Raw genomic sequence first — 144,179 nt, 5'->3', positions numbered from 1 at the left:
GTAATAATCAATTAACTTTGCTTCCATGGGTGCAGCGGGTGCGTCAGACAGAGTTTGTGTTCGCACGGAGATAGTCCGGATTTTAAGCTCCCTGTCCGGCGTCCGGCACAGCCTCAAGCCTTACACTCATTTGTCCTCCTTTTTGGAGTTGCACTGAATCAGCCTATAAAACCCGCACTCTAGAATCTTTATTGGGACGCAGCAGCAAAGCGTCTAATGCCGTAAGATCTCTGGTCAAACAAACGATTGGCTGAAAGTGGTGTCAAATTAATATCTGATATATCATTGGTTAAAAACCTAAACAAGCCTCCACGATGTGCTGGCTACGTCATATCATAACGTTAACATACCTAAATGTCAGACGCTCAGACCTCATTTATCTGGAATGGACAAAAGAGCACAAATTTATATAAAAAAGCACACTGTGTCGCTGTGAAGTGGACGTTAGTAGTCAGGGGAAAGCCGCCATTGACCGACATGCCAGCACGGAAAAACATAAAAGTAACCGACGAGCTGCAGGTAGGCTACGTCTTCCCTTAGGTAATTTTTTCGAGAAGCAGGATGACAAAATCTCCATTGCAGAGCTTTGTAAAATCTATCATAATCATGCAGTCAAGCATCACCAGTAAAACAGAAATACATAACCAAATAATCTGGCACAGTGCCAGAAAACATCAGACTTCTGTAAATAACAGAAATACATAAATAAACAGATAATGAATGTGAAAAATAAATAAATACACATTTCAGTTCTTAGCAAAGAGCTGCCTGAGCTGCTGCAGAGGGTGAACTTTTTTAAGAACTGAAATGTGTATTTTTCGCATTCATTATTTGTTTATTTATGTATTTCTGTCATTTCCAGAAGTCCAGAAATGTTTTCAGGCACTGTGCACTTTGCAAGACTGTTTCACGATACCACTGATATGATGGACAAAATTGTATTGTAGTTGTGAGTACACCAGAGTCCAATGCAATTATTCTTGCCTCACTAAATTCCGCAAAGTGTCCTCCTATTTGGTGTTATTGAAATGGCCATGTATGGGAATGGTATGGACTTATCTAACTCTGGGGGATGCAGTGAATAAGCTAAAGTCCCCAAAAGTCGGTGTATTTTATCAAATTACTTTTTTTAAAGTGAAAATTTTAACAACACTTTTATATGACTATTTTTTATGAAGCAGTTCTGAATATGTTGCAGCCATGGCTAGTTGTCACACTTTTACTACAGTGAATAATTCTAGGGATTTTGTTTGATTTAAATATTCTGTATGGACAAAAATTGGCTGCAAAAAAAAGATAGCCTATCGTTTATTTAACACACATTGGGATTTTGTGACAACTTGTCTCTATATTTTTAATAGAATTTTGAAATAGGTGTTTGAAAACAACATACAAAACCATTTCATGAAATGGGATTTTTGACTTCAACCTTTATAGTTACTGAGATACAGATTTTCCCAGTGTGATAACTACCCCCGGTAAGCGAATATATCCAGTAGCACACATTTTTTCTATTGGTTATATCAAATAACTTTTTTAGAAAAGTGAACCATTTGACAGGTCTTTGAAACGACTATTTTGTACGAAACATTTTTAGATACATCTGCAAACTCCATGAAACTCAATCCTACAATTAGTCAATAGACATTGCGGTGAAAAAAAAATCAAAATATGAACGTGCAGTGGTCTGTCGAAAGTCTTTACCCTACAATAACGTAGTATTACCACTGTCTAGCCCTCCCTTCTAGTCTAGTCAGCTAGAGCTTGACGCAGATGGCAACAACCAGGGTAGACCTACAACAGCTGGTATAGGTCTAAGCTCGTAACAAAATGGATCAACGGGCACAGCAATACGACAAGCCACCGAGACTACGGTCGGACGCTTTACGGATATTTTAGTCTGTGGTGCTTCGGGAAATGACTGGTCTTATTAAACGAAAATCACAGAAGGTTAAGCAGCTGCAAAGCTTCTGAGGTATTTAAAAATCCCCCCCTCCTGACTATTTCCCCCTGACTGTGCATAAGACTTCCTGGTATGGATTAGAGGCTGCAGCTACATGTGGTGTTGTGGCTACATACCTTCAGTCAGTCAAAACCCAATCTGGTGCTGAGTTTTCCCTCTCCCCAGGCCGAGAATGGCCAAAAGCAAAGTATATGATGGAGAGGGGGGACGGAAAAAGAGATCAATATGAAGATAAAGTGAGCGAAACTTCGTTGGAGTTGAATCGTGGAAAACGGGAGAATAATGGAGGAGACGGGATAGATCGGGCATTTAGATGAAAGCATCGAGCGCAGAGATGAAAGAAAAAGAAAATCAACCTATGACACACAATCTTTAAGAAATATCACCCTCAGCTCTTATTGGGCCATCACACTCCCTAGAGCACTGACTTTAGTGTGTGTGTGTGTGTGTGTGTGTGTGTGTGTGTGTGTGTGTGTGTGTGTGTGTGTGTGTGTGTGTGTGTGTGTGTGTGTGTGTGTGTGTGTGTGTGTGTGTGTGTGTGTGTGTGTGTGTGTGTGTGTGTGTGTGTGTGTGTGTGTGTGTGTGTGTGTGTGTGTGTGTGTGTGTGTGTGTGTGTGTGTGTGTGTGTGTGTGTGTGTGTGTGTGTGTGTGTGTGTGTGTGTGTGTGTGTGTGTGTGTGTGTGTGTGTGTGTGTGTGTGTGTGTGTGTGTGTGTGTGTGTGTGTGTGTGTGTGTGTGTGAGAGAGAGAAAGAGAAAGAGAGAGTGAGACGACGTATAGTCTTGGATTTCTGTCACCAGAAACATAAGCCAAAAGAGAAATCTGCGCTTTTAAAACTTTACATTTCTGAAACATTACATTCCACGAGAGGAAAACATTGGCTAACCCCTCCTTTGGCTCATAGTCTCTCAAAGGGTCTGTCTAAGCTGAAACATACCTAACCACTCGACTTTCTGGTTTCTAACCAATATGGCAACAATTAAAGACATATGTGGATTTTCATATAAGAAGCGTTCTAAAGCAGCATATACAGACATGCATATCTGCATAGTATCAAAACTTATTTGGCCTATTTGGTTCATTTGAATTCTAACCAATTTAATATTGAAAGGAAATTAGGGTGCACATATCCAACCTGATCTCACAGGAAAACTATGTTACGAGGGGGTGATTGGTGATTTTGTACGATGTGAATCATACAAAAACGTTTATTTTTGATTATAAGAGATTATAAGAAAACAAGAATGAATGAAGGTTCGCCCCTAACCCCACCCCTAAACAAACCCATCACCGGGGCGCAAGCAGATCATATACAAACGTAAAAATTAAATTGTACAAATTTAGCCACCAATTCATCAAAACGTAAAATACGAATTGCCATTAGATTGCGTTGACATATCATTTGTTAAATTAAAATAAATAATTTAGAGACTTTATTATTTTCTAGGGATGCACCGAAATTTCGGCCGCTGAAAATGATTGGCCGCAAATGGCATTTTCTGTTTTTGTCCTAAAGAGAAAAACGGCTAAAAATGTGAGCCGCAAATGCCGCCCCGCCACTCAGTGTTCAGCACTCACTGCGCTCAGGTTTCACTCTCGCTTTAGCTGTTATCACTGCGCGGTGTGATGCTCCGCTCAATATTCCGCTCTATGCTAGGGGTTAAACAGATCGTAGTTGACTCGTGATTTGTGATTCGTACAGACCAGGCCCCACGGTTCGCCACGCACGTGTTTTGCTGCGTAATTGTTTCACCATCAATTCGGTACTCGAACGCTGTTAACTGTGTGCACAGCAGCAGAGAGTAACATGCCAGATAGCACGCAAACAGGGAATTGACCAGACACGTCAATTGTCGTTTACGTATTAAATGAATGCAAAGAGTTGAGAAAGAAATCAGATGCGTATCATTATATTGGATCGAAGTCCTTAAAGGGTTAGTTCACCCAAAAATGAAAATTGGCCCATGATTTACTCACCTTCAAGCCATCCAGATGAGCGTAACTGGTGTGCAATGTCGTCAGAAGCTTGGAAGAGCCAGGACTCTGATTGTATTCGTCTGAAAGAAGAATGTCATATACACCTAGGATGACTTTAGGGTGAATAAATCAGGGGATAATTTTCATTTTTGGGTGAACTAACCCTTTAATGTTAATCAAACAACAAAACACAGCTTTAACAAAGATTCATCAATAATTAATGTATACAGTGAACACTATAGGTTTTATATATCGTTTTACAGGCCTAATCATTGCATGCATGTACCTGAATTCACTACACCCCTGAATTTTTTAATTCAGTATCATTAAAATTATTGAATTTCATAAAAAAAAAAAGTCTAATATAAATACAATTATACAAAAATAAGCTAAAAATAAGTTTTAAAAAGCAGTATTTTCGCATCCAGAATTTTCAGTTTCGGCCCAGAATTTTCATTTAGTATATAGATATATGAAATTTTTTTTTTTTTTTCTCATAAAAAATCAACAAATTGGATGACATCACTGTCATACATGTCCACCATCCTCCTGAGGTGGCAGTCTCTGTGTCTCTCACTTCTGAAATCGCTCCATATTCCCTAGTAGTGCATTTTGCCATTCAATATATGGCAATACCATCTATAAATCTATATATGTTTGTGTATATGTGTAGTTGTATGTAAACAGAATAAATACAGTCATACATTTTTGTCTGCAATTTCCTCTGGGTGGTTCAAGTCTTAAGGGGGGGTTTATCCTATCCGGACGGGATTTGATTTCAAAGGACCTCTGAGTTAGCCACAAAGCAGTTATTTTCCGATTTTTGACGAAAAGGAACAACGGTCCATTTGTTCATGAATTGGGCTACAGTGGTTGTTTTTGACTCAACTGGTTCATAAGAGTAATTTGTTAATGAGCTGACTGACTTGGTCCCTCTATATGCTTAATAAAAAATAAAAATAAATGCCATGCACCAATGCAAATGGAAAGTTTTTTTCTTGTTTTCAGATGGGACCTGAATTCCTTTTGCTAGCCAAAAGTTTAGCTAAATGAAGGCATTTGCATCAGTCCCAAGTCTAATCAACCTTGCAAGTGGACTGACGCTCACACATTATATTTAAAGAAACTGCTGCCCCCAGCTGACAAAAATCAGTAACACACCATTCGTTCTGAATATATTCTATGAGATAAGTGATATTACGAATATAATAGAATAAATTTCATTTTCAGAGAATTATTTATTATAATGATTTATTACCAGCAGGCAAAAGCCACCATTCTCTCCAGCAAGATTCAAACTACACTCTAAAGCTTTAAGCTGGACTGAAATCAAGCACATGATTCAAACTCTTAAAAAATATTCTCTACAAGCTTTAGTATGAATTTGCATAATGTGTTTTATAATGGTGGGGTTAGTGCATCACACACACATAAACTTTGAATCACATAAATATTGAGTAAAGCAGTGCACTTCCAATCTATTGCATTGAAGATTTTCATTCTTAAGAAGAAGCTTCACTTAATTCATTTAAACTTTAAATATTTTCCAATTGTCCAGTAGCATATGGGAATTCAAAACAACAATTTGTTTAAGCTATAAGGTGAGTGTGCCCTAATAAATTGCTCAGAAAAAGTCTTTTTATATACCGACTGCAGTCTAGAAGCCACATATTTCAACAAATCAAAATTCTTCTTAACCATCTAAGGCAAAAAACAGCAGCGAGAAGCATTTGGTCTGGCATTAGACGTATGTTGAGTAAATATCTTTGTAAATGCTCATGTTGACAGCTGAAAGAGTTCGACAGATCGGTCTTGACAGCACATGGCTAGAGGTTAAAAGAGCAGATGTTTATGATAGTATTGTGGGTTATAAAATGAGGCCTTGTGTAACAGTCTGGAATTTCTGCTCTGTTTGGAGATTAATAAACAATCACTTTAATAGGTATATTATATCACTATAATATACAGAGTGTGGGGGAAATCTAGTATAAAAAAAACTTTGAGGCACATTTCCTACACAGAGAGATTGGGAAATATATATTTTTGCATATATATTGTGTGTGTATATATAGGTGGATATGCATTTGAAAGTTTTCATGGGTATAACATCACCAAATTCATAAATCAATTGAAGAGGTTTGTAATTCAGCAAGCAGTGCAGCAATAAAGGCGTCTCAAAACGAAAAGAAAAAAAAGCAGAGGTTTATGTTGGGTGCAATTAAAAACAACCGTCTCTTAAAATCGAACTATAAAAACAATAATCAATCAGAGTTCAGTTCAGTTTGGTAACACGTGATTGAATGGTCACTCGTCTTACAGGGGTTTGATTTGCGTTGCGATTGGCTACCAGCTCCTGTAGCTGCAGAGCTCCGCCTCCAATGAAACAGAATGCAGGGCACACGGGGGCGGAGCAGTCCACAGGCCCCTCCCATAGTGGGCGGAGAGAGTGGGCATCGTAAAACGTGACACGACCCTTCTCAAAGTCGAGACAGATTCCTAGTCTCGGAGGCAACGGATAGGTGACGCCAGTTGGCGAAGAAGGGCCATTGCCATTAGTGAAGCCAGACTCTCTGCCGTGATGGGAGTTGGCGGAGGAGGGCAGGTAGATCTTGCCCATGCCCATTGTGAGGAAAGAGAAAGGGGGAGGGGAATCTGACGAATCCTCGGCTCCACTGTCATGGCCGCTGTCTGGATCATATCTATCAGACAGAGAACATGAGGTTAAAGTCAGCATGAAAAATTGTTCAAATCAAGTACCATCCATTTTCCCCTTTAAATATTCTGTGTCACTTTTTGAAATACTGTGTCTTTTAAGTGTCGATTTTGAACATGGAGAATATAGATAAGGGTTTTTTTTAACTGGGGTCCGGGGACTTCTAGGGGGCCACAAGGAAGTGCTAGGGGGTCTGTGGAAATGTTTAGAGACAAAAAATTACAAATAATTTATTAATTTATATTTAAAAAGAAACAATAAAATAAAAACAAATAATAGATTAAAATAAATAAATATTAAATAATAAAAAGAATATAAAAATAAAACTAGATTTAAATGTACATATGAAATAAATAAATTAATAAAATAAATAACATTATTACATTAAATAAATATTATATTAAAATAAAAATATTTTATTATTTTTAGATTAATAATAAATTAATAAAATAGAAATATTGAAAATAGATCAAAATGTATAATAAAAGTTAAATAAAAAATAAATAAATATATTCAAATAAATAATATAGTACTTTAATGAGTAGGGTGGGGAAACAAAATATTTTCCAAATAATATTTTACACATATTTATTACTTTTTTCCACAGTATAAATTGGGTCTTTATACATAAAAAGTTATAGCTGCCTTTTAAATTTTAGGATGGGATCACATGAGATCATATATGGGAGTCAGTGGCAAATAAAAGATTGAAAAGCCTTCATATCATGTGTATAATCTATATATAGAGATCAGTGAACAGAAAGCAAGTCTGTATGGTATTGTATTAATCATTCAAGCGGTCACATTTTGTATGAATTAGGGGTGTAACGGTACACAAAACTGACGGTTCGGTACGTACCTCGGTTTTGAAGTCACGGTTCGGCGCGGGTTCGGTACAGCAGGGGAGAGAAAACTAAATATAATATTGCTTTTTATTTATTTTTATTAAACAGTGGATTACTGAACAAATTTTGTCTGTCCTTAAATGAATTCAATTATAAATAAAAGTTTTTTAAAGATAATGCTGTAAACTATATAGGGAGCTCTTACTTGCACATTAGCTACAATAATATTAAAGGTTAACAACAGAGCCCAAACTATTAGCCTAAATTCAGTTGCTATTTATTTTTAGATATAATAATCAACACTCAAATAACACATTGTATGCAAGCATGTGAATTTCACATAAGGCAGTTATTGCATTAACTTCTAAATCTAATTATAAAATGACGTTTTTACTCCAATTCAAAATCATTTATACACAGTGGCCTGCATTTTCATAACAGATTTATTCAAACATACATTAAATAATCAAGACATCAGGTTAAGTAGAATATAATGAATATATAGGCTAATGTAGTGCATATATTTAGCAAAATAATTCATTTCTCTAGGGAGCTAACAGCTGTGGACACTGAATGACTTCTGAGGTAAATGTAATGCTGCGTGACATTGTTTTAAAGTTTTATTGACGTCTTTCTGCCGCTGAAACACTGTTTGAGCGATTATACGACATACGATACAATGTAACCTCAACATACCTTCATATGTTAATTCATGTTTATTCTTTGACTAGGAAGAAATCGAGTTCCCTCATGCACCGCGCTGCCGCTTGAACTGACGCGTATATACAGTGATCTATCACATCACATCACATTAAAGAGCGTCAAAACAGCATTTACCATTCGAATTTCGTGATAAAATGGACAGAATATGTTCGTGTGGGAACTCAGATTGAAGTATGTTCCGCACGTAAAACAAGCCGACTGTTAAAGACTGCATTCGGTACCGTTCGGTCCACACGTGCAACGTACCGGAAGTCCTGTACCGAAACAGTTCGCTACGAATACGTGTACCCTTACACCCCTAGTATAAATGTATAAATAAGTGAAAGAATGGATATTTTTCATCATTTGGAATTCAGATGTGGTTGGGTTTATTCTTTATAATATAATTTTATAAATATTAGGTGTCATATCTTAACATTAACATATCTACTTTCTCTTCTCATGTTTATTGTCTGTTCTCTCCTTTTGTTCATTTCTGAGATTTTGTACATACCTTGGACTAGCCATATCTTGAGGCAGATGAAACCACTCTTGAAGTTTAGACTCCAGGCCCACTCCAACCTGTAGAATATATTAGGCAAAAGTGATATAGAAGGGAGACATGGTTAATATATTTTCCTTCGTTGCAGAACTTGCCTTGACCAGATATGAGCCTGGCTCCACTGAACATGCCCAATAGTGTCGGCCCTGCGTTATGGCCACGTCACCCACGAGCAGATCCGCTGTCAGGTGACAGGAAGTGAGGGCCCGATCGGCGGCCTGCAGCAGGGAGAGACCGGGCACACTGCGGGCACAACGCTGCTTCTTACTCACCACCAGTCTGTCCGCGTGCAGACCCCAACGAGAGTCCAGGTAAAAATTCAACACTGCCGGGGAGGCGTAGGGAGACAACAGCGAGGGTATATGGGGGAAATTTTGAGGAGGATAGAAGAAGAAGGGAAAGAGGGACACAGAATTAAGGCACCAAACGGAGGGAGGTAAGAGTGGGTGGAAAAGGAAGAATTGAAGCATAGAACAGGAGATATATGCAAAAGGAGGACATAGCATAAAACAGCAATAAGGAAAGAAGACAACTAGCAGGGTGAAATCAAGACTGCAAAAAGGAGGAAGATTTGCGTTCCAGCAGACAGGCAGAGAAGAAAAAGTGTATTTTCTATTTTAATATATTTTAAAATGTAATATTCTTGTGATGGAAAAGCTGTATTTTCAGCATCATTACTACAGTCTTCAGAGTCACATGATCCTTCAGAAATCATTCAAATATGCTGATTTGCTGCTCAAGCAATATTTCTTATTATCAATGTTGAAAACAGTTAATATTATTAACATTTGTGAAAAATGTGATACATTTTTTCCCAGGATTCCTTAATGTATCGAAAGTTTAAAAGAACAGCCTTTATATACATTTGCAGATGTCCTCACTGTCACTTCAAGAATTAATGTTTTACTCATAATTAATATTTTTTTCTTTTTAAACTTTTACTGTGCACAATGAATAGGCTTTTATGACTAAAACAAGTGAAGGTGTTTAAAACAAGGAAAAAAATTGGAGAGAAAAAAATTATTATAATTTATTCTATAATATTAATAATTAGCTACATTTGAAAACACTCAGAAGCTATTGTTACTATTTTGTTGTGAACATCTGCCTTCTGTTTGGATGTTGCAAACCTTGGATTATTATTTGTACATGGGCCTCCATTTAATGTGTTAATATTAATAAACATTACACAGCATTAAAGTTAGCTTGTGGCCACATTTACAAAGCGGATGGGTCAACATTCACATCAGATGAAAATATTTCACTACGTCGAGGGTTTCGGGTGGAAAATAAACATTGGTGGATTGAAGAATAAATGGCTCAAATAATAAAAAGATGAGGGAAATGTAAACAAGAATAAAGATACAATAACAGAAAGAGTTTTAAGGACTATTAAAAGGGAACAGGGCAGGTGGCAGTAAACAGCTGTTGTCAGTAAAACTGGGAAACAAAACATGGAAAAACCAATGGTTGTAGAGACAAAGAGAGATGGGAATGGATAAAAAAGAAAAAAGATAAAGAGAATAGATGAGAAGATGAGTATCATTTGGGAATGAATTCTGTTTGTACTATGTTTTGAGTTGAAAACCCTTCGTACCTGGAGCTGGTGGTGTGTGTAAATATACTTCCTCACTGTATTCTCCGAAGCCGGCCTTATTGCAGCCCCTCACCCTCAGCACATACACACTGTCCATCTCCAGCCTGTCAATCACCGCGCAGGTCCCGGTCACCTCCTCCAATCTCTGCCAGCCCCAGCGAGCGGCAGCCAATCCCCCGTGAATCCCCCCTCTTGCTCCGCCCCCTGGCACCACCCCACGCCGTCGGAACTCCACAGAAAAATGCCAGGCAGGAGTGGAGTCTTGAGGCAACCGCCAACAGAGGAAGAGCTGGTCGTAGGCAAGGGTTCGCTGGGTGTCAATCACAGGAGCGTGAGGGGCTGATGGGATAGGTCATTTTCGGTTAGATTATGTGACACTGCAGACAGTGTTTTCTGTCATTAAACTTTCTTCATTTATAAAAATCAGGCAATAGGGATTTTTCCCTATATTTTCTAATACATTTATTTCATGCACGGATTGTTTCTGATAGCGCTGCACAAGCTCACGGCACCATCTGCGGGACACCCTTAGCATGTTAGCCAGGGTTCAAAGCACCAAAATTGGTACTTGTCAGTTGCTTCGTGTAAAGTAAATTTTGAATTAACTTTGACATTGCATGGTTGTGGGAATGTGAGCTGGCTTAGTGCGATCACTAAATCACAATGGTTGTTATGTAGTCATATAAATATAGAGTCTGACACACTGACTTTTAATAAAAGCTTGATGTTTTAAAGTTTGAAAGCAAAGAAATTAAGACAAACATAGTAACTTTACTGTTGTTTTTTAAAATAAAATGATAATAATGATAATAATTATAATTATTAGTATTAATAATAACACATCTAGTAATACTTTTATTACATTTTTATAAAATTGTATTATATTATAAAATAATATATTATTATGATTATTAAATACAAAAAAATTGTACTTTGACAGTAGGCTACAATAGTATGTATTGTTGCAATAGTAAGTTCTATTTTTAAAAGTTGTTTTATTAATCTAATACAGATACAGATTGTTTTATTTAATGTCATGTCAGCATCTAAGGCTATTTTCATGGCAAAAATTCTATTACAAAAATACAAATATCATATAAATACTATTAATTTAATAAAATATATTTTTAATAATAATAATAATAATTGCAGTGGAGGGTCAGCTTTTCCTTCTTTTTTTGTCTTTATCTGATCACATGCCTGAAAAATTCAGAAACATTTTGTAGAAAATAAAGATTCTGAAAACTTAAAGCTGCATTATGTAACATTTTTGCAGTAAAATATCCAAAAACCACTAGGCCAGTGTTATATATTTTGTTCAGTTGAGTACTTACAATTGTTTCCAACTATTTGTAAATCGTGAGAAAATTGCTATTTTAATCAAGGAACCGGGACGTGTGAGGGAGTCGCCTTTCAATTGTGTCATATCTCCGTTACCCTCGGTTTCCGGTTTTATTTTGCTGAAACGCTTTACTCTTACTACAGTGTGCAACAAGTGTCATGGCAGCCGCCGAGCGAACGCATAGAGTTCCATAATTTTCAACACACTCAAATGTATCTAATATGATAAACAGAGATGCGTTACCTCATACTCATGACTGGAAAAGCGGAAATGGTGCCGGCGACTGTGGCATAATAAAAGTCCCGCTGCTCGTGAGGCGTGGGTTGCGTTCATCTTATTAAAGGTGCACTAGGTGACTTTTCCGTCCGCTAGAGGTCGCCTATTCAAAACAAAGGTGTAGTTTGATGACGTCAAGTTTGAGCGCAGAATCTTGGGACATGTGGTCTTCACCTCGCAGCCGGTGGAAAAGAATCGGGATAGGACTCGGGCAGAAATCATGTTCATGGATGCGATTATTAACGTTACTGTAGTATGAAGCAGAGCAGGACCGAGTGTTGTGGAGCTGAGCAAGGCCACTCGAGTGATTGTTAATAAGATGAACGCAACACACACCTCACGAGCAGCGGGACTTTTATTATGACACAGTCGCCGGCGCCACTTCCGCTTTTCCAGTCATGAGTATGAGGTAACGCAGCTCTGTTTATCATATTAGATACATCTGAGTGTGTGTTGAAAATGATGTTATGACGTTACTCTGTGCGTTTGCTCGGCAGCTGCCATGACACTTGTTCACACTGCAGTGAGAGTAAAGCGTTTCTGTAAAATAAAACCGGAAACCGAGGGGAACGCAGATATGACGCCATCGACAGGCGACTCCCTCACACATCCCGGTTCCTTGGTTAAAATACCAATTTTCTCACGATTTACAAATAGTTGGAAACATTTGGGATATTGTAAGTACTCAACTGAACAAAATATATAACACTGGCCTAGTGGTTTTTGGATATTTTACTGAAAAAAATTTACATAGTGCAGCTTTAACAATTGCTCTAGCGGCCTTGCTCAGCTCCACAACACTCGGTCCTGCTCTGCTTCATACTACAGTAACGTTAATTATCGCATCCATGAACATGATTTCTCCCCGAGTCCTATCCCGATTCTTTTCCACCGGCTGTGAGGTGAAGACCACACGTCCCAAGATTCTGCGCTCAAACTTGGCGTCATCAAGCTACGCCTTTGTTTTGAATAGGTTACCTCTAGCGGACGGAAAAGTTACATAGTGCACCTTTTAAGGGGTAATAATAATTAAGCCCTGTTGTACTCTACACATTTACAAGTGTCTGATTATTTGAGTTGTCCTACCCTGAATGAAGTTCAGGTCTGTGAGGAGTTTGAGCTCTCTGGAAACATCAAGCTGGAAGTGACGGAACGAGGGATCAGCAGAGAGAGAAAAACGCTGCATAGATTCACTAGACTGGGCCAATCTGAGAAAAAGAGCAATAGCCTAATAGTCCACTGCTTTCAAATTATGCATCCCTGGAATGTTTTAGTGCAGAATGACATCAATGCATCCCATTTTTATTCATGTTTTCAAAAGCTTTTAAAAGCCATTGTGTTGTTATGTATTGTTTATGCTCAAGGGATGATTAAATCACGGTCATCCCGAAGAAAAACCAGCCCGGTCAGAGTAAAAATACCTCCCTACAGAAGTATCATCCACAATGGAGTGTGTTTACTAATGATTTCCTGGCTTTCAAGAGTTTATAAACTACAGATCTAAGACATGTGTCACGGGTGACAAAATGCTGGGGAAAGCGGAACCTTTCTTTCTTTCCATGTTCCCCGAGGGGAATTATTTTGGTGTAACACCTCACTCCAGTTCCAGGTGTAGCAGAGATATTGGCTGCGTCCCAATTCGCCTACTTATACTACGTCCTAAAAGTATGTACTCTTTTTGTGAAGAAAAAGTACATACTTTTGAGTGTGTAGCAGAAGAGTATGCAAGCTTTTGGGACATACTACTTCGTCACTCTTACGTGAGTCCCGTCACCGTTTAAACTGCCCTGTCAATCATCGTCACAGTTCAAATCCCCCACTTTCAATTTAATTTCCTACCGTCTCGGAGAGAAATGTAGCCTTTCGTGGGTCTTTAGACTCCTCTCATGTGTTTGCAAAGTTAATGGCCAAACGTATCATTACAAAAGTTCTCAATGCTGCTGAAGGAGAAATATAATGTGGATAATATTGAATAAATATCTTTTCGTCCGGTTAAATACTGATAATTGCTCACTCAAACCACTTTATCTAATCCTCTCCACTTAACCGTCAGACTCGCGTAACCGTCATGTTTGTAGTTTTTTAAACACTTTTTATCCGCGTTTGTAGTTCTAATCGAATCCTCGTCCATCTCACAATGGGTTGTGGGCAATATCAGCCGTTAGAGTGCGCATCGATCTGCACTTCGGATTCTGACCGGAAATAGTAAACCATCCGGGAATCTTTTGAATACTTTTTTCAACATACTAAGATTTGGGACATACTAATTCTTTTTTCGAATACTATTTAGTACGGATAGTATGCGAATTGGGACGCAGCACTTGTCCAACCTAATTACTGCTGATGCACGGCAGGTGTGAGAGAGAGAGGAGCGGTGTTTGCACAGGCTTTCCGCTTCACAAGAGGAGGATAAAAGAGCCATTCAGAAGAGAAGAAGGAGGCCAGGGTTGAGGTCGAGCTGGTAAAAGTCAATCGGTGTTCAGTTAATCAGCTGTTTGGCTGGGTCTCTGTCGTTGTTTCTTGGGGTAGAAGATCTCCTGGTTGAGCGCTTACATTGGACGCTGTAATCCTGGAAATTCGTGTAAGTGATTAACTGCCATTAGAGTCTGTCGTTTAGAGCTGCTTGTGGAATATTACTGGATTGAACTGCTGCTTGGATCTGTGCCGGAAGAGGAAGAGAGAAAGATAAGTGAATTAATTACATCGTTGAATCAAATGTAAAGCTGGAAGAAAAGACTGTGAATGTGAAATTTACTATTGAGGAGGACATCTTCAGATACGCTGGAGAGGAATTGAGAGTTGAATATTCCCATCCAAATGCATGGATGAAGCGAGGCTTCTGATCAGCCCTACTGTGTGAGTGATTTGCAGTTGTTTGCCTTACCTGATGCACGCTGAATTAATGCTGTGGATTTGTAGTGAACACGAGTGCTGTGTGCTATGCTGAGAAGAGTCTCCCAACGCCTGCTTCCATTCTTGTGAAATTATCTACTTGTCCCCATCCAAATTCCAGAACGATACAACTGAACTGGTGAAGTAATGCTTTGTATTATTCTCTCTTCCACTGAGTATTGTCGTGAAGTAATCCCTCATTGAAGGCTCCTGTTAACCCTCTCTCTCTCTGAAATTACAAGTCTCGTGAAGAACCGTATGGCTGTGGAAAAGTCTGAATTGTTATACGTATTGATGGAGCTCTGAAGATGTACAACATCGCTGGTAAAGCTGCCTATTGAGTCTCTCGCTAATGTCTGATGAAAGTGTCTGATGTTGAGGGAAGAGTCCCGCAGATGTGCAGCAACGCTGTGAAGTAAGTTTTAAAGTCACAATTTCCCGTTCATGTTCTGATGAGAGAATCTGCTGTTGAGAGAAGAGACATTACCTGTTCCTTACTGTTTGAGTCCTGCAGATGTGCAGCAACGCTGTGAAGTGAGTTTTAAAGTCACAATTCCCCTCTCACGTCCTGATAAGAGAATCTGCTGTTAAGAGAAGAAACCTTACCTGGTACCTACCGTCTGAGTCCTGCAGATGTGCAGCAACGCTGTGACGTAAGTTTTAAAGTCACAATTTCCCGTCCATGTTCTGATGAGAGAATCTGCTGTTGAGAGGAGACATTACCTGTTCCTTACTGTTTGAGTCCTGCAGATGTGCAGCAACGCTGTGAAGTGAGTTTTAAAGTCACAATTCCCCTCTCACGTCCTGATAAGAGAATCTGCTGTTAAGAGAAGAAATCCTACCTGTTACCTACCGTCTGAGTCCTGCAGATGTGCAGCAACGCTGTGAAGTGAGTTTTAAAGTCAAAATTTCCCTCTCACTTCCTGATAAGAGAATCTGCTGTTGAGAAAGTGAACATTACCTGTTACTTACCGTTTGAGTCCTGCAGATGTGCAGCAACGCCATGGAGTAAGCCTTCCTAGCCACTATCGCTCCATTGTCCCCCGAAGACAGTGGAAAATCGTTCCAGCGGCTACTCTGGTCCAATAGCCTGAGAAATCAGGAGTTGCTCATTCTTTCCTCAAGTTGATTATTATTCAATAAAGACTATTATTTTTGAACTCAATTACTTGCCTCCTCCTTTGTCCGTTTGTTGCGTGCCTGTGGTGTCGGCTCCTCACGGTGGTGTCTGGAGTCAGGGGCGGCTGGTCATCCGAGTCCGCCCCGGCCTGCGCCGGTGACACATGCAATGAATCGAGTTGCACATCCCAGCTAAACAAACTGAACACCATTGTGCAAAATGTTTGAAAGGGATAAACTCATCTGATCACATGACTTTTCCCCATTGTTCCCCAAGGTGATCCTTACTCTATTCTACACACTTATAGTGTGGTACTACTTTGGCACTGCCATTAGGGGGCACTGTTGGTTCATTAAATTACATTACAGCTGTTTTATCTACATTTGTTTTTGTTTTTTGCCCACCCTTAGCTTTTAATAAATACATTTATTTAGAAGAAAAAACATGGCACTTTAATATGATACATTAATTTATTCCAGATACACTATTAAAGGAGAAGTGAATTGAAAACCTACCTTGAGACTCTGGTAGGCTTGGGTGACGGGTGCGATCTTGTGACCCGTATGAACTCAGCGCAGTTTACAAAGTGAACAAAGAAGCATCTGACATGACTTGCAGTAAAACTGCAGCCTCTCCTGATCATGTTCTGGACATGTCAACACCTAGAGAGATGGAAAACTTTATGATGCCCTATCGAAAAAATTTGCATCAGTATATTTAGTTTGCAAATATTCTGTTTCACTTGGAAATGCGTCATATTATGGAAGTCAAATGGCTCGCGAAGGCAGTTTTCATGTTAAATAATTTAGTGAGATAGGGTATGAGAGATAACCAGGTAGTAATCCTGGCAGGCACAGAAGAAGCAGCTCACCTTTGGCCTGAAGTTCAGGGTGGGCTGAACGTGTTCGTGCTGGGCGCGGGGAGTCCCCCAGGGGTGGTAGAGTTTGAAGCACTCATTACAGAAGCTGGCTCTGCAGTCTGAACAGCCTTTAGTGGCCTCCAGGGCCTGTGGGGTTTTACAGAACTGACACATCACAGCCACACTGCCCAGACTCACTGTGTGTCTGTACCTAAAGAAAGCAAGAGAAAGATGCAGATCCTACAGTAAGGCATTCGTTTGTTTGCCTGTATGCAGGTTTTATTAATGTAAATATAGTAATCACACTGGGTAGTTGTGTATTTAGATTCTATTTAAGATTATTAGGTCACTAATCAAACAACTAAATAAGTTTTATTTTATTGAGTTATATTATATTAATTATATTATATTAAAGATCACATTTAAGATTACTATCTCATTAATCAAATAAGTAAATAAGTATAAACGCAGCAAAATACACTATTGCCAAAAGTATTGGGACACCCCTACAAATCATTGAGTTCAGGTGTTCCAATCACTTCAATGGCCACAGGTGTATACCTAGGCATGCAAATGCTTCTACAAACATTTGTGAAAGAATGGGTCGCTCTTAGGAGATCAATGAATTCAAGCGTGGTACCGTGATAGGTTGCCACCTGTGCAATAAGTCCATTCATGAAATTTCCTCATTACGTGCGCTCAAATCCCGCTCCGACATGAAATTTCTCTGTACTGTAGCCTACTATAGGCTGCTTGTTGTAGATATTAAAACGTCTCAGGTTACTTGTGTAACCTATGTTCTCTGAGTAGGGAACGAGACGCTGCGTCACTTTATGACGAAATGGGAACGCCCTCTGGGTGTGCCGATTGTCTGAAACCCTTATAAAATCACGCCAATTCATTGGCTGATGGCGCGGGCGCCACCCCGATGCTCTTACGTCGCCACATTATACTGGCACACGCGCCATCTGCTCCTCAGATGTCTCTGCCGAAAAGGAAGGCCTGTCAGCAGCGCGAGGAGCTTGGCAGCGGACGCAGCGTCTTGTTTCCTACTCAGAGAACATAGGTTACACAAGCAATCTGAGACGTTCTCTTTCATAGGTTCACTCGAAGCTGCGTCACTTTATGACGCAATGGGAACGATATACCACACGCCAAGCTAAAGCGCTGCCATATCTGGCTCAAAGAATACCAGATAACCTGCATGGCCAGATTAAGCAGATAGAACATGCGAACCCAGAGCCATGTCGAGATCCAAACTATAGAACCTCACAAAAGTGTGCGCTGAGGACCAACCTGCCGCTACACAAATATCCTCTAGAAGAGCCCCTCTAAAAAGCGCTTGAGAGGAAGCCACACTTCTGGTAGAGTGTGCCCTAATGCTAAGAGGTGAAGGTATACCACGCACCTCATATGCCAGCGAAAACTTTGGGCACATAACCTGGCCTAGGTCTTAAGGTTACTTTGATTAGACCAGGAGCAAAATCCATACAGGTCCCACTAACAGAGTGGGCCTGTAGGTCGCCCACACGCTTCAAGGAGGATAATGCTAGTAAAAGAGAAACCTTGAGAGTCATAATCCGCTCCGTAACTGACTCCAAGGGCTCAAAGGGAGCCTTTGTTAACCCCTCCAGGACAACTGAGAGGTCCCAAGAGGGAATACCAGAGGATTGTGCTGGCCTCAGGCGCCTAACCCCTCGCATAAAAGAAGAAACTAACCTATGCTTGCCTAGAGGGACTTCATCCAACTCCCTACTAGCAGCGATGGCAGCGACGTAAACCCTAAGGGTGGTAGCTGCTGCTCCAGCGGCAAACTTTTCTTGCAGGAATTCCAGTACTGAACCCACCAGGCAGTTAACCGGATCCACCGCATGGGATGAGCACCATGACTCAAAGACCCTCCACTTGGAGGAGTAGAGCCTCCGAGTGGAAGGAGCTCTCGCATCCGCAATGGTCTCCTGAACATCAGCAGGAAGACCAGTGTCTAGAGCTACTGACCCTTGATGGCCATACCCACAACTTCCAAATTTCCGGGTGAGGATGCCAAATCCTGCCCTGAAGCTGGGACAGTAGGTCCTCTCTGATCGGGATCTCCCAGGGGGTAGAATCCAGGAGGAGAACCATCTCCGAGAACCAAGTCTGGGACGGCCAGAGTGGAGCCACAAGCAGGAGGCTGACCCCGCTCGCTCTCACCCTGCACAGAACCGCTGGAATCAGTTTGATGGGCAGGAATGCATAGAGTTTCAGATTTGGCCATGGATGCGCAAACGCATCTATCCCCAACGGAGCTGGGGAGCTCAGAGAAAACCAGAGCCAGCACTGGGACGACTCTTTCGAGTCAAAGAGGTCCACCTACAGTTTGAGGGTTCAGCATCCATTCCCCCGACCTGAGAAAGTGCCGAAGGGGCAGGGCCAGTTTATGTGCCAAGAGAGAACTTCCCCTTCCCAGACCCCGCATGCTGGTCTGCCGTTGAATACCTCACCCCAGCCGGTTTGAGAGGCGTCCATCGTGATCATTTGGCGACGGAAAACAGCCCCCATATTGACCCCCCTCCGAAGAAAGAGAGGGTCCCGCCGTACTGATAGGGTGCGGAAGCAGCCACGTGACACCTTCAGTAGGCGAAGGGCCGATCCTGTTGATCGAGCACCTGAGCGTTTCATCCACCAGAGGAAAGGCCTCATGTGGAGCAGTCCCAGGGGAAGCACCGGGGAAGCTGCGGCCATGAGACCCAGGAGCCTGCGACACATACCCACAGAAACATGATGGCCGAGCCTGAAGCGGGCCAAACATGTTACAATACTGGAAATCCGAGCAGGGGCCAAGCGGGCCTGCATCAGAACAGAATCCAAGTGAACTCCTAAGAAGGTGGTCTGCTGAGCTGGGGTGAGAACACTCTTGTCTGTGTTCACTCTCAAGCCAAGAGACTGAATGTGCTGAAGAGCGACATCAAGAGTCACCAACTCCCTGGAGTGGGCCAGGATGAGCCAGTCTTCCAGGCAATTGAGTATACGGATGCCCTGGAGCCTCAACGGGGCCAGAGCAGCATCCATACACTTCGTGAACATCCTCGGCGACAGGGCGAGGCCGAAGGGAAGGACTTTGTATTGATAAGCCCTCCCCTCGAAGGCAAATCTGAGAAATTTCCTGTGTCGTCGGACAACCTGAACATGGAAGTATGCATCTTTCAGTTCTATCTTAACGAACCAGTCCTCCGCACGTATCTGTGACAAAATAGTCTTGAGTGTTAGCATCTTGAACTTCCCTCTGTAGAGGGCAAAGTTCAGACGGCGAAGGTCAAGAATGGGACGCAGTCCGCCGTCCTTCTTTGGAACCAGAAAATAACGGCTGAAGAAGCCACATTTTGCTTCCGCTAATGGGACCTCCTCTATCACCCCTTTGAGGAGGAGAGAAGTAAGTTCCTGTTGTAGAACAGGAGCCTCTGAGGCGCTGTTTACTACAGTTTAAATGACCCCGTCAAAGCGAGGGGGGTTGCGACAGAACTGGAGTGTATAACCGGACTGAATTGTGCGGAGGACCCAGGATGATACCCCTGGCAGAAGCTTCCACTCGTGGGAGAAATGTGACAGAGGAAGTGGGGTGTTGAAGTGCGGTGGACATACCTGAGGTGGGGTGTCGAGCTGAACCTTGAAGGGAGGCGTGGCCATCAGTGAAGGAGAGCACGTGGCGTCCTGGCGTGGAGTGGGACGATGTCACGGCCAGAGTGGGAAAAGTAGGCCCCACTGGTTCCCGGAGAAGACCGAATGTGTCTCCGTCTGAACGAGTGGCAGATGGTGAGCCAATCAGACGTGAGGGGAGAAAGCAAAAAGCGTCTCTGGCGTGGGTCAGGCCAGTTCTGCATTTTGAAGCGCGCTGGGCGGCGAAAGTAACAGAGCTGGATAAGGAGAGCTGGTGAGAGGCGGGCAGAAACGCCTGCGAGGTCTGACCCAGCCTCGGACGTGAGCCGGAGCTGATCGTGGTGGGTGGGGGGTGACCCTGGTCGCTCGTCCTACTGGTGAAATCCATTCTGCGGAGTCCAGCGCACGTGCTCGCGGGAGAGAGGGAGAGAAAGGGCGAGGCCCGTCTGCTCGCACTCCACATCCTCGAGTTCTATATCCAAACCCCAGGTCGTGGATCCAAGAGAGGCCTGCGCAGCTTCGGGAGCGCAACGGGGAAAAACGTATGACTCCCTCTCAAAAACCGCGAGCCTCGAGTGGAGGGTTTTGAGAAGGAGGTTATCACAAAATTTACATTTTGAAGACCCCTGAACCACCTCGCACGCGTGTGAAAACCCCAAACATTTGACACACTTACTGTGGGGGTCGTAATTCGCGATGAAGCGAGTGCACGGCGGCACGCAATGACGAAATTCCATGGCACTTCACCGCAAGGAGAACAATGTTCCACTATCCACAGTCGCTGAAGTGCTGGTGATAAAAGTTGAATGAAATCCGAGATATTTGGGCCAGAAAAACCGAAACCGAAGGGCATGAAATGGCAGCTTCGTGAAGGCAGAGAAATCTGAAGAGCAGATGGCGCGCTCGCCAGTATAATGTGGCAACATAAGAGCGTCAGGGCAGCGCCCGCGCCATCAGCCAATGAATTAGCGTGATTCTATAAGGGCTTCAGGCAATCGGCACACCCAGAGGGCGTTCCCATTGCGTCATAAAGTGACACAGCGCCGAGTGAACCTATAAAAGATAACTCAAATTCTCAGTTCCACGCACATGTCCGGGAAACTCATGAATAATCATGCAAGCTCTGCCCACTTAAACAGAAAATCTCAGAAACCAAAAACCTTGTAACACCGGATCGCATATAAGGACAATGATATGCCAAGCTTTTGAAACCATGTTCGAACAGTGGAGAATAGCAAAGGACAGAGTGCATGTTGTGCTCATGGATATAATGCACGCAATATGATCAAGGCGATGGAGGAATGTGGGCTTGCAAGCTTGGGCTGTATGTCACACGCCTTACAGCTCACTGTAAACGAGGCTGTGCTGAGCCAAAAAAGCATCACAGACTGTGTTTCAATCTGCAGGAATATGGTAGGTCACTTCAAACACTCCCAACTTGCCACCTCCCATCTTAAAGACTTACAAAAACAACTGGGCATGAAAGAAACAAGGCTTCAACAAGATGTGCCCACAAGATGGAACAGCGCATTCTATATGCTGAGAAGTTTGTTGGAGCAGAAGCGAGCCCTTGCTAGCCTGGTCCTACCCGACTCTCGTATATTTAATTTGTACTCTCCATAGACCTTTCTCACAAAAACAAAACCGGAAATACGTAATCGTTGCGGAACCGGAGTTCCTGTCAAGCGCCAACACATCAGAAAAGCATAACGTTACCCGGCCAAGAGAAAATAGATCAGCGAGTCTACACAACTTCGCTAATGGATTTGCCAAATAATTACATTTGATGAAAATGAACAATTAGGCCTATTTGCATAAGTCTCATATTACGTAGCTATAAAGAACGTCTCGGTTACGGATGTAACCCTCGTTCCCTGAGGAGGGAACGGAGACGTAACGTTAGTGACTAACGAATGGGGGTTTCGCTTAGAAGCCTATCATCTTCGAGCTTAGAGAAAACGCCCAATGGCGTGCCAATGCCATGGGGCATGCGGAATTTGCATGCGTAACTCCGCCTCACCGCGTGAGTATATAAGGAAGTACGAGGCAATATCGCATTATGTTACCTGCTTGAGGAGCCAAGACTGAACTCCTGCGTTCCAGGTAGCACAGCTGATGTGGCAACGGGACGTTACGTCTCCGTTCCCTCCTCAGGGAACGAGGGTTACATCCGTAACCGAGACGTTCCCTTTCGTTCAGTCACTACGACGTAACGTTAGTGACTAACGAATGGGGGTCCCAATATAATCCCGCCACTCAGCTGTCTTCCAGTGCCCTGCGTAAGTGTGAGTACCCTGTCGTAAGACTAGTACGGACGAAGGACTCCCACTTATCACAGGATTACCAAGGTACACTGGGAAGCATATCCCAGTGAGGGAATGCCAAGGATGCCTACCCGTGGGGAGGACTTAAGAGACACATAAGACCCGGCTAGGGGCTGCATATGGAGATCTCTAGGGTACCAGCCGAAGGTGGATTTTTAACCCTAGGGGTGGCGGGGGACACGCCAAGGGAAGAAACCCGCTCACTGCGGAGACTTACGGTGAAATACTCGTGTGGGGGTCGCCGGAGGGGAACCATGCACACGGGGCACCTGGCCGGAGACGAGGGTCTGGGCTCGCTAGAGGGCAGACACACAGGTATCGGCGTAAGCAGTGCTGGAGGAGCTCATAGTCGGACACTGGCTCCACTCGGAGATAGTAGAATCTGGCGAATGTGTTGGGTGTCGCCCAGCCTGCAGCTCTGCAGATGTCTGTCAGCGAGGCGCCATGCGCTAGAGCCCAAGAGGAGGCCACACTCCGAGTGGAGTGTGCCCTCACACCAAGGGGACATGGTCGACCTTGCTGCTGGTAAGCCAAAACAATGGTGTCCACTATCTAGTGAGACAACCTTTGCTTTGAGAGAGCACTTCCCTTCCGCTCTCCACCATAACAGACAAGAGCTGGTCTGAGGTCCTGAACACTGCGTCATGTCTACGTAGGCGCGGAGGGCGCGTACTGGACAGAGCAATGCCAAGGCTGGGTCTGCCTCCTCCAAAGGCAGGGCTTGCAGGTTCACTACCTGATCTCTGAAGGGAGTGGTAGGAACCTTGGGCACATATCCAGGCCGGGGTCTCAGGATCACGTGAGAGTTAGCCGGCCCGAATTCCAGGCACGCTTCGTCAACCGAAAAAGCCTGCAGGTCCCCGACCCTCTTAAGAGAGGCCAATGCGGTCAGCAGAGTCGTCTTCATCGACAGGAACTTAATATCAACCGACCGCAAAGGCTAAAAGGGAGGCCTCTGCAGAGCACTTAAAACTACTGAGAGATCCCAAGAGGGTACGAGAGGAGAGCGAGGAGGATTCAGTCTCCTCGCTCCCCTCAGGAACCTGATGATCAGATCGTGCTGACTTACCTTTTTGTTCTCCAAGAGATCGTGGCGGGCAGATATAGCGGCCACATATACTTTGAGGGTGGAGGGAGACAGCCTTCGCTCCAACCCCTCCTGGAGAAACTCAAGCACGGACCCGATCGGGCATTTCCAGGGGTCTTCTTGGCGGGAAGAGCACCAGGTGACGAAGAGGTTCCACTTCAACGCATAGGCATGCCTAGTGGACTCTGCCCTAGCGGAAGTGATGGTGGCGACCACCGTAGGTGGCAGGCCACTCAAACCTGCCGCGTCCCGTCCAGGAGCCACACGTGGAGGTTCCACAGGTCGGGACGCGGGTGCCATAGGGTGCCCCGTCTCTGAGTAAGGAGGCGGTCTCAGAGGAATAGGCCAGGGAGGGGCTGTCGCAAGGAGTATGGGTTCGGGGAACCAGGTCCGGCCGTGCCAGTACGGGGCGACCAAAAGGACCTGCTCCTTGTCCTCCCTGATCTTGCACAGGAGCTGAACTGTTCCCAAATCAGCTGGACCGTCTGGGGATGGAGTCTCCATTCTCCCGGGAGAGGCTGAAACCGCGAGAGCTCGTCGGCTGCGTGGTTCAGGACCCCCGGAATATGGACAGCACGAAGGGACCTCAGGCGCTTCTGACTCCATAAAACGAGATGGCGGGCGAGTTGAGACATACGGCGGGAGCGTAGACCGCCCTGGTGGTTGATGTACGCTACTACGGCCGTGTTGTCTGACCGGACAAGCACATGTTGACCCTTCAGCAGCGCTCGGAAGCGGTGCAGGGCGAACCGTACTGCCAGCAACTCGAGGCAATTGACATGCAGGTGGCGCTGGAGTCCTGTCCAGGAGCCCGCGGCTGCTTGTCCATTGCACATGGCACCCCAGCCCGTGGCAGAGGCATCCGTCGATACGACAACATGCCTGGAAACTCATTCTAAGGGCACACCGGCCCGTAGAAAACTGAGGTTCGACCACGGGGTGAGCGTCTGTAGGCAGGCCCGAGTCACTTGGATCCGGAGCGTGCCAGACAGCCATGCCCATCTCGGGACTCGATCACGAAGCCAGTGCTGAAGCGGTCTCATATGAAGCAATCCGAGCGGCGTTACCGCGGCTGCAGATGCCATATGCCCCAGGAGCCTATGAAATAGTTTCAGTGGAACCGCACTCTTGCTCTCGATTTGACGGAGGCAAGTCAGCAGAGACTGCGCGCGCTCGCTCGTAAGCTGCGCGCACATGGCGACCGAGTCGATCTCCATACCGAGAAAAGAGATCCTCTGCACGGGGCAAAGTTTGCTCTTTTCCCAGTTGACCCGAAGGCCCAGACGGGCTAAGTGGTGGAGAACCAGATCTCTGTGTCCGCAAACCTTCTCTCGAGAGTGGCCCAGTATGAGCCAGTCATCGAGGTAGTTCAGGATGCGGACCCCGTGCTGCCGAAGGGGCGCAAGGGCTGCCTCGGCAATCTTCGTGAAGACGCGAGGGGACAGAGATAGCCCGAATGGGAGAACCGCGTACTGATATGCCCGCCCCTCAAAAGCAAACCGTAGGAACGGTCTGTGTCGAGGAAGGATGGAGACATGGAAGTAGGCGTCCTTCAGGTCGATCGCTGCAAACCAATCGTGAGGACGAACGCATTCGAAAGGCGTTTCGCAGTCAACATCTTGAACGGAAGCCGGTGAAGGGATCGGTTCAAGATGCGAAGGTCCAGGATTGGTCGTAACCCACCGGTTTTCTTGGGTACAATGAAGTAGGGGCTGTAGAACCCCAACTTCATTTCGGCCGGAGGGACAGGCTCGATCGCACCCTTCGCCAGTAGGGTGGCAATCTCCGCACGCATGACGGGGACATGGGCCCCGGTCACGGTATAGCGGACTCCCCTGTAACGGGGAGGAGCCTGCGCGAACTGAATCGCGTAGCCGAGCCTGACGGTCCGCGCAACCCAGCGGGACAGCCCCGGAAGCTGAAGCCATGCTTCCAGAGACTGCACCAACGGGGTCATACGGATGGCAGACGTACCCAGGGCGGGGCAGCGAGGCAGCGTTACCGGCCCGGACAGGGGAGGCTGTTGGGCGTCCCGGGGTCGGGGCACGGTTAACGGCTGCTTCCTGACAGAGGAGACCAGGGAAGGACGCACGTTCCACTGGGGTCTGCTCTGCCAGGGGGCTGGCGACAGAGAGGGATGCGAGTGGCGAGACCCGAGGGTGGCGCGCACTGTCATCACCGGTCTCTGGGTCCTCAGAGACAGGAACATGAGTTCTTCCCAAGCGCTGCTAGCCCGGGGGCCAGCAGCGGAAGGATTTTCCCCCCTGCTACCATCCCCTGGGAAGAACTGGAACCCATCTCTGAGTTGTCCACCTCCAGCCTGGCGTTTAACCAGTCTGGGGAGCGGACTGGGCGACATCCTCAACCACCTCCACGGCGCGGCCCAGGTGAAGGCTGCTGCTGGGGCCGGGCGGGAAGAGGGAGGGCGCCCTCGGCGGCGAGCGGACTGAGGCGACTGAGCCGGCGGCTGGTGCAGCAGCTGGCCGCCGGGGCAGTACGTGTTACAGCCTCAGTCTGCTCTGGGGCGGCCGAGAACTGTTGGGCGCAGTTCTCAGCCGCGCCGCCGAAGAGGCCAGCCCGGGATATGGGTGAGTTGAGGAGGCGGGCCCGCTCAACGTCCTCCACATCACCAGGTAGGGCCAGGTGTTCTCCCGGACCACAGCTGTGGACATCGCCCGACCCAGGGAGCGTGTGGCCACCTTCACCGCCCGGGGGCGGGAACAGTTGCGGCACGCAGCTCAATGAAGAGCCCTGGGTCGGCTCCACCCTTGTGCATGTGCAAAGGGGCGGCGGCCTGCCCGTAGCTCTGCAGGACCACGCCACCGAAGTAGACGAGCCCACAGGCTTTGGGAGGGTGCTTAGGACAGCCACACCACGCCACGTCAAAGCCCTCTGTGGACACCGTAGTGCGCAACAGAGAGTTCAACAGTGGGGGGGAGGGGGCCCCAGTGTACCCTAGGCCGCGGCCCCATCAAGGGCAGAGAAGGCGGAGGAGGCCACCAAACGGTCGCGGGAAGCACGGGGACTTCCGGGACCGCGTGATCTCCTCATGCACCCCGGGAGCGAAAGGCATTGGGGGCGGGGCCCAACAGCTGTCGGGTGCCGCCCCCAAAAACCAATCGCGCAAACACGAGCACCCGCGACTGGGCGGAGTTCCACACCAGCTCGAGACTCGCGGCTGCCCGAGATAACATGGCTGTCAACTTTAGGTCGGATCAGGCAGTGCTGACACACCCGGAGGCGGAGCACAACCTAATCGCCATCCCCAAAGGACTCCAGCCCACCTTGGGATGCGGCGATCGACATCTCACTGCTATCCGGAGCGTGAACTGAACGAACGGGGTGTCAGAGACGGGCCGCTAATTCAGTCCAACACTCGCGGGAGGCGATGTGTAAGAGGGGGGCGTGGCCCGAGGAATGAACGTCGGGGTTCTTAATACCACAGCACCGCCCTCAGGTCACCCTGGCCACCAGCCAAAGTACCATCTCACTCGGGGACGGTAGATTGGGGTGTGGCAGAGGGGACTCTCTCTCCTCACGGAGATCATTGAGTCTCGACCGTGACATCGCGATGGTCACGTTCCCGCAATGGAAACGTGACACATCCGCAAACACTGCCCGAACATGCTGAAGCCCAAACACGCTCGAGCAGTGAATGCGCCCATAGACAGCAGCGGAAATCGATCGCACCCGGAAGTGCACGGGCGAGCCGTCTTGAAAAAGACGTGCCACGCGCAAGCTCTTTTTGTGAGAGGAAAGCCTCGCAGCCGATGCCGAAGCGCCCAGGGAAACACACACCAGCTGTCAAACGGACCACTGCGCAGATCAGCAGGCAGGAAGTATGCGATCACTGGAACGCGCCGTTACACCAACACCGACTGGAAAGCTGCTCGTCTCGAAGAAGCTGACAGAGTCTCAGAAGGCTGTAGGAGTGAAGAGGTAGGTTCTCTTGGCTCCGAAAGCAGAAACATAATGCGATATTGCCTCGTACTTCCTTATATACTCACGCGGTGAGGCGCAGTTATGTATGCAAATTCCGCATGCCCCATGGCATTGGCACGCCATTGGGCGTTTTCTCTAAGCTCGAAGATGATAGGCTTCTAAGCGAAACCCCCATTCGTTAGTCGCTAACGTTACGTCGTAGTGACTGAACGAAAGGGAACCAGCGTTACATGACACGTCTTCCTTGACCAAGATGATATCTTGTTTGTGCAGACTTTGGCTACAGTTCAAAATAGTTTAAACATCACGCAGTGTGCACAATTCTATTTTTTAACATACAACATAATACTTTTAATAAAATTATATATATGTTTTTATTTTAAAAGACAATCTATAATAATATATGTTTACAATATAATACAAAATGTTGATTAACATCACGTTATGTTTTAAAACAAAATAAAAAATAAAAAGCATTTTGCAAAAGGTAATTTTATATATATTAAATAAAATATCATACATTTTCAAAATAATATGTGTGTGTTAAATATTAGTTAAAAAAAATATTTGTTTTATATTTCCCCACAGAGGTGGGCAGCAATCACATAAGCTGCTTTGCGTTGAAAGGCTTCTGGGACACGAGCAGGGAAGTCCATTTCCGTCAAACTCCACCATCAACAGGGAAGGAATGAAACAACAGATATGGCTGCTTTTGGGATAACAAGAACAGCCCGGTAAGCTACAATCACACTTGCTCGTTGCTTGCGCCATTTGTTTACTTGTAGCCCTGCCCGGGGAGGAAGAAGATTACCACGACGATTGCGTTATTTCCGGTCGCAAATACGGAAGTTGTGAGAAAAGTCTATTGACAAGCATTTACTTCCTTGAAGGCGGGTTCTCTGTTGAAGTTTAAAACTATTGGATCTGCCCAGAGCCACTCTGGATCTGCCATAACCAATCACTAACGTTTGGTCGTGATGTATGTCATGCGCCGTTTACCTTTATTTCTCATATGAAAATCCGTAAAAATAAATGTGCAGCCACCTCAGTGATAAAACCTCATGCATTCGGATTGTGATTTATTCACGGTGGAGGGCAGAGTTTTGTGATCGGGAACGCACTGCTCACGTGGTCCATAACATGATTGTATACTGTAAATAAAATATCATATGCTTGGTATGATAAGAATAAATGCTGCCGAAAATAATTAACGGCCAAATTCAAATGTTTACGTGCTTTTCTTCCTATAATTTTTTTAGCGTGATGAAATATATTGATCTTGAAAATACTTGCCAGCATTTAAAGAAATACAAGTCTAGAAATGCATCCAAATTACAGCGAAGTGCAACCTTACAGTGCTCTGCAGTGGTCAAAAAGGATATAAACAGTGAATTTTGAAGTGATATATTCTTGAAAACTCAGAGATGTGGATTCGGACAGCAATTAAATTACCACACGACCTTGGTGTTTGTCAAAAACAGTAGGTAATTCGGCTGGGGATTTTTACGAGGGTGGTGGGAGACGGATGGCAATAAAATCACTGACTAGCAGTGCCGCCGCTCCAATTACGCGCATCACGCGCTGCGCGTAGGGCACCAAGTGCTCAGGGGGCACCACAAGAAAATGCCCTCTCTAAAAAAGAGAGATTTTCTGAAAGACCCTTTGTATGAAGCATCAGCTAGAGGTTAATCAGATAAAGGTTAAAGAGCACCTATCATGGAATTTTGAAATTTACCTTTCATGTAGTGTGTAACATAGATCTAAGTGAACAAAAACATCCTGTGGTAGCTTGAAATATGACAGTGCACCGTATATATAGTTATTTTCTTTCAAAAGTAAGAGTCGACTCTGAGTCATTTTTAAGAATCGTTAGAAGACCGAAGCTTTTTCTCTGACTAGATGACGTCAACTTGTCAAGTTATTTGAATACGATACGCCCACTTATTGCGCTCCAAGACGCCAGTGAAAACTAGAAAACATCATGGCGACGAGACGCTGTGTTCTGAAGTGCCACTCAAAAGCAAACTTCTTTCATCTGCCCAAGGATGAGCATTTGAAGACTAAGTGGCTTGAAGACAAACCATACATCGTCGCGATTGTGTGTTTATTAGTCGTCAAATGTATGTTTCGCGATCTCAGGAAGCTTTTATTATGGACTTCTATTATGGCACATGGTTCTTCTTCGTCTGTCTGTACCATACATGGACTACATGTGCACAGAGCGCCCTCCGGCTGCCAGTATGAATTGAAAACAACACATAAGAGACTCAATCGCTCATGATTAGGCTATAACTGCCCCTTTTGAGGAAGTATTGAATAAAAAATACTCCTCTGTTTAGAAATTTGACACAGACATATGAGAATCTATCAATATGTCTCCTCATCTGCACACTTTTGAACTAAAAGCCCTGAGGGATGTTGATTTGTCGCGAGTCTTCGTGAGGAGAATAGAGGAGTTTTTTTATGAATGAGATCAGCTGAGGCTCATATTACAATCAAACAGTACCGACGCGGTTTTCATATTCATAACTCCTGACACATATTAACAAATTACTGTCACTATAAGACTTTGATGGGCGTTCCGTTTCCGAAAATATCTGCACAGACTAAACCAATCACAACTGACTGGGTCATCGGACCAATCACCGCAGATTAGCGTCACGTAAAGGCGGGGTTTTGAAAAGCGAATCACTAAAGGAATCATTTGAGAATCGCTGTCAAAACAGGTAAAAATAAATGCATATTATAAGAAAACTAAAGTCTTTTTTGTCATTGCATGCATGCAAAACTGTTGTTGGGGACTTCTAAAACAATATTTGGAACATTTTAAATGCCATGATAGGTGCTCTTTAATAGATGCATTTTTATGCATGAAATCCTTGAATATAAATTTGTTGTTAATGAGTTGTTTAGTGCAGATAAACCATAGCTCTTTTAAACCCTTTCTGCTACTTAGTATTGTGGTGCCTTACACAAAAAATAAAAAAAATTGAAGAGCTAGGACTGATATTTGCCATTATAGTTAGGCCAGAGCTAAAATATAAATTGCATCAGTGCATCTTAGATGTTCTATTCTCCTGGGTGCACGAACTGCAGATTATATGGAAATTATAATATAAAAATATGAATTTATTGGTTATCAGTATCGGCCATGAAAAGGACTTAAAGGGTTAGTTCACCCAAAAATGAAAATAATGTAATTTATGAATCACCCTCATGCCGTTCCACAACCGTAAGACCTCCGTTCATCTTCGGAACACAAATTAAGATATTTTTGTTGAAATCTGATGGCTCAGTGAGGCCTGCATAGGCAGCAATGAAATTTCCTCTCTCAAGATCCATTAATGTACTAAAAACATATTTAAATCAGTCCATGTGAGTACAGTGGTTCAATATTAATATTATAAAGAGACGAGAATATTTTTGGTGCGCCAAAAAAAACGTATATAGTAGGGATGCCACAATTCTCAATATAATATTGAATCGTTTGGTACGGCATTCACGGTTCAATACGCACTTGTGAATTGCGGTTTTGCATTTAATTAATTATTTTTCTACAAAATCTATAATTTGCCTCCATCCCAATACTGAACAACGCGACATACATTCACATCACACGTTAGTGATAGAGTTATACTCACGGAACACTATAGTTATTCACAATCATGAAAGTTCATTATTTGCATGCGTTTTAAAGCCTTGCCGGCTCATTCGCGTGCGTGGTTTTAACATGCGCTTTTCAGAGCCCGCGCACTAAACGCCTGTCAAACACGTGATTACAGGACTAAATAGTCATCTTACTGCGCTAACACTGTCAAATACACACAAGGTTAACATACACACAGTCGGTTATGTATAAAGTGAAAGTAAAATCGCGTATATTAGATGCACGCAGGTCTTAAATTGACAGCAGCAGTAGTGAACACGCGGTCCTTAAAGGGACAGTTCACCTCTAAAATTATGTCATTATTTACTCACTCTAATGTTGTTTCAAACCTGTATTCATTTCTCAATGACAGAATTTTCATTTTTGAATGAACTATCCCTTTAATGTTAATAAAACAACAAAAGACAAAGAGAAAATCACTCATTGCTCTTGACTGAAAAACTAATACAGTAGCTTTAATAAGAATCAATGTATATTTTATAGTGAAGTCTATGTAGTGTTTTATTTTTACATTTATTCATTCAGTTTCATACGTAAATGCTGCTGTACAGCTCTGAGCTGCCAGTGTAAATCTTTATATACCGGTACATTTATTTTATATTATACAATATACTAGGAATACAAGGTTTTTTTTAAGTAATGTTTTAAGTTTAAGGTAGGTTTTTCAATTCTTTTAAGTAAAATAAAGAAAGAGTATTGCAATAAAAAATAGTCTTTATTCTCCTTAACCTCTTGCTGTTCCTGTTGCCTAAGAATAGAATAACAAAAAATGTATGTGACAAGCCATCAGAACCGAACCGAACCGAAAACCGTGGCTAAAAACCGAGGTATGTATTGAACCGTGGACTAACTGTATTGTTGCATCCCTAGTATATAGTGATAACCGATTTCAAAACACTGCTTCATGAAGCTTCGGACCCTTATGAATCAGCAGAAAGTCACATGATTTCTGCAGTTTGACACATGATCCGAATCATGATTCGACTCGCTGATTCATAACGGTTCGAATCTTCATGAATAAGTGTTTTGAAATCGGTTATCACTATATAAGTCGTTATTTTGTTTTGTTTTTTGATGCACAAAAAATATTCTTGTCGCTTTATAATATTAATATTGAACCACTGTACTCACATGAACTGATTTAAATATGTTTTTTGTACATTTATGGATCTTGAGAGTGTACATTTCATAGATGCCTATCAGTGATGCGCGGGTCAATGTATAAACAACCCGCACCCGACCGACGTTTTCAACTAACCCGCCCGCAACTCGGACCGCAAAAAAAAAGAAGAAAATATTGTACCCGACCCGCTTCCTGACCCGCATTTTTTAAAAGTAGTAAATGCTCATCGTAGCTCATTGGGCCATTGAGAAAATGTTTCAGGCCCTGGCGTGGTGCGCTCAGAGGTGCAGCAGCGAGAGCAGGCAGTTCTTGCGGCGGCCCATCATTTTCCATTTCAGCTCCAGATGCATATTATTGATGAACGCGATGTTTATGTTTCGACCCGGCTTGAAGAATTCATCAGCCCACATTTGGAAAACATTTGGAAAAGTGTGAAAGCCCTTAGGAGCGCAAACTGTTATTTTTCTGAATGCTGTATGATATAGCCTAGTGTTATGTAATACAGGCTTGATTTATTCATTTATTTCATTTAATTTTCTTAACAATTAAGATGCTGCATGTGTTTATCCAGTCTAATCGAAGTGTGCGTCTCTCCCCCGACTTTCCCAACAAAAATCCCGCCCCCTCTCAGAAAATACATAAAACTGACTTTAAATGCGTTTAAAAGTAGCCAAATGGTACAATGGCATTGCTCAGTTCAACGTTTTGGGAAATCGGGCATTTTGTCCCACGTCAGCATTTATTCAAAAGTTAATAACGCTCAACATTCAAAAGGTAAATAAGGATTTATTGACGATCCGACCGACCGTGACCCGATTATCATTAAAAATATTTTTGGATGACTCGTAACCGCGGGTAACCGCGGGTGGCCGCGGGCACCCGCTCATTTTGGATCAACCCGCGCATCACTGATGCCTATGCAGGCCTCACTGAGCCTTCGGATTTCAACAAAAATATCTTAATTTGTGTTCCGAATGAACGGAGGTCTTAAGGGTGTGGAATGGCATAAGGGTGAGTAATAAATTACATTACTTTCATTTTTGGCTGAACTAACCCTTTAATTATCGGTTATCGGTATCAGTTAAAATGTTTCATATCGTGCATCCCTTCTGGCGATATCCCATGCAAGATTAGTCTCTTCCAGTATTGTTAAGCCCTCCCTCGTCTCTCTCCTTCAATCACAGGCTTTCTGATGAGTCATTATATCCAGGAAGCGCATTACTGGCTTGCGAGCTGTCAATCATTGCACCCATGGTTTTTGTTGGATAAAGGCAGTCAATGCCTAGCCAATGCCTTGCCAACAAAGGTTTGATTGATGGACGTAGTCACCAATCAAAAGGCATTATCTTGGACATTATTGGTGAATACTACTCATGCTTACCGTCTCCATGACACCAAGGGGGTAATCCAGCACCCGGAAAGCGTACCTTCCATAGGGGCAGCCATTGCTAACCTGCTGTTAGCATTCCATTGACTCCCATTCATTTTGGCCTCACTTTGACAGCGAATAACTTTACATCTGAGGCGTTTAAAGACGGATTTGCCCATTGTTTATTTCTAAAGAAACATGACAATGTATAAAAGGCTCCATTAACTTGTGTCTTACACTATCGCCCCGTAGAAGCCGTTTTTGTAAAAATAGGCTAACGATTGCGTCATAACCACTCAACTCTCTGCTGCACAGTAGAGAAATTACCGTATAGACCCGTATAGAAAGGAGGAGAAGCTCACAGGCAATCTTTTACTGTCTATGAGGCAATCGGGGGGATGTGGATAAATACTATGCAAAATGACAAAATAATTAATCAGAATACTTACCAAAAGTTGCTCCTGCTCATGCTCTCCGTCTCTGCAAGATTCAGTGATTCAGATTTGACTTTGCACAACTACTAGAAGACTTACAGCTGTCAGACAGGTTGCTCACGTCACATCTACATTGTCAAGTACGCTGCGCAGTACGCTCAGCCATCAGGAAGTGAGGGCTTCTAATTGACTTGACTTTTCTCCGTTGAAGTCCAGGGTCGCTGTGTCCATTTCTTTTACTGTCTATGCATGACACCGGCGTGCGCATGCCAGTTAGAGAGTTAGTTACGCACACACCGCAATGGAGAGTGCAGACTCTATGACACTTCTTATCAACAAAATGAGTTCCCTTACGAGAGTACTCTCGTATTGCGTTTTGCTAAAAACGCTATGGGGGAATTCCTTTCCTCGAGATATTGAAGCAAATTTTTATCCAAAAATACCATGTACACGCAGTGCAGCTGCACAACTCTCAGCAGGAAGCAGCTGCGTGCTGATTGGCTGTGCTGCTGCAACTGCAGCAACCTATGGCGAGACCGTGGGGCGGGACGGACCAATCAGGTCCTTCTAAACTCCCGCCACAAGGGGCAACAGAATTTGCATAGCCAAGGGTATATAAGACCCCGTCTCGCAAGGTTAGTCAGATTAATTCTTCTTCAGCGGCTGCTATCGCTGAGCTCCGGATCGAAGCCCGCCGTCGACACGCACCCAGCGGAATTCCCTGCAGCCCTGAGGACGACGGATTCCAACCTGGTCTCCGCCTTCAGCTGCCTGCTGTTCCAGCTGTGCCATCCGGCGTCAAAATATCCTTTATACTATGTATATGTGTGTACGTGATGTGTGCGGGCATACGGGCTCTTCACTCGCCTTCTCTTACTTCCGCCGCCCTGAAATGGCCGCTGACAGAGAATGTTATACTGCCGCCACGCGGATAGCGCCGCGGACAGAAGATGTGCACTTCTGCACACGAGTGAACTCAACCTAAGCTCTCCTCACTCTTCCTTCTCTCTCGCTCCGCCGCCCTGATATGCCGCAGACAGAGAATGCTAGAGGAGACAAGCGAACTCAGGCTGCTGGATATATTGAGAATGCGCTTACGTCACAGCCGTTCTCGCTGCAGCGCGCGCTTGCAGCCAAAGGTAAACAGCCTTATATGGCAGCGCTCTCTGCACAGCGCGCGTTCGCTGTCCAGAGCGCGTCATAACACGCGCTCTCCGTCTAGAGCATAACGGTGTCATAAAATGGCTGCCTAGCTGCGCCTTTTTTCCCTAAATATCACTTCTCCCAGTCCCCTTATTCAGGCGGCTGGAGTGGTTCAACACTGTAGGTAATGTGTCCACTACATAGTGTGCACTCCTGCATAAGCACTGTTAATTCAGTGCCACAAAATCACTCAATAAACCTGATATTCTCCCAGTTCCCTTAGTTCAGGTGACTGGAGATGTAACATTGCAATAACTAGCCTGTGGCCAAACATGCTCGGTTGCACTTTGAAGCTGTTATGCGTTTACCTCTGTGAATTCGCTCGCTGGCGTACGCCGCGAGTACTATAATGTAGTGGCGCCCATTATACAGTGCGCGCCACCACACATTATTTAGAATAAATCAGAGCTTTTCTAGTGGCTAGGCAGACCCGCGCCTGCAGAGCACGCGCTATCCATTAGCCCTGCCGCTAACGTGCACGTGGACTAATCCGCACAATCGACGAGCCCGCAAACAAACAAGCTCGCCTGTACACATGCACCATTTCCCCGGCGACACTATTAAAGCGTTCGCCGCTATTCTGCGTTCTCCGGCCCCCTGCACTCAGGCGGCTGGGAACACTATTTCCACAGTTTATGAGCCCGTGAGCAACGTGCTCTTCTGTACACAAACACAATCCCCTTGGTAAGCGCCACTTCCACGGCGACCCAATAAGGCATGCGTCACCATTCAGTGCACGCCGCCTCTCACAGTGCTACTAGCACAGTGCAACCGGGCTAACAGGTCCCTGTTACTCAGTGACCCGCCCCACAAATTAATTCTACCCTTGGCTTCGATAACAAGGTTACTCGCTACAGTTCGCTCACAGACCACCGTGCTTTCGCACTGTGGTAGAGACAGCGATGAGAAGCGACATGAGTCACGTGCTTCGAACCGAAATATCAAACTGTTAAATAAAGGGAGCGGTGGAAACCGTGCACCCCTCTCAGAGCGAGTCAGGCTTTTACAGTCGCTACTTCCTTGTGCCAAAAGAAGGGTGTTGGTCTCAGGCCATTCTAGATTTCAGACATCTGAACGAAGCCCTTATGAAGCGCCCGTTCAGAATGTTGAGTATGAAACAAATCCTCGCGCACATTCGCCCGGGAGATTGGTTTTCACTGTGGATCTAAAGGATGCCTTTTTCCACATACATTTAGCCCCTCATCACAGGCCATTCTTGAGATTCGCCTTCGAGGGGAAAGTATACCAATACAAGGTGCTACCTTTTGGTCTATCTCTGGCTCCCCGCACGTTTACGAAGTGCATGGAAGCGGCGCTAACCCCGCTGAGGCTTCGGGGAATGAGAATTCTCAATTATCTCGACGACTGGCTCATAATAGCTCAGTCAGAGATACAGTTATTAAACCACAGATCTTGGCTTCTCAACCATTTAGAATGCTTGGGACTCAGAATCAACGTGGCAAAGAGTTCATTGTCTCCCACACAGAAAGTTTCGAAGGCTTCACCCACCTCACCCCCATCCCCCCCCCCCACCCTCAGTCCCTATATGGGACCTGTCCACGGTCCTGGATGCCATGAAGAGCTCTGTATTGAGCCTTTGCATTCGGTGAGCTTAAAGCTCCTGTCACTAAAGACCGCTTTTCTGTTAGCGATCGCGTCAGTTAAGCGAGTGGGTGATCTGCACGCGCTCTCTGTGAGCGTCTCGTGTCTGGAATTTGGGCCAAACGACTCCAAGTCGTCCTCAAACCAAGACATGGATATGTACCTAAGTGCTTTCAACTCCGTTCAGAGCACAGGTCATTCTCTCTTCAGCACTTTCATCGTTGTTAGATGAAGAAGATGCTAATTTGCTCTGTCCTGTCAGAGCGCTGAGGATATACATCAGGGGTCATCAACTATATTTGTCCAAGGGCCAGAATTTTTCTCTGCAGACACTGTAAGGGCCAGATAAAACTGAGGCCTGTCGCTTTTATTTGTCATTAGAACTTTTTGCTGATGTGCAAGGCTTGCAATTACCGTGTTCTTCTCTGTTATGTTGATGGTTGTTATTGAGACACCGCAATTGTGCGCAAATCCCAGGCAAGGAAAATGTTGACATTTGTGAAAAAATGAGCATGTGAAACAATAAAACATGTTTAATGAGAGCAACGCATTTATGAGAGCACAAGCTACTTGTCAGAAGGCTTTTTTTTCCCTGTTAGATTTAAAAATGAATAAATATGGAATGGACCCGAAAATTCGAATATTCGTTCGGTGGATTGGTATTCGATTTGAAAATTTGACATTCGAATATTCGGGGTTTTTTTGCACACCTGGGATCCCCCGCAAAGTGGTTCTCATTCCCGCTTGAATAAGGCCAGCGACACACTGGCTGCGTGAGCGTCTCAGCTGCGTGGCGTGTCCGTTTTTTTTTCGGCTCCCATATTTAACAGGTTGGAGTTTTCACACTGAGCCAGGCGGGAAACGCGTGCATGCTATAAATAGAACCGGCGCGTGTTCCAGCAACGGGAGTGTTCTCTGGCTAGAGCGCAGAACAGTGGAGTTTGTATGGACCGAAGTGCATGTCTGAGCTTGTGTTTTGTTGCTTTGACATTGTGGAAAATAGAATAATAGAAACAAAATGTATTAGCATTTTTACTCGTTATTATCAATCTAAATTAATCTAAACATCTAAACATAATTTTGCTTTTCTTTATTTAAATTTCGTTTTTTCTTTATTAAATTTTGTTTTTTCTTTATTTAAATTTCGTTTTTTCTTTATTTAAATTTCGTTTTTCTTTATTTAAATCTACCCTTACTGTGCCATTTTGTTAGTCAGAAAAATATTAGACTACCTTAAAAGTATTGCTTAATTTAACAGACCTGTGTGTGTGCGTTTTATATCACTAGTGCAGTGTCCGTTCTCGGAGCATAAGCTCTGCCCGCGTTAGGTGCGCCGCTTCCGACTCGCGCTGTTCTGACTGTAGTTTACTAAAAGTTTATTAATTCTGAATGTGTCGCGTCTCGTGTGTCCATCTATATTGCACCAAATGCGACACTGCACTCCCTTGTGAAGTCGATTGGATGAACGGTTCTCGAAATAATAAGAATGCAAACGGACATACATACACAGATTCCTGCCTTTATTAGAGATAAAAATATGTTCAGCCCCTCTCTCCGATGCTTCGAAGCTCAAAAAATGGTATTCGGACCAGCCCTAAACTTTTTCATCTTACAAGGCTATTCCTGAATTCAGTATTATTCTGGGGGCCGGATGGAAATCTCTGGCGGGCCGGATTTGGCCCGCGGGCCGCCAGTTGACGTTGTATGATATACATAGAGCGTTCCGCTGCTTAGGCAACTGAACAGCTCTTTGTATGCTTTGGCAGCCGCACCCAAGGGTGCGCGGTTACAAAGCAGACCTTGTCACGATGGATAGTGGATGCTATCTCGCTGGCTTATGAGTCTAAAGATCTCAGCTGCCCTTTAGGCATCAAAGCCCATTCTACTAGAGGCATGGCCTCTTCGTGGGCTTGGTCTACTGGCATTTCTCTGAATGATATCTGTGCGGCGGCAGGCTGGGCCTCCCCGTCCACTTTTATCAGATTTTATAATTGTGATGTCCTGGCCTTATAGGCTGGGCTTCTTGCTGTGTACAGATTTAACCCCTTAAGGCTCGAAAAGTCCGGTCTGGGTTAAATATTGTATAAGTCATAGCACATTCCTTATACGGCTCGAATTATCTGGCCATTCATTATTCCTGGCCCGACTATGTCTGGTCTATACATTATATTATTACACCTATATCGTGTTCATTCTCATTAAGGGCCCGACTCAGGTCTGGCTCCTTTTGGGACTTCTTGATATCATATTACGGGCCCACCTAGGTTGGCCTGGGTTTGGTGTCATCGGCTTTAGAGCCGTTAAGCAAGCACAGCGTTTTGCATTGGTCCCCGATAGCGTTTTTAGCAAAACGCAATACGAGAGTACTCTCGTAAGGGAACGTTTCGGTTACTAACGTAACCTTGGTTCCCTAAGATGAGGGAACGAGTATTGCGTTTTGCTTGCCGTGCTTGCTTACTTGCTCAGGAGTCGCTTCAGTCGATTAACCTGACTAACCTTGCGAGACGGGGTCTTATTTACCCTTGGCTAGGCAAATTCTGTTTCCCCTTGTGGCGGGAGTTTAGAAGGACCTGATTGGTCCGTCCCGCCCCACGGTCTCGCCATAGGTTGCTGCAGTTGCAGCGGCACAGCCAATCAGCACGCAGCTGCATCCTGCTGAGAGTTGTGCAGCTGCACTGCGTGTACATGGTATTTTTGGATAAAAATTTGCTTCAATATCTCGAGGAAAGGAATTCCCCCATAGCGTTTTTAGCAAAACGCAATACTCGTTCCCTCATCTTAGGGAACCGAGGTTACGTTAGTAACCGAAACGTTTTTTACATTTTGTAAATTCTGTAAATATTTGCTTTAGTTTTTCAGTAACTGTATATCCATTATAATTAGCAGTTTATTGCAGATTTATTTGAATGAAAAACTACTCTTTACAATTACAAATGTTCTGAAATAAAGGGCCTTTTTGAAAGGACGCCTAGACTTTTCTTTACATAAAAACTTACAGAAGCTACATTTTTGAGAGTATCATCCTCAAATTTGAATCAAAACATGATCAGACATTCAGTTTTATATTTAGGTTATTTTCAGGCCCTTAACATTAAAGTCTCATAAATTTTTCCCTAAGTGAATTTCAATTGTAAAAAAAAACTTGAGTCACTTACCTGTATATTTACATATACGTCTATAATTACGTATATTACTCTGTTCCTATGAGTTATTATAACTCTTGGGTAACCAAATTAAAAATATATCTATTTTAAAATAAGACCAGATTTATGAATATAGACCATAGGGTTTAAGAGCTGCAGACATTTTTATTTGGGTATGTCGTTTTCAGAAAATTCTCAAAAATAGGGGGCAGATTAAGAGGTTAAATAAAAAAAAGTCCTGGCTAATCCAAGCATTATAATGGCAGTGAATTGTTGCAAAGTCCATAAAAGTGCATCTGTCTCCACACGGCTCCAGGGGGTTAATAAAACCCTTTTGAAGCGAATCGATGCGTTTGTGTAACAAAAATATCCATATTTAAAACTTTATAAAGTAAATTATCTAGCTTCCGGCCGATCGCCTTTCGTATTCAACTTCTCGCAGTTCAAAATGCTAACACTACGTCTGACGACATTGCACACCAGTATGCTCGTCTGTCTGTGACACACAAGGACCACCTCTCATCGAGGAGCATTCAAGTGGGACTTAAATATGCCATGGAGGGATACATAACATTTTTTTAATTAAATATGGTGTGAGATTGATTTGGAAGCGATGGTTTACAGAAGCCTCCTTGCTATGGAATTTCAATGCTGCCAAAATTAAAAAATAAATAAATACATTAATAAATATACAAAGAAATGTAAAAAAGCAAAAATAAATAAATATATAAAAAAATATACATAGAAAAGCAAACCTTTATTATACAATTATTTCCATATTTTTGTACATTTATTTTTTCCCACATTTATTTATTTATGTTTTTATTTATTTATACATTTATTCATTTATATTTTTATTTATCTCCACATTTATTTATTTATACATTTATTTATTTTTAAATGTATGCATTTTTACATTTCTTTGTCCATAGGGTAATGGGGAGGGCGTGGTTTGCCTTAGACATAGCAATCGAGCTCAGAGCAGTGTTGCCAACTTAGCGACTTTGTCGCTATATTTAGCGACTTTTCAGACCCCTTTAGCAACTTTTTTTTAAAAAAGCGACTAGCGACCAATCTAGCGACTTTTTGGACAAACGTCAGCTACTTTACAAATGTCGCCAGTGCTGTCCTGCGGGCGCGAGGTCTTGTTTTCTCCCTGCCGTCACACCTCTCTCTGCATCTACCCTGTTCAGTAAATGGTTGAGAGGAGCAGCAGCGCATGCCAGTGAACGCACACAGCAGCTGACAGACGTGAATGAGCGAGCTACACATGAACACACTGTGTTGCCACTGATTTATCACTTATTTGCTTCCTTTGTTTTATATTTAAAGAATTTAGTTTTACCCGTTATGATTTCCATTCTTCTCTTGTGTTTATCAATTATTTTACTCACTATCACAGAGCTATAGTTTTTCCAGTTTCTGACATCTCTCAATTCAGATTATTTTACGCATATGAAATTTAGTAATTCACTATATCATACTCGTTCTATTGACAAAAAGATATAGGAAATGAGAACATATTTATTGGACAGTTGGCTGTATTATATTAGTTTAAAATACAGTATGTGTGCGGATTAGTAGAAAAAGCGCATTAGGCAGGCAGAACACAAGGACGACGTGGTGACGTCACGGATATGCTAATTGACGCACAACGTCATCTAGTGACATTTAGCGACTTTTTGGGCAGGCTTTAGCTACTTTCCTTGGAAAATAGTTGGCAACACTGGCTCAGAGTAGGCGAGGGCAAAGCGTCGAGGCCACAGTGACACCTTGTGGTGTGGTCAAAATACAATAAGTATAGCCTACAGACGTTGATACTGTCTGTGATTAACTTGGAGGTATATGGCCAAAATCTTATATCACGGGACGGGTTAAGTCTAGGGTTGCCACCCGTCCCGTAAAATACGGAATCGTCCCGTATTTACAAGCAAAATGACGCGTCCCGTATCAAACCCATTGATTGTTGACCTAGTCATATCACCCTAACTGTACTGCGTGACATGGATAGGCTACTCTTTATTCCGGACATAGAACATTGGCCGTAAAACATTGTCTGGTCTAGATTTGTAAAATGTCCTAGGCCAGGGGTTTTCAAACTTTTTGTGTGTGTGGGCCACTATTTGTAATCAAAAAAATGTGCGGACCACCTCATAACACACATAATAAAATATGTCTACACACAGTCCTACCTGAATTATTCCGCACCTCTAAATAGGCTTACTAGCACTAAAACTATAACTAGTCATCACATCAGTACAACAGGCTTGTTAAAAGAAAGTTTACTGCACACAACGGCTGCCACATATTTAATTTATTTATTCTGGTTCATAGATGCATCCGACTCACTGTCAATTTCTTCATTTTTTGTAACTTCTGCCTCTGTCTCTTTTCTCTTCAAAGAACCTGTTGCTATCCACCGATCCATAACGGCACTGAACTTGAACGCCACTAGCCTATTTTAGTAATCGCACAATAACTTGACAATTTAATACAAATGTTATATCAATATAGGCCTACATCTTCTTTTTACTTTTTATTTTTTTATGGGAATTTCCTGGTAAAAATATTATTTTATTTTATTTTGCCTTTCCACGGACCACCTGCAGTACCCTCACGGACCACTAGTGGTCCACGGACCACAGTTTGGGAATGACTGTCCTAGGCTAACAAACATGAACAGCAACATCCTCAAAAGATTTGATAACAGGGACTCTGAAATGGAAGCACTTGATATTTTCCATTACCGGTCAGAACACATGGAAAGTAGTGCACATATAGGCTATAGTGAAGTCGACACTAGCATATTGATCAATGCATGTGAAACGAGACCACTGCATTTTAATGTAACTTCCAAAAACAATACTGACAGCAACAAAAAACAAACTTATTTTCTATTAAGCGGTGGTAGTCTTTAGCCTTTACCACCATAAACTGATGTCCAGGGGCCACCTTAATAAATGTATGAACGTTATAAATGTTAATCTCAATCGATAAATTCAGTTAGATGATAAGGCTGTAGTTATAGCCTACTAGTATGAGGTAAACCACACCCTCCTCATTACCCTATGGACAAAGAAATTTAAAAATGCATAAATGTAAAAAGAAATAAATGTAGAAATAAATAAATGTATAAATGAATAAATGTGGAAATAAATAAAAATAGAAATGAATAAATGTATAAATGAATAAAAGAATAAACAAATAAATGTGGAAAAAATAAATATATACACAAATATGGAAATAAATGTATGTAATAATAATAATTATTATTATTATTTATTTTTTGCTTTTCTATGTATATTTATTTATGTATTTATTTTAAAGTTTTGCTTTTTTACATTCCTTTGTATATTTCTTTATGTATTTCTTTATTTTTAATTTTGGCAGCTTTGGAATTCAATACATATTAAGGTCGTCACAATCACAGATGACAACATCCAGGATCAACATGAAAATCCCGCTGGGTAAGATTCAATAAATTTACATTTAACCATCTTAATACGGAGAGGTGCACTGAAATGTAGACCTTCGTTTATGTGTGTTTGACCTACATTGTTAACCAAGCCTTTACATTTATTCATTTATATATATATATATATATATATATATATATATATATATATATATATATATATATATATATATATATATATATATATATATATATATATATATATATATATATATATATATATATATATATATATATATATATATATATATATATATACTCATGTAACAGAATCTCTGCTTGGAGATAGTTCTGTGTAAATAAAATTAAACATACATTGTGTAGGAATCATAGTTTAAGATGTCACAGAAACCTAAATAAATTGTCCTCAGATTAAAGAAAACTGTAGAATGTTTTGGATGGTTGCTCTACATCTCAGTTTATTCCTTTGAAAATTAACAATTATTAAACATGTAAAGGTGAATAGTTGTTAGGCAGAGGGAATAAGGAGACAAGAAGTTCTTCTCAAAGTGTATTGACACTTATCAGTAACATCTGTAAATTGCAAGCAATATTAGCTATTGCACACAAAGATGAATATGATGCAACCATGTATTTCCATTAAAACTAATAAAATGTCTAATGTCTAAAAGCTTAAAATGTCCACAAAAGATAGTCTGAAAAAACTTTTGAGGAATCTATCCAGTATGATCATTCAAAAAAGCTAGATAGATTCCAAGTGAACTTAAAACAATCTTCACAAACCCATTATAATAAACCCATTAGAACATTTCAAACTTGTGTGGGAAAAGGTTACACAAAAAAAAAAAAAATTACATGTTAACATTTTCGATTTAAAAAACAGCTTAAAATAACACATCTTCCATCAAACAAATGTATGCAGAAAATATGCCAACACAGAAGAATACATTTGAGTAAAACTTTCTTGTTAAACTATAAAAACATACTGAAAACTGCACACACTTTTTAATGTGCATCTTCTTTGAATTGTGCTGTTTCCTTGGACTTTTTAGCTTGATGACCTAAGTCTGACAGTTGCTCTGACAGGCTCTCCAGTTGTTCAAACTCTTTGGAGAAATCTAGAAAATATATTTTACAATATGTACCACATTTTACACAAAACATCTGAATGTAGTGATTAAGAATAATTAGTCAATAGAACACTGCAAAAGATTTTTGTTTGGAGGTTGACATTCTCTCTTACCCTTACATATGATCTTCCTGTTTTTTGACAGTGACATTTCCATTGATTTCTTTAGTCCTGATTCAAGATAATCCTTTGTGTACAGCTGCACAAAGAAACAAGAGAAGATTCACTTGAATCATTTTATACATGTCTTAAAACATGCTTGTCTGGATGAATGTGAGATCAGTACCTTTAAGTCATTGATTTTTTTAAGCATTTCATTTTTTGCCTTTTCGAACATGTCTTGTTTTATCAAACCAATTGTGGTCATTAACATTGCTTGCCTTTTCACCATGGAATCTGTTCCGTTTATCTTTGCAGCTTCTAAAATAAGGAACATTCAGTATTAATTTTTCTTTTACATGGAGACACATCAGAACAATAAATGTGTTTATAATAAAACTGCAAAGTATTTGGTAACACTTTTTATGAAGCCCATGTTTACAGTGAATTATAGAATTGATACTTATTTATAATTAAGTATTACTATTCTATAAATGTATTTATAAAGATTCATTAAGACCTATACTTCATTATAAGAACAGTTATAGTTATTTATATTGTTTTTATAATTACTTACATGTCATGCATTTGCTTTTTTTAAAGGGGCTATATGCAACTTTTTCCCCAAAAATAAACGTAACAATAGCCTTTTTATTTTACATTTATGACTCAAACATCTCCTGATGAGCATACTGACACCTTGTCCGCTCACAGTGGGTGCACATATAAGCCTGTATCCTATTTTTCCTTTTTTCTGGCGGGTCGTCTTTTCCCGCGCTGTCTGCGGATGTGACGCCACCACCGCTGCGAGAGCGAGCAGAAAATGAGAGCAGTTCTGTTTTTTGGCCACAGGTGTCAGTCGCGAGTTTAAATTTCAGAAAAACGCATATAGCCCCTTTAATGTGCATGCTCATAATTCATACACTGATTTATAAATTATCAAATATAAAAACAGCTCCAGAGACACTTGTTTGCTGTACAAATTAGATATCAATTATGTCATTAATGGCTAATGTTTGCATAAGATGTCATGAATGGTAATTCTGATTTGTTAAATCTATGTCTCCTTAGCCATTTGCATGGTATTACTTACAGTTTGAAATGCTTTAAAACGAAAGTATAAAAAGTATAATGTTTTGCTAGTAACATTGAAAAAATATACTTTTTTCATGTTTGTATTGATTTCTGTGTTGTTGTTGTTGTTGTTTTTGTTTTATTGCAGGAATTATTGTTCATTAGTTACATTTACAAATTAACAACTTAAAATGTATAATGAGCAAATCTTCATTTCTTCATGGAACCATACAACTGACTAATTAATATAATTTAATCAGTATAATTAATATAATACACTTAATCAGTGTATAATGGATTATTAGCGTGAGCATTTAAAAAGCAAATGCATGACTTATGAGTAATTATAAAAATATATATATACATGTAACTAACTGTTCTTATAATGCAGAGGTCTTAAAGGGTTAGTTCACCCAAAAATGAAAATTCTGTCATTAATTACTCACCCTCATGTCGTTCGACACCCGTAAGACCTCTGTTCATATTCGGAACACAAATGAAGATATTTTAGTTGAAAGCTGATGGCTGAGAAAGGCTTCAGATAGGCCTCCCAAGACCCATAAAAGGCACTTAAAACGTCGTTACAAAGTCCATCTCACCACAGTGGCTCTACAATAATTTTACGATGCGACGACAATAGTTTTTGTGCGCAAAAAAAAATCAAAATAACACCTTTATCCAACTTGTTATTGTCTTCCGTGTATGCCTCCACGACGCATGCGCGAGAATATGACGTAGCGCCAGCGTTCGGGAATCCATGAAATGCACACTTAAGCCCCATTTTGAGAACTACGCCGAGACCTAAAGCACGATCAATGTAGAATCCAACAGCTTAGACACGCGCGTCTTCCTCTGCTTGTTAACAAATCGCTTCTGGGTCATGTGTCCGAACGCCGGATCTGCGTCATATTCTCGCGCATGCGTCGTGGAGGCATACACGGAAGACAATAACAAGTTGGATAAAGGTGTTATTTTGATTTTTTTTTGCGCACAAAGACTATTGTCGTTGCATCGTAAAATTATTGTAGAGTCACTGTGGTGAGATGGACTTTGTAACAACGTTTTAAGTGCCTTTTATGTGTCTTGGGAGTGTAAATGTACTGAATGCCAATGGAGGCCTATCTGAAGCCTTTCTCAGCCATCAGCTTTCAACAAAAATATCTTCATTTGTGTTCCGAATATGAACGGAGGTCTTACAGGTGTCGAACGACATGAGGGTGAGTAATTAATGACAGAATTTTCATTTTTGGGTGAACTAACCCTTTAATGAGTCTTTATAAATAATGTATTTAAAGAATAGTAGTAAAGCTTCCTTATAAATAAGTATAAATGGAGCTATAATTCATTATAAGCATAGGCTTCATAGAAAGTTTTACCAAAGATTTGTCTAGGCTATTTCCTATGTATTGTGCCATATTGATAACATTTTGAACTGAAAATCAATTTACCCTGTTTCATAGGCAATGGTTAAGCCTAGTCCCAGACTAAGATGCATGTTTGAGCTAAAAGCATCTTGCACTGACATATATCAAAATATGTCAGTGCCATTGTTTTGTCTCCGTAATGTTCTTTTCTAAGGCATGTTTATAAAAGTTACTTAAATGTCCTAATTGAACTGAGGCCTAATCGTGGCTTAATCTAAACACTGTCTGTAAAACCTGGCCTTAATCTAATCAAATCTAGTGCAATTTGACAAAAAACACCTAGGTTACGACTGTAACCTCGGTTCCCTGAAGAGGGAACGAGCGTTCCATCGAACGACGCTAAGGGAACGCAATGCGTGATGAAGTCATGAAGCACATGTCAAATCAGTCCAATGGTGAGACGAGACATCAGAGCGGGTGACGTCACGAACCAGGAAGCCTGCCCAAAACAAAGCCGCGCTAGCTTCAAAAGTCTGAAGTAGTCGCTTCTGACAGGCACATCGGAGATAGGGCAGGACGATGCAACGCTCGTTCCCTCTTCAGGGATCCGAGGTTACAGTCGTAACCTAGGCGTTCCCTTTCAAGGGACCTCCTGTTGCAGCGAATGACGCTATGGGAACGTCTGTACCAACATGTACATAGCGAGAAGTGACTGTCCAGTGTGAAATTAGGACCACCCTGCCGCATCACACACTTCTTGCAGAGCAACTCCTGATATAAGGGCCTTAGAGGCCGCCATACTCCTTGTAGAGTGAGAACGAACCGCCATAGGGGAAGGCTGTCCGACTGATTCATAAGCAAGCGAGTCTCAACCACCAACTTGCTCATTCTTTGCTTATCTCCTAAACTCCTGGGAGCAGAGCGATCGGGGGAAATGCATACAGACACAGCCTCGGCCACGTCTGTATCATCGCATCCAGCCCCAGGGGAGCTGGATGCGTGAGGGAGAACCAGAGTGGACAGTGAGACGTCTCTCAAGACGGGAACAAATCCACTTGAGCCTGGCCAAACACCCTCCAAATCTGCTCCACCACTTCGGTGTGTAGCCTCCATTCCTCGACAGGATGTCTTCTCCTATATTCTGGCCCCCCGGAATATAAGCTGCTTTCAGTGACAGTAACTTTCCCTGGGACCACAGGAGGATCTGGTGTGCCAGTTTGCAAAGCGGACACGAGCGCAGACCCCCCTGGTGATTTATGTAGGCGACCACCGAAGTGTTGTCTGTGCGGACTAACACATGATGGCCCCTGAGGTCTGTGAGGAAATTTTTCGGAGCCCGAAAAACTGCTAACATCTCCAGGCGATTGATGTGCCATGAGAGATGGTGGTCCCTCCACAGACCCTGAGTCGAGCGACCCTCCAGGAAGCCCCCAGGACGGGACCCTGGGACAGGAACCAAGGTTTCTTCCACATCACCAGGGCACGTAGGCATCGCCATGTGACCCTAATCATGCGAAAGGGGTTGCCCCTCGGGGAAAACCCTTTGGTCCTGAGCCACCACTGCAGGGGTCTCATGTGCAGCAGTCCAAAAGGTATCACGTTCGATGCTGCTGCCATCAGACCCAACAGTCTCTAAAACGGTTTCACAGTGACTGACTGGCCTACCTTATATATTTTCCACAGCTGAAAGGTGACAGGCGTGCCTGCATTGACGTAGAATCCCATACCACACCTAAAAAAAGTGGTCCTCTGTAGTGGAGAAAGCACACTCTTCTTGACGTTCAACCGTAACCCCAACTCTTTCATGTGGGCGAGAACGACATTTCTATGCCGAACCGCCAGCTGATGCGACTGAGCTAAAATCAACCAATCGTCAATGTAATTCATAATGCGAATACCCTGAAGGCGCAGTGGCACCAGAGCTGCATCTACGCATTTCGTGAAAGTGCAAGGTGATAATGCTAGGCCGAATGGAAGAACCCGATATTGATATGCTTTGCCCCCGAAAGCGAATGTGGAAGTATGCGCCCTTGAGATCTATCGTGACAAACCAGTCCTCGCAGGGGCGCGACTACCCAGTGCCAGAGGGGTATGCAGCAACAATTTTGGCGCCCCCCAAATAACAAATAAATAAATAAGTGAGCCGGACATCTTAATGTATGGGCTGTAAATAATAAAGGTTTATTTTAAAGTATATCAGCCACTGTAGGCCTACCATAATTATACATGTAGTATATTATACAGGTATGTACATAATATATATATTATTATTATTATTATAAATGTGACAAATAAAAAAAACAGTCACAAATTGACAAACATTAACATTATGATCGGATTCCAATAAAGAAATGAAAAGAAAGAAAATAATCAGAATTTTTATAACGATTCGAAGTAGGAACCGGTTCTCGATGCCCAATACTAACAATGTTGCTACCAAACATTCTAGAGCGCTCTTGAGTTCCTACTAAATTGTAACATGGCGTGCCTTTTCACTTGCCCATTTATCTAGTATTGATGGTCATTGCAAAAACTGTCATGCAGATCGGCTGAGGATGGGAACCGATGATGGTGGATAAAAATTTAAATTTTTACTGTAACTGTAATCATAGCTGCGAGCGAGATGATTGACAGGACGATAGCGGAGGCACAAACGCAAGATAACTTTTGTTAATAAAAAAAAAACACAAACCACAAACTGAGGGTTCCCCGTTTTAAATGGGAATTTCCAATTATTTTTTATTTATTTGTTATAATTCGGGTATAGCAATTGTGTCATCCTTCTTATTAGTTTTTTTTTTTTTTTTTTTTTTTTTACAAAAGTTTAATATAAGCCTACGCAAGTTTTTTTTATTGTTCTATTTTATTGTTGTTGTATTTTCATTAAAAATAGGCTAATAACGAACAAAATTCTTAACGTGCGCTCTGGGGTCACGGAAAACGCGCGGAAAACGCGATAATAATTCCATTATTATCCAAAATTATATTATGGAATCTTATGAGGGCGCCTACTCTTGTTAGTCCTCTAAAATGTTATATAATATTGAGGAAATGATTTAGAAACGCACAACAGCAGCTACCTTTTTTTTTTTAAAATACCATCGCTTTGGCGCACCCAAGGTGCTGCGCCCCTATGCGCCGTATATAGCGCATACCCACTTTTTGCACCACTGAGTCCTCGGACCTGATCTGTGACACGATTTGTCTCAATGTTAACATTTTGAACTTTAGTTGCATGACTGTGACGTTCAGAACCCGAAGATCCAAAATGGGACGCATCCCCGCATCCTTCTTTGGAACTATGAAATACCGGCTGTAGAACCTGGTTTCCCTGTCTGAGGGAGGTACATATTCTATGGCCCCTTTCTCTAACAGAGCTTTCACTTCCTGTTCCATTACCAGAACCTGCTCGTGGCCCACCACTGTGGGTAGGAGCCCCATAAACCTGGGCGGGCGAGACCTGAACTGTATCTGATACCCTTTTTCTATGGTCTGCAGGACCCAACGAGAAACATTTGGCAGTAGCTTCCACGCTGCCAAAAATTCTACTAGTGGTACCGTGCAGGGGCCCCGGATTGGCCAGACTATTTTTTTTATGATTTAAAATTTACTTCAGCATGAACAAAAAAAGACCCTCATTGGCCCATAAGAAACAATAAGCAGGTGATTGGATAGATCTGTCCAATCAGCTGCTGGTCAAATCATGTCAATCATTTTCATTTACGTCACTGCTATTGCTAGACGGGCAAGACGGCATAGCGGCAAATGTCTGAAAGAAAGCACGATAGTGGAGCACAAAAACGGAAAATACAAAGGTAAAAAGAACAATGTAACCAAGATATACCGAAAAAAATCCCTAAATTGACTGGATACTTAAAGGCTGCTGAATCTTCATCCAGTCGAAGACAAGATCCACAGCAGGAGGACTGTGTTATGGAGGGCGATCAGGTATTTCTTTTCATTTTATTATTAATCTGTATTTACCCAGCAACAGAGAAACTGGTAGCCAGGCAACAGACAAGTGACACATTTGTGGCGACGTCACTACACGCATTTTAGCTTCATGTGGTTCCGGGAATTCCGGGCAGAGAGCGATTTGTAATCGTGCCGTGCTGTACCAGGCTCAAGTGGAAACACAACTGGAACCGTTCCTTACAATTGTAAGAAACGTTCATCCCGGCGGTGAAAAAGCGGCTATTGTTCTCCTGCTCGTGGGTCAACCGCGCCCGCACCCGCGCCCTCAGCAGAGATGGAGGGAATCCCCGCCGTTTTTATTATTGCTTTGTTTTATACACAGTGGTTTAACACTAAAACGTACAGTGGTTTGTGTCTCAGTAATGGTTGTGATTTTGCCTCAGTAAAACAGGGTGTTCTGCACTGATGCTGTAGTCTACCTGTTGGTTTATAAAGCTAAACCAGCTTGCAGTTTAACTGTGAATACAGGGAATTATGTTGCTTTGCTGTTTATAGTTACATATATCTGTGGCAGAGGGTAATATCTTTCCACCATCTCTGTTAATTAAAACGCTGCTTCTAAGCACTGGGCCTTTTGTATTTGTGTTTTGTTTGTAATGTTTAATTTCTCAATTTACCTATGTGGTGTGGTGGTAATTTTCGTACAGTGGTGGTCCACCACTTGAAGGAATGTAGAGGAAATACTGTAGTATTGGCTGTCTCAATGTGTGTGTGTATATGCCGGTTCACCATATTTGCGTGTGGACCATGTATGGCACTAAATAAATGTCTCCAGTAAAGCATAATGATTAAGGGGGGCCTTACACAAAGAGCAGCCTAGGGGCCCCTGACCACCTTAATCCGCCTCTGGCGGCGGGGGAGGAATTTTTGAAATGCAGCCGCCTGCTTAGCTGCCTCCTGGAACCTATCGACGACCGAAGCAACGGCGTCGCCGAACAGGCCAGTAGGTGACAGCGGTGTATCCATAAGGAAACTTTTGTCTTTCTCCTTTATGTTACTCAAGTTTAACCAGAAATGCCTCTCAGTAGCCACCAAGGCTGCCATAGAGCGGCCGATTGATTTAGCCGTCTCCTTGGTGGCCATGAGAGACAGGTCTGTGGCCCGACGTAATTCGCAAACTACTTCTGGGCCAATTCCCCCGCACTCATTCATATCACCTTGCAACTCAGCCTGGTATGCCTGCAGCAATGACATGGTGTGTAAACATGTTGCAGCCTGACCAGCCACTGAGTATGCTTTTCCCACTAAAGATGATGTCACTCTAACTGGTTTAGTGGAAAATGTCGGGGCTTTTAGGGAAGATGCTGAATCAGGGGAAAGATAACTAGCTAGTGTATCTTCAACTTTAGGCATCTCCCCATAACCGTGCTCTTTATAGTTCATTATAGAGGAATAGTGTGATGTTTGTGGACTATTCACTCTATATGAGACCGGTTTCTCCCATGATCTCGCCACCTCAGTGTGGAGATCAGGGAAAAACGGCAAGCCCCGACGTTGAGGTTGTGACCAAGATGGCAGAAAACATTTGTCTAGTTTACTTTTTGAACGAGCATCCTGTCTATCTGCTGGCCAATCAATATGTAATCTATCAACTGCTCTGGTCAAAACCTCAATCGGCTCCTCATATGTGCGAGACTGAGGTGGCGAATCCTCAGACTCTCATGCTGACGCTCTCCAGCTCCTCAGAACTTGGGGCGGAAGAAACCACTGCACGGGCTTCCAAACCCAGAGTGAGATCAATAGATCTTTCAGGTAAAGGCAGAGATAAGGCTGGGCCCGTCTCTAGCCTTGATCCATCTGTGATCCCCATGACTGTGATCGCCGCTGTGCCTCGGCAGCAACGGGACCAAAGCCATGGGGAACGCAAGCCTGAGTCTCCTCGCAAAAGAACGGCAGGCGGGATCGGAGCATCCGCAATGGAAGCACCTCACAGTGCTCACAGCCAGCGCCCTCGAGTGCTGACTGTGCATGCTCCTCTCCCAAACATGCAACACACAGAATGTGTGTGTCCCCACCCGTAAGGAAACGCGGGCAAGGGTGCACACACACTCTAAACTGCTGCTTATCCGCCATAGTGTTTTTGTTTAGCTTTATTTTACTGAACTCGAAAAAACACTTGAAAAACCACTGAACAGATATCACACAGAGCGCTACTGAAGACTCTTTGATTTGGGCAGGCTATATAGCTTCCTGGTTCGTGACGTCACACGCTCTGACGTCTCGTCTCATCATTGGGCTGATTTGACATGTGCTTCATGACTTCATTCGATGCAACGGGAGTTCCCTTGAAAGGGAACTTTTTTTTCTGGGACAATATCACCATTGCAACCTGGGATGATGTGACAGCTCATAGATTGCCCATTGTGGGGTTTGAACCTACAACCTTTTCATTACCAGCCCAGATCTTTAACCTATGCCAAACTACCTCACATTGAAAATATGATAGTAATTAACACACTTACTATCATAGCAGGAAGCCATTTCACTCTTGATGGTTTTTTTCATTGATGAATGAATTTCTTTCTTTTTCGCAACAATTTCGTTGTTGAGCAATGCTTTCAGTGTAGTTTCCTTTTAGAAGGAGGGAAAAAAATCAGAAAAGTCTCAGAATTAGTTTTTAATCAAGGTAACTGATTTACTGCATGAACAGTAAATTTGTGATTTCAGGTCATGAGGTATGATCAGGTATGAACCTGTCACAATGTAATGCAGCTTTACAAAGATGATGTTACTGCATTGTCAACTTAATTGGATCAGACCTGGCAACGTGATCTCACAATAATACATTTGTATTTTTACATAAAGTGTAGTTCTAGCACACGTACATTTACTTACATTTTTGCACTCACTGAAACGTACAAAATTGACGCATTGACAGAACGTAAATATTTAACACTAAAACGTATATTTAGCCTACATATGAACAACTTTACAGAAAAATGTGCATTTATGGATATTAAAATCATGGCTTGAATTCTATTGTATTCAATAGTGTTATCAATGACATTATGTTTTTGCATTTATTAAATGCAGTTCACTCATCTATTTAATATGAAATAATAACATTTTGCTCTGTTCGTGATCCAAATTCAGCCCTTTATCTAGCAATCTTCATCTTCATTCTCAGCAGCGACCGTAAACGTTCGGTTACGATGTAACCCTTGTTCTCTGAGTGAAGAGACCGTCTCTCCATTCCATATGTATGGAAATTTGATTCTCCATATTTGGTTACGTGTATACTCTTTAAGACAATCCGGCTGTGCCAGTCACGCCCTAATTAGTGCCCTATAAAACACTCATAGTGGCGTGCATTCATTGCTACCCTTTGATCGGAACATGTCCCAGAGCGGCCTCAAGGTGGAGAGACTTCGTCTGGACTGCCATGGCTTTGTGCATTTTTGATAGCAAACCATCCATTATTCTGCAGTTTTTACTAAGACAACCAGTCTTGCCCAAAACGGACTTGGTGGAAGGTGATATAAAGGCTGACATGTGTTGGTCCAATCTTTTCTGCACCAGACACATTTGCCAGCCTTCTGCTAGTTCCCGACCAATTGTGAGGGGCAGTGAGTGTGCCAAATTGTTTTCTCATAACCTCCTCAAAGTCTGGAAGAAGGGGGACTCTGACTGGCTCAGGCTAGCCTCTGTCTCCTCTTCAAACCTTGAGAGAGGGTTGGACTGATTTTCCAGCATAGGAATGTCTAACGCTATGGCTGCTCTACCAATGATCTCATTCATTCGAGCTGCCATAGTTGTTTCTGCTAGTGCTGAATCCTGCTCCTCATCCCTCTCAACAAAATCATCATCCTCATCTGAGGGGAACAGATTAAGCACATCCACTTCCTCTTCTGCTGCCTCAGAAGGAAAAAGATTTTCCCGTCTGAGAGCCTGCATGAGAAGAGCCCTCACTGGGAGGGTCTCTTCTCATATGTTTTCACTCAACCTTGTTGAGGAGACTGTGGACGTTTAGCCATAAAGAAATGTAGGCCATAAAAAGTCCATGCATTATGAGGGACTGTCCCAGGCATGCAATACATGTATCATGCCCATCCTCAACAGGCAGAGCAACAGCACAAGCTCTACAAATATGACTAGTGCTTGCCATTTTGTCCCTTTTTTTTCCCTCGCAAACAGCGGGGTTCACTTGAATGTCCCGGAAGTGACGGCTGGGCTCGAACTCGGATGCACCACTGAATGCAGTCGCTACCTGCTCCCTGGAAACAATTCGCTGTTAATGTTTACACACTGTATCTAACTGGATTAGCCACTCTGCAGCATACCAGAGACCGATAATTGAATGACAGAAGATCGCTCGGATCTTACTATGCACAGCAAGAACACAAAGCTGCTTCTAGGCCCATTAGCTTACACCACCGCGTGTGATTGTTAAACACATCTTTCGAATGTAGATAAATAAGAAGTTGTTTGACTGCCTTGTTCATCATTTTTATTTTCATATAAAAGCAACAGAACGGAAATTACATACAGTTTATTAGCAACACAGCGTTTTAAGGAATGGTTATGGGTAGGTTTAAGGGTAGGTGTAGGATTAGTGGCTCAAAATATATTTTTTATTCTATATTGTTACTAAAATTGCCATTTTCCTATCTCTGTCCTTTACGTTTTAGTCTTTTTATATTCTGGATAAAATGGATAGGTTTAGGTTTGGGAGTAGGGGTAAGGGATTGTACATTTATCTATAAAATGTTAAAATGGAAATTACAGATATCTTTATTATATGAAAGATTTGGAAATATTTGTTATGTAACGTTCTGTAGCTGTAAAAACTTAAATGCTACGTTTAATGCTGTCAATACGTCCATATTGTATGTTTCAGCATCTTTCCAAACATACAAAGAAGTACATTTTGTGTCTTTGAAAGTTATGTATTAATATCTAACGTACGCATTACAGTTTTTTTCCCAACTGTTTCCACAAAAAATCTGTTCGTGACACACAATTTTTGAAACCCCTCACTCAAAGTGCAAAACTACACACCAAATCTCCAAAACCATAAGCTATTTCTCAGCCTTTGACTCATTTTGCATTAAACACTTTTTTCAAAACGCTACACACAACTAAAACACAAAACTCTAACAGGAAGTGACTTGCTTTCCTTTTCCAAACACAACCAATCAAAATGCTACACTTATTCACCAGGGGTGCTTCTCAATTCTTATTTGTGCATCCTCGTTTCCTTTCCTAGCTTCCTTTCCTCGCATCTTATCTCCACCCCTTCAGAATGCGAGGGAAGGATGCAAGGAAAAAACGCGAGGACGGAGGAATTCAATCAAGTGAAATTATATATCATTGCTCCCTTTAGCGTCTCATCAAAGCGTCTTCAAATTAGGGGTGTCGCAATATACCGGTATTGACGATAACCGTGATATTCAAAGCACGAAATATCGACATCGTGTTAATTTAGTGTGTGGCGATATACCGGTATTGGCGATAACCACAATATTTAAAATGAACAGGACTGGTATGATAACATGACCGGTGTCCCAAGTCCGACTGAGCCATGTTTTTTCCTCCCTCTCTATTACACACTGTTGCAGCCATTAAAATAGTTCAGCTTTGTTTGTAATGTCAAAATTTTGTTTAGTTTCTTTATTAAGTTAATTTAGAAAAAATGTTTGGGGCAATATTTGTTTGGGCGCGTCACGCGCGCAGCCCTGTCCGCGTGTCTTTCAAAGTATACTACACAACGGATGCCCGCGGAGGATCGCGTTCAACACATGCGCAGTAAAAAAGTGTCTATGCTCTACCAGACATCGGAGGGCAGCAATGAGTCCTGTCATCAACGGGACATTCGCTGGGCATGATCGGAGAAGAACTGTAGTACATCCACCATTGCAACATAGTTTGGAAGAAACACTGAAGAATCAAAAATTCTCTCTTTTTTTTCAAGCGTGTTGTTTTTAAACCGGTCTTTGCACACTCTTCTTCCACGGCTGAACACTGTGCTCAATACTGTGTGTATTGCCACCTAGTGGACTCTTCTGTACTGCTGGCGCATGCGCTGTTGCACGCGGACCGTACGCGCGGTCTCAAAATTTGGGCTGCGCGCGGACGGGGTGTGCGGCCGGCCGCGAGCCCTCCGAATGATGGAAATTACGTCATGCGGGCGGTGCACGAACGCGGACGGCCGAAGTATACCCGGGCCTTAAATGTTTACTATCACCACCACAGTAAAAACGCATTTTTGACTAGCTGAGGCAGGCTCGCACACAACGGCGCCTGCAAACGAAACGGGCTACACAATCTAAACTATGAAAATAAAAACATGCAGATTGTCTTACCTTACACCTCTCCGCAAAATGAATATAAATCCAATCTTCAATTTCCACTCTATAAGCTATGCAAATTCAGTTCAACGAAAGCAACAGATAGTAATAGGAGAACGAACCACCTAAGCACTGGTAAGAGCATTTAGTCTCATTAATTTTAATGAAGATGATTGTGTTTTTGAGCATCTGAGCTTTGGGCTACTTTCAGTTTCACTGGCGGCCGTTTGCGTCTTTTCTTGCATTTCTTGTAGTGCCCCCTCAGCACTCGGTGCCCTGCGCGCAGCGCGTGGTGGGAGCGGTGGATCATCTGAGTGATCGGATTTGAATCCGCCTCGAAAGAATTTCGGACCACATTTACTCCTGATCTCTTCACAATATGACAGATATATGATCAGAGAAAATGAATGAAGTGAGCAGGTGTAAAAAGGCCATAACTCTTGCAGCTGCGCTGAAGGAACGCGGCGCTGCTGCTGCTGCCGCGGACTCTAAACACCAGTCAGAGCCAGTCGACGGTCTCATAGTTTCTTTTAATTAATGAATAATGTCTATTCCTGTATTTGCAATCTAGTCATGGCCAATCACATTTATGTTAATATTTATTCATCATCATACTGTTGAACTTGACAGTATTTTTCTCTCTTGTTATTTCATAGGGAGCTTCAAAGACAATTTATCAGTAACAGAGTATTACCCTGTGTTTATCATTATCCAATTATGTTTGTTGGGTAAAAAATAAAACTAAATAAACAAAGTAAAAATTAATTGGTAACACTTTACAATAAGGTTCATTATTTAACATTGGTTACATTAGTTAACATGAACTAAAAATGAACTGCGCTTATTGATCTTTGTTAATGTTCATTTCAACATTTACTAATGCATTATTAAAATCTTGCTAACATTAGTTAAGGCACTGTGAACTAACATAAACAAACCATGAACAGCTCTATATTAACTAACGTTAACAAAGAAGATGAACTACTGCTGAACAGAGGTGTTGTTCATGGTTAGTTCGTTAACTAATGCATTAACTAATGTTAACTAATACAACCTTATTGTAAAGTGTTACCAATTCATTTGATAACTTTTTCCCCCAAGGTTTCTATAGATATCGCGATATATCGATATCGTGAATTTTTTTGGCCACTATAACCGTGGTGTGAAAAATCTAATATCATGACAGCCCTACATCAAATAATGATGACTCTACACCGCTGGATTTAGTTTGCACATCGGGATTCTTGAACATTAGAGATAACGTCTCGGTTAGGTATGTAACCCTCGTTCCCTGAGGAGGGAACAGAGACGTAACGTCAGTGACTGACGAATGGGGGGTTTCGCCTAGAAGCCAATCATCTTCGAGATCTAGAAAACGCCCAATGGCAGTGCCAATGACATGGACATGCGGAATTTGCATGCGTAACTCCGCCCCACCGTGTGGGTATATAAGGAAGTACGCTGGCACATCGCATTATGTTTACCTGCTGAGGAGCCAAGACTGAACTCCCGGACGTTCCAGCGGTACAGCGGACATGGCAGAGGGACGTTACATCTCCATTCCCTCCTCAGGGAACGAGGGTTACATACGTAGCCTAGACGTTCCCTTTCGTTCAGTCACGAGTAACGTCAGTGACTGACGAATGGGGGTCCCAATGTAATCTCGCCACTCGGCTGTCTTCCAGTGCCCTGTGTAAGTGCGAGTACCCTGTCGTAAGACTAGTACGGACAAAGGACTCACACTTATCACAGGAATACCAAGGTACACTGGGAAGCATATTCCAGGTGGAAAATGCACCAAGACGTCTACCCATAGGGAGGACTTAGGAATACACATATGACCCGCTAAGGGCTGCATATGGAGAACTCTGGAGTTCCAGCCGAAGGTGGAATTTTTAACCCCAGGATGGCAAGGGCTTGCCAAGGGAAAGACACCTGCTCACGGAGGCTTACGGTGGAAATACACGTGTGGGGGTCGCCCAGAGGGGAACCATGCACCCGGCCTGACACGAGGGTCTGGGCTCGAGAGAGCAGATTTACTGGTGTCGGCGTGGACAGTGCTGGAGGAGCTCAGGGCTTCCGGGAAGCTCACCTGAGGAATATTTTGCACGTATCCAGTCCGTGGAGTGGAATGGCGAGCAAGCGAAGACACCTGAGCCTAATCCATTACCGGCCATTAGTAGAGGCAAGTACATAGTCAGACACAGGCTCCACTCGGAGATTGTAGAATCTTGCGAATGTGATAAGTGTCGCCCAGCCTGCAGATCTGCAGATGTCTGTCAGCGAAGCGCCATGCGCTAAAGCCCAAGAGGAGGCTACAATCCGGGTGGAGTGAGCCCTAACCCCAAGGGGGCATGGACGCCCCAGCATCTGGAGAGCCAAAACAATATTGTTCACTATCCTCCTTTCAGCTTCCCACCATAACAGACAAAGAGCTGGTCTGAGGTCCTGAAACACTGCGTCCTGTCTACGTAAGTGCGGAGAGCGCATACTGGACAGAGCAGTGCCAAGGCTGGGTCTGCCTCCTCCAAAGGCAGCGCTTGCAGGTTCACCACCTGGTCTTTGAACGGAGTGGTGGGAACCTTGGGCACATATCCAGGCCGGGGTCTCAGGATCACGTGAGAATTGCCCGGCCCAAACTCAAGGCATGCTTCATCAACCGAAAATGCCTGCAGGTCCCCTACCTTCTTGATGGAGGCCAAAGCGATCAGGAGCGCTGTCTTCATTGACAGGAACTGCCATGGCTCAAAGGGAGCCCACTGCAGAGCATCTAAAACTACTGTGAGGTCCCAAGAGGGCACAAGGGGAGAGCGAGGAGGATTTAGTCTCCTGGCTACCCTCAGGAACCTGATGACCAGGTCGTGCTGAACTACCTGTTTGTTCACCACAAGGTTGTGGTAGGTTGATATAGAGGCCACATAAACCTTGAGGGTGGAAGGAGACAGCCTTTGTCCCACCCCTTCTTGGAGAAACGAGAGCACGGACCCGATCTGGCATTTCCAGGGGGCTTCTTGGCGAGAAGAACACCAGGTGACGAAGAGGTTCCACTTCAACGCATAGGCGTGTCGTGTAGACTCTGCCCTAGCAGAAGTGATGGTAGCCACCACCGGAGGTGGTAGGGTACTCAAACCTGCCGCGTCCCATCCAGGAGCCACATGTGGAGGTTCCAAAGAGCGGGACGCGGGTGCCAGAGGGTGCCCGGTCTCTGAGAAAGGAGGTCCTTCCTCAGAGGAATCAGCCAGGGAGGGCCTGTCACAAAGAGTACAAGTTCTGAGAACCAGGTCCGGCCGTGCCAGTACGGGGCGACCAAAATGACCTGCTCCTTGTTCTCCCTGATCTTGCACAGAACCCGTGCGAGAAGGCTCACTCGGGGGAACGCATACTTGCGTAGGCCCTGCGGCCAGCTGTGCACCAGTGCATCCATGCCGAGCGTGCCCTCGGTCAGGGAATAAAACAGGCGGCAGTGGGAAGAGTCGTGGGAGGCAAACAGATCTACCTGTGCGTCACCAAACTGTTTCCAAATCAGCTGGACCGTGTGGGGATGGAGTCTCCACTCACCAGGAAGTGACTGAACCCGTGAGAGCTCGTCGGCTGCATGGTTCAGGTCTCCCGGGGGGTTATGGACAGCATGAAGGGACCTCAGATGCTTCTGACTCCATAGGACGAGATGGCGGGCGAGTTGAGACATACGACGTGAGCGCAGACCACCCTGGTGGTTGATGTACGCTACAGTGGCCGTGTTGTCTGACCGGACTAATACATGTTGACCTTTGAGCAACCCTCGGAAGCGGTGCAGGGCAGACCGTACTGCCAGCAACTTAAGGCAATTGACATGCAGGAGGCGCTGGGGTCCTGTCCAGGCATCCAAGCAGCATTACCGCGGCTGCAGATGCCATATGCCCCAGGAGCCTCTGAAATAACTTCAGTGGAACCGCACTCTTGCTCTCGATTTGACGGAGGCAAGTCAGCAGTGACTGCGCGCGCTCCCTGGCAAGCTGCGCACGCATGGCGACCGAGTCGTAATCCATACCAAGAAAAGAGATCCTAGTGCTCAGTGCTGGAGCACTAGGTCTCTGTGTTCGCACACCTGCTCTCGAGAGTGACTCAGTATCAGCCAGTCGTCAAGGTCGTTCAGGATGCGAACCCCATGCTGCCTGAGTGGCGCAAGGGCTGCCTCAACAATCTTCGTGAAGACGCGAGGGGACAGAGCTAGCCCGAATGGGAGGACCGCATACTGATATGCCCGCCCCTCGAAAGCAAACCGTAGGAATGGTCTGTGTCGAGGTAGGATGGAGACATGGAAGTAGTCGTCTTTCAGGGCGATCGCTGCAAACCAATCAGCTGGACGAACGTATTCAAAAAGGCGTTTCGCTGTCAACATCCTGAACGGAAGCCTGTGAAGGGATTGGTTCAGGACGTGCAGATCCAGGATTGGTCGTAACCCACTGATTTTCTTGGGTACAATGAAGTAGGGACTGTAGAAGTTGGACTTCATTTCAGCTGGAGGGAAAGGCTCGATCGCACCCTTCGCCAGTTGAGTGGCAACCTCCGCACGCATGACAGGGGCATTGTGCCCCACCATGGTGTAACGGACTCCCCGTAAACAGGGAGGAGCCTGCACAAACTGAATCGCGTAGCCGAGCCTGATGGTCATCGCGACCCAGCGGGACAATCCCGGAAGCTGTAGCCAGGCTCCCAGGAACTGCACCAGCGGGGTCATTCGGACCACAGACGTACCCCGGGTGGGGTAGTGAGGCAGCGTGACTGGCCCAGACATGGGAGGCGTAGCATCCCGGTGTGGGGGCACAGTCAGCAGCTGCGTCCTGACAGAGGAGACGAGGGACTGCGGGGCTGGAGCGGACTGGGGCCTTCCTGCGGCGTCCTCCACGGCGTGGTCCAGGTGAAGGCTGCTGCTGGGGCGGCGCGGGAGGGGCGGGAGCCGCGGGAGGGTGCCCTCGGCATCGAGCAGACTGAGGCAACTGTGCCGGCGAATCTACAGTCAGCTACAGGCTTTGGAGGGGTGCTTAGGGTCGCCACACCATGTTGAAGAGCTCTGCAGACACAGTTGCATCGCAACAGAGCGTTCAACCGGGGGAACCCCAGTGTACCATTTGGTCGAGGGCGGAGAAGGCGGATTAGGCCGCCAACCGGTCACAGGAAGACAACGGGGACTTCCAGGACCTCCTCATGCACTTCCAGGAAGAAAGGTATTGGGGGCGTGGCCTGACGGGTGTCAGAACGCGGCGCTCCCAAAAACCAATCGTCCAGCCGCGAGCACTCAGGTCGGGGCGGAGGGTTCCACTCCAACCCTAGACTCACAGCTGCCCGGGAAAGCATGACTGTCAACTCCGGGTCCGACTCGGGCAATGCTGGCACACCTGAAGGCAGCAGCACAGCCGAATCATCATCCTCGAAGGACTCCAGCCCACCTTGAGATGCGGCGATCGACATCTCTTCGTCCTCTGCTGCACCAAACGAAACAGTCGGGACAGCATGAGCCAGCCCCGATGTTCCAGCCTGAGTGCAAGGCGGGAGCAGGGCGCTAGACGGGGGTGTGGCCCGAGGCATGAGCGCCGGGGCTTTGTTCCACACCGTCACCCTGGCTACCAGCTGCAGATTGGGGTGTGGCAGAGGGGATTCTCGCTCCGGGTCGGGCCGCAGTGGGAACATGACTCATCCACAAGTGAGTGTGCTGAAAGCCCAAGCACGTCAGGCAGTGATTGTGCCCATCAGAGGGTGGCAGAGACCGACCGCACCCAGAAGCTCACTGCTCTTGGCTCCTCAGCAGGTAAACATAATGCGGTGTTGCCAGCATACTTCCTTATATACCCATGCGGTGGGGTGGAGTTACACATGCAAATTCCGCATGCCCATGGCATTGGCACTGCCATTGGGTGTTTTCTAGATCTCAAAGATGATAGGCTTCTAGGCGTCAGTCACTGATATTACTCGGAGTGACCAAACGAAAGGGAACTCTTTATATTGTAATAGTTTCAACTCCTACAAAATACCACATTTGTCCATATTTTATTTAATATTACCAGTTATTAATAACAACTAATTATTCCCAGTTATTAACTGCTTTTTATTTGTTGTTTATAGTATTACAGTTTGTTTGTTTCATTTTCTTGTGCTTTGATATAATTCTGCAACTGTCAGTTGTTGTTATTTGACATACATTTGTGTCTTGTACATGTAAACATAATAATAATAATGAATAAACTGTGGCAAGATGTGATGGGGAGGAGAATTTATATGTGTGTCACGTTTAGTCGATAAAACACTTACGCAAAGGATACACCCGTGTATCCTCGCTCATGACTTCTCAGGAAGCCTCCTCACTCCTCGATCCTAGCCTCCTCACAGTGCAATTAGAGAATTGAGATGTCCTACAAGATGGCTGAGCTCGGTCGGTTTCCGGGTCATAGGATGGAGGACGGAGGAGCGAGGAAATGAAGGAAATTGAGAAGCACCCAATGTCACACACACACACACTCCTCACATGTGCAAACACTAATTGCTTAACTGATCACTAACCAACCACTGCTTTACTGTAGTATAGGCCTATAAATAGGTCAATGGTCAGATTTTCCTGTTTTGAACACTGGATGCTAACAACGGACAGAGAGCAAGAGGAGTAGGAGGGAGAGGCAGGGGACAACAACGAGGACAAATTCAAAGACGAAGAGTTGGAAGAGGAGGAGTTGGAGGAAGAGGGCAAAGAAGAGAAGGAATGAGAGCCATCTCTGATTTTTTTCCAGAATGGCTATACAGCTGAATAAAATTATGCTGCATTATTTTCCTGTTTAACACTGTAAAGCTGCTTTGAAACAATCTACATTGTTAAAAGCGCTATATAAATAAAGTTGACTTGACTTGACATGAGATTAGAGGTGTTATAGTGAATGCGGTGTTACATTTTGAAGGAGATGTGAGGCATTTTGTGTGTGCAGTTTTGGGAATTGTGTGTAGAGTTTTGAAAAAAGGAGACATAGTTTTGAAAACATGTGTAAGCAGTTGCTAAAAACTGTAATAATGAGAGCAGGCTGAACCTCAACCTGATCTATTATTTCTAATCAATTCAAATGTGGAGAGACGGAGGTTATTTGGGGGTTCATGTCATTTCAACCCTGAATGACTTTCTTCCTTCAGTGGAATATAAAAATATATTTTAAAGAATGTTGGTGACCAAACAGTTTATAGCAACAGCAATAACAGTTATGTATGTAAAAAAACGAAACAAAAAAAAACAATCTAAATATTCGCCTTTTTTGGTCCACAGAAGAAAGCCACTGTTTTGAGCGAGCTTGCGACCACCGCTGTCTTGGAATAATATGAGGTAAATGATAACAGAATTTGTATTTTTGGGTGAACTATCCTTTTAAAAGAACAGTAGCAAAAACAGCCTACAAGGAACAAGGATTCACATTGGCTTTACTATTAAAATTAAATTTAATATTAAATTAAATGGGTCAGATTAAGTCCCCTGAGTGCCCACAAGAAGACAGCTGAACTCACCTCATTTTTGATAAAGTTCTGAATGTAACATGTGTAAGATCCAGGGCAATCAGAGTCATTCAGGATGATACTGAACTTGTCAATCTGTTCCTGCAGTGACTTCCCTGTTTTTCCAACCACACTGAAGCCAAGAAAAAACAAAGTAGAGATTTTTTTTTTGTAAACTTTTTTAAAGTATTCTTCTCTTCTTTGAGACATAATGAGATAAAATAATTACACAGGAATCCTGTATGTGAAACTTTTTTGAAATATACAAGCAAGCATTTTAAATGGTATATGCTGCGTTATATTTAATATTTTAGTGAATAAAAGTTAATATCACACAGCACTGTCATGCTGTTCAGGATCTGATATCATTATGCTGTTAGCGATCAGACTGTAAAGCACTGTGATACCTAAAATGAACCAGCCCCACAATTGTGTGACTGTGTGAAACAATGAGAACTAAACTGCCATTCTTCCTAGGGTTAGGGTTTTTCACATTACTTGTGTCAACATTGGCCAGTGCATTGATCTTTTTGAATTAATGCGTCAGCTAAACTAAATTTCAAATAGTTTTAGCAACTTGTTTCATTCCTGAATAAATCAGCATTTTTGCATGGATAGGTTGAATTAATGGTTGCTTGTACCTGCATTGAATTCACAGAAAACCCCCACCAGACTGACAGTCTGTGTAGAATAATGCGCTAACAGAGACAACTAGAGTTGTCATATCAGGACACTTTGAACATCACTTGAACTAACTGTTATATAAATATCTGTAACTGATGCTGATGCCCTAAACATTGACTATTGTAAAGTGTTTTCATCATATTTGTATATAACTAAACAAAGGAAGACAATATAATGATAAAACAGAACTTACGGAAAAATCCAATTGAACTCTTCATCAATGGATTCAAGCAGGGGGTTTACCAATGTCTGGTTCAGATCTAGGACTGTATTCATTTTTCGTGGCGTAAAGCAACCCTGATTCTTGCACAAAGCTTGAAGGGTTTTATGGAATCCTCTTCTATCTTTTTTCTGATTGACAATAAAATAAATACCAATGGGAATTAAAAGGGCATGAAAATCATGATATTTATTTATTTTTAGTATTTTTTACAGTAAGCTATTTAAAGGCATACTTTCAACACAAAAATGCAGGGTCACAAAATACAGGTCGTATTGTTAAAACATTTCAAAATGCACCTGCAGACTATTTTTCCAGTCATGAATTTTGTCATTGAGGAATTCTTAAAAATAAGGTGCAAAAATCTCGTCTCGTTCCCATGAACCCGTCACACCCCTACTGATTACCATTATTCTAAAGTGTTAACTTTATTAATAATACATTAATGCCAAAAAGTTATTTCTTGTGACCAGACCCATGGTTATATCATCCTCAACTGTACATTGTCTGTGTATTTAAACTTGGAGCTGTCAAAAGTAAAATACATCATCTGGTGGACCTTTGCTGAGAACTTCTCAGTCCAGGTAACACAAAAAAAGAGTAAATATTGTTCAGTATATACTACTGACATTGTAACAATGCAAAGCAGGTTGAAAGTTGGCCAAGATACACATTAAATCACACTTACAGGTAATATCATTGCCTCTGTCTTAACAACACATAATTGCACTGATTCGGCCACTCCCTTTGAGAGACACTGCTCCAGATCATTATAAATGGTCTCAAAACCATTGTCCAGTTCATTTAGTGCTTTCATTAGGTTATCCTCAAATGTTTTACGAATGCTGACTTTGGTTTCAGCCTAAAACACATTCATACAACAGCAGTGAATTACATAATAGACACTGGCAGCATTCTGAAAACATCTGCATATAAAATGACAAATTTAGCTGCATACCGTTTTCTTGTCTTTATCCAGTTGGACACTTTGGATCAAGGACACAACTCCCTTTGCTTCATTGACATAATCATTGGTCAGTTCTCTGTTAATGTTCTTGTTAAGAGTCCTCAGATCATCCTGCAGATTTGGGATTTCTAGAAACGTATTTTGTCAGTGCTTGGTCTTGCTTGTAAAATACTTAAACTTCATTTAAAATATGCAAATAATTACAAAACAGACTTTTCTTTATGTATGTATTTGTTTTTTTGCCCTTATAAAGGAGGGTTTACCTGTTTCGATAGGTTCCAGTTTTAAACTGCTGTCAATGAATGCACTGGAGCTTACAGTAAATTCTTGAAGAAAAACATTGTTGAATCTTTTCTAAAAAAAAAAAAAAAATTTAAAAGACGATTCATTAAATAAAGAACAAAATCATGCATAATCGGAATTTACCAAAAATGATGAGAACAATATAGAAAATACCTTGATTTCAGAATTTTCAAATTTTTCTTTCAACCTTTTCTTGGCATGTTCATTTCTATGAAGTATGCACACTTTTTTCTGATCCTGAAAAATTGTAATTTAAAAAAACGTGTGAATATAAGAGGTCTAATATAGGTCAAATGTGATATCAGTTTCGATGGCTGAGTAATAAAGCTTAATGTTATTAACTGTAGAAGTAAAAACAGCATCAATTTCAACAATGCGAGTAAGCTCAGATAATATTTTGAGGGTTTTTTTATAGAATAACTACGGAGCCCCCCTAGTCCCACTTTTTCAAAAAAAATTATTATAACTATCTTGTGGCCTCAAGATAGTAACTCGTGGCCTCAAGATACTATCTCGTGGCCTCAAGATAGTAACTCGTGGCCTCAAGATACTATCTCGTGGCCTCAAGATAGTAACTCGTGGCCTCAAGATAGTAACTCGTGGCCTCAAGATAGTATCTCGTGGCCTCAAGATACTATCTCGTGGCCTCAAGATAGTAACTCGTGGCCTCAAGATAGTATCTCGTGGCCTCAAGATAGTAACTCGTGGCCTCAAGATAGTATCTCGTGGCCTCAAGATAGTATCTCGTGGCCTCAAGATAGTAACTCGTGGCCTCAAGATAGTATCTCGTGGCCTCAAGATAGTAACTCGTGGCCTCAAGATACTATCTCGTGGCCTCAAGATAGTAACTCGTGGCCTCAAGATAGTAACTCGTGGCCTCAAGATAGTAACTCGTGGCCTCAAGATAGTAACTCGTGGCCTCAAGATACTATCTCGTGGCCTCAAGATAGTAACTCGTGGCCTCAAGATAGTAACTCGTGGCCTCAAGATAGTATCTCGTGGCCTCAAGATAGTAACTCGTGGCCTCAAGATAGTAACTCGTGGCCTCAAGATACTATCTCGTGGCCTCAAGATAGTATCTCGTGGCCTCAAGATAGTAACTCGTGGCCTCAAGATACTATCTCGTGGCCTCAAGATAGTAACTTGTGGCCTCAAGATACTATCTCGTGGCCTCAAGATAGTAACTTGTGGCCTCAAGATAGTATCTCGTGGCCTCAAGATAGTATCTCGTGGCCTCAAGATAGTAACTCGTGGCCTCAAGATAGTAACTCGTGGCCTCAAGATACTATCTTGTGGCCTCAAGATAGTAACTCGTGGCCTCAAGATAGTATCTCGTGGCCTCAAGATAGTATCTCGTGGCCTCAAGATAGTATCTTGTGGCCTCAAGATAGTATCTTGTGGCCTCAAGATAGTATCTCGTGGCCTCAAGATAGTAACTTGTGGCCTCAAGATAGTAAAGTGTCTGACACATGGACCCTTTGTTATTAAACTGGACCCTGTAGTGCAATACTTCCCATTCTGTGCAATATTCTCTGTTTTAATATTCAGTGTGCAATATAGTTTGCTGCAGTTCTGCTTCTATTTATTTCCTAGTACTGTTCATCACAATTATGTTAATACAGTAATGTAAATCTTGTAGGCTGCTTATCCATAGTTCTTTATAATTCTTCTTCATATTTTATAGCCTATATTTATACTTTTTACATATATATACTTGTTTATTTACTAACTTCTATTAATATTCCGTTAAATGTCTTTATATGCACATCAACTGTGACACAAGAATTGTTCCCCGGGTTATCAATAGTATCAATAAAGATCAATAAAGTATTTTTGATTATGATCTTAAGTTAACCTATATTGGAGTGTGCAGACTGGTTCATTAATTATTGAAGTGTTTCACATTGTGGTAGTTTTGAATGTAAGAAAAGCATGTGTCCGTGTAGCCTACGAAAAAACGCCAGCAGAGGGCGTTCTAGGCTTAGGTCACGCTACCTCCTTTACTAAATCGAAATTATGACTTTAAAAGTCATAATTTCGATTGAGTAAATCATAATTTAGATTTGTGTCATAATTATGACTTTTAAAGTCATAATTTCGATTTAGTAAAGGAGGTAGCGTGACCTAAGCCTAGAACGCCCTCTGCTGGCGTTTTTTCGTAGGCTACACGGACACATGCTTTTCTTACATTCAAAACTACCACAATATGAAACACTTCAATAATTAATGAACCAGTCTGCACACTCCAATATAGGTTAACTTAAAATCATAATCAAAAATACTTTATTGATCTTTATTGATACTATTGATAACCCGGGGAACAATTCTTGTGTCACAGTTGATGTGCACATAAAGACATTTAACGGAATATTAATAGAAGTTAGTAAATAAACAAGTATATATATGTAAAAAGTATAAATATAGGCTATAAAATATGAAGAAGAATTATAAAGAACTATGGATAAGCAGCCTACAAGATTTACATTACTGTATTAACATAATCGTGATGAACAGTACTAGGAAATAAATAGAAGCAGAACTGCAGCAAACTATATTGCACACTGAATATTAAAACAGAGAATATTGCACAGAATGGGAAGTATTGCACTACAGGGTCCAGTTTAATAACAAAGGGTCCATGTGTCAGACACTTTACTATCTTGAGGCCACAAGTTACTATCTTGAGGCCACGAGATACTATCTTGAGGGCACAAGATACTATCTTGAGGGCACAAGATACTATCTTGAGGCCACGAGTTACTATCTTGAGGCCACGAGTTACTATCTTGAGGCCACGAGTTACTATCTTGAGGCCACGAGTTACTATCTTGAGGCCACGAGTTACTATCTTGAGGCCACGAGTTACTATCTTGAGGCCACGAGTTACTATCTTGAGGCCACGAGTTACTATCTTGAGGCCACGAGATACTATCTTGAGGCCACGAGATACTATCTTGAGGCCACGAGTTACTATCTTGAGGCCACGAGTTACTATCTTGAGGCCACAAGATAGTATCTTGAGGCCACGAGTTACTATCTTGAGGCCACGAGATACTATCTTGAGGCCACGAGATACTATCTTGAGGCCACGAGATAGTATCTTGAGGCCACGAGTTACTATCTTGAGGCCACGAGTTACTATCTTGAGGCCACGAGTTACTATCTTGAGGCCACGAGTTACTATCTTGAGGCCACGAGTTACTATCTTGAGGCCACGAGTTACTATCTTGAGGCCACGAGTTACTATCTTGAGGCCACGAGTTACTATCTTGAGGCCACGAGTTACTATCTTGAGGCCACGAGATACTATCTTGAGGCCACGAGATACTATCTTGAGGCCACGAGTTACTATCTTGAGGCCACGAGTTACTATCTTGAGGCCACGAGTTACTATCTTGAGGCCACGAGATACTATCTTGAGGCCACGAGATACTATCTTGAGGCCACGAGTTACTATCTTGAGGCCACGAGATACTATCTTGAGGCCACGAGATAGTATCTTGAGGCCACGAGTTACTATCTTGAGGCCACGAGATACTATCTTGAGGCCACGAGATACTATCTTGAGGCCACGAGATAGTATCTTGAGGCCACGAGTTACTATCTTGAGGCCACAAGATACTATCTTGAGGCCACGAGTTAGTATCTTGAGGCCACGAGTTAGTATCTTGAGGCCACGAGTTAGTATCTTGAGGCCACGAGTTACTATTTTGAGGCCACGAGTTACTATCTTGAGGCCACAAGATACTATCTTGAGGCCACGAGATAGTATCTTGAGGCCACGAGTTACTATCTTGAGGCCACAAGATAGTTATAATAATTTTTTTTGAAAAAGTGGGACTAGGGGGGCTCCGTAAATAACAAATGTACATTTAAAAAATTAACTAAAGTTCCCTTTCAGTTCGGCGTTATGTCAGAACGTCACAGACGTTATGGTGAATCGCATGTGAGCCAAATCACTTTCGAGTATAAACTAAATGAGCCAATGCACATTGGTTTTCAGAGCATCCTGTTGAGAGGTCTTCTTAAACGAGTACTGTTATACAGCTGAGAGGTTCGGGGAGGGTGTTCCCCAAGAGTGCAACAATTTCCCTGTTGTATTACCACGGCCAGTTCCCTGTGTGCTTCAGCAATGCAATACGAGAGCGTAGGCTATATCCCTAAAAGAGTAAATGGGTGTGACACTGCGTCTTTTTCAAGATGTCATTCCACGCGTTTTCATGCGTTTATGGATGTAGACAGGCCCGGTTACAGAATCATATCACTGAGGGTGCTTCTGAAATTCCTGACGGTGCTCTAGTAAAGTGCAGAAAGGCTAAGCAACGGCTCCACCATAGCAGTGAACAGTGAGAAATTTATGATTTTTTACAAGTCATCACTTTTACCAATAATTAGAATTTCAAAAATATTTTGCTACAAATGTTTGTCTATTAATCTATTAGTCTGCCTTTACATTGCTTTAATGCTTTACTAGTATTTTAACATGTCACCTTCCTGAGAACCAGAAAAAAAGGTTTCGTGTATTTAGATTTTTAGGTCATTACATCGTTTGGAGCATAAAAAACAAACAGATAGAATTATTATTATTATTATTATTATTATTATTATTATTATTATTATTATTATTATTATACTATGTTATATAATATATGATCTGCTCTGTAGAGGACACCAGAACCCATTTATTGAGAAAATTTAAAAACATGAATAGACATAAAACATGATTTTTTTTTTATGCTTCACAATCCATTTTTCAAACACAATCCATTTTTAATGCTTCAAGCTTTTTTATTCAGACTTTGTATAAAGATGACTCTCAATGTTATGAAAGATATAACAGAATAATTTGATGTACCATTTTACTTAATGCAGTATGTATCTAATTTGCATATTATTGTGTTTTGGGACAACATGTAACGAATATCTCACATTTCATAAGAATATCCAGACTTAAAACTGTATGTTGTCAGAGAAGTTCGATTAAAAAAAATCATCTACAGAGGCAAAACCTCTATTTCTGTGGCATGTTCCAAGGGATCCCCATAACGTTTCTGACGTTCCTACTTAACGTCAAACATGTCCGACTGAAAGGAAATGTCTCAGTTAAATATGTAACCATTGCTCCCTGAAGGAGGGAACAGAGACGTTACATCCCGTCGCCACAGTTGATGTACCGCCGCTGTATGACCGGGTCACTAGTTCGGCTCCTCAGCGCAAAACAAAGGTGCGTGCGTTTGCTTCCTTATTTATACCCTTGCTGCGAGTTGGGGCACAAGATACAAATCTTGCATGCCAATGTGCATTGGCTCGTTTAGTTTACACTCTAAGGTAGTGTTGGGCTCACATGCAATTCCATCTCCATTCCCTCCTTCAGGGAACGAGGATTTTCTTAAAGACCCCCTGTGGTGAAAGTCAAGTTTTTAATGTTATTTATATTTATAGATGCTTTAAGAAAAACCATGTGCAAATTCATCACGCTGTAATAATTAATGTAAATTATTTTAAACCATTAAAGCGTGACAAGTCCGTGCGGGTGCGTCTCAATCAGCTCCCTAGTTCAGAAGTCAGGGCACTGATCAGGGAGTCAGCCACATTGATGTACAGGTTTACTGATTCACAACCTAGGAAGGGAGAGGCTGATGGAGATGCACCCTAACAGACACACACACACACACACAAGAAGCATAGAAAGATCCGCGCCAGTCTCGTGCACACAAACAGCGCTAAATAGAGTTCTCTTTTGCGCTTGAACAAACAATAACACACAGAATTTTGCCAAAATGTCAGTTTTGTCGAAGTTTAAATGAGAAAAATAAAGTCTTAAATGAACTTGTGAGAAAAATTAGATGCACGTGACAGCGAGTCAGATCCGCGTCATGTTTGGCAGCGGCAGATCTTAAAGTCACAGCAGCCACTAAATATGTCTGTCATTAATGATAATAAAAGAACAAAGGTAGCTTTAATGGTTGTAGCTTTAATGATGATTAATCTATTATTAATTTATTATTTATGCAGTTAAGAAAGGTATTTGATAAGTTTATAACATTTCTGTATATGTCTAACAGGTAGGAAGGTCATGGGTAAATATGACATTTATTAAGATTATTTTAAGTTCACTTAAATTAAGTTATTTTTAAGCCTAATAAATGTTGAAATTGGTTGCTTTCAATTATGCTGTAATATTGAATGTCTATCATTAAAATAAAAAAATAAAAAAAACATTTTCATAGGGACATCAGCAGCAGTATTAGTATCAGTGACACTGGGCTTCATTAATAAAAATATGTCATTACAACAAATATTTAAAATATACTGTCTTTAAGTTGTTTTTACATTCATTTGGAGAGTAACTGTGAAATATATAAATATTAAAAACTCCAATGTTTTTAATCACGATTAATTACAGGAAAAGTGTGCGATAAATTAGTTTAAATTAGTTTTTTAATCATTTTTTTTAATTAATCGATTGACAGCACAAATGTTTATATAATATTTTTACATTTCTTATTTTTATAATACACCTTAATATATCAATAAATGGAATGTCAATTACCACATAACAATGAAAATAATATCAATTATAATTTTAAATACACATTTTTGCCCCTTATATTTAACTTCAAAAGATTATATTAAAATATACCAATAATTATGTAAAACTTGTGCACTATATATAACAAATTTTCCTTTTCTTCTTAATAAATTATTACATTAATTAAATTCCATTTATAATTAAGCTCTCAAGTATAAGTGCAACCTGCATAATTACTCAGGAATAGCAGAAAGGGAAACTTCTACCTTAATGCAGTTCTTATCAATGGGAGCACAGAACAGAAGGAAAAATGTATGCTATACAGTTAAATATTCCAAACCTTGTCTTTTGAGTTGTGGTCTATAGTAAGCCGTTCAGATCTAAAAAGACAGATTACAAAGTCACAAAGTGTTGTTTTGAAATTCTGAAAGATGTACAATATTACCATGAAAGCGATGTATGTAATGTTTTTTGCAAATGCTTGTCAACAACTTAGACTGAATTAGTCTAATCTCCGAAGACATGTCAGCAATTCAGAAAACTGATTGGCACAAAAAGTGTGACTCACTCTTAGAATCAATTTTTTTTATTATTATTTTTTTTATTATTATTATTATTATTTTTTGCTGTTAGGTATCTGTCACAGACTAGTTTATCAGTGATAACTATTTCAGTGATGTCTGGATTGTAGGAAACATTTATACATAATTAAAATATAGTATTGTTATTACAACACCTTAAATGACAAAAATATTCTAATTCTAACCTTATATAGGCTGGTGGATTGATATCATCCGTCTTTGTACAGATGTAGTTGATGCTTTTGCATTCTCCTCCTGGTCCTAGTTCTTCAACGCAGTGCTTTAAAATCCCCCAGGGTTCTTTCTCAGTGATTGCTCGACTGATATCACTTACAATCCACGCAGAAGAGCACTTGTTTAGGTTCTATAGGATTTGAAATAGTGAGTTAGAGGACATTATTTTAGTGTGTTTCTATAATGTAATGTATACTCTTTTTTTAAGTATAGTAATATATTTACTGATTTCCACAGATCATCTCTAGTTGTATTGCAGTCTCCAGTCCCAGGAAGATCAATAAGCACAATGTGTTCCAAGAGTTCCTGACAATCTGGAATCTTGATCGTCACACTCTTCACACGCGGCCAGTACCAGCCACCAGGACTAGAATGACTGTGCAGAATGTAAGGAGCAACATCATTGGCAAATTCAGAGACCTGTTGAGAAAATAAGTAAATGTTAACTTTACTGAGAAACACATTAAAAATGTATTATTATTGTTGTTGTTGTTGTTGTTGTTGTTGTTGTTGTTGTTGTTGTTATAACTACAGTTGTTGTTGCTTTATGAAACATGAACATTTTAGATATATTTATTTAAAACTTACATCACTTTTTGTGATTGTTTTGATGTTATCTTGTGTATTGAAGGACAAAACGTTTTCAATCCCAGCAAATTTGTCATCATTCTTGAGCTCTTCAAATTTTTTCTTATCTGCATCAGCTCCATACAGCGCAGTGATCTTTTCTGCAGCAATATCCAACAAGTCCTCATTCCTGTCCTCCTCACTGACCTCACCTGTCCTCACCTCTGATAAATCTGTAATAAGATCTTTGAGCTCTTTCTCCCAATCCTGCAGAGGTACAATACAGAAAATAAGGCATTATGTCCTTCCCTCCAGTCTGATTTATTTAGATATTTATAAAGAACTCATGGTAATCATGGTAAGATTAATGAAGAACCTGTATAGAGAAGAGTTCAATCTCTGCTATGTAGTTGGAATCAGTCAGATTGGCTTCCACCTGAGTGACAATGGCTGTACAGGCACCATAACAACCAGATGGCAGTAGATCATTTTTCCCCATTACTACACTTAATAGAGAACTCTTCCCTGCTCCTGATTTTCCAAAAACCCCAATGGTTTCCTTTTTCCTGCTGACATTATTCATTTTATTTATCTTTGAAATGATGTCTTCGTTTGTGTGGACTAAGTTGTCAGTGACACTTTTCATGATTTGCTTTGCTTTCAGCATTATCGTCAATTCTGTGCTCAAAGAAGAAGAAGAGAATCACAATGGAGATTATTTATTTATATATTATTATTTAAAGCACACATTAATAAAGGAAAAATTTGTGCAGACATCCTAGGCAACCAAGTGATTAGTTAGTAGTGCCAGATTAAGTGTAGACAGATTCAGATTTTACTTACCTGGCGGTAACTCTATACTTGAGTCAGACGATTTGCGTTTTCTTTTAGTACCTATGGGAGAATTGCACTCATTATATTGCCTTATCACTGACTGTAAAGCAAACACACAGAGATGATTTTTATTTGAGAACTTTTATACCTTGGCTAGCCATTGTGAGATGGAAAATCCTGGAGGGGGAAAAATACTCAGATCAAGCAAGTGGTCTATTTTTTTCTTTTTTTAACAACTTGATGTAACCCACTGTTAACATGTTGCCGGGGATGTCTCCCTTACAGCTCTTTGCTTCAACTTTGTTTCATTCTTGTTTATTTGCAGACACAGTATAGTTAACACAACTTAACCCTTAATTAACAAAAAAAAATGGGTAACACTTTACAATAACAGTACATGAATAATCATGTATTAATACATGAATTAATAGTTAATTCAACATGAACTCATGATTAGTGAAGATATGAACTAATCATGAACAAATGAGGAGCTATCATGAACTAAGACATGAGTCATAATGATTCATGCATGAATAACAGCAGCATTAATACATGTTAGTACATGTTTGATAATTAATGCATTAATTAACATGTATTGGTAAACTAAATCAAACAGGCTTTCTAGAATGAATAACAAATATTTTGACTTTGAAATACATTTTAAAATGTATTATTGTCATAATTTAAACCATTTTTTATCAGAAGCTTCATCATAAATATTACTGAAAGCCACAGGAATAGTTTTTCATTACTTTCACTGATCACCCTTATCAGACATAGAAAATACTAAATCTGCTATATTTTATCTCAAAAGGTCTCAGTCTGTTTTGTGATATTCTCTTTCCCATCAAACTAAACCTACTGTGACTTATAACAGTTCCTGAGAAATCAGTTAGCAAAAAATAACCAAACAGTAAACATGCAGTAAAGTCAGGAAGTGAGGGATCGTCTGCTGGGATCCGTACAGTTCTCTCTCCACCCAGACACAGGCCGTGATGGTACCTCCATTCTCTTAACTGGGCTGAATACTAGTTATACTAGTTACATGTGTATTTGATAGTACGTTTATGATCTATCGTGAGCTGAATTTGATAAGTAGTTAACAGTAGGTGCGTTTACATGGAGCACTGTAATCGGTTTAAAAGTCCAATCCGAATAAAAATACTCCATTTAAACACCTCAATCGGAATAAAAATGGCCAAACCGAATGAAATTGTAATCGGTTTGAGAGGGGTGGGATAAACCTTTTCATGAACCGATCAAACTAAAAATTCCACCATGTAAACGATCTGATCCGATTACTGTGAGTGCACGTCTTTCTGTGACGTGATATACAGTACAGCGCGCGCCTCCTTAACCGAAGAGCGCGCGCCGCGCTCACACCAGGCTAGAGAGGAAAGTTCATTTTTCTGAGGTATCAAACTTTTTATTTCGTAACATGTTATGAACATGATGTTTGAATAATGACACAGACATAGCCTGGCTACACCATCTCATATTGACAGCGTTTGTCCTAGGCTTCAACTGCGCCTGACAGAATCATTTATTTTTCTGAGGTGATTCTTACACTTTACGACAAATAATAAATAGCTTTTATAAAACTGTACAAGTCCTGGTGGCCGTTGAGAGATGCCATTGCAACGGGGAACATTCAAGCTGCTCTCTGTTTCTCGTTAGTTAGCTATAATAAAAAATAAATCAACAACTGCTTCAAATTGGTTAAGTAACATTACCCACAGTCTACTTTAATTACTTTTGTGATTATGGTATCTTTCCTTAATCATCTGAAATATATATGTTTAGTACTACTAGTAATGATGCTGAGCACGTCTTGAATGCTTCATTCATGTTTCACCGTATATCCTATGTTTTTATTAATAATTTGAGTGCATTTTATTGTTAATTTTGTGTTTTTCAAAATAAATGAATTGAATTCATTTTTGATTCCGCATTCATCATTCACAGCTGTTGAAATAGCCATTGTATAGGACATAAATTAGGTTAAACTACTGCATGTCCGCCCACAGAAAAACAAATAAATATAAAAATTACCAACACAGAACTATTGATCCACGATACGTAACGAATCTGAGGCGGCAGACAAACTGTGTGCGCATGTCACAAAATGATTCCTACTGAAAGTCAGCACATGTAAACACCATAGACTGTAAAAAAAATATGGACGTAGTGTCCGTGACGTCACCCATAGGATTCTGATGAGCCGTTCTGAAGCGCAAAGTAGGCCGTTGCCATCTTGGCAGCGCGTCATCGCGCGTCACTCCCAGATAACAGAAAATGGGCAAAAAGGCGGGACGTGGGCGGAGCTTAACCCTTAATCGCCCCTCAAGTAGGGTTTACGTTTGAGTCCCTTGGGGTCAGATAGACCCCAAACTTTTACAGAGCGATTGCATAAGGAAATATAATTTTTTTACATGGAAAACTATATATCATTTTTTTTATTTACTTCTCAACTATACATTTATGCTGTGTTTTTGTGGGTATTTGGTAGTTTTTTACCTATTTGCTGCACAAATACCTAACTATGTAATAAATTAGCTCATTAAAAATTATTTTTTTATGAAAAAATCACTTGAATGATGATCTTAAATAAATATAAATAGTTTTTGGACATTGCTCTATGTGTTAGGGATAGAATACCGCCATCTGTAGGTTTGTGGAAAAACTTTAGGAATTATAGTTAAAGAGAAAGAGAGTGCAATGACCACATTATCCAATAGAGGTCCATAGGGAAGTTATGCAAAAGTTAAGCTGCCTTTCATCTTTCTTTTATTTGCCCTTTTCCCTCTCTTTCTCATGATTGTTCCATGTTGCATTTGTGCTCTAGTATTTGTCCTTCATTTATGTATGGAATTTTTTCAGATTTATGCCAGTTTTGTTGATTTTATTTGCCAGTTTCTATAAAAATGCTCTCTGTTGCAGTCACACACGTGTGTGTGTGTTTGTGTGTGTGTGTGTGCGTGTGTGTATGAGACAGAAAGTTCGTTCCACTTTGTGTTTATGCTCTAGGACCAGATCTTGATATAAATGTAGACATTTTCAGATTTATACTGGATTTAGTTGATTTTTTTTTACAAACAAAGTGAAAAAAAAAGCATTTTTTACATTTTCCCATTCATCGCCAAAATCCAAAAAAAATGCTCCAGACACCTGTGTTTGTGTGTGTGTGCGTGTGAGTGAACATGCTTGTTCCATATTGCATTTGTGCTCTAGTATTAGTACTTCATTTATGTATGAAAATCTTTCAGATTTATGCCAGTTTTGTTGATTTTATTTGCCAATTTCAATAAAAATACTCTCTGTTGCAGTCACACACATGTGTGTGTTTGTGTGTGTGTGTACGTGTGTGTGTATGAGATAGAAAGTTCGTTCTACTTTGTGTTTATGCTCTAGGACCAGACCTTGATATAAATGTGGAAATTTTCAGATTTATACTGGATTTAGTAAAAAAAAATTGACAAAAAAAGTGAAATTTTTTCATTTTTTACACTTTCCCATTCATTTTCAATGTGGGGTCAATCTGACCCCGAGGGACTTAAACGGTAACTTTTTTTTTACACACCCTTAGAACAACCAAATCAAGCCCAGATTTTTTGTGCATGTTTAGATAGATTATTTAGGAAAAGTCACCGAGTCTCATGGCCCTGAGATGAAGGGAACACTTTTAAAAAATGGAGGAAAAGTCCAGTGGGGTCAGCTGGACCCCAAGGGACGATTAAGGGTTAAGTGACGCGATGACTAACAGCCAGCAGATAAATGGCTATCCACCTGTCACTCGAAGTGGCCACGCCCTTAATTATGCAGAATTTTAAGGCTTTATATAATGTAAACGAATGAGTTATAAAAAAATTCACCCCCCTCACAGTTGTCATGAAGGGCAAAATGAGCCGTATAGACCAAAAGCACAATTTGTACCAGGCTGTAAACATGTTTTATTCTGCTCTAAAGTTGGCCATTTTAACATGGGGCTCAATGAGATTCTGCTCCCTTCTGGATCCTGTCCCTAGCGGCCAGTCGATTAATTGGAATTTAGAGGCACTTCCGTATTGGCTTCAAGAGTAAACTGCGGGAGGTTGCCGTTTGGTAAACACCAGATCGGTTTAGATAACGTCTCATGTAAACAGTCCACCGAATCTTTCAATCGGAATGACAAAAAAGTGCGCATGTAAACGTGGCTAGTGAATTAATCATGATGTGCCCCCTCAAGTAAAGTCATGACACAATGATGCATTAACAAGCCATGAGTTGATGTTAGTGTATGGTTAGTTAATAATGAATTAATCATGATGTGCCCCCTCAAGTAAAGTCATGACATAGTCATACAGTAACAAGCCATTAGTTGATGTTAGTGTATGGTAAGTTAACCATGAGATAGTAATGCCATGCCCCCTGAAGTAAAGTCATGACACAATGATGCACTAACAATTCATTCATTACAAAATGAATAAACATATACACTGTAAGGCACATGTGAATGTCTTTTAGTTATTCCACAAGTTTTGACGCGTATTTTCTTGTCTTGTATTCACAACTCGAAGTCCATAGTTCCTTTAACACTGTTTATTCCTCCAAGTAGATAAAGAGTCACATTTCTTACATACAGCATATAATCCTTGTGCAACGCTGTCTTCTCAACAACTTATTTGCAGAGATACTTTACGTGTGAGCCAATTTATGCTGTATTATAATAAACGGTCAAAAGCTTTGTGTTCTCCCACTATGCGTCTGCACTTATTGCATGTGCGTCCAACTCTTTACATGTGCTACCAAAAGACGTCGCTGAGCATGCGTGGAAAGAACAAATACAAACCAAAGAACTATATTCAACAGTAAATGACTAATTAACACAAATAATTATTATATCAAATTTGCATAGTAAAAATATGAAAATATAAATTATGAAATATGAAATATGGCTCTTACATTTCCGGCCCCTAATTGACAGGCAGGCAGACTGACAATTACCTTTTCAACAAAACAATGGAACCATACTTATACTATTTACATATGCAACACTTAAGAAACTTTAATTGTCCATTTCTTTGCATGGCAGAGAAACACTCCTTGATATTTGAGAAGTAGTTAACAGTCCATTTCACAGATAAGGCACAACTTATCCACAGGCCTTTCCAAGGTATTGGTCTTAGTTTTAACCAACACACGTCGTATGAGTCCTTTTCTATCTGGAAACACTTTCATGATTCTTCCAAAGACCCATGAATTTCTTGGGGAAGAGTCATCTATTATCAGAACAACATCGCCAACTGAAAGATTTTTCTTTACTTGAGTCCATTTTTGACGCTCCTGGAGCAAAGGTAAATATTCACGCACCCATCGCTTCCAGAACAGGTCAGCAAGATATTGAATTTGCTTCCATTTGCGACGTGCATATACGTCTTCTTTTTGGAAAAGTCCAGGTGGTAAGGCTGGTTTCCTTTTCATTAATAACAGGTGATTAGGTGTCAAAGGTTCAAGATCTGTGGGGTCATCTGTTGTAATTGTAAGCGGTCTGTCATTTATTATTGCTTCCACTTCACACATGAATGTATGCAAGCACTCATCATTAAGTGTTTGTTCTTTCAGCACAGATCTTAGGATTTTTCTGACTGACCTTATCTGTCTTTCCCACACTCCGCCGAAATGAGATCCAGAAGGTGGGTTGAAAATCCATTGTATTCCCTTTTGCATGAGAGTACTTTCAATTTTTGACTGATTCCATTGTTGAATGGCTTTACGCAGTTCAATCTCAGCACCAATGAAATTAGTACCGTTATCACTTCTCATGATTGACACCTGACCTCTCCTGCACACAAAGCGTCGGATGGCGTTTAAACACGAGTCTGTGTCCAGCGTATGTGCAACCTCAATATGCACAGCTCTTGTTGTCAGGCAGGTAAACAATACGCCATACCTTTTAACATTACTTCTACCTTGTTTGACTTCAAACGGTCCAAAGTAATCTACCCCGACATTGGTAAAGGGTGGTTGATCTGGCGTTATTCTGTCGTGAGGCAGCTCTGACATCTTCTGCTCTACAGCCTTTGCTCTGATCTTTCTGCATGTCACACATCTGGAGAGAAACTTCCTGACAATGGAGTTTGCAGAAGGAAGCCAGAATTTTTGTCGCAATTTTGACAGCATATAGTTCCTTCCGCAGTGTCCAATTCTCTCATGAATGTCTCTTAAGATCAAAGTTGTGAGATGTGAGTATTTGGGTATAATGATAGGATGCTTTACATGCTCAGGCATTGCAGATCTACCAAGACGACCTCCAACTCTCAGCAATCCATCCTGAAGTAGTGGATCCAGTTTAGAAATGCAACTGTTCTTTTTAACAGACGGGTTACCTTTTTTCAATGAAGAAACTTCTTCTTTGAATCCTTGACTTTGAGTGAACTTGATGATTTCATGTTCAGCCCTTGTTAAGTCTTGCATTGTTAGAGCTTTGCAGTTTTTTGTTGTGGATTTTGTCTCACAACTCTGAACTTTTTTGTCTTTGGAGGTTTTTTGAGTGCTGCGCTGTATAATCATGTCCTTGAAACGAAGGATCCATGCCACAGCTCTTTTTAATTTGTACCAATCAGAGTAATAATTGATCAAATTGTTCACAGCATCTGTGCTATCCACTGCACACACAAGATTCACTGAGGCTAAGTGTTTAACCTCGCTGTCATCCAATTTTGTTGACAAGTCATGATTTGTCTCAGGCCACTTGTTCTCTGGTTCTTTGAGAAAAGAAGGACCGTGGATCCAACTCAAGTTTTTCATGAACTTTTCACAAGTAAGTCCCCTGGATGCACAATCAGCCGGGTTCATTGAGGTATTGACGTACCTCCATTGCTGTGGTCTAGTTGACTCTCTTATAATGGCAATCCTGTTGGCAACAAACGTTTTGAAACGAAGCCCTTCATTGTCAATATATCTCAAAACAGTGGTACTATCAGTCCAAAATACAGAGTCAATCAATTCTAGCTCCAGTTCGTCTTTCAACATTTTGTCCGTGTTAACAGCAACAACTGCAGCAGTCAACTCCATACGTGGAATGGTGGTCTGCTTCAGCGGAGCCACACGTGACTTCCCCATCATGAAGGCACAATGAGCGAGTCCATCAGTGTTTAATAATCTGAGGTATGAGACAACTCCATATCCCACTTCGCTAGCGTCTGAGAAGTGATGTAGTTGCGCGGAAGTTGAAACTCCAAAGTCAACAGGTTTTATGCATCTTGGCACACTGAAGTCAGCCAATTGTGTTATCCCTTGTAACCAGGCTATCCATTTTTCTGCACACTGTTCTGGAATGTCATCATCCCATGCAAGTTTTTCTTTGCACAACTGTTGCATTAGAATCTTTGATGGCAATGTGACTGGTGCGAGAAAGCCCAAGGGGTCGTAAATGGAGCTTGTGACCGACAGGATTCCTCTTCTGGTTGCAGGTCTTTCTTTCAAATTAATCTTGAATTTGAATACATCTGAATTGACACACCATAATACCCCTAATGCTCTTTCTGCAGGAAGTGCATCTTGGCTCAAATCCAAGTCTCTCACATCTTCAACTCTCTCGTCTTCCGGAACAGAGGCTAACAATGCACGACTGTTGCTTGCCCATTTTGTAAGACGGAATCCTCCGCTCGCACAAAGTTTTGTGAGATCATTGTACAAAGCAATTGCTTGAACATGGCTACAAACAGACTTTAAGCAGTCATCTACATAAAAGTTATTGAGAACTGTGTTGACTGCTTCAACAGATGACTTGCTGCGATTTTCTTCTGCTGTCTTCCTAAGAGCAAAATTAGCTACACTTGGAGATGACTTTGCTCCAAAGAGATGGACAACCATCTTGTACTCATCCAAGTTCTGACTTACATCTCCATTTGGCCACCATAAGAAGCGGAGCATGTCACTGTCTTTCTCAGAAACTCTCACCTGATAGTACATAGCTTCAATATCTGCCATCATGGCAACTGACTCTTGTCTGAAGCGAGTGAGCACTCCCATGAGTGAATTTGTCATGTCTGGACCCTGCAAGAGCTCACTATTCAAAGACATTCCTTGGAAACTTGCGGCACAGTCAAACACCACCCGCAGTTTCTTCTTCTGAGGATGATACACCCCATGATGAGGTATGTACCAAACTTGACCATCTTGACGACTTAAGTGGGATGTAGGCACCTTGACTGCGTAACCTTTGCTTAGCATGCCATCCATGAAGTTTGTGTACTCTTCATGAAAAGAGTGATTTTTCTGGAATTTCCTTTTAAGATTTAGTGCTCGCTGGATAGCTGCACTTCGATTGTTAGGCATTCGTACAACCGTTTTCTTGATTGGAAGGTCAATGCAGTAGTGACCATCAGATAATTGCACTGAATTAGATACAGAATTCAAAAACTGGTGATCCATCTGTGACAATTCAGCTTTGTCATCACAATTCCTCTCAGGAAAATCGTGGTTATACTGTTGTATCAGCATCTGTTCCACACTCTCAAGGGAGATTCTGTTGACTGTAACGCTTGTTTGTGCATAGCCATGCATGTTGTCTTCAACAGGTTCTCTTAGAGGTCCATTCAAAATCCATCCAAGGGCAGTCTTTACTGCATATGGCCCATTGTGCTTACTATTTATTACTCTCCATGGTTCCAGAAGCTTGAACTCTGTGTTCCCTATGAGGATCTCCACCTCAGCGTCAATGTGAGGCAACTTCACTTCACTGAGGTACTGCCATCTGTCAACTTCGTGTTGTTGTGGAACGTTTTCCATTGACACTGGTATGCTCTTTTGTGTAAACACTTTGGAAAGTTCAATGAAGTTGTTCTCTTCCACCCCGCTCACTTCCAAATCGGTGAGCATGTAACTTTCCACTCGTTTCCTTGAGTTCATGGTGCTTAGTATCATGTCAATCTTTCTACCCTGGACATTCAACCGTCTTGCTAGTGCCTCAGTACAAAAGGTGGCAGAGCTGCCTGGGTCAATAAAGGCATACACTTCCACGCACTTATCACTCTTTTTGGACTTTAACTTGACAGGTACTATGGCAAGCACACAGTTGTCCCCGGCCCCAGTGCAGGCACTTGTCTCATGACTTATTGTGGCAGGTAAAGTGGTAACTTCAGTTCTTTCAACTTTTACCATTTCTTTCTCAGGAATCTTATTTTGTGTGGTTAAGTGTAACATGCTAGGATGTTTCTTTGAGCACAACTGACATGTGCTTCTTCTATTGCAGTCTTTGCTTAAGTGTCCTTTCACTAAGCATCCAAAGCAAAATCCATTCTTTCTAAGAAAGTCTAATTTGTCTTTATATGGCTTAGCACCAAACTGATAACATTGCTCCAAGGTATGGTTTTTCTCACAGAATGCACAAGGTTTAGTAAAAGCACTGATAACTGGTGCACTGTTGTTTTTGATCGTCAAGTCTTTTTGAGTTTCACCAACCTGTTTGAAGTCAGTTGCAAAACTGCTACTTCCTTTTCCTTCTCTTTTCAGCTTGGTTCCTTGAAGAGACTTGTTGGTGTGTTTTTTATCACCTGCCAAAGCATCCAGATCTCCAAAAAGTGGGTTTGATATTACTTTTGCTTGGCGATCAACAAACTCCACCAACTGAATGAACTTGGCTCTTCTTCTGCTGCGCTCCTCATACTCGTAAGCATGAGCTCTCCATCTTTCACGTAACTTGTAGGGCAGCTTTGAGATAATAATCCTCATGTTGGTAGGATTATCCAACTCATCCATATATTCAATGTCCTCCATTACGTTGCGGCAAGTGACCAGGAACAATGAAAATGCACTTAAAGATTTTCCATCCTCTGACTTTATTTCAGGCCATTTGAATGCCTTTTGCATTATGGCTGTTGCGATTTTCAGCTCATTTCCAAACTTTTCATGCAAGAGTCTCATTGCTTCTGCATAACCACGATCATTTGGCATGTGCTGGCAGCTTTTTACAAGATCTCTGGGTTCACCTCTAGTATACTGCTCCAGAAAGTACAACTTGTCAGCACTACTATCAGCTCTGGAATCAACAGCATGTTCAAACGCCTTCATAAAAGATCTGAACTCAAGTGGATCTCCGTGAAACAAAGGAACATCACGTTGAGGTAAACAAGACATCTGTTGGTTCTTCACAAGCATTGCTGTGATATCTGTCTGACGTTGCATCACTCTTTGAAGTTCTGATGTATCATTATTACGGCATGATGTTTCATTGACTGGTGTTGGCCATTCTTTTGCAGTGTTTGTCTTCTTAGGTCTGACACTTGCAGGTACACTTGAGTAAACTGCTTCATGAAGTGATGACATTTGTCCTTGCTTTGACCTTAAATTGTACTCATCATATTCATAATGCTCCGGTTTTGGCATGTGTACATCAACTGCTTGGATCGCCACATTTTGACCTGTGTACTGTTGTTCTTCACAATCTTGATACACTTTAATTTTAGCGTTAGACATTGCAAGAGCTGTTTCTATCTCCAACTTTTCCATTTCAGCCTTTAACTTAGCTTCTTTCATCTCTAAGTTCTGCCTTTCTTTCAAAGTGGCTGCTTTAGCCAACAAAGCTGCTCTGTTAGCTTCTTCCTTAAGACGAGCTGAGGATGCAGAGGATATTGAGGATTTTTTGGAAACAGATGTTGCTCGACTTCCTGACTTATTAGAAGTGATTATCTTGGATGACACCATTGACACACTATCCATTGGTGAGACTTCATTGTCACAAATTTGAGACATTTGAATGCACTGTTTAGTTTCCTCAATCCATGACTGCACTTTTTCCATGAATTTTTTGCAGCCTAATAATTTAGGCTGAAACCAGAAATCCTGATCTGCATCATGCTCTTCATCTTTTAAATACAGCAACACTGATGCATTACACTCAACAAATTCTTCAAACAGCAGCTTGTAGAATTTAAACTCTTTGTTTTCAACATCATTCAAGTTGGAAATATTTTCCATAAGCACCTCAATCTCGTTTGATTTTGCGGTTAATTGTCTCAACTTGCCTCTTCTGGCGTTTATCTTGTTGTGAAGCTTCTCTTCCAAACCCTTGTCAGTGGGCGCCCTCCGGCGTTCAGACCGCGTAATAGCATCGTCGTCATCCTCCTTACTGTCCGCCATTTGTTAAACTTCAAAGCGTGCAAATTCACTTACGATCAAAGTTGCTCAATTAACACTTCTTGCAAGCAGTAGGATGATCGATCTTCTGTCTTTCTTAACTCCATTGACACAATCCTGCATGACACTGTCACGTTAATCCACAACAATCGAGCCCTTCTGACGTCGCAAGCACGGTCTTCCACTAACGTGCAGTAAGTGCGCACTTGTAATAACTCCTCTTAATTTAACAACGGAGAAAGCTTTTGACTTACATGTAAGGCACATGTGAATGTCTTTTAGTTATTCCACAAGTTTTGACGCGTATTTTCTTGTCTTGTATTCACAACTCGAAGTCCATAGTTCCTTTAACACTGTTTATTCCTCCAAGTAGATAAAGAGTCACATTTCTTACATACAGCATATAATCCTTGTGCAACGCTGTCTTCTCAACAACTTATTTGCAGAGATACTTTACGTGTGAGCCAATTTATGCTGTATTATAATAAACGGTCAAAAGCTTTGTGTTCTCCCACTATGCGTCTGCACTTATTGCATGTGCGTCCAACTCTTTACATGTGCTACCAAAAGACGTCGCTGAGCATGCGTGGAAAGAACAAATACAAACCAAAGAACTATATTCAACAGTAAATGACTAATTAACACAAATAATTATTATATCAAATTTGCATAGTAAAAATATGAAAATATAAATTATGAAATATGAAATATGGCTCTTACATACACTAAGAATCCTTTTTCCTTTACACAAAAAAAACTAAGATAAAAAGTATTTGTAGGCTAGTTCTTTTATTTATATTTATATAATTAAACATATATGGACTTAAAAGAAAGCCCAAACATACCTGTAAAGAGTAAAGACCCACATAAGGCATGTTTACATGTAAAACAGGGTGCATCCACCGGCTAATGCTAATCAAAGCATATAAGTTACATTTAACCAATTAAAAAATACAGTTAATTAAAGTACACACCTCCAGAAATATCCCAATACAACAATCATACAAACATGTCTTAAATTATTATTTCGGTTAACCAAAGCAGTCGACATGAAGGAACACAACTAACGCGCTAGGAGCACCGAGGGCGCCACTTATGAGTATCCCACTAGAAACAAACCTTACATACTGTAGTTCCGGGAAGAAAACTAGCTGTGACTAAACGTAGCCTAATTGAACTATAAAAATCTGAAAACGGTTTATATCAAATTAAAATGATTAGTGATAGTTATTAGTCTATTTTCCACGTTTGATTAGACAAAAGTGTGTAATTAATGGCTCACAAAAATGGCTAAAAATCACAAAGCTGCAGATGGCAGATTATAATAGGCTATTACAGTTTAAATTATGACAGTATTAAATCAATTTTAATTCAAAGTCAGAGTACTTCTTATTTATTCTTAAGGAGCCTGTTTGATTTAGTTTAACCATACATGTTAATTAATGCATTAATTATCAAACATGTACTAACATGTATTAATGCTGCTGTTATTCATGCATGAATCCTTATGACTCATGTCTTAGTTCATGATAGCTCCTCATTTGTTCATGATTAGTTCATATCTTCACTAATCATGAGTTCCTGTTTAATAAACTATTAATTCATGTATTAATACATGATTATTCATGTACTGTTATTGTAAAGTGTTACCAAAAAATGACTTTAACAGTTAGGTTTTCAAATGTCAGCAAAATGAAGAACCTTAATTTGAAGGGAGCTTTACCTTGTATCTCTCAGGATAATGTCTGTTGACTCTGCCGTCGATTCAGCTATCAAGTTGAGCTCTGAAGTTCTGACGTCAGATCTGCCTGTACAGACTCAGTTTTTGGGTGTGGACCATTCCGATATCAAATTACACACTCTGTGCCAAGTAAAGGAAATTATAAAAATAAAAAAAAGTTGAGATTTATATACTTCATATTGCACTTAATGTATGATTATTATCTCTTTATTTATACTGGTGTAACTTGTAACATTCTAGTGTGGGGTTCTAAATGAACAGGTCAGGTTGAATGGGCACAGTAGCATATCATTATCCTGAACGTCTTTTTCACTTCAATTTCATTACAAATTGTGAAAGGAGGAAATGTATTGTATTGGTACCATCAAATGAAATAAGTTCAAAGTTTGCAAACATGCAATCAATGGAACTAAGAGGGAAAACAATCAGACCTGTTAGTATCACAAACAAAATACATTTTTCCCCAAACACAATTCATGAATCTTTTCCTTTGTTCCCTGTACTTTTATAAAGTAAAGAAAAAAAGAAGTAGAACTAGTCATGTGAAAGAAGAAAGATTTACTACCAGAGTAGTTTCACTTATGGTATCCAAAGCGCATGGTGTGTTGTTTTCTCTTATCTGTATCCAGAGATTGATGACAGATTAATGGTACTGAATTCACTCCAGATAATAACATGACATGATGCAACAAGACACTTTTGGCTCACCGTTCAATCGTATGAGGTCGACTCAGGAAGTATGCATCAACAGGAAACAAACAAAAAAACAACCTGCATAATGCAGAGAATGTATTCGCATTCACTTTATATGAATTGGAAACAGATATCTCACATGAAATTATTATCTTTCTCTTTTCTTTCAAATGCAAAGTTGATTAACAATATCAGACCATCACAAAATGGCTCCGTTTTGCATGAACTCATGCACATTAACTAGCATGTGACGCAGTTTTTAACATCACATCTGATTTAACTCTGACTGGTTTTATGTCAAAATTATCCTTTATCAATTCATCACAATATGTATATTTCAATATTTATTGATCATCAGTTAGTTCTCAATCATATTTCTTACCATAAATCATTAATTTAACGCATTATGAGCAATTACAGAGCAACTACAGACGAACAAAACACTCACCTTGAAATAAAAGTTTTTCCCCCCCGAATTTGACTGGAAAAGAACTCCTCTATTACTCTCTTTTAAAATATTTCTTATTATTATTGCTAGTCCTTGGTCTTTCTCTCCGCTCTCTCCTTACTAAAATGGAAAAAATGCAAGTGGTACTCTATGACAGCCAGCTCCACCTCTCTGGATGTCTAATGGGGTGGAGAAATAGAGTTGTGGGTAGTTCACCAAACTTCTCAGCTCGTTCATCATCAGCAGGAGTCATTTGTGCCACATCACACTTCTAGGTGTTTTCGATTTCAAACATGTGCAGTGGGGAGAACAAGTATTTGATACACTGCCGATTTTGCAGGTTTTCCTACTTACAAAGCATGTAGAGGTCTGTAATTTTTATCATAGGTATACTTCAACTGTGAGAGACTAGCCAGTCTCCAGACCTGAACCCAATAGAAAATCTTTGGAGGGAGCTGAAAGTCCGGATTGCCCAGCGACAGCCCCGAAACCTGAAGGATCTGGAGGTCTGTATGGAGGAGTGGGCCAAAATCCCTGCTGCAGTGTGTGCAAACCAAGGGGGTAAACCAGCCCCTGGAAAGCATACCTTCCATAGGGGCAGCCATTGCTAACCAAGCCATCACCTGCTGTTAAGAACTGGTTCATAAGAGTCATTTGTTCTAGCTAACTGACTTTATCGCTCTGTATGCTTGCAAAAAATTCAATAAAATTGCCATGCACAAATGCAAACGGGAAGCCTATGTAGGATTTGAGGGCAAACTAAACACATATTAATCTTTCAAATTGATCAAGAATCAGAATTCCATGTAAAATCCAGATCAACATGCAGGAATTTAAAGCAGACAATCTGCCATTTGGGAAGATGATGTCAACCTTAGGCAGTTGGTAAAAGACAGATTGATTTGGAGAGGGCACAGCTTGAGCCACACCAAGTTAACAGCAGAGATTGTTTGATCCCAGAAACATAGATACAAAACAGGCCTTCTTCTTCAGAGTGACCTCTGAGTGCCAGAGAGTTGAAATCCACAAGAAAACCTACAGAGACTGGTTTTACATATAAACTTCGTCAAATCGTTGAAAAAAGGAAGGTAGCCAGACTTATAATCAAACATCCTTCTACTGCATAATTCGATCATGTCTACAACCAATATACAGAATGTGACCATTATGCTTGGATCCCTCACAATTCATGTAATTGTTATAACTATTGAATGGTTGATTGAAAGTGTGACTTATCATGTCATGTATGAGTGTAAATCTCTGTTCATAATTCAGAGGATAACTTGATTGAAATCTGTATCGTATTCTTATAATAGAAATCATGTCTAAACTCTGTACTAACTTTCAAAGTTCAGTATGAACAAACGTAGTAATACCTCCATTCGAACTGCATTGATATCAAATTGATATAATAACCCCACCTAAGAAACGATAGTAGGGTTAAATTAATGATCAATGGTTTGTTCAGGTCATGTCTTTACAAGGGTAAACTGAGTGCTAGTTCTGTATGAGCTGCAGCTTTCTAATGGTCTTTTTGGGAAGGCCAGTGAGAAGACCATTACAATAGTCCACCCTGCTGGTGATAAAAGCATGAAACTTAGCGTTTTTCTAAGTCTTGCCTGGAAACAAAGCATCAAATTCTTGGAATATTTTTCAGATGATAGTAAGCTGATTTAGTTATTGCTTTGACATGACTACTGAAACTCAGGTCTGACTCCAAAATCACACCAAGATTCCTGACTTGATTTTTTGATTTTAGACCTTTAGCCTCAAGATATGCGTTCACCTTGAAAATGTAATCTTTGTTTCCAAATGTAGTGATTTCAGTTTTGTCTTTGTTTAACTGAAGAAAGTTTTGGCACATCCAACTGTTAACTTCATCAATGCATTTACATAGAGTCAATGGGGCTGTAGTCATTAGGTGATAGGGCTAAGTAGATCTGGGTGTCGTCAGCATAGCTGTGGTAAGCCATTTTGTTATTTTTCATTATTTGGCTCAGTGGCAGCATGGTTGAATAGGAGTGGTGCAAGAATTGACCCTTGTGGGACTCCGCATGGCATGGATGTTCACTCAGACTTATGGTCACCTAAACTCACATAATAACCTCTCTCTTCTAAGTATGACCTGAACCATTTGAGGACCATTACAGAAAGCCCAACCCAATTTTCTAGCCTGTCAAGAAGTATGTTGTGGTCAACAGTGTCGAATGCAGCACTGAGGTCCAGTAGTACCAGAATTGATGTTTTGCCTGTATCTGTATTGAGGCGAATATCATTTATTATCTTTATATCTCTGTGCTGTGATGCGGTCGGAAACCAGATTGAAAATTGTCAAAGTATCCGTTTGAGTTCAAGAATTTGTTCAGCTGACTGAAAACAACTTTTTCAATGATCTTGCCTATGAATGGGGAGATTTGAGATTGGTCTGTAGTTGCTCAGTATGGAGTTATCCAGGTTTCTCTTTTTCAGGAGAGGCTTTACTACTGCAGTTTTAAGGGAGTTTGGAAAAGTCCCAGAAAGAAGTGAGGCGTTTACCACTTCTAGGAGATCTGCTTCTAATCAGTTGAACACACTTTTGAAAAAAGAAGTGGGGAGTGTGTCAAGGGCGCAGGTTGATGTTTTAAGGTGCTGTACCGTTTCTTCTAAAATTTTTACCAACAATTGCTTCAAAATCAGTCATAGTAACTTTCTGAGGTTGTGGTCTGATCTGACTCACCCCACAGCAACTCAACGATGTGCTGATCACATTTCTGATATTATTGATTTTCTCGGAGAAGAAGGAAGCAAACTCACTGCATTTGCTGTCTGAGAGCATTTCATTGGGAATGTGACTCGGAGGGTTTGTTAGTCTCTCTACAGTAGCAAAAAGAGTGCGTGTGTTGTTTATGTTTCTGTTTATAATATTTGAAAAGAAGGTCTGTCTAGCTTTGCCTAGTTCCACATTGAAAGCACGAAGACTGTTTTTAAAGATGTTGTAATGGACTACAAGTTTTGTCTTTCGCCACATGCGTTCAGATTTCCTGCATTGTCTTTTCATTAATTGCACTGCTGTTGAGTTTCTCCAAAGTGCTTTTTGTTTGCCACTCTTTTTTCTGACTTTGACAGGAGCAATATCATCAATTACACTCTTAACTTTTGAGTTAAAAGAGTCAAGGAGAAAATCAACAGAGTCTGCAGATATGCTTGGTGTTAGAGATATAGCCTTCATAAACAGCACACTAGTGTTCTCATTTAAGCATCTCTTTTTGACAGAGACAGATCTAGTTTCAATGGCAGGAGAGATTGATATATCAAAGAAAATACAGAAATGATCAGACAGTGCCACATCCTTAATAACTATCGATGAAATGTTTAGCCCCTTACTGATAAGTAAATCTAGAGTGTGTCCACGATCATGTGTGAGTCCGTGTACATGTTGTGTCAAATCAAAAGTGTTAAGAACAGTCATGAGATCTTTTGTTGTACTGGATTCAGCATTGTCAAAGTGGATGTTAAAATCCCCAGCAATAGCAAAACAGTCAAACTCAGATGAGATTGCTGATAACAGCTCTGTAAAGTCATCAAAATAAAGGCTGGACAATATTTTGGAGGCCTGTAAATAATGATAAGCAGGATGCGTGGAGCACCTTTTAGATATTCTAGAGACAAGTAGTCACCAAATGATACTTGCTTACATTGATAGACATCTTTAAAAAGAGCAGCGACCCCTCCCTTCATGTTGCAGGTTTTTTGCAGCCATGTATTAAGCCCAAGTAGCCGTGAGAACCTATTTGTTCCTCTTGCTGGAAGTGGTCCACTGATGAACGGCTGAACTTTCAGTTTTCTAAGTGTTTCAAAAAGTTCATTGAAATCCCTCTTAAGGAGTTCTGACTCCTCTCTCTGAATATCGTTCTTTCCCACATGAATGATAAGTCGATTTGCAATCTTATGTTTCATCAGAAACATATCAGTGAATGATTTATTATAATGATTTATTACCAGCAGGCAAAAGCCACCATTCTCTCCAGCAAGATTCAAACTACACTCTAAAGCTTTAAGCTGGACTGAAATCAAGCACATGATTCAAACTCTTAAAAAATATTCTCTACAAGCTTTAGTATGAATTTGCATAATGTGTTTTATAATGGTGGGGTTAGTGCATCACACACACATAAACTTTGAATCACATAAATATTGAGTAAAGCAGTGCACTTCCAATCTATTGCATTGAAGATTTTCATTCTTAAGAAGAAGCTTCACTTAATTCATTTAAACTTTAAATATTTTCCAATTGTCCAGTAGCATATGGGAATTCAAAACAACAATTTGTGTAAGCTATAAGGTGAGTGTGCCCTAATAAATTGCTCAGAAAAAGTCTTTTTATATACCGACTGCAGTCTAGAAGCCACATATTTCAACAAATCAAAATTCTTCTTAACCATCTAAGGCAAAAAACAGCAGCGAGAAGCATTTGGTCTGGCATTAGACGTATGTTGAGTAAATATCTTTGTAAATGCTCATGTTGACAGCTGAAAGAGTTCGACAGATCGGTCTTGACAGCACATGGCTAGAGGTTAAAAGAGCAGATGTTTATGATAGTATTGTGGGTTATAAAATGAGGCCTTGTGTAACAGTCTGGAATTTCTGCTCTGTTTGGAGATTAATAAACAATCACTTTAATAGGTATATTATATCACTATAATATACAGAGTGTGGGGGAAATCTAGTATAAAAAAAACTTTGAGGCACATTTCCTACACAGAGAGATTGGGAAATATATATTTTTGCATATATATTGTGTGTGTGTATATATAGGTGGATATGCATTTGAAAGTTTTCATGGGTATAACATCACCAAATTCATAAATCAATTGAAGAGGTTTGTAATTCAGCAAGCAGTGCAGCAATAAAGGCCTCTCAAAACGAAAAGAAAAAAAAGCAGAGGTTTATGTTGGGTGCAATTAAAAACAACCGTCTCTTAAAATCGAACTATAAAAACAATAATCAATCAGAGTTCAGTTCAGTTTGGTAACACGTGATTGAATGGTCACTCGTCTTACAGGGGTTTGATTTGCGTTGCGATTGGCTACCAGCTCCTGTAGCTGCAGAGCTCCGCCTCCAATGAAACAGAATGCAGGGCACACGGGGGCGGAGCAGTCCACAGGCCCCTCCCATAGTGGGCGGAGAGAGTGGGCATCGTAAAACGTGACACGACCCTTCTCAAAGTCGAGACAGATTCCTAGTCTCGGAGGCAACGGATAGGTGACGCCAGTTGGCGAAGAAGGGCCATTGCCATTAGTGAAGCCAGACTCTCTGCCGTGATGGGAGTTGGCGGAGGAGGGCAGGTAGATCTTGCCCATGCCCATTGTGAGGAAAGAGAAAGGGGGAGGGGAATCTGACGAATCCTCGGCTCCACTGTCATGGCCGCTGTCTGGATCATATCTATCAGACAGAGAAGATGAGGTTAAAGTCAGCATGAAAAATTGTTCAAATCAAGTACCATCCATTTTCCCCTTTAAATATTCTGTGTCACTTTTTGAAATACTGTGTCTTTTAAGTGTCGATTTGGAACATGGAGAATATAGATAAGGTTTTTTTTTAACTGGGGTCCGGGGACTTCTAGAGGGCCACAAGGAAGTGCTAGGGGTCTGTGGAAATGTTTAGAGACAAAAAATTACAAATAATTTATTAATTTATATTTAAAAAGAAACAATAAAATAAATACAAATACAAATAATAGATAAAAATAAATAAATATTAAATAATAAAAAGAATATAAAAATAAAACTAGATTAAAATGTACATATGAAATAAATAAATGAATAAAATAAATAACTATTACATTATATAAATATTATAATAAAATAAAAATATTTTATTATTTTTAGATTAATAATAAATTAATAAAATAGAAATATTGAAAATAGATCAAAATGTATAATAAAAGTTAAATAAAAAATAAATAAATATATTCAAATAAATAATATAGTACTATAATGAGTAGGGTGGGGAAACAAAATATTTTCCAAATAATATTTTACACATATTTATTACTTTTTTCCACAGTATAAATTGGGTCTTTATACATAAAAAGTTATAGCTGCCTTTTAAATTTTAGGATGGGATCACATGAGATCATATATGGGAGTCAGTGGCAAATAAAAGATTGAAAAGCCTTCATATCATGTGTATAATCTATATATAGAGATCAGTGAACAGAAAGCAAGTCTGTATGGTATTGTATTAATCATTCAAGCGGTCACATTTTGTATGAATTAGGGGTGTAACGGTACACAAAACTGACGGTTCGGTACGTACCTCGGTTTTGAAGTCACGGTTCGGCGCGGGTTCGGTACAGCAGGGGAGAGAAAACTAAATATAATATTGCTTTTTATTTATTTTTATTAAACAGTGGATTACTGAACAAATTTTGTCTGTCCTTAAATGAATTCAATTATAAATAAAAGTTTTTTAAAGATAATGCTGTAAACTATATAGGGAGCTCTTACTTGCACATTAGCTACAATAATATTAAAGGTTAACAACAGAGCCCAAACTATTAGCCTAAATTCAGTTGCTATTTATTTTTAGATATAATAATCAACACTCAAATAACACATTGTATGCAAGCATGTGAATTTCACATAAGGCAGTTATTGCATTAACTTCTAAATCTAATTATAAAATGACGTTTTTACTCCAATTCAAAATCATTTATACACAGTGGCCTGCATTTTCATAACAGATTTATTCAAACATACATTAAATAATCAAGACATCAGGTTAAGTAGAATATAATGAATATATAGGCTAATGTAGTGCATATATTTAGCAAAATAATTCATTTCTCTAGGGAGCTAACAGCTGTGGACACTGAATGACTTCTGAGGTAAATGTAATGCTGCGTGACATTGTTTTAAAGTTTTATTGACGTCTTTCTGCCGCTGAAACACTGTTTGAGCGATTATACGACATACGATACAATGTAACCTCAACATACCTTCATATGTTAATTCATGTTTATTCTTTGACTAGGAAGAAATCGAGTTCCCTCATGCACCGCGCTGCCGCTTGAACTGACGCGTATATACAGTGATCTATCACATCACATCACATTAAAGAGCGTCAAAACAGCATTTACCATTCGAATTTCGTGATAAAATGGACAGAATATGTTCGTGTGGGAACTCAGATTGAAGTATGTTCCGCACGTAAAACAAGCCGACTGTTAAAGACTGCATTCGGTACCGTTCGGTCCACACGTGCAACGTACCGGAAGTCCTGTACCGAAACAGTTCGCTACGAATACGTGTACCCTTACACCCCTAGTATAAATGTATAAATAAGTGAAAGAATGGATATTTTTCATCATTTGGAATTCAGATGTGGTTGGGTTTATTCTTTATAATATAATTTTATAAATATTAGGTGTCATATCTTAACATTAACATATCTACTTTCTCTTCTCATGTTTATTGTCTGTTCTCTCCTTTTGTTCATTTCTGAGATTTTGTACATACCTTGGACTAGCCATATCTTGAGGCAGATGAAACCACTCTTGAAGTTTAGACTCCAGGCCCACTCCAACCTGTAGAATATATTAGGCAAAAGTGATATAGAAGGGAGACATGGTTAATATATTTTCCTTCGTTGCAGAACTTGCCTTGACCAGATATGAGCCTGGCTCCACTGAACATGCCCAATAGTGTCGGCCCTGCGTTATGGCCACGTCACCCACGAGTAGATCCGCTGTCAGGTGACAGGAAGTGAGGGCCCGATCGGCGGCCTGCAGCAGGGAGAGACCAGGCACACTGCGGGCACAACGCTGCTCCTTACTCACCACCAGTCTGTCCGCGTGCAGACCCCAACGAGAGTCCAGGTAAAAATTCAACACTGCCGGGGAGGCGTAGGGAGACAACAGCGAGGGTATATGGGGGAAATTTTGAGGAGGATAGAAGAAGAAGGGAAAGAGGGACACAGAATTAAGGCACCAAACGGAGGGAGGTAAGAGTGGGTGGAAAAGGAAGAATAGAAGCATAGAACAGGAGATATATGCAAAAGGAGGACATAGCATAAAACAGCAATAAGGAAAGAAGACAACTAGCAGGGTGAAATCAAGACTGCAAAAAGGAGGAAGATTTGCGTTCCAGCAGACAGGCAGAGAAGAAAAAGTGTATTTTCTATTTTAATATATTTTAAAATGTAATATTCTTGTGATGGAAAAGCTGTATTTTCAGCATCATTACTACAGCCTTCAGAGTCACATGATCCTTCAGAAATCATTCAAATATGCTGATTTGCTGCTCAAGCAATATTTCTTATTATCAATGTTGAAAACAGTTAATATTATTAACATTTGTGAAAAATGTGATACATTTTTTTCCAGGATTCCTTAATGTATAGAAAGTTTAAAAGAACAGCCTTTATATACATTTGCAGATGTCCTCACTGTCACTTCAAGAATTAATGTTTTACTCATAATTAATATTTTTTTCTTTTTAAACTTTTACTGTGCACAATGAATAGGCTTTTATGACTAAAACAAGTGAAGGTGTTTAAAACAAGGAAAAAAATTGGAGAGAAAAAAATTATTCTAATTTATTCTATAATATTAATAATTAGCTACATTTGAAAACACTCAGAAGCTATTGTTACTATTTTATTGTGAACATCTGCCTTCTGTTTGGATGTTGCAAACCTTGGATTATTATTTGTACATGGGCCTCCATTTAATGTGTTAATATTAATAAACATTACACAGCATTAAAGTTAGCTTGTGGCCACATTTACAAAGCGGATGGGTCAACATTCACATCAGATTAAAATATTTCACTACGTCGAGGGTTTCGGGTGGAAAATAAACATTGGTGGATTGAAGAATAAATGGCTCAAATAATAAAAAGATGAGGGAAATGTAAACAAGAATAAAGATACAATAACAGAAAGAGTTTTAAGGACTATTAAAAGGGAACAGGGCAGGTGGCAGTAAACAGCTGTTGTCAGTAAAACTGGGAAACAAAACATGGAAAAACCAATGGTTGTAGAGACAAAGAGAGATGGGAATGGATAAAAAAGAAAAAAGATAAAGAGAATAGATGAGAAGATGAGTATCATTTGGGAATGAATTCTGTTTGTACTATGTTTTGAGTTGAAAACCCTTCGTACCTGGAGCTGGTGGTGTGTGTAAATATACTTCCTCACTGTATTCTCCGAAGCCGGCCTTATTGCAGCCCCTCACCCTCAGCACATACACACTGTCCATCTCCAGCCTGTCAATCACCGCGCAGGTCCCGGTCACCTCCTCCAATCTCTGCCAGCCCCAGCGAGCGGCAGCCAATCCCCCGTGAATCCCCCCTCTTGCTCCGCCCCCTGGCACCACCCCACGCCGTCGGAACTCCACAGAAAAATGCCAGGCAGGAGTGGAGTCTTGAGGCAACCGCCAACAGAGGAAGAGCTGGTCGTAGGCAAGGGTTCGCTGGGTGTCAATCACAGGAGCGTGAGGGGCTGATGGGATAGGTCATTTTCGGTTAGATTATGTGACACTGCAGACAGTGTTTTCTGTCATTAAACTTTCTTCATTTATAAAAATCAGGCATGTGATTTTTCCCTATATTTTCTAATACATTTATTTCATGCACGGATTGTTTCTGATAGCCCTGCACAAGCTCGCGGCGCCATCTGCGGGACACCCTTAGCATGTTAGCCAGGGTTCAAAGCACCAAAATTGGTACTCGCCACAGTTGCTTCGTGTAAAGTAACTTTTGAATTAACTTTGACATTGCATGGTTGTGGGAATGTGAGCTGGCTTAGTGCGGTCACTAAATCACAATGGTTGTTATGTAGTCATATAAATATAGAGTCTGACACACTGACTTTTAATAAAAGCTTGATGTTTTAAAGTTTGAAAGCAAAGAAATTAAGACAAACATAGTAACTTTACTGTTGTTTTTTAAAATAAAATGATAATAATGATAATAATAATTATTATTATTAGTATTAATAATAACACATCTAGTAATAGTTTTATTACATTTTTATAAAATTGTATTATATTATAATATAATATATTATTATGATTATTAAATACAAAAAAATGTGTACTTTGACAGTAGGCTACAATAGTATGTATTGTTGCAATAGTAAGTTCTATTTTTAAAAGTTGTTTATTAATTTAATACAGATACAGATTGTTTTATTTAATGTCATGTCAGCATCTAAGGCTATTTTCATGGCAAAAATTCTATTACAAAAATACAAATATCATATAAATACTATTAATTTAATAAAATATATTTTTAATAATAATAATAATAATTGCAGTGGAGGGTCAGCTTTTCCTTCTTTTTTTGTCTTTAGCTGATCACATGCCTGAAAAATTCAGAAACATTTTGTAGAAAATAAAGATTCTGAAAAACTTAAAGCTGCATTATGTAACATTTTTGCAGTAAAATATCCTTGAGTACTTACAATTGTTTCCAACTATTTGTAAATCGTGAGAAAATTGCTATTTTAATCAAGGCCCTCCTAATGTGAGGGAGTCGCCTGTCAATTGTGTCATATCTGCGTTACCCTCGGTTTCCGGTTTTATTTTGCTGAAACGCTTTACTCTTACAGCAGTGTGCAACAAGTGTCATGGCAGCCGCCGAGCGAACGTATAGAGTTCCATAATTTTCAACACACTCAAATGTATCTAATATGATAAACAGAGATGCGTTACCTCATACTCATGACTGGAAAAGCAGAAATGGTGCCGGCGACTGTGGCATAATAAAAGTCCCGCTGCTCGTGAGGCGTGTGTTGCGTTCATGTTATTAAAGGTGTGACTTTTCCATCCACTAGAGGTCGCCTATTCAAAACAAAGGTGTAGTTTGATGACGTCAAGTTTGAGCGCAGAATCTTGGGACGTGTGGTCTTCACCTCACAGCCGGTGGAAAAGAATCGGGATAGGACTCGGGCAGAAATCATGTTCATGGATGCGATTATTAACTTTACTGTAGTATGAAGCAGAGCAGGACCGAGTGTTGTGGAGCTGAGCAAGGCCACCTGAGTGATTGTTAATAAGATGAACGCAACACACACCTCACGAGCAGCGGGACTTTTATTATGACACCGTCGCCGGTGCCACTTCCGCTTTTCCGGTCATGAGTATGAGGTAACGCAGCTCTGTTTATCATATTAGATACATCTGAGTGTGTGTTGAAAACGATGTAATGACGTTACTCTGTGCGTTGACAAGTGCCATGACACTTGTTCACACTCCAGTAAGAGTAAAGCGTTTCTGTAAAATAAAACCGGAAACCGAGGGGAACGCAGATATGACGCCATCGACAGGCGACTCCCTCACACATCCCGGTTCCTTGGTTAAAATACCAATTTTCTCACGATTTACAAATAGTTGGAAACATTTGGTATATTCTAAGTATTCAACTGAACAAAATATATAACACTGGCCTAGTGGTTTTTGGATATTTTACTGAAAAAATGTTACATAGTGCAGCTTTAACAATCTTTCTAGCGGCCTTGCTCAGCTCCACAACACTCGGTCTTGCTCTGCTTCATACTACAGTAACGTTAATAATCGCATCCATGAACATGATTTCTCCCCGAGTCCTATCCCGATTCTTTTCCACCGGCTGTGAGGTGAAGACCACACGTCCCAAGATTCTGCGCTCAAACGTGGCGTCATCAAGCTACGCCTTTGTTTTCAATAGGTTACCTCTAGCGGACGGAAAAGTTACATAGTGCACCTTTTAAGGGGTAATAATAATTAAGCCCTGTTGTACTCTACACATTTACAAGTGTCTGATTATATGAGTTGTCCTACCCTGAATGAAGTTCAGGTCTGTGAGGAGTTTGAGCTCTCTGGAAACATCAAGCTGGAAGTGACGGAACGAGGGATCAGCAGAGAGAGAGAAACGCTGCATAGATTCAATAGACTGGGCCAATCTGAGAAAAAGAGCAATAATAGTCCAGTGCTTTCAAATTTCGGCAACAGACATCAGTATTAATCAGCAGATAGCAAGTCGTCCCACCTGTTGTGTGTTAATCTGGCTGCGTGCACAAAACTCGAAGGGTCATTTTCTTTGAGCAGCTCTTGAGTGAAAGCCATCAAGCCGGCGTGCTCCAGCAGGCTGCGTTTTTCAGCCACCTGATTGGCCAATGCATCTGCCCTTCTCTGCCGTGAGCTTTCCAGAGCCTGAGCCAGCATTGTCTGTCGCTCGGTTAGCAAAGCCATTATCTCCTTCACGCAGTGAGAGAGCTGCTCTTTGGCTGATACGCTGTTCACCTGCATTCATGCACACAGACAATTCTCAGCGCATCAAACACCTGCGTTCCTTTTGAGACAGAGATAAGGAAAAGGTGGGCGTACCTCAGTTTGAGTGACAGCATTCTCCAATTGAGTGATCTGAGTCAACACCATGTCCTGATTGGACAGAATGTAGTTCAGCTCCTTGGTGATCTTGTCCTAGGGTTTACAAAAACACAATGTAAAAGATTTTCAGCTTTCTGTTTCTGAAATAAAGAGATTAATTTTATAATCAGACAAGATATTGATTATTGTAAATAAATGTCCATGGAAAACCATGTGAGATTCTTATTCATGATTGATTATCATTAATCTTGTACATTTACTGTATATAAAATTATACATCCCTGGAAGGTTTAAGTGCAGAATGACATCGCAACGCATCCCATTTTTATTCATGTTTTCAAAAGCTTTTAAAAGCCATTGTGATTGTTATGTATTGTTTATGCTCAAGGGATGATTAAATCATCTATCATGTTTTTTAAAAACACTGTTATCCTGAAAAAAACCCAGCCCTGTTAGAGTAAAAATACCTCCCTACAGAACGATCATCCACAATGGAGTGTGTTTACTAAAGATTTCCTGGCTTTCAAGAGTTTATAAACCACAGATCGAAGACATGCAATGAATCGAGTTGCACATCCCAGCTAAACAAACTGAACACCATTGTGCAAAATGTTTGAAAGGGATAAACTCATCTGACTTTTCCCCATTGTTCTAATTTTTTAAGGTGATCCTTACTCTATTCTACACATTTATAGTGTGGTACTACTTTGGCACTGCCTTTAGGGGGCACTGTTGGTTCATTAAATTACATTACAGCTGTTTTATCCACATTTGTTTTAGTTTTTTGCCCACCCTTAGCTTTTAATAAATCAATTTCTTAAGAAGAAAAAACATGGCACCTTAATATGATACAGTCATTTATTCCAGATACACTATTAAAGGAGAAGTGAATTGAAAACCTACCTTGAGACTCTGGTAGGCTTGGGTGACGGGTGCGATCTTGTGACCCGTATGGACTCGGCGCAGTTTACAAAGTGAACAAAGAAGCATCTGACATGACTTGCAGTAAAACTGCAGCCTCTCCTGGTCATGTTCTGGACATGTCAACACCTAGAGAGATGGAAAACTTTATGATGCCCTATCGATAAAATTTGCATCAGTATATTTAGTTTGCAAATATTCTGTTTCACTTGGAAATACGTCATATTATGGAAGTCAAATGGTTCGCGAAGGCAGTTTTCATGTTAAATGATTTAGTGAGATAGGGTATGAGAGATAACCAGGTAGTAATCCTGGGAGGCACAGAAGAAGCGGCTCACCTTTGGCCTGAAGTTCAGGGTGGGCTGAACGTGTTCGTGCTGGGCGCGGGGAGTCCCCCAGGGGTGGTAGAGTTTGAAGCACTCATTACAGAAGCTGGCTCTGCAGTCTGAACAGCCTTTAGTGGCCTCCAGGGCCTGTGGGGGTTTACAGAACTGACACATCACAGCCACACTGCCCAGACTCACTGTGTGTCTGTACCTAAAGAAAGCAAGAGAAAGATGCAGGTCCTACAGTAAGGCATTCGTTTGTTTGCCTGTATGCATTTCTATTCATGTAGATATAATAATTACACTAGGTAAGTTGTGTATTTAAGATTCTGTTTAAGATTACTAGGTCACTAATCACGTTATATAAATACGTTTATATACTGAATATTATATTATTTTATATTATATTATATTTATTATATTATATGTGACCCTGGACCACAAAACCAGTCATAAATTTTGAAAATGAGATTTATACATCATCAGAAAGCTGAATAAATAAGCTTTCTATTGATGTATGGTTTGTTAGGATAGGCTACAACTATTGGCTGAGATACAACTATTTGAAAATCTGGACTCTGAGGGTGCAAATAAAAAATCTAATATTGAGAAAATCGTCTTTAAAGTTGTCCAAATGAAGTCCTTAGCAATGCATATTACTAATAATAATACATTTTCGATATATTTACGGTAGGAAATTCACTAAATATCTTCATGAAACATAATCTTTACTTAATATCCTACTGATTTTTGGCATAAAAAGACTTGTTTTATGGTCCAGGGTCACATATTATATATCATAACATTACATTACATTACATTACATTATATTATATATTACATTACATTATATTTAAGATTATATTTAAGATTACTATGTCACTAATCAAATAAGTTAATCAATATAAAAGTAAACTGCTCAAATTAAATAAAATATATGCCCAGATATTATTATTATTATCATTTTAAATTGTCTTGATATTTGTCTGTCATTTAGTGCATTTCTATATAAAAAAAAAAATTCAATTATTTAAATATTAATTTATTATAATAATCTATTGCTTAAATGTATCATTGTACCTATACACATTACAATATCTATATGTATATACTTTGTTATTCTTTCTCTTATTCTTTTTTTGTGTGTGTGCGTATATTTGTCTTTGGTTCTTTCCTTTTTATAACTTACTTTGTCATGTTGTTATATGGCATGTTTTGTTCAATCAATATAAATGCTAAAATATAATATATTTAATTACAAATATATTATTTTAAATATTTTATTTACTTGAATGTATTTGAATGTGTGGATTACCTTTCTACAATTCTCTCCAGTGTAAGGTTCCTCATGCACTCAGCCAATCCTCTCTCACCTAGTTCAACATCTCGCCCACAGGGGGCGCAAGGGAAAATCATGAGAGGTGGAGGGCCTTCCTTTCGCCTGCGCCCTGGGTACGTCCCGGAGCCTAAACACATACATACAGTGAAATAAACTGAATATATCAACCCGTTTACATTGCCTTCAAAGATGACGTATACGGTTTCTTGTACACACCTGAGCGCAACAGCCGGTCCACACGGTCAGACTTGGGCAAGGGTCTGCGCATCTGCCGCGGGGATCGCATGTTGGGGGTGGAAGCGGGTGAGTTGGGCTCCGGCGGGAGCTCGGGCTGGGGATACCCGCTCTGAACCAGCACCTCAGAGGCACACATGAGACACACGCTGTGCAGGCAGGGAAGTACAATCGGCTGCTTCACAATGTCCTTGCACACAGGACACTGCAATTCCTGCTCCATATTCTTCATATTGGCCTGAAAAAAAGGATGGAGGGGAAAAGAAGGGAGAAAGATGAGCAGGGTGGAAGAGATGTCAGGCAGAGATGTCGAGTGTTTGGGTTCAACACAGAGAAAAAAGGGGTACAACAGCTTGTCACTGGGGAAGTACCCTTAAAAGGACATCTTTGTACCTGTTTTACTCCTAAAAGGTGCATATTAGAGTACAAATACATACCTTAAGGTACAGCCATGAACCTTTTTGTGGTAAACTTTTGTGGTCCTGCCCCAGTGACAAGCTGTTGTACCCCTAAAGGTTCCCTTTTTTACACCTTTTTTCTCTGTATGAAGATGATGGATTGGTTTTTAGTAGTGTTCATCTCCATTGTAACAACGGAGCAGGATTTATTCTGGGTTAGAGAACACAAACCAAAACTGGACCAATCAGCTATGAGCAAAGTGACATCTGATGCAATAAAGCCACTCCCCCTGTATATCTTGCTCCAATTTAAAGCATTTTGCAGTGAAATAATTTTAAAGACAAAATTGTCTTTCTTTTGCTGCTAATTATTTGATACATTTACATTATATGAATTATGATAATTTTTTACTTATATTCATATACATAATATATATGAATTGGCAGTTAATATTAAACTTTGCATTTACATTACCACAAATATATACATATAAATACACACTTTATATTAAGCTTTGTGTTGTGAAACTATATAACTATATAAATTATTTAAATTCAGTAGATTCACTTGCATTGATAGTCAGATTTTTTTTCAGCTGCAGCAGCAGTGTTTATTCCTGCCTTGTAAATGCGTTTAACTTCTTGATATATTTTTCATCTTCAGCAGAGACGTGAATTGCACTGCCCTTTCGAACTGACGCTCTCCGTGTTCCGTGTTATTGGCAGTTCACTGCTCGTGTCACACATTCAGGTGCGCATAGAGTTAATCACAAACTCTGGATCAAACGCCGAGTTGACAGAGAACGTTTATATCAAGGTAAGCGTTGAGATCCGTTGAACCTGATCTAAACAAGGTTGGATTTGTATGGTTTTCTCTAAACCTACTCTGAGCTAGCTTCATGTAACAGGCCACTGGGAATAATCAGCATGGAAAACTACAACGAACTACAAACATGGCACCAGGGACAGGAAGTAACACAAAAGTCCTAATAAGACTTTAAAGGGTTAGTTCACCCAAAAAAACTAAACTGAAAATAAAAAATAATTTATTACTCACCCTCATGCCGTACCACACCCGCAAGACCTCCGTTCATCTTCAGAACACAAATTAAGATATTTTTGTTGAAATCCGATGGCTCAGTGAGGCCTGCATAGCCAGCAATGACATTTCCTCTCTCAAGATCCATTAGTGTACTAAAAACATATTTAAATCAGTTCCTGTGAGTACAGTGGTTCAATATTAATATTATAAAGCGACGAGAATATTTTTGGTGCGCCAACAAAACTAAAACACCGCTTCATGAAGCTTCGGAGCGTTATGAATCAGCGTGTTGAATCATGATTCAAACCGCCAAACTGCTGAAATCACGTGACTTTGGCGCTCCGAAGCTTCATGAAGCAGTGTTTTGAAATCGGCCATCACTATATAAGTCGCTATTTAGTTTTTTAGGTCTTGTGGGTCTGTAATGGCATGAGGGTGAGTAATAAATGACATTATTTTTGGGTGAACTAACCCTTTAATATGCTATAACACTAATATGCTAATTTGGTACTTCAGATACGTATAACTAGCAATGTTGAAAACGGTTTTGTTGCATAATATTTTTGCGGAAACCAAGATACTTTTTTTATTTGATGAATAGGTCAAACGAACAACATTCACTCAAAATAATTATTTTGCAACAATGTAAATGTCAATTCTGATTTAATGTGCCCTTGCTGTATAAAAGTTTACATTTCTTTCAAACTTCATTACTGACCTGAACCAAACTTTTAAATGGTAATGTATGTCCATGAATGTATTTTGGTTCAGTCTGATGTTTTTTTTTCTCATTTTGTGAAGTGACATTACAAGGTAATAAAAAAAATAAAACATTTAAATAAATGCATCGATGAAAACCGGACAAGGCTGAGACATGCAGCAAAACAAAGGAATATCCCATATTGATGCATTTGTAACCAGTGGGATCTTCAGTTTTCAGTTTTGAGTGTTAATAAAGAAGCTAATATGATTTCCAACATACATTTTATCTGGTTGTTGTCGTCTTATTTTTGTTTTGTTTATGTATTCAGCTCCCACATCTATTGAATCCTTTTTTGTGTTTTATAAAGTGTTGTTTTGCCCTACATAAAACACAAAACTTTTTTTTACCTCTTACCTGTTAGAATTAGTTTTCAGGCAGATGCAAAGATACTTAATAGTATCTAGAAATGAGCAAGAAAAGTATAAGTATATATGTATATATATATATATATATATATATATATATATATATATAAAGTGCCCTGACCTCTGAGAATATTTTCTCTATCCACGCAATGTTCTCACCTTTTTTACCCCTCACCCATTTGCATCCCTGGGTTTTAGTTCGATATTTGATGCTATAAAAAACGGGGATGTGACATCATGATTGACAGCTGAGATTGACAGCTTCTCTGAGCGACTCTACTTCCTGCTCTCTACTGCGCAGACTCAGGTCCCGAGGTCATTACTGCAAAGACGCAGGTCCCAAACCATCGCGAGACGTCAGTGCCATATTCAGATATTGGCGGCTTTTTCTACAATGGAAGATAGTGAAGGGATGTCGTCCATCTTTTTTTACAGTTTATGGTTATAACCCTGAATGTCCCTTCTCCAGGGACCAAAAAACCCCTCAGAACCCATAATCATGGAAGCTCAAATGTGTGACCTTCTGTGTTACCTTACTTGATGCACCAGTATCATGTTTGTTGTTAAATTAAATCTGTCCAAACGTTCATTTAGAGTGAACTGTACACGATACATATTGTTGCATTTTTGTAGTGTAATATATTGTGGCTCGTATATAGTTACACCGCTAACAATTTAGCAAAAAAGCTACAAATTGTATCAGTATGGGAATTCTCTGAGATCAAGCCCATGATAGCGTCATTCACTACCAGTTGAACTATAAGAATGAGAGAGAAAAAAAAATCACCTGGTAGGCAGCCCTTTTCATGATGATAAACTAAAAATTCAGCGCATGGTACAGCCAGATCATTTCTAAATGTAGATTTTGAAGTCATATTTGGGATATTAATTCATATTTAATTTTTGATCTCCATGAAGAATTACAATGTCTCTGTAACACACTGATTTAAAGGAAAATTAAAGAGGCAGATAAAAAGAGTGCGACTAGATTTTCATGCTGCCTGGATGCTGAGAGAGAGAGACATGCACACACCTTTATAAATAGCTGTCTCTGGTGCACTGCTACCAGCCTGCAATGCTCTTTAAAAATGGATAGTGACCTGATGTTAATGATTTAAGGAGACAGCTGGGTGACATTGGAAGCTCTTTAAAGGCCACGTAGCTTAAGAATGACCTTGTCCATCAGACACACACAGTATAAACATATTTCTGGTGACTGTGACTGTCCGGTGTTTGAACTGACTGACTGAGCAACAGCACCACGAACAGATCTGACACCTGCTTTTTCCAAACATGCATGTATATCCTAGAGAATTTGCATCTCCACAACCACAAAAAAAACATGTGCACAAATAAAACACGAGTTAAATAACTTTGACCTTTAGGAACCACCACGACAAAGAGATTCTTTAGTTTACGTATTCTGATAATCATTCCCACAGTGCAAATATAGTACAGTAGGGCTGGTTATCATTTTTCCTAGGCTAGTTAGTTAACCACTGGCTTGTCCCTCACAATGGCAATTTCATATTAGTATTTAATCTTGTATCTTTGCATTAGACAAACATTTTCTCTTTAAGTCATACTTTAAATATCAAAACGCATGCGTTAGGAAGGCCTATCCTACAGTTTAAAGACACTATTAAGCTTCTGTATCAGCACGCGGTCATTCAGCAATGTCAACAGGCCGTATACGTCACTCCATCCCGCAATACGAAAGATTTAACGTGATTTTACTACAAAACAAACGCGACTGAGGTTTAACCGACTGTATGACCGGGTTGCACGGCAGGCCGGCTCGAGCTGTACTCGGCAGCGCCCTTACCTTCACCTGAAATCTGGGCGCCATTACGGGATCCTGCCGTCTTTACCTCATATGAGAGCACTGGTGTCGCAAATCTGTGCGACTTACCGTGATACACACATTTAACTGCAATGAATGTAATGTCTACTTGCAGTTTCCAGCCAGCTAAATAAATCAAATCAGTAACACGCCGCGTGCCATCGAATCACCATATTACCACATGCACGATGCGGATTTCTTTACAAATCTTGAAAATGTACCGTTTATGTTCCGTTTCGTCGCAGTAGACCATCACATGTCAATGGGGAAATCTTCCTCTGGCCGCCATCGCCTCTTTCAGGTTGAAATGTAGGTTAGTAGGATGTCGCTACATCCGCACGCAGCTGGAGAGGCTTTCAAACGCTCTCGTCTCCTGCCCGCATCCCGTTCCCGTGGCAACGAGCACGTCCGCTCCATCAGCAGCATGATTACTGCTACCAGCCGACCTCAGTATGGCCAATGTTAGCTTTTGCATGTAATGGTATTATTAGCATTTTAGTCAAACTGACAGTCTCTTCCAGTCATTTTAAAATGGCATTGTAAAACACAAGCACTGTAAAAAAGTGAAACTGTGCAGATGTTAATTAATGCAATGTTCCTTTTAAGCTTCGACACATTTACGCATGGAATCAGTGATTCGGATTTTGTATCAAACTTGTTTTTTTTGTTGTTGTTTTTTTTGAAGAAGGAACAGGTAACAAACATAACATCACATACAGTAGTGCACAACGTGTGGCATTAACTGGAAGCAAGGGATCCGATGATTTAGTCTATTTTAACCATTTCAAAGAAGACTTAAAATAGTCAAATTCCACTATAAACACCTTAAAGTTTGGGGATGAATTTACATACTTTTGTTTATGTACTATATAACATTTTTCCAGCAATATAAATAGATTAACAATGTTTTCAAGATCTTTGTTAACATTGTTTTCATAATATACAATAATATCCTTTAATGTAAAATAATAATTAATCTTCACTAAATTAAAGATAAAATCTGCCAAATCCCTCCAAAAACTTTGGATAATTTTACATTAAAAAAATAAATGTGTCAACAGCTCTTTCTCACTTTTACAAAAGGAGCATAAGTCATCAATATCAATGTATCTTGAAATTAATGATTTAACAGGGTAGATGCTACAGTGTAAAAAATGATTGTGATTTTAACAGTATTTTACTGTAAAAATGCTACGGTGTTAATTGGTTAACAGAAAGTTTTCGTACTGTATATGGTGAATAACTGTAATAGATCTAACCTTACATTTCATTTCATTTTCCAGTAAAATACCATTAAATTTACAGTTTTTGGAAGTGTAAAAGAACAAGTCATTGTGTAATTTACAGTGAAAACCCGTAAATTGACATTCCCAGAATTCCCTGCGTGACACTTCGCATTTGATGTATTTTCATTGCAATAACTATGTTTCTTCTTAGTTTTTTTCTAATCAGTTATGTACATTAGGGTTTTATGTTACATCTGATGTTGTTAAATTAATGTTTATTGCATTTTTTAAATTTCATCTGTTTTACCATGATGCTGTTTAGTGTTTGTGTGAATGACACTGAGCACCTTCTATATATTAATATTGTCCTCTTAAAAGCTGCTTGTGATGAGCTTTGATTCATTGCGTGATTCTCATCACCGATTGGTGGTTGTCTGTATATATCAAAGGTACATAACAGATATTAGTATTTCAATAGGTTGGTAATTTAACATTATTTCAGTTAATGAAATATGTTTTTTTACTGTAAATTGTTTACAGTGTAAACATAATCATTACAATATAAATCTTTAAATTATACGGTTTTGAACTGTAAAATAAAACATTTTTAACCTTAATTATTATAAACCTTTAAATTAAAAGGTGCTGTCCCTAAAAACCTAAAATGTTACTGCCATATTTTTTACGGTAAAGTTCTGGCAACCAACGCTGCCGTTTTTTTACCGTAAATTTACGGGGATTTTTTTTACAGTGTATGCAAAATTTTAAAACATATTTTTTTAGTTTTATCTATCTATCTATCTATCTATCTATCTATCTATCTATCTATCTATCTATCTATCTATCTATCTATCTATCTATCTATCTATCTATCTACTATCTATCTATCTATCTATCTATCTATCTATCTATCTATTTATCTATCTATCTATCTATCTATCTATCTATCTATCTCTTAACTTTACTGTTGTTCTTTATAGAAACTAAAGAATCATAAAAAATCAGTCAGTGGAAACTGGTCTAATATTTGGTACAACTGACATTTATTTTACTTTATGTATGTGATATTTTCGAAATAGTGTAAGCATTTTAATTATATCGTCTCTGTACATGTGAAATTTCTCTGGAAATGTGAAAAGGATCCAATAATTGGTCCAATTCACGATATTGGAATATTGTGGGTGAGAGTGTTGCAATGCGGTTGCTAAGACATTTTAGCATCTTTAGCATGCTGCTATGTGGATCCTAGTTAGCTGGTATGACCAATTTATAAAGCTTGGCCAATATGAATATACAATCAATGTCAGCTTACAGAAAATATATGTAGTGTGCAATTTCTGGTGTTTTAGTACTGCCATTGCTGTGCACCATTTTGAGTTCATCAGTCTATAGTGAACACACAAAGTCCGCTTCACTCATACACATTGGTATGCTGTGGTGTAATGACTGAATTGCTCAACTTCTCTGATAAGAGCTTCTCCTGCCCATGGGCTCGGCCATAGCCTATAAATTCTTGAGAGAGAGATCTAGCACTTCTCAAATTCTTCACTCAGATGCCCAAACGGTAAGCTCTTCATTGTGTGCATTTAACTGCATTGTCAAGATCGGTTTGTGTTAATATTAGGTTCATATTTGCCTTCTATGGACCCGAGCAGTGAGCAGCCATGCCTTCCGAACTAGAGACTGCAATGGAATCCCTCATCATGGTATTCCACCGGTACGCTGGAAGAGAGGGCAAGAGCGGCACCCTGACCCGCCGTGAACTCCGAACCCTGATGGAGAACGAGCTCTCTGGATTTCTCAAGGTGAAGATCCTGTGTCATTCTCTTCCATCAAAAACTTCATTTTTGCTAAGAATAGGAAATCCAGACCAGATAGAAGTTTGCTTTTTTGTTCTTTCACACATTTTACTGTCTTTCTTTTCCTACAGTCTCAGAAAGATCCGACCACCATAGACAGAATTATGAAGGACTTGGATGCCAATGGGGATGGGGAGGTGAACTTTGAGGAGTTTGTGTCTTTGGTTGTGGGTTTGTCCATCGCCTGTGAGGCCTGCTACAGGATGCAGTTAAAGAACACACAAAGCTGGAACCTATGAGTTTGTGTTGCTGCGTTTACATCAGTATCGAATGAAATACCATAAAAACTATTGCTGCAAGGTTAAAGTACAGTGGGTGTGTATGACAGGACTCAACGCTCTTTGGACTACAAACAGTATTCTTTGAGCTTTAAACATGCCGGTGTAAAAGCTAAATGTTTTTATTTAAAATAAAGCTTAAAAATATTCAAAAGTCTTCATGTGCATACATTTGTTGGTACTCTCTCTCTCTCTCTCTCTCTCTCTCTCTCTCTCTCTCTCAACCTCATTGTCCAATACTCTTGTCTTTTTGGGTGTGTCCAACGTTGTATCAAACCGCTGTTAATGGTTACAAAGCGAACACAAGGCTGCTCTGTTGGAAAGGAAGTTATGGAAGTTAGAACTCAGTTAACATTCTAGCACAGAAAACCTTAAAAAAAAAATAGAACATCACATAATGATTATAACTGAGTTACTGTAATATAACCGTTAAGCATGGATGCACACTACTATTATGTGTAATCTAAACATTTGCAACAGTAAAGGAAGGCATTTTTGTTTGTTTTTTAGGCTTTAAGGCACAAGGGATGTTTTATACCTTAATATTTATATCCAATCCTTGTTTCTGAATGTTACAGACCTTTTGGGGTCATAATTTCACATAAGATTAATAATAGTTTTCAATTTTTTTTCTTCGGTAATTACAGCATATGTTGTCATTAGTTACAGCAAGTAAAGCGCCAAAAACTATTTCTTGCTTATGTTTAAAGAAACCTGTCATTTTGTGGCTTCCATGTGATCAATTTAGCAATACATAATATTATATATTATATGTATATATATATATATATATATATATATATATATATATATATATATATATATATATATATATATATATATATATATATATATATATATATATATATATATATATATATATATATATATATATACTATTAAAACTATTAATACTACTACTAACACTATAATTGTAATGGTTATGTGTTTTAGTTCCTGTTGCCTTTGATAATCTAGTTTGTTTGAATTATTCTTGGTCGGTTCTCGTTTGTGTTTATGTGTGTTTATCTTTTCTCCTGTGATGTTTTGATTTTGTAAATAAAGACTATATAGATTTGGGAATATTCCCTTCATCTTAATGCTTGTTTGCAACCACATGGTAACAGAATATCCGCCCCTCAAAATGAGTAATAAAAAAAAAAGAATATGGCTCTGCCAGCTTTTCATCTCCTTCTCCTCACCCAAGATGATCCGTCTACCCTCAAGAACTACTAGTTTCTGGGTCTTGCATATCAAACACATTACCCCAACATCGCACTTATTTATTTTTTCAAGGCCGATCTAAATTCTCAAATCAAACAACTAATTCCCCTGATTGATGATGGTTCATGAGGGGGATTAAGGATTTTGCTGGTCCCGCCCAGCTACTCAATTCACTTCTGACAACGCCATTCAGTTCCTCAGTCTCGCCTCCATTGGCTCCCTTCAGCACCTCGGCTCCTACTTCATTGGCTCCTCCCAGCTACTCGAATTCGCCTTGGGTTTCCAGGTATCCAGCTCTGCCCTGGTGTGTTGACCCCCTAGCTCCACCTCAGGCTTCTGAGCCCCAGACTCCACCTCGGCCCTCGGCTTCGACCCATCAGCTCTACCTTGGCACCACTCTCCCTCGGCTTCACCATGGTCCATCATCCCTTGAGCACAGCCAGGCTCCCTCATCCCTCTGGCTCCACCTTGATCCATCGTTGCTATGGCTTCGCCTCGGATGTCTGGGTCTCTGGAAACACTTCGACCTTCCACCCCTCTGGCTCCGCCGGGCTCCTCATTCCATCTGGTAGCACCATTGTCCTCCTCACTCCAACAGGCTCCGCCCCGGGCTGCTGAGCCCCCGCCTCCACCTCGGACTTGCAAGCCTGCGGCTCTGCCTTGGCCCTCCAGATATCGTCCCGGCTGCATCCGAAATCACATACTTCCCTACTATATAGTCGCCGAAATACAGAATGCAACAAAAGAAGTATGTCAGAATTTACAGTACTCAAAAGTATGCAAAAAGTACCCAGATGACCTACCACTTCCAGTGAGATTCTGAAGTGTGCATACAATGGACACTTTACTATCCCATGAAGCCACGGGAGAGGATTTATGAATGGAGGTGATTCAACGCAACTGATGCTAGGATATGTGATAATGGCAACATTACGAATGTAGTATGTCCAAATTACATTCATACTACACACATTCATACTATATATATAACATCATTTTTAGTGGTTGTGAAGTAATTACTTATTCAAAATTAGTTGAGTATGCAATTTTGTATGCAGCCTCTGGGTTTTCGTCTCCTCAGCTCCACCTGGATCTCAACCTCTCCCGGCTTCACCTCACTTGGTCAGACTCCTGGCTCCTCTCTCCATCAGTTCTGCCGTGGGCCTTCGTCCTGGTTCTGGTCTGAGTCTTCTCCCTGGCTCCTCCCTCAATTATCTCCTCCTTTGTCTCCCCCTATCGTAAATACTAGTTTTCTACACTCTAAAAAAAAGGTTCTAAATGGCACCACAAATGGTTCTTGGCTCGTAATCATAGGGGAACCTTTTTTAGTGCTATATAGCACCAATTTTGGTGCTTCAGTGGTTCTTCAGCGGTTCTTCAGAGGTTCTTCACCTTAGTCAAAGAACCTCTGAAGAACCACTGAAGCACCAAAATTGGGGCTATATAGCACTAAAAAAGGTTCCTCTATGATTACGAGCCAAGAACCATTTTTGGAGTGTAGATGAAAATTGGACAATGCCCTCTCAAGTCAAAATTTGAATGCGATGAGCTTGTGAATTAGGAAATTTCAGATAACATGTGAGAGCAGCATTATTTTTGTTATAATGATTATTCCATTGTTCACCTGCTCCTTATCTAGTTTCCTTTTTCTTTTTTTTTGGATTGTGTATACTGTTTGAGTTACTCTTGGTCGGTTCATGTTTGCCTTTATGTGTGGTAAGCTTTTCTCTTTTTTATTTATTGTTTTGAAAATAGATTCTCGAATATTCCCTTCACCTTCATCTTTGTGCTTGTTTGCAACCCCACTGGTGACAATAATAATAAAGATAAATAATGGGGATTAAAATTAAGCCTTCCCCACTGGCACAAGACAAATGCATGATAAGATCTTATGCATCCTGGTTGTTCTCTGGTTGCCATGCTAGTTTTGTTTACTTACACAGGGCTTTTGCCAATGTTGCTGACAGTTAGCCACTTTGTTTGCACTGCTAAAAACACAAATAGCAAACCAGCCAGTGAGCAAACACGTTTTATTCTCCAAATAGTTATGGTTCGTATGTTTTCTTTTATGCCACAAGAGGGCAGAAAAGATCTGCACAAGCTCTACTACATCCATTGGCAAACACTTTTCAGACATGAATAAAATAAAAATAAAAAATAATAATAAATAAAATGTGTTATACTATTCGACCTGTGGTAACAAATCAACCACGATGCTCTAACAAACAGCAGTGTGATTGTCATAGTTTGGACAATATTGTTTTATTCAAATGTAGGCTATGTTTTGTCAAAATGTATAGCCTATGTAATTTATTGCATTATCATTGTCATATCACACATACATTGCCATCTAAATAGTCAAAAGACACCACTTATTCTTACTAATGAATGACTGGGCACAAAATATAGAGAGATAGGGCCAGTTGTTTCAATTTATTCCAGTGAAAATTTCTGATTTGACCTGCTACCCCAATAGTGTATGTTGTTACAACATAGCAGCCTACAGAAAAAAATAAACAGTAAACATTCCGTAAAATGTTCTGAACAAATAAAAGATCTGAATCTGAAAGTTAACTTGTCAGAATGTGGTTTTATTGAGTTCAATGTTTACACAACAGCTGTAACAAAATTACAACAATAGCTATTATAACATTTTATTTTGGCAACATGCCTGGTAATATTCTGGTAGCCTATTTCACCATGTCTCTTTTTATTATGTGTAAAACAATGATTGCAGCATTTCAGCTGTGCATTGTAAACGTACTGTTACTGTTACCTCTTACATAATTCACCAAAACAAACGGACAACCTCCACAGAGGCCTTCTGGCCTCCTCTAAAGACACTGGACACAGTCTGTGAAAGTGAAAGAAGTCTTGTGATGGTTGGGCGGGTCACGCGTATTTCTGGCTTGTTGTTTTGAAGGCCTCCGGGAGGAGAGGGGGTGAATAACACGTTAAAGATGGCGGAAAGCGAAGGAGACGAGACTGCTCGGCCCGCTCCTCCGTCACTGCTGCCCACAGCGCCCCGCGATAACGAATCGGGGATGGTGGGTTCTGGTAGCCAGACCCCGACCTTGGTGACTTCGGGTCCGCGCGTGGTTCGGATCGTAAAGTCAGAATCGGGATACGGATTCAACGTCCGCGGACAAGTCAGTGAAGGCGGCCAACTGCGGAGCATTAACGGGGAGCTGTACGCTCCTCTCCAGCATGTAAGCGCCGTGCTACCCGGGGGGGCCGCGGACCGGGCCGGTATCGTGAAAGGAGACAGAATACTTGAGGTGTAAGTCTTTTATTTTCCACTTTATTTCTCATTTATAGCCTGGGAATCAGCTTTGCTCTGCTGTCAGCCAGTTTGACACACAGTCACCGGTGGCTTGGCGTTATTTTTACACATTAGCACAAGGTTCCGTGGACTTGTTTAAGCTTTCGTGGCCGTGCATGCCAACACATCCCTGCTAATGCAATAAACAGATCATTATTATGTAAGGCTTGAGCAGATAACACGTACTGGAAGTTCTTAAACGCAGAACGGTTGTTGTGCAACAGGGTCATCGGTTTGGTGTGTTCAATAATTCGTGTGCTATAGCCAGCTTGTGCTTATGTGTCATATACATCCAGAAGAGTCTCTGACTCAGTGACTTGTTGATGCATGACAGTTGCATGATCACCAATGCTGTCATATTGATCTCTTATCATCGATACAGCTGATTGATGTAGTTCATGACATGTTAGCATCCTAAATGGTGCTTGATCCTGGCCTAGGAAGTGATTGACCATTTTAAAAAAGTGCAGTGGTCAACAGATATCCTTTTTCTTTTCTTTTTTAAAAATGGCCAATACCAATATAGGTCAATGTAGCCAATATAATGCACATAAAATAGCAAAGATTACATACAAGTTACACATTTTCAAAATCACATATTTTACATTAGCCTATATATACAGGGATGTATCTCGATATTTGGCCATTTTAAGATATCCACTTTCCAGCCTTGATAATGAACACATTCATATTTGTATTTATTTTTTGTTCATTTCGTCATATACACTACCGTTCAAACTCTTCGGTCGGTAAGAAAAAGAAAGTCACTAATGCTCACCAAAGCTGCATTTATTTTGATAAAAATTACAGTAAAAACAGTAATATTGTATTGCTGTTTTCTATTTTAATGTTTTAACTAATCAGTTTTATTGTTTTCGCTGTGCTCTCTATAGTTATTGGCAGTGGCCATTAAAAAGCATGACTAAACTTCACCAGAGAATATTTGAAAATGTGCACTATTGACAAGGTTGTCGGTACATTTTGACATTAGGCAGAAAGATGATCTTATAAATTAGCCAATAATGCTGATAATATGATTTTACTATAGTGACATTTTACTATATAATAGTATTTGTATCTACTGGTATAATTTACAGAGTTTACTGCAGTGAGCAACCTTGAGTGTTAACATTGAGGACAGTTTTTAGAAAGCATCTTCCTTCTTCAGTGAATATTTGACAGATCTGCTTTGCATATTAATTCATAAGCTACATTATGTATGTAAAGAGCCACGACGCCACTGGTCATAGTCATTAGTCATTTGGAGGTGTGAGAGGTAACATGATCAGCATTATAAAAATGAGACGTATTTGGGTCACTGTTTTATCTTATGGGAAAATCAGAAGTTGAATAAGGATTCACAAGGGCCACAGAATGTGGTGCAGTTCTTCACAATGTCTAATAAACTCACATGCTGGTGGTGTGCTGTTGTCGGTTTCACTCAAACCACTTTTCACAGATAGTCTATCTCAGTGTGAACTCAATGCGCAGTTATCTAAATTGTGTGTATTATTAGATAAACTCAGGGCATGTGTATATAAACAAAGAAATCATGTAGGCTACTGCACGCTAGTGTCAGGGGACTATTTTTTAATAAAAATGATGCTAAACACTTTTTATCGGTCATTGTTCTCTTTAAAACTTCACATTTACTCAGAATGACCAAGATCTGATTAATTAATGTGTTTGATTTTGCTAATTTTATCCCATGTTGTCATGTTACATTCATTGAAAATGTCATGAAAACATTGGCCCCTTCCTAAAAGGAAGGAAATGCAAAAGGTTATTGGGAACATGAAGGTTGTTAGCCTCAGTCAAGTTTACTTTAACAAGTTCAGTTGTATACCTAACATCAACGTGAACTTTACATTTGACCTCTAGTAATTTACTGGAAATTCTTGAGGAGCATCTTTAGGAACATGTTCAATATTTTGGTTAGTACGTATTTTAAGTAGACTGGGTAAACCCAGCCTGATCTGCCGGCGATTTGATTTCGCCCTGCAGCTCAGGCTGTAAACCTGCACATTAATTTCTTCTGCTTCTGTTACACTTTTGCGGACTGGCTTATCCACCTGGCGCGCTATTGGCGGGTTTAACACGATGACTGATAGAGAAGCGATGGGTCGTTGCCCGTTTATCACGCCTCTTGTGGTCTGATTGGTTGAAGGATTATCCAATTGCGTACAGAGTCATTTGAATGATGCTTGTTTATCACGCCTCATGTGTAGGCCTGTCACGATAACAAATTTTGCTGGACGATAAATTAGCCAAAAAATTATTGCGATAAACGATAATATTGTCGTTCTGAGACCATTTTCATCTAAAATAATGATAATGGCATAATAATGCAGGTACACCTTTTCAAAGATCAATCAACTTTTATTTCTAAAGACTATTTAACACTGAAAACTGAAAGCATTTTAAATGTCCACAATAAATGAACAAAACAACCAAAACAAAAAAAGCAATGGACTCTCAGTCTGTTAACAAAAAAAATGCACCTGAATAAACAGCTGGGAAAACTGCAACGGATGATTGTGTTTTAGATAGTGCTGGGAATCGATTTAAAAAAATTAACCAATTAATTGCATTTTTTTCTGTAATTAATCACAATTAATATGTTTTTAATGTTTTGATATTGTAATAATTTCAGTTACTCTCCAAATTAATGTAGAAACAATTTATTGACAGCATATTTTAAATATGTGTTGTATTGTCATGTTTTTATGAATGAAGGCCAGTATCACTGATACTAATGTATCTATGAAACATTAATGACGTTACATTACAGTTTAACTGAAAGCTACCAATCTCAACATTTATTAGGCTTTAAAAAAACAACTTTTAATTTAAGTGAACTTAAAACAATCTTTACATAACCCCATTATAATAAATGTTATTTTTACCTGTGCCTTCCCTGTTAGACATATACAGAAATGTATTAGTTATCAAACACCTTTCTTAACTGCATAAATAATAAATGAAATATAGATTAATCATCATTAAAGCTACAATTTTCTCTGTTCCCGTTGTTCTTTGATGAACATTAGTGACAGGCATCATCAGTGCTCCTGTCACTTTAAGATCGGCCCGCGCATCTCATTTCCTCACAACTCTTTAAGTTCATTTAAGACGTCAATTTGAGACTCCTAATATGAGAATACTCCAAATTCTCTGTGTTGTTGTTATTGTTTGTTCAAGAGCAAAAGAGAACTCGATGTGAGCAAGAAACTGAAGCGAGTCTGTTTGTGCATCGAGTGTGTGTGTGTGTGTGTGTGTGTTAATCCACAAATAAAAAAAACAAAAAACACAACAACAAAAACCCCCACTAAAGACTTGTATGTAATGTGCAAAGTTATTTTCCCGTTTGCCCAAAAAGGAGTGGGAAGAAAACTTTTTTAATCCCACCCCCATTTCTCATAAATCATATAACATAATATAATAAGCTTCCTTCCACTGCCTCGATTGTTTACATTATATAAAGCATTAAAGTTCTGCATAATTAAGGGCATGGCCACTTCGAGTGACAGGTATATATAGCCATTTATCTGCTGTCTGTTAGTCATCGCATCACTTCAGCTCCGCCCACGTCCCGCCTTTTTGCCCATATTCTGTTATCCGGGAGTGACGCGCTGCCAAGATGGCAATGGCCATCTCGTCCATACTTTGCGCTTCAGAACGGCTCATCAGAATCCTATGGGTGACGTCACGGACACTACGTCCATATTTTTTTACAGTCTATGGTCTTAGTCATGAAAAAAAAGGTTGTCAACAAACATTTTTCGTCATATTTTCGTTAAAGAAATTGACACTAGTCAGAGCAAACTAATAGAGATGCTCCGATCAGCATTTTTGGGGCCGATTACCGATCACCAAGATCATGATCTGTCGATTGCCGATCACAGAATGGCAGGGGAATGGGAATCTTTTATCTATAATCTTGCAGAGTTTGCACCATTTGTAGAAATGAAACTAACTCTAAATGAACTGTATTGAGAAAAAAACTGTAGAAATAGGCAAGATCTTGAAGAACCACCAAGTGTTTATTTTAGAAAATGAGATAACTTAAGGCTACTGTAGGCCATCTTTCACAAATAAATGTATATAATAAATGTATAAAATTATCTCACCTAAATATTTGATCATGCAGTGCATTTTTGTTTTTAAAGACAAATTTTCAGGTAGGTCTAACATTAGTATTGAGGTAAGAAATACTAAAGACATTTAATAAGAAATCAAATGTAAATTAATATTGGTCTTCCCTGAATAAATTAAATTAGATTAATCCTTACACTTAAAGTTGCAAAAGTTAGTCATTCAAGAGCAGTGAGTGTCATAAAGGTTCATCAAACAACACAAGACAACGAGAAACTCAGAGACAGCAGCAGTTTATTCGACAGTAGGGCTGGGACGGTATGGATTTTTTTCTTACCGGGGTTGAAAAGCAAGAAATTCCCGCGGTTCAGCGGTAAACCGCTTTAAAGGGCTCCCGCTCGACTTTCGCGCACAGCCGCACACGCACACACCAGCGCAGGCAATTGAACATAATAAGGAACATGTTTATTTTACATTTATTTTTTCACGTTTAGAACAGGAACAATTAGAACAGAAATGGAATGATATCTGAAAAAAAAGTGCTGGCAAAACGAAATCTAGACTAGACCATGGTTTACATCCCAGCCTTCATATTTTTTGCTGAGAGAGCAGATCAGATCACGACTGACAGATCTGAAGATGGAACAGCATAAACAAAGACAAACAAACAAATTTTTTTTTATCGGTATTGATCAGTAATGTATATTTATTTGTTTATTTATTTCCAATATTTTTAATTTCAGATTGCAGTCGTCGTCATCAAACAATCACTTAAACTATAATGACTTTCGCGCACACCCGCCCATATAATATAATATATTATTTATATTTATAGTATTTATATTTTTATATTACATATTTTTAAATATTCAGGCTATTAATTTACATTTACAATTTACATCTTGTGTGCGCTTTTGTCTCAGTGGTTAATGAAGAATAACGAAGGCTCAAGGCTATTTAATTTAACAAAGTGTAGTCACTCACTCGCTGCTCACACTACCTTGATTGTAGCCTATATTATGCTACTTTTATTATTTATATTTATTTTTTATATTTTATAACATTTACATATATTATTTTACGTATCTCGTGTGGTGTGCGCTTTTGTCTCAGTGGTTCAAGGCTATTTAACGAATACTTTTTAGGCTAATGATTGTACATACATACATACATACATACATACATACATACATACATACATACATACATACATACATACATACATACATACATACATACATACATTAGGGATGAAACGGTATGGAAATTTAACATCACGATTATAGTGACCCAAATTATCACGGTTATCAATATTATCACGGTTTTGTTGAAAGTGAGATGAAAGTGTTCAAAAAGAACAGATGCACACACTTAAAACATTTCAACAAGTTTTATATTTGAAATTCAACAAACAACAAATAACTAAAGCAGCTCTATGCACTTTTTAAAGCTAGATTCTGTGGGATTTCCTTCCTAAATGGCTGTCGTCAATAGCAACGCATAATGCATAAATAATAATAATTTGTTGTAAATATAATCTCTAATGTTATCTCTGTAAATATATTCTCAAGCAATATTCTCATCAGTGTTCAGCAATGATGCATTTAAATCTAGCATATTTTGTGTTAAAGGCCAAACAGTATCCTAGTGAAATAATGCATATCCATATTTCCATATGATTTGACAGATTATTTTAAATATCAAAATGTGTGCATCATACCTGACACCTAGATGAACACTTTACAGTCAGTTTTATGACTGTGATTCTCTTCAAATGCTATTGAAGTCAGAAACGTGTATAACGTTACCAATGTTGTATGTAACTTTAGAGACGGTCCCTAAATTCGCCAGCGCTATGGCAGTCACATCAGATGCTCTGTGGTTCTGCTGTGTTTGTTTGAAACTATTTTCGCTGCTGAAATAGAACAAAAACAGTCAACAACTGTATGATGAATGAATCTCTTGTGTACATCGCACGTTTATCTCTGCTTTGAGTGAATATTTCAGCGAGTGAGAGCGGCGCGCGCTCTGAACATAACTGGCTAATCTGAACGCCTCTGATTATGAGACATTGCATTCATAAACTCAATAGCAACACTTGTGAGTGGTTATAATGCGCAACGCGATTATAACAGACGGCTTTTGAGATAAGATTTTGATATAATAAGTTCAACAGCCAGAGTGACTAGTGTGCAGCCTAAATAACGTTACACCCGCAAATGGCGGTTGTTAATGTCAAGCCCTGATTATTATCCCTTAAATGTCACCCTAGTTTTGTCTGAATTTGTTCGTTCGCTTCACGTTATTATTTCCCAGACGTAGTTTTGGTATTGAGGTCAAAGTCCACTTGCCTTGCGTTCGTAGTTTTGAAGTGTTTCCCTTATTACAGCGACTTTCTTCTGGCATGTTCTGCAGACAGGGTGACCATCTTCGATTAAGTTTCCCTCAGGACTTTTGTAAAAGCCAAAATATGACCACACCTCAGATTTGGTCCTTTTAGATGCTGAGATCCCCGAGTGCTGTCACTGCCATCTGCCATTTCTTCTCATTCAGAAAACAGCGGTGCGCTGTGCATGCGTCAGACTGACTGGACAAGATTTACCGCGAGTTTTCACAATCGTGATAATCACACGCGGTTTTAATGATAATTAAATTTTATTACTAACCGTCACTAAATTTTATCGTGGTTTACCGTGAAACCGGTAATCGTTTCATCCCTATTCTTAGTACATTAAAGGTGCCATAGAATGGAAAACTGTATTTACCTTGGCATAGTTGAATAATAAAGAGTTCTGTACATGGAACTGACGTACCATGAGCCTCAAACACCATTGTTTCCTCCTTCATATGCAAATCTTGTGCGTGCAAAAGAATCCTGGGATCATTAATATTTACACCCCTAGGTTTTGCATATACCAGCCCATGTTTTAGGCCAGGCAGTATTAACGTGGACCTGCAAAGCCGTATCATAAGTAATTCTTCAGGTATTGTGAAGCGGAAATGCGAAATGGCAGATCATGTATATAAATGTTATGTTCCAGCCTGTGCTGGGGATGTGAGCACTTTTCATACCCTTCCCACAGAACAGAACTGTCAACAAGCATGGTTGACTTTTATCTATAACAGGATACCGCACCAATTTAATTCAAAGTTTTTAGTTTGTAGGGGTGCTCCGATTGACCGGCAACCGATCTCTATCTGCCGATAATCGCTTTGGGATGATTGATCGGTGGTCTCTAAAAAGGCCGATCTCATGAACCGATCGCAGCTGACGACACATAAAACCCGTGCCTGCCGTGAGAGCTAGGGCATGATACGCAGCGACACCGTCTCATTCTCTTTCCAGCGTGGGTAAAATAATTATAATGCGAAAGGTGAGGTACAATTCCTATTTCTATATTAAATAACTTACGCAGTCATTTGAAAACTTTCTGTGAGACGTAAGTTGATAAACAGCGCGAGTGAATCACCGCGTGCGCACGCGCTCTCTCTCCCTTTCAAAATGCTCAAATGGTTTCATATCATCGCATCTGCACTAAAATCGAGCTGCACAGTTGACACAGGATTTGCCACTGTTGACATTTGCCACTTGCACAATCGAGGCAGTGTTGCATTGTCACTAAAGTTTATCATTTGCATTTATTTTTAAGTCTTGCCAGTGTTCAAACCGCTCAGCACTCGCACGCTCACACACACACACACACACACACACACACACACACACACACACACACACACACACAGGCCATCTCACAAAAAGCTTGTGAGAACAAATTGTGCTGAAATGGTCAGATATACACAAATGTATGTACTAAATGACCCTCTTGACGAGTATATGCACGTAAACCCTGTCGTGACTCGCGAGTGAACGTTTGTGCAACTGCATGTAACCGTATCCGTGTTCGCTCTTAAAGGGACAGCTGTCGAATAGGGCTGGGCCGGTTACCGCATTACCGCAATACCGCGGTCACGTGACGCCTAAGATTGTCACCGCCATCACATTGGCCTGCACGTGTGCACGTTGTGTCTAATTCCATGGATTCATTGATTCTAATGACATGGATTGTGTCTAATGACGTGTGTCTTATATGGATTCAAGGTTTTATAAACAAAACTTAATCAAAAGATGGAGCAAATCCGACCTTTCGCGAGTTGGGGAGCGCAATGTTCCATTATAACATTCCATTTGTACCTGTGTAATGTCTTTTAGCCTATAATTTGAATTTAATTTTACTAAAGCATAAAATACAGGCGCATAAGCAGGACGTGCACGTTTTAATTGCACGTGCTTAACACAATTCTCTCACATGGTTGCGCAGCCGAGAATAGCGGGTAGGGAGATAGAAGTCATGAAAGCAGAAGAAGAACGCATGGGTTTGCGTCGACCGCTGGTGACCGATTTCTCCCATAGCTGGCGAAAAAAAAAAAAAAAACACGGCTTCAGAAAGAACAAACTGAGCTGGACCTGCCTCAGTACTGGTAAGTTTTAACTCTCTTCCAACTCTGTTTGGGAAAGATTGACTACAAATAAGCTGTGCCTGCGAAATTTCATTCAATATAATCAATAAATAATCTATTGTAGGCAATTAAATATAAGTTGGCTATGTGATTCTGAAATTCCAATTTCATTAAAAGGCTATCGAAAAAGATATCCGTCTGGCAGGCTTACAATCACAGTAGTGTGCGACACTTTGTTAAATTAAATAGCCTTCGTTAAATATTTGAACCACTGAGACAAAAGCGCACACGAGATATATAAATTAATATGAATATGTAAACATATATAATATAAATATATATAATAAGTAATATACAATCACGGTAGGCTAGTGTGAGCAGCGACACTTTGTTAAATTAAATAGCCTTCGTTAAATAGCACCACTGAGACAAAAGCGCACACGAGAGGCATATAGCCTATATATAAATTAATATAAATATGTAAAATATGCCTAATATAATAATATAATATGTAAAAAATTATTTATGTAATATAAATAACAAATATAAATAATTATATATATATATAGCCTATATATTTATTTATGTAATATAAATAACATATATAGACATATATATATATATATATATATATATATATGTATGTATGTATGTATGTGGATGTTATATATTATATCTCACATTTGTTGCATCTGGACCCTTTAATTTACTGGCCATTTGTGATGAATAATTGGGAACTGGAACTTTCGAGTTTTGTGTGTGTGTGTGTGTAATGCTTTGACATGACCTTTTTCTTTTTCATTTTGGAAATAATCCTAGTACGTAAAAGGTTTAATTTGCCCAAGGCTGGTTTCCTGAGGAACTCCTTTGAGGAAGAAGGAGTAGGTTCACAAACCAAGGCTGAGTTTGTTTATGAGCTGTTTTCCATTTACAGTCTTTGGTGAACACCATCCCTGTCTTCAGTCCAATGACATAAACACGAATGTGTTAAAGAAGGAAAAGAAAATCAATATGGTATCTTTAGAATTTTAACAGTAATTCCTATCTGAAATGAGGAAGTATCAGGGAATCATTGCAGTCATGTGAATGTCATGTTACACAACAGTTTGTTCCTGTTTCAAACTCATTGTTCAGCATGTTCAAGTTTTTGAGCACGTGATTTTTTATTGAATTGGTTTAAAGTATGATGCATTGGCATAGATTTGGCCATGGACAGTTCGGACGTCCTAAGTTAAGAGACCCCATAATAATCCTTACTATTTCTTGTTATTAAAGTTATGAGAGAGAATACAAGTATACTTTTTTCTGAAAGTATTTATTTAGAGTACTAGAGACACTGTTTGTTTATGTCGTTGATGTATTTCGATTAATGTATGTTTTCTCTTTTTGAGGATGTAAATTAATAATACCAGAAGAGCCTTGCATTTTTAATTTCCCTCACCCTTTTGATATAATCAAATCATGAATGGATTTCAGTCTGTGGTTGTGTAGAAAGCTGGTCTGTCAGCTTTGTCTCATTTTTCTATGCCATCATGATGAAATATACCTCCATTACTGTCTTCCTCCATCTGTCACCTGGTTTATGAATTAGTGATGGTGGTAATAAGTGGCGGGCAGGTGGCATGTGCTATCTGTGTCACTGTTGGTGGGATCATGTGCATATGCAAACAATAATTCATAACTGTATGGAGAGATCCCAGTGACCCTCAACCTTTATTAGCTGAAAACCCCTGTAAACCAGCTGGGAAAAAAACCTTCATAACCAGAGACTTTTTGAAAAAGACATAAGCAGTTCCCTACATGAAATGTAAACCTTTGTTTCATTTCTGTAAATTGGCTTATTATACCAGTTTAAAGAGAGTAGCCTTTGCTTTAATGGTGAAGAAACAATGTTTGGATTGTTTTATTATTTAACATCTCAATGCTTATTGCAGATGTCCAATTAAAACTGTATGTTAAAGGGCTGATTTGCATGCAAATCACAGTTACATTTTTAAAATAAAGCCCGTTTTTGCTCTGCGTGGGCAAATGGGTTCTCTCAATGCCTTTGAGCTTTTGAATATCTAAAGACATACAGTGCCATTCATAAAGTGTGGGGTTTGTACGATTTATTTTATATTTTTATTCAGCAAAGATGCATTCAATTGATCAGAAATGGCAATAAATACATTAATGTTACAAAAAAAATCTGTTTCAAATAAATGCTGTGCTCTTTCGAACTTTCTATTCATCAATGAATCCTGAAAAAAAATTATGTAATAAAAATAAAATATAATAAAAAAAAATTATAATAAAAAAATGTTGAGCAGCATATAAGAATGATTCCTGAACGATCATGTGACACTGAAAACTGGAGTAATTGCCAAATCAGAAATAAATGACATTTTAAAATATATTAAAATAGAAAAGTTTTTTTTTTTTTTGTACTAGTTTTTCAATTTTTTAGTTAAATATGCAGCCTTGGTGAGTATGTGAGACTTCTTTCAAAAGCAGTAATAAAGATTAACCGACCCCAATTCCATCTTAATATTTCACCCGTGTAACATGACCCACTTTTTTCCATTTCTCCCGCAGTAACAGGGTGAGTGTCGAGGGGGCGACGCACAAGCAGGTCGTGGATCTGATCAGGGCCGGAGAGAGGGAGCTGGTGTTGACCGTGCTCTCTGTCCCGGCACAGGAAACGGATGGACTTGACGTCGGCGAAGAAAGTGCAGTGCAGCCCAATTACGACTACAGCGACAAGCAGGCCGTCCCCATTTCAGTCCCCACATACAAACATGTGGAACAGCACTCCGAGAAGTTTGTGGTGAGTTGCACAAAAATAATAAAAGCTTTTTACTTTTTGGCAGTTGTTTAGTGCTAAAAATCTTAGTTTCCTCCTGTCTTAGGTGTATAATGTGTACATGTCGGGCAGACAGATGTGCTCGAAGCGTTACCGGGAGTTCTCAATACTTCATCAGAACCTGAAGAGAGAGTTTTCCAACTACACCTTCCCGAAGCTGCCAGGGAAGTGGCCCTTCTCTTTGTCTGAACAACAGCTGGACGCTCGCAGGAGGGGATTGGAGGAATACCTGGAGAGAGGTGAGAGAGGGGACATTAAGGCCTGGTTTCACAGACAGGGCTTAGATTAAGCCAGGATTAGGCCTTAGTTCAGTTAGGATAACCACCAAACTGTCTTAAATTTCCAAAGGTAAGATGTTTAATTCATTTATTGGGTTGTTTCAAAGATTAAACATTACAACATAACACTAGATACATATAACAGGGCTCCAGACTGCGACCAAACGAAATTTTGTTAGCGGTTGCACTGGTGCGACCACCACGGTGCCCAACTGATAAGAGCTGCCATTTCTGTTACACATGAGAAACATCAAATGGCTCGTTTGAGCTACACGGACCGTTTATCAGCTCAGATCAATAATAGACAGCGCAGCGTGAGCTCATACACGGGCCGATCTCTATCACGTGACACTGTTACTACACAGCGCTGAGGCTGAGAGATCCAATGAGAAAGTGTTTGAATTCGCCACAGTATTAATAACATCGCTACTGCGAGATTTAGTGGGAAGTGTTTGCCACAGAATTCTGTTATAAACCACAGATATCAGATCAAACAGCACTGACGTGGAAACCAGGAGAAACATTGAGCTATGAACGAAGGTCAGGGGTTTCAGTTCACAAACCACCAACATTCACTGTGGAGTAACACCACATGGTATTATTTTGGCATAATAGTTGAATGTATATTATTCATCTCGGTTTGTACGACCTTTTAAAGGGTTAGTTCACCCAAAAATGAAAATTCTGTCATTAATTACTCACCCTCATGTCGTTCGACACCCGTAAGACCTCCGTTCATATTTGGAACACAAATGAAGATATTTTTGTTGAAAGCTGATGGCTGAGAAAGGCTTCAGATAGGCCTCCATTGGCATTCAGTACATTAATACTCCCAAGACCCATAAAAGGCACTTAAAACGTTGTTACAAAGTCCATCTCACCACAGTGACTCTACAATAATTTTACGATGCGACGACAATAGTTTTTGTGCGCAAAAGAAATCAAAAACGGTAAATCTCAACTGTTTAACTCTAAGGGACTTGGAAAATGAGCCTATTTTCAAAATAAAGTGGAGTGTTCCTTTAATATATGGAAAAAAGTCACTATAGCCCCGTTTTCCACCGAAATTACCCAGAACAATTTGTACCAGGAATTTTTTTTACAGGAACTTTTTTTCCCCCAGACCTGCTGCTGTCTGCGTTTCCACTGCGGTCTAAAGTACCATGAAGATTAGGCAAATTAGTCCGGTGATGTAGGACAGTGCTCCTCCCAGTCACCAATGGACAGTAATCATTTTTGCGCGACACTGTCTGCAACAATAACAAGTATGGAGGAGATGCAAGCAGCGCTGCTTTTGCTAGTTATATTGGTTTACTAAAGATGTAATTAACAAAACGGCAGTTTTTACAAGCACTGATACTAAAGCGTATTCTGAAAGCTCGTAAAGCTAGATTTAAAATTATAAACAACACGCGCCATCGGACAGAAAGAGCAAGACTGATATTTACTGAACGCAGAACGAACCTCGCAAGAATTTTAAAAATGCCGGTTGAAATGAAACGCTATGTGAGCTCAACCGATCAGCATGTTCAGCGGCCAAGTCCCACCTCAAAAGTTCCGGAACTTTGAAAAAGTACTACCTCGGGAGCAGGGCCGTTTGGAGGGGGAAATATTTACCCGGAACTTCATTTAGACCCTGGTTACTGCGGTCGAAACACACCGAGTACCACCCCAAAGTTCCTAGTTCCTGGGGAAAGTTCCTGCGGTGGAAACGCAACTAAAGTCTCATGAAAAACAAAATTTTCTTCAAATTGTGACTGAATTACACAGAAAACAAGTAAAGAGTGCTCCTTTTTGTTCAGGGTGATACTATAGAAGAACAAAAGTACATTTAATAAGAGTAGATTAAAATACAAATTTTCCCTATAAAAATGTGTTTTTTGCACATTACTTTTGTTAATAAAAGTTAATCTTATCATATCAATATGCATATCAATTCAAGCTCAGTGCTTCACTGTTAAATTTCCAATAAACAAACATGTAATATTATTAGTAACTGCACTTATGATTAAATTAACTTCTCCAGCGCCACCATCTGTAGAACTTAGTGCTCTCAAATGTAAGTCTGGAGCCCTCATATGATGTTACTAGTACAAGTGACACAGATCGATCATTAAAATAGTGATTACTAGAGTCAACGTGGAGGCTATACTTGATAGGCAGCACACAGATACAGGACGCGTTCACTCAAGAGAGAGTGCAAAAAGACGGGGCGCAAATGAATGGGAATATTCGCTGTATCATCTTGAGAGAGGCTCTTTTAACTTGACAACGGCACATTAACTCCTGTCAAGTCAGTCATGACGAAAATAGTCTGCACGCTTATTATGACAACTACTGAAATCTGCCGGCAGGATAAAAATACGAGCTTTGAGGTGTTTTTCTTTTAGCGAGTCTTTCAATAATACCACAGCCTGTCATTTTCTTCTTAAGAAAAAAAAAAAAGATGTTTAGAACATTTTTGAGAATTTCAAGAATGGCACTTAGGAACTTTCTTATGAACTTCTTAGAAATTATCTTAAGAATTTTCTTGATTTTTATTGGTTGATTAATTAATTTTTACTTTTATTACAGATTGTTTTATGTTTGTGTAAGGATGTTTTGTATTGTCATCTTTGCAACCACTGAGGAAGCCACTATTGGTTTTGTACACTTGTTCACACATCTAAGCCACTACGGAAGTGGTTTTGTACACTTGTTGACAGTATTTGACAGTAGATGCTGCACTTCTGCTAAACTCTATATAAATGTATATCCTGTCTCTCTTGACTTCTATCTCTTTTTAGTGTGCTCAGTGCGGATCATAGGTGAAAGTGACATTATGCAAGAATTCCTGTCTGAATCAAACGAGGTAAGTATGTGTGTGCAAAAACTGTATAGATCTGTGTGGAAGTGTTTTGGCTCAACAACACTGTTTGACACCGTTTCATGTTATAGAACCACAACGGCATAACAGATGTTGAGTTACGGATAGCGCTGCCTGATAAAACCACAGCTTCAGTTCGAGTCCGAAAGAATAGCACCACTGACCAGGTTTACCAGGTAAAATGTCATATGTTTATGCAACACAATCTGACTTTTTAAAGGGGTCATGACATGAGAGATCAAATTTGCATTGATCTTTTGACACATGAGAGGTTTTGTAACATTAAAACATCCTGCAAGTTTCATAGCTTAAAACGTCCTCTTCATTATAAACAAAGTATTTATTTAATCAAACTAATGAACATTGGGGGATCTGTGACGTCACATGGGCAGATACATTTGCTTATAACTGCCTCCAGAGCAAGACATCGACATATAATTATGTGTCAGCGCACTATAGGCCCCGCCCACAATTGGTCACTTGCTTACACCTGTCAACACCGGATGCGAGCGTCACACCAAAAACAAACACATTCTAATCACTGACGTGGTCTACACATCTGTACAAGAATAAATGTCAACATAAGCCTATACTATTTAAATACCAATAAATGGAGGCCAATATATTTTTTTATCAGTTTTATTTTGATAAACATGGCAAATATAACATTATGGTTACATGAAAACAGCTTTTACTGTTATAAAAATACAGATTCGTGAGAATTAGCGGAACTGAAGGCGTCAGAGTAAACGCAAACGCATCATCGCTGTCATCTGTGAATCCGGCCAATCGTGGAACAGCGGTGTCGTGCAGCCGCTCTTGAGAAGCTGCGCCAGCTGAGTGAGCCATCTGCTCTTGAATCGTTCTTGTAGTAGTTTGATGCCATACGTCACATTAACGTGGCGTCTGCATTAGCCAATCATAACCGTGGCCGTTTGCTGACAAGCCTCAAAAGAGCCGCCCCTTAAAACCAGACCATCACCCAGCACTCAACTTCTTAAACTAGAGGGTTATCAATTTAATATCTGGTTTAGTTAGGTACCTGGACGCTGTGGAATCAAAGGAAAAAAGCAGAAAGAGGCATTATCAGCAGACCTCAAAATTTGCACCGTACCTCCAGTGGATCTAAAACCAATATATTAATAACATATTGCAAACAGAATGGGTTCTATATATTATGAACAAACTCCATGAAATCAGCTCCAATGTTGGAGGAAGTTTCTATCAATTCTCAAATCAATTTGAGACCAGCTTGTTTATACCCGCCGTTGTAGCATAGGCCATTCCAGATTGGCACACAAGTTTTTAATATTAGGAGAAGATCCACCAACATGTACTGTCTGTCAAAACTCTTATCATTGAGCATGTTTTATTAGATTGTGCTGGTGAGAAACTTTTTTTACTCCGTTAACTCTTTTGTTAGACCAAATATAGTTTTAGAGTTTTTAACAAATAATAAATTGTACAAACCTGATATAGTTGTACCATACATTTTTCTTGCCATGAAAATAGCCACATAAGCTGGCATAGCGTTGTTAAAAAGGTTCAGAATGAGAGTTGAAAATATTTTTTCTATATATATATTATTTACTTTTTGCACAAAAAAGAAACTTTATGAACATTATAAGTAAACCTCAAGGAATTAATTTTTTTAATATAAACAAAAATCCATGACCCCTTTAAATATCAACTCAGTGACCTTAACAGAAGCTCATCTTAGTCATAAATAAGTGTCATTTTCCCTTTTTCAGGCTCTCGTCATGAAGGTTGGGATGGACAGCATCATGGCCAGTTACTTTGCTCTCTTTGAAGTTATTAACCACTCGTTTGGTGAGCATTTTCCTTCAAGTGTCTGTGTTTTGAGTTAGTTTCTAACACGAAGGGAAGAAAACATTTAGACATTCACTGAGGAAAGCAGATGACCTTGTTATGAAGTCAAAAGTAATTGCACTTATGATTCTTTTTAACAGCAATTAAACTGCCGCTTTGTGATCTCTTCTCAATCAGACGAACAATGTTTTGCCCCAGCTGGCAAGCTCCGATAAGGTGCTACTGAGCTCATAAGGACATTGGGCCTTGTTAATGAAACATAAACAGAACGAATTTCTGTGTAAATCATTTGCAAAACCCTTCTTGCATACATTTATAGAAGAATGTTTAGTCAAACTTTAGTTCGGGGAACACATATTTTGACTTTTGCCTCTTCAAACTCTTAATTTATAGTTAATTAATAGTTAGTAAGGTAGTTGTGGTAGTGGTTAAGTTTAGGTATTGGGTAGGATTAAGGGATGTAGAATATGGTCATGCAGAATAAGGCATTAAAGGAACACTCCACTTTTTGGGAAAATAGGCTCATTTTCCAACTCTCCTAGATTTAAACGGTTGAGTTTTACTGTTTTCGAATCCATTCAGCCGATCTCCGGGTCTGGCGGTAGCACTTTTAGCATAGCTTAGCATAAATCATTGAATCTGATTAGACCGTTAGCATCTTGCTCAAAAATGACCAGTGAGTTTCAATATTTTTCTTATTTAAAATGTACACTTCTGTAGTTACATTGTGTACTAAGACCGATGGAAAATGAAAAGTTTCTAGACTGATATGGCTAGGAACTATACTCTCATTCCTGCGTAATAATCAAGGAACTTTGCTGCAAATGGGTGCAGTGGCGCAATGATATTACACAGCACCGTGACAACCTGCCTGCACAGGGAGTGTGCTGGGGGCTATTTTTAGGCGCTGTGCGTAATATCATTGCGCCGCTGCACCCATGGTACGGCAGCAAAGTTCCTTTATTATTACGCAGGAATGAGAGTATAGTTCCTAGCCATATCAGTCTAGAAACTTTTCATTTTCCATCGGTCTTAGTACACAATGTAACTACAGAAGAGTCAAGTTTTAAATAGGAAAAATATTGAGAAACTGGTCATTTTTTTGAGCGAGATGCTAACGGTCTAATCAGATTCAATGATCTATGCTAAGCTATGCTAAAAGTGCTACCCCGGAGATCGGCTGAATGTATTTGAAAACGGTAAAACCACTTTTTACTTTTTACTCTAGGGGAGTTGGAAAATGAGCCTATTTTTCAAAAAAGTGGAGTGTTCCTTTAATATGTGCTTTATAAGTATTAATAAATAGCCAATATGCTAGCAATATGCAAGCTAATAAGCAGCTAGTTAATAGTGAGAATTGCTGAATTTTCAGCATCATTACTCCAGTCTTCAGTGTCACATGATCCTTCCGAAATCATTCTAATATGCTGATTTTCTGCTCAGGAAAGATTTTTTATTATCAATGTTGAAAGCCGTTTTTGCTGCTTAATATTTTTGTGGAAAGCACGGCCACTTTTCCACTGTCAGGCCAAACCGTTCTCGTTGCTCAACTCTTTGGAATGTAATATAAATGTGTCAGTTGTTTCCTTGGTAATGCAAGAGTTTACAGATGGTGTGAGAAGTAAACGGCGACCACATTATGGAAACATTTCTTTTAAATTACATTTTTGTTTACTTCGCTCAAATAGCACGCTTGGCCAGATACAGAGAGAAACTGGTAGCCAGTTTGAATAAAGAGAAAAGCATTTATTTGAAAATTGAGATTGCATTTCTGCAAACTCAAGGGTTTTTTGTTACTTGACCCTAAACTTTGAACGGTAGTGTACCTATAGCAGATATCAAGATTTTTAGTGTATATTACAGTATTTAATTCTGTTCCTCATATAAAGATATCTAATGTGATTTAATAAATTACAGTAAATTTACCATGAAACGGTAAACCGTTTGCAATATTTACTGAAAATCTCTCTCTTGTCGTCTTTTTCTGTGTTGTCACTTGCACCATTTCTTCCTAAAGTGCGTAAATTGGCTCCTAATGAGTTTCCGCACAAGCTGTATGTTCAGAACTACACGTCAGCTGTCCCGGGGACGTGTCTCACGGTGCGCAAGTGGCTCTTCAGCACACAGGAAGAGGAACTGCTGCGGGACAACCCACTGGCCCTACACTACTGCTTCCATCAGGTCAGCCCGAGTTATTGTCAATTCTCTTTTTTTTTATTGCAGATTAAGTAATATATAGCGTCTCCAGACCTTATCATGGTCATTATGATGGACTCATGTACACAAAAGCAATAAACACGAACACTTTACACATTACAGTCAATGCAGACCATAAACAGCACAAATGGACTTTGAACAGCTAGCCGAGGTGTCAGGTTAATGCATCATCTAATACCATGCTCGTTTGGTTTCACTTTACGTTTTATTCTGCATATTTATATAGACCTTATGCGCCAGAGAAACAGGGCTAACGGTACTTCAGCTTAACCTCATATAATCATATCAGTGAGCTTCTCATCTCATATAGTCTGTGTTTTGGTCTCTTTTCTTCAGGCACAGGATGATGTGAAGAAGGGATTCATTAAAGCAGAGGATAATGCGTACCAGCTCCAAAAACTAGCAGAACAGAGAAAGATGACAACGGTCTCTCATACTTTATCCGTCACAGAGTTTTTAAATAAAATGCAACATTTAAATGCTATTTATCTTTTTATTGAAACCCTGTCAACAACATGTCCAGGTCACATTTCACCTCAAAATCAAATAAAAATAAATTATTTTAATAATAATAATAAAATCAAGCACAATTTGGGGGTGCTTTTTTATTTATTTATTTGCACTGTAACTGTTTTTTTTTTTTTTCAATACATTTCTATTACATTACACATTCTTATTACTGTAAGGCAAAAAATAATTCTCATTAGAGTAATGCAAAAATTAAATATAATATGGCACAAAGTGTAAGTTTAGTGTTATTTAGTATTATTTTATATTGTTAGAGTTTTCTATATTCTATTTTTTATATTCTTTCAGTTTAAGTTTTAGTGATTTGTTTTTTTGTGTGTCTTTTTCCCTATTATTTTAGTTTTTAAATATTTATTAATAGTGATTTAATTATTGTAAATAGTTTTTTCCGTTTTTTTTGCCGTGGCAACATTTTTCATTTCAAGTTTTCTATCTAATATTTATATTTTATTTTAGATTTGTTTGAATGAATAATTTTTTAACAACGTTGGGTACGATACATTGAATTATATTTATTTTTTCCTTATTTTGGGGTGAAATGTAACCTGAACACTACCTTTTTGTCACAAATCAAAATCTATTAATAATATGTAAAGGCGTTTTGTTTCAACGCAAAATTAACATTTGTTTTCCTTCTTTTCTGTGATCTTTCTCCCGCAGTATCTGAGTCTTTTGCGCTCATGTGAGGGGTATAACGAGGTGGCTTTCCCTCACTGTGCATGTGACTCACGGAGGAAAGGTCATGTGATCACGGCCATCAGCATGAAGCACTTCAAGCTACACGCCTGCACTGAGGATGGCACTCTTGAGGTGGGTGAATGATGCTCAGAATGTACAGACATCATTTTAAAGGGTTACTTCAGCGATTAGCATTAAGCTTTGTATCAGTAGAAACCCGGTGGTATATTCAAATTATCGTACTTTCCCCCCTCATGTCCCTCTGAGATGAGAGAATTATGCATTTTATTTCTGGAAAAAATCCTCCGATGACGCAAATATTGTCATTTTGCATCATCTGAGGATTTTTTGGCCAGAGGCTAGAGACTACAGCCAGTAGTAGGAGCTAGTTCCGCATGTTATCAACCCGCCCATAGGGGTGGGATCTCACTCAGAATGTAAATGTGCACGGCCGCTCGGCTCAGGCATTCATAACGGAGCGTTGCGGAGCAAAGTGAGTGTTTCAACTTTTCAATTAATTCTTATGAAAGTTAAGCTTCCATAGGCATGATCTGAAAACACCAGACTGGACACGCGTTGTGAATGACTGCCGCGTTTACCTCAGCTCTTCGCTCTCATGATGAATGAAATCTGACTCCTGCTGCGTTTTTGCCGTGACTTTCATTCGGCTCATTTGCGCTTTATTGAAAAGACATGTTCAGTTTTTAATTGTAGTGTGTATTCTCTAACTGAACGAAATTATTTTATTACTATGAAAATCAAAACGACGGTGGGGGCGGTGTCATGGTGGGTAAGTGATAACCAGTAGCCGTGGCTTAGGGAGTGGCCTCGTTGGGCAGCGAAGCAAGTGCATTCTTGGAGTTGTTATCTTTCTTGAGACATGAGACAAAAATACATTTTCTGTCTTTTCTCAGTCTAGAAGGCACCAAATTCTAAAATAATTTCACACTTCTACTACCTAAATGACCCAGTTTAAATACACAGTCATCTTCCCAGCACTGAAGTACCCCTTTAAGGCGTAGAAGGCTTTTAATATAATAGAAGTTTGAGAAGTGTTGTACTGTAATCTGGTGATTGTTCACATTGGTTGACATCTGTCAGTGCGGTGTGAAATGGTTTTATGAGAACATGTTGGATTTGTTCGCCCATAGTAACACTTTATCTCTGACTCTCAGAATCAGGTGATTCTGTTCGAATGGTCAGAAATGCAAAGATGGGACACAGATGAGGAGGGAATGGCCTTCTGCTTTGAGTATGTACGGGGAGAAAAGAAACCTCGCTGGGTCAAAATATTCACTCCTTATGTAAGTCGCCCAAAAATTATTGCTTTATTACTTACATGCTGAATTATGTTTATCAGAACATTTTGAACAGAAATAAGCCCTGGTTGTGTGTGCTTGTGTTCCCTTCTCCAGTTTAACTACATGCACGAGTGCTTTGAGAGGATTTTCTGTGAGCTGAAATGGAGGAAAGAGGTATTAACTTGCACACATTTCTGCTTTAGCTTCTTTACCTTTCTTGTCATTTGTTAATGAGTTTCTCTCTGATATGTTAAAGGTTGAAGAGGAGGCCTCAGACAAAGGCAATAAGAACTGTAGTAATAATGGTAAGAACCTTTTGCCCTCATTTTATCACACACAAGTTAATGGGATTTTTCCAAGCGTACTCATGTGATGACCATACTCACAGAAACCAGAAATACTGGTTCATACTTACCACATTTACATTCAAGCATGAGTACAAAGTCACATGTCATGCGTGTGATGCTCATTTCAGCCATCGGTGCATAAAATGAACCCTGAACTTTCTCGGAAGATCAAATGTATTCCTTTATTATGTAAAACAGAATGCAGAAACATTGATTCCAATGCACTGTAGGCGAGCATAGATTGGAAATACTCCATCAAATGTGCTTTTTATTATTGAACACTGTTTTATTCATTGAGCAAATAATATATTCGAACATTTCAGTTGTGCTCGTGCAAAGTAAATATTTAAAATACAAAAAATCTTGGAAATAAATTGTAATATATTATTTTAATTTATGAAAAGTGAAAGTGAAATTTTGTATTACAGTATTACAGTTTTCTTGGTGTGTGTGTATATATATATATATATATATATATATATATATATATATATATATATATATATATATATATATATATATATATATATATATATATATATATATATATATATATATATATATATATATATATATATATATATATATATATATATATATATATATATATATATATATATATATATATATACACACACACACACACACATTACACATACAAACCTTACTTAAACTTAAAACTTTACTTAAAAAAAACCCTTGTACACATTCCTAGTGTATTATTGTATAATATAAAAAAAATTTTTTTTTTTTACAAATGATATATATAATATTTACACTGGCAGCTCAGAGCTGTACAGCAGCATTTAAGTATGAAATTGAATGAATAAATGTATATATATATATATATATATATATATATATATATATATATATATATATATATATATATATATGTATATGTATATATGTATATATATATATATATGTATATATGTATATATGTGTGTGTGTGTGTATGTATGTATGTAAATATGCATATTTGTGATATTTTTACCTTTTTATAAAGGGCATTTTTCCATAATCTTATTAAATATAGGATATGCTTCAGCTTTCCTTTTATATTCTTAAATTTGATCTATAAATTAAATTAGAATAAAACACTATAGGCTGTTACCAATCAAATTAAATAATTTACACTGAAAAATTACTACTGCATTAAATAATGTTATGGGATTATTTTAAATATTTTTGAATATACAAATAAGAAATGTTGGAAAGATTAAACTAAACCACCAGTAGGTGGCAGTATGTGACCGAGCGATTCAGTGAAACGGCTGATTCATTCAAGAATTTGGCGGTCGTCTACGAATAGGTCATTGAATCTTTGATTCAACCGATTCATTAAAACGCTGAATCATTCAGTAACACGCTGTTGCTGTGAGATGCGTTACGGTTCTGCTGTGATATATGTTTGGAACTATTTTCGCTGCTGAAATAGAACAAAAACAGTCCATATTGCATCTAAAATGTAAGTGACTTAATGTTAATTAATTGTTTATGGAACTGGTGTATGAAATCAGTGTAATTTTCAGTCGTGATGGTATTCAGGAAAACAACACTCTTGTTAGTGTGATGTTGCTTAACTGTATCATATGTTATAAATATAAAAACTACACAAATTTAACCGTGTATGTTAACTGAGTTTCTTTGTATGAGCGGCGCTCATTTGTTTTCGATTTTCTCCTCGAGAGGCTGCGAGAGCCTCAACAGCACAACCTTGTCAGTTCGTTTTATATTATTATCCACTATCGATCGCCACTTACACTAACTGAATGCAGAATCATTATTGCACTTTGGTGATTCCCTAGATATTTTTTGTTTTGACATTTTACTCAGGATATATATATATATATATATATATAAAATGACTGGTGTGTACTCCAGTGAGAATGTAGGTGTGATTTTAAACTTAGAGAACCTGTAGAGCAGAAGGTTTCATTTAAAAATCCATAGGGCAAAAAAGCTTTGAAACTCCTTTAAATGGAATCAAGCTAATGAAACACTTGTGTATTGTAGAATACCTCTCGCCGCTGGAGCAACAGAAGGGATGGCGCCACCTAGGGGGTGAAATTGCAACTTCCTAAAACCCCTGTCTAGACCCCCTGTGGAACAGCATAAATTGCGCTGGATCATCACACTTGAGTAGACCACCATAATGACCATGTTACCACGGCAACACCCCAGCGACACCATACCAACCACGTTTCCACGGAGACAAAAGTGTGCCTTTCAGATGCAGAGCTTTCCATATGGCAACCACAGCAATGCAAAATGCCATCATCATGGCAAAGCAGACGCTGCAGGGATGTTCCACCCCAGATCAAGAGCACCGATGGTTTTCTGCTGTCATTTCATCAATAGATACTTTGAACTCGCATAAGTACATGTAAAATACCACATAGGACGAGATCTAAAGATCTTCCACGCATTGGTTTAGGAGACGAGCTCTTCTTTAAGTCTACTGGCTGGATTTTGGAGAGCATTAGCTAAAGTAAGGCTGCATCGGCACTGTTATCAGAGCAGCGTAGTAACAAATGACCACTTTGTGATTTGGAATGGCAGCCACTATCACAATTGTTTGATAAAACTATATATATGGGAGGGGGAAATCATGCCTTAACAAAAAAATATATATTAATTTGTGTAGCAAGGTCACCATACAAACAATTAGTGTGGGATCTCTCTAAAAGAATATTGCGATGGCATTATTGCTTGATTTTCCCAGTATTGCTAAAATTAGCTCATTTTATTTCAATTAAATGAGGAGGAAACAAGTCTGTGGGAGCAGTGACATGGGAAGTGTGTGCGTGCGTGTGTGAGTGAGTGATTGTGTAATTAAGGACAGGAGTGTATATGGACAGATATTAAAGGGATAGTTCACCCAAAAATGAAACTTCTGTCATCATTTACTCCCTTAAGTTGTTCCAAGCCTGTATGAATATCTTTCTTCTGCTGAACACAACCAACCAGTCGATGGACCCCGTTGACATTCTTCAAAATATATTTTGTGTTAAGCAGAAGAAATATATTCATATAGGTTTGGAACAACTTGAGGGAGTAAATGATGACAGAAGTTTCATTTTTGGGTGAACTATCCCTTTAAGGTTAAGTGTAGTTCGCACAGGCGACCTGTAGGGGGCCCCAGAATCAAACGCATAAGTAGCTGCGCTCAGGATACAGTTCATTTGTTGACCTCAGAGGGAAATCATCGAGTGAGTCCTCGTCTGAGTTTGTTTTTGTGTTATTTATTGTTCAAGACTGCAGTGGCGGCGTAGAGAGACAAATGCTGACAACATCTGAAGGGGAGAATATTGTGTTCTCAGAAGTGTCTTATCACTTTTCTCTCTTATATGTTTTCGATAATAAGAACTAAGACAGCTAAAGGCAACTAGTCTCAAACTCAAGTACAAATTCCCCACAGTGTGCTAAAATAACAGCTAATTTAGACCACTACAAAAAAACTGGCTATTTTCTCTTTTAATGCATAGTAGAGAAAATGGTATAGCCAAAAAGATATACCATAAAGGACCCTAGTCGCCCCCCTCATCATAGGACAAGGCACAGCTTAACATTTTCTTAACAGACATGCATGTTTAATGCAAGTCAGAAGCTTTCACCATTCCATTCCAGCACAATACTGTGATAAATGAGCTTATCCCTATCCAAATGCTTAAGCCACCTTGGCTACGATACCTTGATCAATAAGTGAGTTTGTATATTGTGTGTGTGTGCGTGCGTGCGTGCGTGTGTGTTCTACATCAGATTGCTCTCTGGTTAGAGTAAAGACTCCTATTACAGCAGCACAGTAGCATCTGTGGTCTATTCGTATTTACAAAAATTTAATTTGTCTTCAGTCCTGATTATTTCCGTGTTTGATTAGTTCAGCCAGTTTATCAATGTGAATGGAAAAAAAAAAAAGTTAGGCTTGTGTGTTTTACAGTCGTGTAATTTGTCCTTTCGTCAGGAGTGCAGGTGCGACACTTTTTGAATTGTTTGGAAAATGTCAAAAGTGTTCCTCCTCGTCATGTTCACCAGCGCTAAAATATTAGTTGTTTGGTCAGTGTTTCTTCTTTTGTGTCAATGTGCTGGGCCGGGGTGGGGAGAATATGAATGTACCAGAATGTATTTATAACATGGATGATTTTTTTTTTTTTTTTTTTTGTCATTAACTTGAACTGCACCATTTAAGATCATAACGCTTCAGTTTAAAACTTAAAACACTAACCTACTCTTATCCTTCCACTGAGTGTTTTCCTAACTTTTGGCCCACCTTGAAAGTATTATTAATGTTTTCAGTGTTTTCCCCAAAAATTGGTGTGTTTGGACGATTACTGACCAGTTTAACGGCTATTTGTCTGTGTTCTGCGCTTCATCTGTAAATTTGACTGCTTATGTGTAGTACTGACAGAGTCTTTGTAGCTTTTCTGACTGAAAACTTTAATTTATTTTTCTGCTAAATCGACGGGATTGAAACAAGGCCTTTGCTGTGATGGGTTTAGAAAGGGGCTTTGTATGACAAAAGATATAATGCATAGGCCTACTTGAAGGAGATAAACAGGCGTGCATTATTTAATGTAGCCTAGATAATGGCGTAAATTAACAATAATATCGGGATACAATAGTTTTATATCTGAAATGTGTGAAGGTTAAACTAACCAGAGTTATAAAAAAAGACAAACCTTTGAGAAACATCATGTAGGTTGAAGCATTGTAACATACTATTTTAAATAAAATGACCTATTGGAAAAAAAAACTGTTCATGTGTTTTCATACATTCATACATGTATTCGGAGGAGAAGGAGAAGTGCTCACTAACACCGATTTAGACAGAATTGTGAACAATGTTTGAGAGATAGGCCTTTTGTGTACATAGGAAAAAGTCTTAGATCTTTGAGTTCAGCTCATGAAAAATAGCACAATTCATTCATTGTTTGGTTTCTCCTGAAGCCTTTTTTTTGCAACAACTGATTTCATTTCACCATACGTTGCAAATACAGTGCAGAGCTTTCGAAGCGCTACGGCAGAACGGTGGCTCACCATTGGCCGATGCTGTTCAAGTGAGCACCACAATGCATG

General features: G+C 40.1%; 4 protein-coding genes and 1 pseudogene across 7 annotated transcripts; 2 read left to right on the top strand and 3 right to left on the bottom strand.

Moving 5' to 3' along the window:
• Nucleotides 1-4,089: 4,089 nt before the first annotated feature.
• LOC307133468 (tripartite motif-containing protein 46-like) lies at nucleotides 4,090-20,870 on the bottom strand (annotated as a pseudogene). Its single transcript has 12 exons — nucleotides 20,468-20,870; nucleotides 20,009-20,241; nucleotides 19,597-19,864; nucleotides 18,566-18,845; nucleotides 16,859-17,057; nucleotides 16,503-16,649; nucleotides 16,041-16,135; nucleotides 13,062-13,183; nucleotides 10,358-10,696; nucleotides 8,856-9,085; nucleotides 8,713-8,780; nucleotides 4,090-6,637 (listed from the first exon to the last, which is right to left on the bottom strand). The product of its transcript is annotated as a tripartite motif-containing protein 46-like (transcript).
• Nucleotides 20,871-44,246: 23,376 nt separating this feature from the next.
• Nucleotides 44,247-90,349, bottom strand: LOC307134463 (nuclear GTPase SLIP-GC-like). Of its 2 annotated transcripts, XM_079830231.1 has the most exons (21): nucleotides 90,169-90,349; nucleotides 89,736-89,798; nucleotides 89,593-89,646; nucleotides 89,010-89,147; nucleotides 76,317-76,345; nucleotides 76,178-76,228; nucleotides 75,711-76,012; nucleotides 75,356-75,601; nucleotides 74,993-75,187; nucleotides 74,719-74,897; nucleotides 74,293-74,332; nucleotides 67,574-67,657; nucleotides 67,381-67,471; nucleotides 67,109-67,245; nucleotides 66,839-67,012; nucleotides 66,124-66,281; nucleotides 65,259-65,379; nucleotides 53,916-54,024; nucleotides 45,228-45,361; nucleotides 45,056-45,140; nucleotides 44,247-44,930 (listed from the first exon to the last, which is right to left on the bottom strand). In XM_079830231.1, exons 5-21 carry the CDS (start codon nucleotides 76,327-76,329, stop codon nucleotides 44,818-44,820), a joined length of 2,232 nt encoding a protein of 743 aa, XP_079686357.1. In that variant the 5' UTR covers nucleotides 76,330-76,345; nucleotides 89,010-89,147; nucleotides 89,593-89,646; nucleotides 89,736-89,798; nucleotides 90,169-90,349; the 3' UTR covers nucleotides 44,247-44,817. The 2 variants fall into 2 exon arrangements, with proteins under 2 accessions (XP_079686357.1, XP_079686358.1); XM_079830232.1 differs by lacking the exon at nucleotides 89,736-89,798 and having other exon boundaries at nucleotides 90,169-90,341.
• Nucleotides 90,350-94,087: 3,738 nt separating this feature from the next.
• trim46b (tripartite motif containing 46b) lies at nucleotides 94,088-110,145 on the bottom strand. The gene is made up of 12 exons (XM_079828750.1): nucleotides 109,973-110,145; nucleotides 105,323-105,578; nucleotides 105,083-105,233; nucleotides 103,780-103,978; nucleotides 103,424-103,570; nucleotides 102,518-102,613; nucleotides 102,180-102,433; nucleotides 101,972-102,093; nucleotides 99,313-99,651; nucleotides 97,811-98,040; nucleotides 97,668-97,735; nucleotides 94,088-95,589 (listed from the first exon to the last, which is right to left on the bottom strand). The coding sequence occupies exons 2-12, from the start codon at nucleotides 105,570-105,572 to the stop codon at nucleotides 95,163-95,165; spliced, it is 2,283 nt and encodes a 760-aa protein (XP_079684876.1). The 5' UTR covers nucleotides 105,573-105,578; nucleotides 109,973-110,145; the 3' UTR covers nucleotides 94,088-95,162.
• Nucleotides 110,146-112,490: 2,345 nt separating this feature from the next.
• Nucleotides 112,491-113,103, top strand: s100a10a (S100 calcium binding protein A10a). Its single transcript, XM_079830286.1, has 3 exons — nucleotides 112,491-112,541; nucleotides 112,633-112,782; nucleotides 112,908-113,103. Exons 2-3 carry the CDS (start codon nucleotides 112,642-112,644, stop codon nucleotides 113,073-113,075), a joined length of 309 nt encoding a protein of 102 aa, XP_079686412.1. The 5' UTR covers nucleotides 112,491-112,541; nucleotides 112,633-112,641; the 3' UTR covers nucleotides 113,076-113,103.
• A 4,025-nt stretch (nucleotides 113,104-117,128) lies between these two features.
• snx27a (sorting nexin 27a) lies at nucleotides 117,129-143,847 on the top strand. Of its 2 annotated transcripts, XR_013817451.1 has the most exons (14): nucleotides 117,184-117,618; nucleotides 128,788-129,019; nucleotides 129,102-129,294; nucleotides 132,120-132,184; nucleotides 132,271-132,375; nucleotides 133,951-134,029; nucleotides 136,047-136,210; nucleotides 136,583-136,672; nucleotides 137,435-137,584; nucleotides 138,628-138,756; nucleotides 138,868-138,927; nucleotides 139,010-139,058; nucleotides 141,120-141,926; nucleotides 142,162-143,847. XR_013817451.1 is itself a non-coding variant. In XM_079828752.1 (13 exons), exons 1-13 carry the CDS (start codon nucleotides 117,299-117,301, stop codon nucleotides 141,185-141,187), a joined length of 1,704 nt encoding a protein of 567 aa, XP_079684878.1. In that variant the 5' UTR covers nucleotides 117,129-117,298; the 3' UTR covers nucleotides 141,188-143,847. The 2 variants fall into 2 exon arrangements, 1 of the variants encoding a protein (XP_079684878.1); XM_079828752.1 differs by having other exon boundaries at nucleotides 117,129-117,618; nucleotides 141,120-143,847.
• Nucleotides 143,848-144,179: the final 332 nt, after the last annotated feature.

The sequence above is a fragment of the Gobio gobio genome, assembly GCF_949357685.1.
Source record: "Gobio gobio genome assembly, chromosome: 11".
Lineage (NCBI taxonomy): Eukaryota > Metazoa > Chordata > Actinopteri > Cypriniformes > Gobionidae > Gobio > Gobio gobio.
The sequence above is the reverse complement of the archived record's forward strand: the minus strand, read 5'-3'. Positions and strand labels throughout refer to the sequence as shown.

Bases quoted from the DNA above. Each gene is read 5' to 3' on its own strand.
- LOC307134463 (XM_079830231.1), bottom strand. The intron at 74,898-74,992 runs GTAAATATATTA...CAAATCCTATAG, and splicing joins GAGATGATCTGTGGAAATCA to AACCTAAACAAGTGCTCTTC. The intron at 67,246-67,380 runs GTAAACCCTCCT...ATACGTTTCTAG, and splicing joins ACTGGAACCTATCGAAACAG to AAATCCCAAATCTGCAGGAT.
- trim46b (XM_079828750.1), bottom strand. From the start codon at position 105,572: ATGAAGAATATGGAGCAGGAATTGCAGTGTCCTGTGTGCAAGGACATT. The intron at 102,434-102,517 runs GTACGCCCACCT...GCATGAATGCAG, and splicing joins ATGCTGTCACTCAAACTGAG to GTGAACAGCGTATCAGCCAA. The intron at 102,094-102,179 runs GTGGGACGACTT...TCTTTTTCTCAG, and splicing joins GCCAGATTAACACACAACAG to ATTGGCCCAGTCTATTGAAT.
- s100a10a (XM_079830286.1), top strand. From the start codon at position 112,642: ATGCCTTCCGAACTAGAGACTGCAATGGAATCCCTCATCATGGTATTC. The intron at 112,783-112,907 runs GTGAAGATCCTG...CTTTTCCTACAG, and splicing joins AGCTCTCTGGATTTCTCAAG to TCTCAGAAAGATCCGACCAC.
- snx27a (XM_079828752.1), top strand. From the start codon at position 117,299: ATGGCGGAAAGCGAAGGAGACGAGACTGCTCGGCCCGCTCCTCCGTCA. The intron at 129,020-129,101 runs GTGAGTTGCACA...CTCCTGTCTTAG, and splicing joins AGCACTCCGAGAAGTTTGTG to GTGTATAATGTGTACATGTC. The intron at 132,185-132,270 runs GTAAGTATGTGT...TTCATGTTATAG, and splicing joins TCCTGTCTGAATCAAACGAG to AACCACAACGGCATAACAGA.